Genomic DNA, 144,179 nt, shown 5'->3' with positions numbered 1-144,179 from the left:
CTTCATTTGCAACTCCGTATGACTACATTACCCTCCCCAAGTTTGACCTAGGGGGGTAGTGTAGACATACCCTTAGAGGATTTGGGCCTGAGATCCTCACTTCCAAACTGAGGGCCATGCTTCAATCTTTCTCTCCTCAGACACAAAAATTCTCCATCCACATTCCATTCATAGGAGGTGAAAACTTAACTGCAGTGCTGCAAATTAGAAAGCTCTGAATGATCCCAGAACATCTTGCACATCCTTTCTCTTGGCATGAGTATGTCATTTCTACAATGCAGCTGTGATCCATTCACCTCATGTCTTAAGAGCAACATAATTTATTGAAAGTTTTAATTATTCGGGATAAAAATGAAATTGCACAGTGAGTGGACTTCTGCTGACAGAAACCCCAGCCATTCTAGGTTATTGCTAACCCAGCATGAATTGTTTATTTTGATGAATGTCAGTGAACATATTTAAACAACATGATTAAACTGAATTTTAATTTCAGTGAAATTTACAATTTCACTGTATTTTAGAGCCAATCTTAACTATGCTATGGCAAGAGACCATTTAGTAACAACACCATTTTCTATTATAATCGCACTTTCCTATTTTCTACAAAAAAATTCTTAATCGATAACTATTTTTTTTAAGCATGCCTTAATGCTCATATTAGAGGAACAAGGCTTTATAGCTCAAGCTGTAGAGGCTCCTACACTAAGCTCCAGAGGTCCCAGGTTGGGTTCCACCTACAAATAGTTACATGAAGAAACTGTCTCTGGTGCTAAAATATCCATATGTCACTGAGCAGGTCTACCCTTCAGCTGGAGATATAAATTCCAAAGAGACATACCCATATTAGTTCTTGGACAGGTAGATTGTCAGGGTAGCTAATCCCTTTGCAGCTCACACTATCACAGCTATACCCATGTTAGAGGCACAAAGTAGTTTTGCAATAAATAATTATTTTATTGGAAGGAAATATAGCAATGACTTAACTTAATGATGATAGTTGCTCTTTGAAAGTTGCTTGCTGTTTTTTCCAGTATTCCATACTTACACTCCACTAGGGGGAGCCAATTCTTCAATATTCAAATTTTCAGTGTCACTTGTAAATAACAGACATGGTCTTGAGATGAAAAATAAGACATTCAGAGCTCATTGAGGGTTAATTGTAGCCCTTCCTTAGTAAGTAAAGACACTCCAAGGAAACTGGTTTGGTGAGATTGGTTTCTCTGAGTAATGAACACATTAAACCTAAACTTTGTAAAATGTTTCCTGTTTCTGTTGTCTGCTATATGTTCATTTGCTGCTTATCACTACTGTACCAACAGATAGTCCTGCAGCACTGAGGATATGTCTACACTAACACCCTAGTTCGAACTAGGGTGGCTAATGTAGTCATACGAACTTGCAAATGAAGCCCGGGATTTGAATTTCCCAGGCTTCATTTGCATGTTGCCGGGCGCCGCCATTTTTAAATGTCCGCTAGTGCGGACTCTGTGCCCGCAGCTACACGCGGCACGAACTAGATAGTTCAGACTAGGCTTCCTATTCCGAACTATCTGTACGCCTCGTGGAACATGGAATGTGGAACGAGGCGTACAGATAGTTCGGAATAGGAAGCCTAGTCCGAACTATCTAGTTCGTGCCGCGTGTAGCCGTGGGCACGGAGTCCGCACTAGCGGACATTTAAAAATGGCGGTGCCCGGCAACATGCAAATGAAGCCCAGGAAATTCAGATCCCAGGTTTCATTTGCAAGTTTGTATGACTACATTAACCACCCTAGTTCGAACTAGGGTGGTAGTGTAGACATACCCTTAGTGACTAACAAAATGTAGATAGTATCATGATCTTTCATAGGCACAACTCATTTCTTAGAATCTCCCTTAAGATGCAACTATGATTTAATTGAGAAATGTCCTAGAACAGCGGTAGGCAGCCTGTGGCCCGAGGGCCGCATGTAACCCATCAGGGTTCTATGTGTGGTCCACAAGACATTTTTTAAATTATTGCTCATGCATAGGGTTTACAGATTCCACAGATTCATGTTGTTTTTCCCTATTGGTCTTGCTAAAATAACACACATGTAAAGCAGGGACACATGAAGTGAGGTGCATGCTGATTGCACTCAACATTGACTGTGAGAGTCATATACTTCCTCTCCAATCAAAGTGCTGCTACGGTTCAAGGAGACCATCTTAGTTATGACAATCTTGTGGCCCACTGAGATTAAGACGGGCCACTCATGCAGCCCACTTACTTGTAATAAGAGAGCCTAGTAAAGGTACCTGCAACATTAGAGCAAGAAGAAACAAATAGTTTCTATCCACACACCTTTCTGCTGTACACATACTGCACCAGACAAGAAAATGGAAGCTGGGACTTTTACTCTGTCTTGGACCAGTTGAAGTCCTGAGCTGAGAAGCTGATCCTGCAAGTTGCTGAGCAACCCCCACTCCTATTGTCCTCATTCTGAGCAAAGAATGCTCATATAACAAAAGGCACTTGACATCTGGCATTATGCCCTCAGCTTTTATTAGTCCTAGTTCAGGCTGACTTCATTGACTCCATTAACTTCAACAGCAGTCTGCTTACATTAGGACTGGATGAAAGCTGAATAAGGAGCTCAAGATTTTGCCACAGAACATTAAGGCTCCTTGGGTCTCTTCTTCTGCCTTTCTTTGACTGTGCATCATCTCCTTATTCTAGTCTTATTCCATCTTAGCATCTTAGCCCTCATGGACTGTATCTACATCACATCTTCATTCAGGGTATGGCTAGACTACAGGAGGTTTTCAGGATACCAGAGGTATCCCAAAAAACTCCGCCATGTCCAGGGAATGCGTTTGCTCTTCTGCTTTTTTTTTTTTTTTTTTGCAGAAGAGCAAACGTGCTATTTCAGAAGCCTGTGTATTCCTCATTCCACGAGAAAGAAGGGGGCTTTCGAAAGAGGGTTGTTTTCCAAAATTTGGCCCAGTGAAGACGGGCTAAATTTCGGAAAAGCCTCTTCTGACAAAAGTATCAGAAAAAGATCTTTGCAGTCTAGACATACCCTCAGATTCATCCTTTGCTGTATCTCTAGGAGAACTGACCAAGTTATATCCTGAATTTCAATTTTCAAAATAATTTAAATATGTAATTTGTGCTGCATTTGTATTCATTAATCTTTATGGTGCTGGATGCCCTTAACCTGGAAAAAGTATTACCCAAGTGGATGGAGCAAGCTAGTTAATTTGGGGTAAGGAGCTTCCTTTAGAGCAATGACACAGAAAAGCTCCTTGAGAGCAGTATAACTTACAGATCTAAAAGGGGAGGAATTTCAGGCTAAACAAAAATTCTTGTAAATATCCAGACTGGATTCAAGGAAAAAAGAGTTGTTTCAATCTATCTGCAGATTAACACTGGATAAAAGGAACTCTGCCAGGATAGCTTGTAATGCACCTATATTACATTTTAAAGACTTCAAGAATTTTCTCTAGAAGTGAGGCAAGAAAGCTACCAACCTTGGGAAGTGCTATGAATGATGCACAATAGGCCTGGTAAATGTCATGCAGTAATCAAATGCCATAAACACTTCCCATTGTTAGCAGCCCTGCCACAACTATCCACATCCCAAGTGCAAGCACTTGCATTCAGAAGTTGTGGGTAGGCAGCTGCACTGGCTCCTTGTGGCCACCAGAGGTTACTGTAATGGCAAACATCGGGCAGCCAGGTGGCCTCTACTTCCCTTGCTGGCTCAAGGACATGGTTACAGCAGGAGGAGGAAGTGGCATGAGAGACTGGTGAGGAGGTAATGGGAGCAATGAAGAAGGGACTAGGCGGGAGTTTGGAGAAAGGGAGGAATGAAATGGGAGGGAGAGTGGATGAGGAGGAAGTAAGGGGGAAATTTGGAAGGCTATTGGGAGATGGGCAGGTGAGAGACTATCCGAGCCCTTCCCCCATTTACACACAACACCACTTCCAGACTCTCCCTTACTCTGTGTATGTGCCTTGGCAGGGCTAGATTAACAAGAATGGTGAGGGCTAATGGTTTTTGGAGACCCTCTTTTCATGAACATGGTATTAATGAAAGCAAAAATGTACCCAGCTTATGTCAATCAACAAATCATGTATCCTACTGAAAAAAATGAAAAGAAAATTAAAGGCAACGAACAATTTATGTACTGCCTGAATAAACATAAAATTGAAACGCTGCATGTTTTACGTGACATCTTGCCAGCTTTAAATACTGCAAATTCAGTTATGTTTCCTCTAACAGCTATAAATTCCATTCAACTGATATGATAGTAGCAAGGGCATTAAGCTTCTTTACTACTTTTGTAGAGGGAAGATTATTTAGATCAATCTTAGAAGAAGGTTGCTCTGCTTCCCAGTTGGCAATGGGTACACTCAAATACAGCCTCAACACAACAAGCATATTCAGGAAGACATTACTTAGGTCGTTGTCCTGAAAAATTTGATCATCCACCACCACTCGTGTCCTGCATATCACAATATCTCATAAATTATGAAAATTGATACATTTTGGTAAAAAGCTCTGGCTCTAAATCATTTGGATAAATGTCAAGCAATGCCTCAATTCAGATTTTCATCTGTTCACTTTGCACTTGATTAAGAGACATAAGGAAATCAAATTTTGTGGGGTTCAGCATACCAGTCACTTTTTTATAGTACCAAACTTCGCTTGTTGAGGTTAACTTAAAAGTGCTCAACCTAGAATTTCCTTCTTCCCTGAAGTATAGTATCTCTTTTGTCATTTGGAAAGCTTTACTCTGCAGTATGTTTGCAATGCTCACAGTAGGACTTACCAATTACCAACATTTTTACTTGCACCTAAACACAGTCAAACTGAGACTGACTGTAAGCTTGTGACAAACTCTTGCAAGAAAGTAATCAAATTCATAGCAACAAGATCCACATCTGGATTTTGAAGCGGTACACTAGTTCATGTAACCTTTGTAGTGTCAAATTCCATACAATACTTTTCAATGTAAGCATAGGTGCTGGAATTAGGTATGCAGGGGGTGCTGTCGTGCCCCCAGCTGGAAGTGCTTTTCATTATGTACAGGGTTTACAGTTTGTTTCAAAGGCTCACTGCAACCCCACTATGCAAATTGTTGCAGCACCCCTGAATGTAGTTTCCATTCAGAACATCTTCTTGAACAACGATTATGACCATCGGAGTGTGCCAAGAACAAAAGCTTATGTACAGTTTTCAATATATTCAGTGTAGAGGAGGAAGGAGAGAATAGTTCACCGTAACATACATATAGATTTATCTTAAATACATATAAGCTAAATAATTTTGGGATAACACATCATCAACAAAAGCACTTTTTTAGAAAACGTGACTTTTTTATGTCACAGTAGAGCTAGACCTAGCCATCAGTAAGCACAGCATTTCTGAGTTTATAGCTAAACAAATGCTTCTGGCTCTAAAATAAATGGAGGATAATTGTTGATTTATTGCCCAACAGTGTGTGTAAGATCTATAATTGAAACACTGACTTCACAGCAGCTGTAGGAAAAGAAACAGAGAAGTGAATTCAGAAAGAATACTTTCCATACCTAATGTCTCAGCATACTTTGCTATAATATCTGCTGAGTAGCTATTAAAAAAGGCATTCAGTTAGGGTATGTCTACACTACAGAGTTAGTTCGAACTAACTTAGTTCGAATTAGTTAATTCGAACTAAGCTAATTCGAACTAACACGTATAGAACTAAAAACTAGTTTGAATTAGCGTTTTGCTAATTCGAACTAGCATGTCCACATTAAGTGGACCCTGAACAGGGCTTAAGGATGACCGGAAGCAGTGCCGGCAGGGCATCAGAGGAGGACTTAGAGCGTGGAGATGCTGTCTCAGGCTAGCCGAGGGCTGCGCTTAAAGGGTCCCGACCCCCACCCCGGACAGACAGTTCTCAGGGGTGCCCCGCTTGCAAAGCAGTCCTGGCTTGGAGTGCCTTGAGTGCCCACACTGGGCACATCACAGCACTCAGCCATCAGACCGGCTGCACTTGCCGCAGGCTGCCATCTGGGGAGAGGGGGCAATTGGGGGGCTGCAGGAGAGCTTCCACCCCCAGAAGCCCGCAGAGCCAGCCCAGTCCTCCCCATCGGGGGCTCATACCCCATTCCTCCCTCACCTCCTTCCACTTAACCTTCCCTAGCCCCTTTTCTTGATGTACAAAATAAAGGACAATTGTGTTCAAAAATGGAATCTGTCTTTATTGAACAAAACTGGGGGAGACTGGGAAAAGGAGGTGGGAGAAGGGAAGAGAGAGGCTGGGAGAGGGGAGGGCAACTAAAATGATCAGGGGTTGGGAACAGGTCCCATATGAAGAGAGGCTAAAGAGACTGGGACTTCTCAGCTTAGAAAAGAGGAGACGGAGGGGGGACAGGATAGAGGTCTCTAAAAGCAGGAGTTGGGTGGAGAGGGTGCATACAGAAAAGTTCTTCATTAGTTCCCATAAAGAAGGACTAGAGGACACCAAAGGAAAGGAATGGGTAGCAGGCTTCAAACTAGTAACAGAAAGTTGTTCTTCACAAAGCAAAGAGTCAACCTGTGGAACTCCTTGCTGCAGGAGGCTATGAAGGCTAGAACTAGAACAGAGTTTAAAGGGAAGTGAGATCAAGTCATGGAGGCTGGGTCCATGGAGTGGTATTAGCCAAGAGGTAGGAGTGGTGTCTCTGCCCAAAGTTTGTGGAAGGCTGGAGAGGGATGGCACGAGACAAATGGCTTGGTCACTGTCGTCGGTCCATCCCCTCCAGGGTCCCTAGGGTTGGCCGCTGTCGGCAGACAGGCTACTGGGCTAGATGGACCTTTGGTCTGACCCAGTACGGCCATTGTAAGCTCAGGGCTCAGGGTCGGGGGTCTCAGTGGACCCCCTTGATTTTCATGCACACCTGCTCCTGGGTAGCCAGGCTGGCAGCTCTCCTGCCCAAGCCGGCCACTTTCCTGTGCCTAGTGCGGAGATCGTGGACAAGGTCCACGATGTCCGCACTAGCCCAGGCGGGTGCCCGCCTCTTGCGGTCCTGGGCAAGCTCCCGGGAGCCGCCATCCTGGTCCCGGGAAGAGGGGGAGGGCTGGGGGGCATCAGGTGGGTGGCTCGATCTGTGCCAGGTGCAGGGTCTGCTGGCTGGGTGCTGGCAGGCTTGCACCTGGCACGGGCACCATAGCCAGCCCATGCCCCTTTAAGGGGTCCGGGGCCGGGAGGGGGGCATAGAGTTTCCCTGGTGTTGGCCAGAGTGGCCACCAGGGAAACCTGGGGAGGGCTAGCCTCCCATTAATTCGAATTAAGGGTCTACACAGCCCTTAATTCGAACTAGCTAGTTCGAACTAGGCTTAATCCTCGTAAAATGAGGTTTACCTAGTTCGAACTAAGCGCTCCGCTAGTTCGAATTAAATTCGAACTAGTGGAGCGCTAGTGTAGCGCCTATTAAAGTTAGTTCGAACTAACGTCCGTTAGTTCGAACTAACTCTGTAGTGTAGACATACCCTTAGAGCCTATTCTGTATAAAACTGGGAGTATAGAAAATGCCCAATTAGAAGTGCCCAAATTAAAAATGCATGGTGAAGATAACTATGCAAAATCAAAGTCTAAGAAAGAAGACGTACCAGCATATATTTCAAAGGTTTCTGTAACATACAGCTTGTAAGTACAACATACAGCTTTTAACTACAAAAGTTTCCCCCTTGCTCTCACAAATAACTATTTTAAAATAAAGCATCCACACTACAAGGCACCATTGAAATAGTGCAGAATTACATCAAAACAGAGCATCCACACTGATTGGAGGCTGAATTGCATTTAAAGCCCCCTGGAAGCACTCTGGGCAGGGCATTGGGACAGCAGTCACTTCCTGTAGCTGCCTCCTGAGGCTATCTGAGATTCATGCTTAAAGGGGCTCCTCTCTACAGCCATGTCTCACACTCCTCTTCTTCAGAGCCTACCTCTTCAAGGGACAGAAAACTCACACCGCATGCTCTGGTTGCCCTCGTGGATGCCACAGCACTTCCACCCTGGAACCGGAGCTCCAGTTTATGCAGACCTGCCCACATGGTGCTGCAGGAGGATGACGACCAGCCTGGAATAGGGCACCTCCTCACCCAAGCCCAGGCTCTCCTCCTGCACCACATTCCCTTCCCTCCTCCCCTGCACACCGTTCCCATGCGCCAGTTCTGACTGGTGGGATAGCATTGTCATGCAGTGGTGAGATGATCAGCAGTGACTCCAGAACTTCTGCATGCAGAAGACCACCTTCCTGAGGCTCTGTGAGTGGCTCGGACCTGCTCTCCAGTGATGGGACACCTGCACGAGACCCACCATCTCCCTCAAGAAGCACTTTGGAAGCTTGCCATGCCGGACAGCTACTGCTCCGTTGGAAACCAGTTTGGTGTGCAGAGATTGACTGTCGTGGCTGTGCTCATACAGGTATGACTCTTTTACTATGTTACTAGGAAAGTGGTGAAGCACTGGAATGGGTTCCCTAGTGGGTGGGAGGTGGAATCTCCGTCCGTAGAGGTTTTTCAGTCCCAGCTTCACAAAGACCTGCTGGGGATGGTTTAGTTGAGGTTGGTCCTGCTTTGGGAAGGGGCTTGGACTCAGAGACCTCCTGAGGGCTTTTGTCACCCTATGATTCTATATTTTTATGATTCTGTAGGTGGTGAAGGCCATCAACACCATCCTGCTGTGGAGGATCATCACCCTGGGCGATGTCAACCCCATCATTGCTAGCTTTGCCACCGCGAGCTTTCCCAGCTGTGGGGGGGGGAGGCATTGATGGCACCCACATCCCCTCCATGGAGTCTGGAGTAAGGCAGGCCTGTGCAGGAGCCTTTTGAGAAGGAGCGAGGGGTTCCTTTGGGAGAGTGTCATGGGGCTGAGTGCTCCGGACTGGTGCTCCATGTGCACCCACATGCACAGGCTGCTGTGCAACCCCCAGGCCAAGAAGGCTGAGCGAGGGGCGTGCAGCCGCTCACCACCTGCCGCCAGGTGTGAGTAGGGAAAGTGATAGAACACATCTGAACTACCTTCCCCACTTCGTCCAAACCCTGGGAGACATTCTGGGAGCGGGGGTAGGGGACCAACTCCAGGCAGTTGACGACCTCCTGGCTTGTGGGCATCGTGTCCAGGCTGGCCTGCTCCTCCTTTTCCCCCTCATCGTCGTTGTCCTCCTCCTCCACAGCCCCACCCTTGTGGAGGAGGAAAACCAATTGAGAGTCACTGTCTGGGAAATATGTCAGGTCAAGTGGAACTAGTGCTGAAACTGTGGAGGATGCAGAAATTTAACACACTCCAGGGATCTAGAGCGTAGAGGCCTGGCTTCCCTTTCCAGCAGATATAATGGGTGGCCAGGACAGAGTGCTTGCTAGGATCTGTGACATGAGGATTTGAAGGTTTTCATTTTCATGTATTTTTTTGTTTCCCCTCTCCTATTTCTTGGTACATTATTCACTGCTGGTGGTTGGGCTTTTGAGAAGGCATGGGGTTATGCAACCAATCTCCTTATACTGCTGAAGTTTGCTTCCAAACTTCAGGTTATCTTTTTTGGTATAAGAGAGACAGTTGTTTTTCTCAGCTACAGTTTCATACTGGATGATACCCTAGCCTCATTTAAAGACAACAACAAAACTTCCAAACTTCAGTGGAGCTAAGATTTCAACATGTGACATTTAGGCTATATCTACACTGCAGTGCTCTTTGGGGCTATTTTGCATCTTTTGAGTGTGCCCATTATTTTGAAATATAATAAGCTCGATATTCCAACATTCGTGTAAACCTCATTCCATTAGGAGTAAGGGATGTTTCAGAATAGCAATTTATTTCGAAATAAGTGCTGTGTAGACTGCACCAAATTTCGCAATCAGGTATTTTGAAATTGACTCTAAATAAGCTAGGCAATTTACGTAACTCAAATTGTGAAGCTTATTTCAAGCTACAGGTACAGTGCAGATGCACCATAGTGTCTTCTCCATGTTCTTCTCGTCATTCTCAAGTAGTCTGCTTTTTAAAAAAGATGTGTCTGGTCACATTTATATTCTGAATGTTGAAAAAGGGAGTAGAATTAATATGCTCTTACTATTCTCACCTAATTTAGAGGGTTTTCCCCTTGCATTTACATTATCTCAGTCCAGTTGAAGCTTTAGCTATGTTTCAGGGAACAAATGCCCTTTTTATAGCAGAGGAAACCCAGGGGACCTCTCTGGTTCCTTATGAACTAAATAGTAGTGAATGTACCAAAATGGAATGTTCTTGGAAAAGGGCTTAATTTCACATGTGAGCTCATGATGATATGTCTCAAAAGTGGTGGATTTATAGTGGATGGTTTTCTCAAACGGGGCTTACAAACTGTCTGGATAATTCAAAGGAGGAGAATTTCTGGAGCTCCATTAAGGGCAAATATCTCAAGTGCATGCCTGGGGTGTCAGGAGCTGCATGGGGAAGAGACATCTCATAGACTGGAGGAATGTACGGCATGGAAGATTCTTATGGGGTGCTCATTGCAGGGCATTTGTCTCAGAGGGAGAATGTACTGGGAATGTATCTCCTAGAAGGAGCGGTTAGGAGATCATCACTGACTTGATTCTAGAGTGAATGGGAAGTCAGTCACCATCAGCCTCTCCTAAATTTCTTAAGCTGGTAGTTTGCATCACTTACTTGTTTCTTGTTTGGTTTGGGTTGTGATACACTGTGTAATTTACCTGGAGTTCATTTACCATCCTTTCACTAAGTTGTTTGGAAAAGGCAAAAGTTTCTAAACTCCTGTATGCTGCAAAGTAAGACTTTTCCCATATTTCAGTTTGCGTAATGTTATCCTCCGAGTGTTTTGATGGAAACTCTGATTCCGTATTTTTCCATTTTTCTGGCCTCACCTGAACGTTTTTATTGTTTGGTTTGAACTGTTCTCAGATATTAGTATACTCATGTCAGACTATAATAGTCAAGGTCAATGTAAGACATAACATTTTTCGTTAGTGGGAAAGAGCTGCCAATCTGCTGGAATTTCAGAACAGACACGTTAGGAGTTTATTACAGCAAACAGCTTAAGTCAGATTTTCATTCTTGGATTATTTGGAGGCAGGCTGTTCCAAACTGCACATGTAGATAGCTCAGCTTGGATTTTCATTCTTGAATGGCGATTTGGATTTCAGCACAAATATCATTCATTCAAATCCCTATGCAAAAACTATAGTAACATACTGCAGACTATGCAGCTCACTGCATCAAAACAGAAAGCTAACTTTAAATGGAGAAAAAGCTTTTTACTGTAGAAGTCTCATGCATTAATTGTTTATTGATTCAATATATGCATTGATTCAGATCTACTTTATGTTCACCTTGTTAAGTTTCCACAGAGAAACTGCTTTATTTTGCCTCTTAGGGTATGTCTACACTGCAGAGAGTATCTACCTTCTGTTCTCATGAATGTGAATCTGTGCTTGCTTGCATGCTTGAGAATGTCCACACTGGCACTATTCTGACACACGTATAGTACTAGGATTTCTGGGGGTGTATCCCAAAGACCATAGTGCCTCAATTCCTGGAGTTGCTATAGGGCTTGGTTCATGGTACACTGTGGGAGAATGTATCTGTAATTTCCAAATCCTGTGCAGAAGCATTCTTAACCAACAAACTTACATGCAGGAGTCACTTCCTGCTAAGCACACTCCTTGTTTTTGTTTGTTGCAGCTAGTTTCAAGCCATGAATTTAACCAAGGTGGAAGGGCTTTTCTATCTTGCAGCTGCACTGTTAATGCAGGATATAGACAGGCTTAGTGAAGTGGAGCAGTGTGAGGAGCTTGCCTGAATTCTCCAGTCCTGAGACATGCATGAGACATGCAAAACCAGTCTAGAAGCAGGTTACTATTGCTTCAGGTCTGTGGCTGACCAGTTTGGTGTTGGCAAGTTAACTGTCAGAGTTCAACTCTGGTACTGGAGTTTTTAGGCATAGCTTGTCCCTGGGTGGCAACCATCATGAATGTGTCTGACATAATAGCTGGTTTGGAGAGGATAATCTTCTCAAACTGCACTGGGGCCATCGATGGCACTCTTGTGCCAGTAATTTGCCCACTGCAAAAAGCACATGAGTATATCAACCACAGGTTACTGCTATATCATTATGCAGGCCTCGGTCAACCGCTGAAGCAGGTTCATAATATATTAGCATGGGATATAGGAGAAAGGTGCACATTACCAGAGTTCTGAGTAAATCTGGCACTTACCTTTGTGGACAAACACTTTCCCTCCAAATGGCATGGTTTCAATAGGATAATCTGGGCCCACTGCTATTTTAAAGAACCGTCTCCTATCCTGGCTCATGAAACCATACTAGAAACCTCAGAGGGCCTGGCAAAAGAAGGTTTGATTACATGCTTAGCAGTTGCAAGAAAGTGGCAGAGTGCATTTGGTGTGCTTAAGGCAGGATGATGAAGCCAACAAGGCCAATGTGGTCGCTATTATTGTGTGCCTTCTACAATGTCTGTGAAGCTAAGGACAAGTAATTTCGCATGGAGTGGACACTGCTGGTTTGCAGGCTGGTATGGGCAACTAGAAAGTGCACCTGTTATCACTGGGGCTCAGCCCAGGCAAACAAGAGAAATCAGATGTTCATGTGTTCACATCCTAATTTTGTAGGGTAAATGGAGAATACTTGCCATTAATAATGGTGCTTTGACCAAGCAAAAGTTATGCAAAGTAGCTACATTCCTGGAAAACTTGGAAAATTTTAGCTCTACTCCTCCAAAGGGAGGGAGAAGAGGAGAGCAGTGGAAAGTTACCCAAACTCCAGAAAAAAAGGATGCCAGAGGCATTTAAATAGTGAGCCACACAGGAGCAGAAGGACAAGAAGTTGTTGTATTGGACCTTTTGAATTATCAGGACCATATCAGGTGGTGGAGTGGGCTTACCACTTGGTGCTTCTGCCCTTGATGGCCAACTACTCCATCACAATGCTTTTCTTATGGACAAATGAGAGGCAATTTAATCCTTTCCACAGTCATCTATTCCATTAATTTCAGACTATCTACTGTCATTAAATCAACTGGTCCTGTCATGTAGCTCAATTAAATAAAAGTCTGATACCTAGAAGTTGAGAATGGAAGATTAAACATCCTGAAGGATTTGCAGTGACTTACTAACCTGCATTTGAGGAAAGTGAAAGGTAAAGAATCGCTCAAGAGTGATATGCTGGTAACCTCTCTTCTCTAGGTAATTGACACGTTGGGTTTATGGAAATGTACTACATGAGTAGAGAATTGCATGTGTGTATTTTTAGATGCATGTTATCTGCTGATAGATAGATAGATAGATAGATAGATAGATAGATAGATAGATAGATAGATAGATAGATAGATAGATAGATAGATAGATAGATAGATGAGTTAATGGAATAATGTAGAGCAGTGTTTCTCAAAGTGATACATGAAACCACTTTGAGAAACATGCTAACTGGCGGCACCAATTTGTTTACCTACCAGCAACGTGGACACCAACCTTCACAGCCCCATTGGCTCCAGTTGGCCATTTGCAGCCAAGGGGAGCTGTGGGAAGCGGCATGGGCCAAGACACCACTTCCTGTTACGCCTCTTGACTGCAAACTGTGAACTGGAGCCAATGGGAGCCACGAGGCTCCGTGGCTGCGGCACCAGTAAGTAAACAAACCAGGGCGGCCAGTTAATATGTTTCTCAAAGTGGTTTCACGGGCCACTTTGAGAAACACTGATGTACAGCCATGTTTGTAGAAGATTATAATTTAGAGACGCTCCCTCATACAGAACAGTATTATGAATACAGAAACGTGCCCTCAAGGCAGGAGTTGGGAACACTGTACTATGTAGCAGCTCACTATAGAACTCTCCAGTTTGTTTTATTAAATTTGTGTTCCTTTTTTCTTCACTGGTTTGTTATTTAATGAGCTCCAAGATCATGCAGATTCCATCCCCACAGCTCAGAGACTCTTCATGGGAGTCTGGACAGTGAAGAAACTGAGCAGTGAGTAGCAGCATATCACTGTGCTGTTTATTACTTTGGAGGAAAATGTGAGGGTCTGAAAGGCCCTACTGGGCACTATTGATAGAACTTCCAAACTCCTGTGCAGAGGAGGGTGAGTGCACCTCCAGTGGGATCCACACTCACAGGACTTCTTGAACAGTTACTATAAGGTAAACAGCTGTTCTTTTCCTATGTCATGTCACCTGTATTTGGAGAATTTTGCTGAATTCAGTCTTTACCTAAAAAATGAAGTGCAAATGTATTGACTTGTTAACTCATGTTTTCATTTAGTCATCAGTATGCTGACAAATCTACTGTAATTTTGCAACAATGGGTTATAAGACGTGAAATATTCAGCATACAGTTTATTGACTGTGTTCAGTGGACACTCTGGGTTTTTTTATCTAACCAACATTCTTTATATGTAAACAGCAACAATGCTGATGAAATTTGTTCTTCTTGGCTCAGTTTGATTACTTTTATGCATTTCCTCTTCTAGTTCCACTTCCCTGCTTGCTGCCAATTCTGCAATCTTTGCAAATTTGATCTTTCTGATGAAACAAATGTTTATCTGTTATCAAAGTCCATCTGTTACAGTGCTATTATTCAATGTACTGCATGCAGATATGTTCCTAGGGGAGTGAGCACAGCTTTCTGATTTAGACACTACCCTGGGACTCAGGAGATTTGAGATTGGTGGGGGTTCTAGAACAATGTGTATAGTGGGGGATGCTGAAAGCCATTGAAGTGAACTACAAACCCTGTGTATGCTGGAAACCATTTCAAGACAGGGAGTGCAGAGGCACCCCTCATACTCCTAGTTCCAGCTCCTTAGGGGATTAATTCCCATTTCTACATAGGCCCCTGCGTAACCATGGGCAAATCATGGAAAGTGGGATTTTCAAAAGCATGCAGATCCCATTAGATGCATCTGAAAATCTTACTCTTAAACTTGCTGATAGATTCCCAAAGGACTTCTGGGGTGGCGATGCTCATTATTATTATGCCTTGCTTTTGATGCCAATAACATCATGGGAGTCACAACGCCCAAATTAGACACTTAGGCTCGCTATACAGTGAATGAAAAGAGAAAGACACTAATGGTTGGGGTGTGCTCAGAAACTGCCCTATAGGTTGGGAGAAGAAGTTCAAATATGCAAATACAGTAAAAGCTTTTTTTATCTTTCATGTTGGGAGAAAGGAACGTGATAGTAAATCAAACATTCCAGTTAACTAAGAGGGAGGGAGTTTGGGTGGGGGTGGGTTGCAGGTCTAGGATTGGGGCATAGGAGGGATGTCAGGGTGCCAGATTTGGGATGTGCTCATCATAGGGACCTGCTGTTTCGAGGCAGAGGTGCAGTTAGGTGGCTCTGAATACAAACCCTACCCCATCCCATTCTAAGTGCTGCCTCCACAACTCCCATTGACCAGGAGCTGCAGCCAATGAGAGCTGTGGGGGTCGCGCCTGCAGGTGGAGTGAAGCATCTAACAGCACCTCTGCCTAGGAACAACAGGACCAGGTCACTACTTGTGGGGAGCCATGAGAGGTAAGACCCCTGAATCTGACATCCCAAAACCCTTCATGCACCCCAATCCGTGCTTCAAGCCAACTCCTGCACCCAAACTATTTTTATACCACCTTCCACATCTCAATCCCCAGTCCTACACCCCAAATCCCTCATGGCTGTTCATCCATCTAAGAGCAACAGGGATATGTCGGGATGCCACCTCCAAGGAGTCATAGAGAGCTAGGTAGGGAGCCTGCTAGCCCCATGCCAACTGAACTATAAACCAGACTTTCAATGAAAATTAGAAATGTCAGTTTATATAGCTTTCCAGGTGGTACAGTGCCACATAACACTGCTTTTAGTGTACTTCGACATTTTTAAGTCACTGGACAATGAGCCAAACTGAATTTTTTATGCTGTTTTTCTCTCTTCTGGAAACTGCCCTGTTGGATAGTGCATTGAATTAAATATCAGAGAGGTTTAACACAATAAATAATTTGCAACACAGCTGCAAATTGTGAGGTATTTATCCTCTGCTTAATCTTTCATATTTGGTCACTTCTTAAACAATCAATAATAACTGCTGGAGTAGCTTAATTTCTTGACTTGCAGCAAATGTTTGCCCCATGAAAAAATGGAAGTAGACATGTTAGTTCTTCGGTGAACAAATAAGCCATAACAAGTTTCTGGGTTGAAAAAGTCCTTTACTGACAACATTTGAAGAAGGGATTTTAGGAATACAGCCAAAAACGTTTTATGATTATTTTTCAGTTCAGTTAAAGGTATTGAATCTTTTACTTTTCCATGTAATTTCATGATGAAAAGGAAAGGCACCAGCTGGGGCTCGTCTAGACTACATCCCTCTTTCGAAAAAAGGGATGTAAATGAGCCCAATCGAAAGTGCAAATGAAGCGGGGATTTAAATATCCTGCACTTCATTTGCATAATCGCGTCCCAGCGGTCTTTCGAAAAAGGGTATTTCAAAAGTGAAACTGCAGCCTAGACGCGGTTCTTTAAAAAAAAACCCTTTTTCGAAAGATCCCGTACTCCTCATTTTTTCAGGAAAGACCGCTGGGACATGATTATGCAAATAAAGAACAGGATATTTAAATCCTTGCTTCATTTGCACTTTCGAAGTGCTTTATTTACATACCTCTTTCGAAAGAGGGATGTAATGTAGACACAGAACAGGGTGCTTAAAATGAGAGCCATATAAAGCAAGATAGCTTGTTGATTTGTGACTGAATCCACATAATACTTTTACTGATCCAACATTTGTCACTTAGCTGTGATCCTACTTTGTTCAATGAAATCAGGTGTAGTTCATTGGAAAGCTAAAATCTTGAAAGTTCTCCTGTGGAATAGTTCTTAATGGAATAGATTGCTCAAACCTTCATCTTAAAAAATATAATGAAAGAAAATCAATGGGTTTTTTTATTTCAGTGAAAAAAATCCTTTACTTAAATAAATGGTTCAATAAGGGTTCTTTTTCTGTATGAAGCATATTAAAAGTCCCGTTAAGCTTCTGCTAAGCAAGACGATTAAAGATGTCTGTTTATAATAACTAAAAAACAATGAGCAGCTCCAAATGGAATTTGATCTCATCAATATTGCTGTCTCTCAGAAGGTAAAGAAGAAACTATTTCTGAGAGATTAATGTCTGTGCTAAGATTTATGAATTAGAATTTCAACAGGTCAATTTTATACGCAAGTGCTAAAAAACAAAAATGAGAATGCATTAAATGCTGGCATGTAATAAAGGGTAAGCTGATATGAGTGATTCTCCTTTCTCAAACAGAAAAGATGTATTTCTCAGTTTTAGTGCTGAGTTTTTGACATCATTGCCTTATTTCTTCTTAATCTTATTCTGCTGAAGGAACACAAGAGGACTGAGATTCTTCAGGCCATGTCTACACTACAGAGAGGATCGAAGCAGCCGCAGTTGATCTTCTGGGGTTCGAATTAGTGGGTCTAGTGAAGTCATGCTAATTCGAACTGGGAGGGGCACTCTGGTTAATGCTGGTAGTCCTGCTTCCACGAGGAATAAGGGAAGTCAAAGAGAGAGTGCCAAAGGTCAAATTAAGATACTTCGGCTTAAGCTAACCAATTAGAATAGCTAAAGTTGCATATCTTAATTAAAATGTATCCTCTAGAGTAGACCATGGACCAGAAAACACTCTTAGGGTATGTCTACACTAGCCCCCTAGTTCAAACTAGGGAGGCTAATGTAGGCATTCGAACTTGCAAATGAAGCCTGGGATTTAAATATCCCAGGCTTTATTTGCATGTTCCCGTCCAGCCACCGTTTTTAAATGCCACTAGTCTGGACTAACTGCCCATGGCAACACACAGCAGTTAAACGGTAATTTGAACTAAGTCCTTAGTGGAATGAGGTGTAACAGGTAATTCGAACTAAGGACTTAGTTTGAATTACTGTTTAACCGCCACGTGTAGCCGCGGGCAGTTAGTCCGGACTAGTGGCATTTAAAAATTGTGGCCAGATGGGAACATTCAAATAAAGCCCAGGATATTTAAATCCCAGGCTTCATTTGCAAGTTTGAATGCCTACATTAGCCTCCCTAGTTCGAACTGAAAGTGAGTGAAACTTTCTAGCAGTCAGTGGTGCCTTGAGCTGAGGCTTCTTAAATTTGTGCCTAAATCATATGACATTTTTATAATAGGAATCATGAAAACAATATAAAATCTGAGAAAACAATCAAACCCAATAATGTGAAATGTATAATGTCATGGTAATAATTAATTTATATAGAAAGACATTTATCCTTTACTTTTGAATAAAATATGAGGACTCCAAGGTTTTTGCATATGCATAATCTGTGTGAGAACTGGGATGAATTTTATACAGTTATGCTATTTTATGTTAAAAATCTCCACAGGATGCAATTTGACCCTCAAACCTGGCTGAACAATGGTTTTTATAGCCTCTTACTCATGGTCTCAGTCAAACATTTTGTGTGGGAAGCTTCTGAGGCCAGAGATGAAAGGGTCTGAGCAACTGTTCTGCTAGGGCTCATGTCTGATCCCTGTGAAGAATTGTAACTTGGACTATTAGATGCATCTTTGTGCTCTGTAAGTTCAACATAACTTCCATATACTGCATTGTTTGTTTTGGCAGATGTGTGACAGATCTGACTATGAATAGGGCTTCCATGTCTATGCTGCTGCCAAATATAATCATTGTTAAACTCATACTTGTGAACATATGTGGGTTTCCAATTAGACATTTGAATGTCTCCCCTGTATCTTGCTTTAGCTGGCCAATCCAGGATGAGCTTCCTGGCTCTTTTCTTCATTGGTTCTAACATAGTCCTCAGATGAACAGTAGTTAGCATTACACAAGGTTTAAGAAAGATAACTGTCCAAAACTCTAGAGTCCAAACAGTCTATGTCTGAGAAGGAAACTGGCCTTTCCTAGCTGACATTATGCCTTGCCCTTTTGCATTGAAAGTGTTATTGTATTATTAGATTGCTGTCTCCTAGGTTAGGAAACTTGTCATTTATATGTCTGTAAAATGAGGTGTTATTTATGGTAATGATGTTAGGATATTTGAATAATGGAGAGTGAGAAAATACAAAAGTCTGCTAATCAATCAATGACTTAGTGTTAATTCCTAGCCCCCAGAACAAAGTCTGAGCTAAGGGATTTATCCAAAGGAGCTATGTAAGAGGTGATAGGAATAGGACACTCCTTCTATTCTCTGTTTGTGGTCTGTGAAATATAAGCACACTCACCAGCGGCTGTATGGATTATATCAGTCACCATCCCCACTGATGCCATCACCAATAACAACAACACAGAGGTTTTGGCCAGTGGATCCTCAGAGTTTCAATTCCACTCTCCTGGGAGTGGATTCCCTCAGTGTAGCTTCTTTACAAACTGTCCTTTCACTCCCTGTTCAGCAGAACCATGTCAGCTGCTCTCATACATTTTGGTTACTATGCACCTACAAAAGATAGGCAGGGAGCAGGATTTGGTCTATAGTACTGAAAGAACATGAATAAAAAATATATTTGCATACAAGCAGCTATTCCCACAATCCATTCTAGTAAAAAGATGTCATTCCTCAAATGCTTAAGCACACTCATCACAACAAAAATTAAGAGATTGAAATATTGTGTGTTGTGACCCTTATTAAGATTTACAAAGGGAGGTTTTTTTCATTAGTTTCAGCTTTCACATGTATGTATTTTGGTATTTAGCATTTTGGCAAATCCATTAGCACTAATGAGCAGTAAAGAATACTTACTTTTTTATAATCTGAAGCCTTTTTCCAATCTTCTCAGAGCCCCTGTACTTTTTTGTTCCCAGATGACTGACTGTGCACCTAAGATTGTACAATTCAAGGTCAGCCTGAGACTTAAATGTGTACCTTCATAGAGAAGAGGTGCCAATCTGTTGGAATTTTAAAGCAGACATGTCCACAGTTTATAAAAGCAAACAGCTTAGGTCAGATTTTCATTCTTGGATTATGCTAAATCAGACTCTGCCAAAGTGTATAAAGGCAGATAGCTCATATTTTCATTCTTGAATTGAGACATGGATTTAACTGTGCATGCCATGAGAGTGAATCCCAATGACAAAACTGTAACAGTCATCTAGTTAGTAAGATTAAGGTGTTCTTTGTGTCATATTTCCATGTTGTTGTGTTAGAAGGACGGAACTTGTCCTGTAATGTTTTTGAACTGATGGTATGACTGCTTGAACTTCATACTTTAATTCTGTTAAGTGAAATATTTAAACTTTGCATACCAAATCCTGATGTTTTGTATTGTCTCCTCACATCCTCAGTTTCTGCTACTATCTACAGCTGGGGTAGGCAATAATTGTTGGTGGAGGAGATGTCAGGTCCAGCATGGGTACACAGAAGAGTGCACGGGCTAAGGGACTGGGATGCAGGAGACTGTGTGAGGTCTGTTTGTGAAGGAGGGGGTTGTGATACAGGGTCTGGGAGGGAGTGCAGGAGAGGATTCTGGCCTGGCGGGAGAGGTGTAGGAGGGGGTACAGGGTCTGGGAGGGAGTTGAGACCTGGAGTAGGGAGGTACAAAGGGTTTGGATGGTGACCTGGGGGTGGGAGTTCGTGTGTGAGAGGGGCAGTGGTGCCAGAGACAGGCTCTGGCTGAGAGGTGCTCAACTAAGCATCTTCTGGACAGCAGCACCCCCAAGGCAGGCTGGGCTCCCTGCCTGCTGCAGCCCCATATCACTTAGGGTATGTCTACACTAGCCCCCTAGTTCAAACTAGGGAGGCTAATGTAGGCATTCGAACTTGCAAATGAAGCCCAGGATTTAAATATCCCAGGCTTTATTTGCATGTTCCCGTCCAGTCACCATGTTTAAATGCCACTAGTCCGGACTAACTGCCCGCGGCTACACGCCAGGAGGAGTAACAGGTAATTCAAACTAAGGACTTAGTTCAAATTACTGTTTAACTGCCGCATGTAGCCGCGGGCAGTTAATCCGGACTAGTGGCATTTAAAAATGGCGACTGGACAGGAACATGCAAATAAAGCCTGGGATATTTAAATCCTGGGCTTCATTTGCAAGTTCGAATGCCTACATTAGCCCCCTAGTTCGAACTAGGGGGCTAGTGTAGACATACCCTTAGAGCTGCAGGTTTGTTCTCTCCATGTGGCTCTCAGCCCTGGGAGGGGAAAGAGGCTTGTGCTGCCTCTATCCCCCAGGCCAATCTCTTGGCTCCTATTGGCTGGTTGTTTCCATCCCCCCCAGGCCAATTGCTCAGCTCCTATGGGCTGGAAGCAACCAGCCAGAGCAGACCAGAGAGCTGTTTGACTGAACTTTAAAGCCACAGGAGCTGGAAGCCTGAGGGTCCCAGCAGGGTGGTCCACGGGCTGGAGCCGATGGGTTGGCAGGCCGGATCTGGCCCCCCGGGCCGTATTTTGCCCAGCCCTGACCTACAGTAGAAAGAGAAAGTTGAGTGTTTATAGCAAAGGGCTAGGAACCACCAAGCAAGACTGGAACTAATCTCTTAACTTCTCTATCCCATCAGGAAAGTGGGATAATAACATTTATCCACTTTTGTGATGCTGTTTGGAAAGGCAATGTGGTCCAGTGATAAAGGGGTAGTAAACTGAAGATCTGAATTGTATTCCCAGATGGCCCAACCACTTTATAACCTTGGATAAGTCCCGTGTCTTTGATTCCCCTCTAATTCTTTGTCAATCTTGTCTATTTAGAATTTAAGTCTTTGGGGAAGGGATTGTTTCTTAGTATGTGTTTGTGTCTGGCATAATTGGATCTGATTTTATTTGGAGTCTTTAAGTCCTACTGAAACACAAAATAAATAATTCTGGAAAGAAACATGCCATTCAAGTATAAGATGTTGATGTTTTGTTTTATAAAAATACATAATTCTTTAATCAAACATATTCTCATACAATATGGCTCTTACATGTCCCTATTGTATAGTTCATGGGGTTAAAATGAATTGATTTAAATCAAGGCAATTGAAATCACTAAGTGGAAAGTGTTGATTTAAATAACTGATTTTAATCTACTTTTCCATTTGGACTTCAGTTCCTTTCTAAAGACAAGTACACTCTCATGGGTTGATATAGGCATTAAAACATGAGTCCGAATTTAGAGGGGAGCAAAGTCGTAGGCAAGCATTCTTCTCCTTCTCTTCCTCTCTTTTCTCTACTCAAGGAGCAGCAACTACCAGAAGCAGCATCCTACAACCCACCACCATTACTCTAATCCTGGACTGGTGCGGAAGGGAGATAAATCCTGGGGCCAAATCTGAGTGCTATGTCTATGTGCCTCAGGTCACGGCTCCAGGAATGGGGAGCCAGGCACTGCCCAGTGGTACAGGAGCCACCACTAGGGGGTAAATGTGGATTGGGCTCACATTCCTACCCCACTCTGCCCATCTAATACCTTCCAACAACTCATGGATGGCCACAACCTATCATTTGGGAGACTGTTCTAGGCCACTCAGATAGTCTTGAAAAAATTACCTGATGTCTCTTTCTGTTGTTCTCTACTCTTACCTTATTTCTTGCTGCAACTTATGGTTTCCTGAGTATTCATGTCAAGTTCCCTTTCCATTCCTTAACAAATGGGAAACCTCACCTGTTCTGTGAAGCTTTCTGGCTGTAAAAACCATCCATCACTTTTTGTTTCTCTCCCCCCCCCCCTTGTGTTACTGGTTTTTGATTGGAAAATCTTTGAGGAAATGTTTTGATCATTAAGTAAGCATCATTCCTCTGTCATAAAGCACAGTGGAACTGCACACTATTGCATAAATATGCTTTGAATTTGACATACCTAGCTCTTTCTGAGATGTACATACTCTGCCCCATATGTAACTCTATGTAAAATAACAGTCATGCACAGATAGAGAGCATATGTGAAATACTATCAATAAGACATTGTTCCAGTGCTCATTGTCAGGCCATATTACATGCTAAGGCACTGTTAATAATTCTATCATACAAAAATCACCTGGCCCTTAAAAGTAGGAGTAAATATTTAAAGTGGCAAGTAATACTTTCTATTCAAGGTATCATTAAATAGTGGAACATTCTTCCCCACAATTCAATTGATCCAATAACTTAGTTAGATTTTTAAATGGACTAGACTGGAGTAGGCAATAATTTTTGATAGGGGGACACTTTCATATTTTGGTAAAAGTTCAAGGGCTTCACTTTTCTATGAAGAAGATGTGGGATCTGGATAGTGATGGTGATTGGGTGCAGAAAGGAGCTTGGGATTCAGGTTTGGGGTGAAGGAAACAGTGTGGGGTCTGAGAGAGAGTTTGGGTGAAGGAGAGGTTTGTGAATTGGGATAGGGGATTAGGGTGAAAGGCCTACCACTGCAGGGGGTCAATCCCTGCTGCCAGTCCCAGGCCCCACATTTAATCCCCTGGGTCACCCTGGGCATCACTGGCTAACCTCACTATTGGGGACTGGCCTGTCCACAGGACACTTGGGGTGGCCACTGAAAGACTCTGCAGAGCCTGGCACCCGGGGTGGTGTCCCCAAACTGTCTTATGGCCAGGACGGTCCTGCCTGCTGATGAAGCCTTCAGGTTTCAGTCCTGGGCAATGGGGCTTGGGATTCAGGCATGGCCCCAGCAAGTGTAAGCCACTTCTGGTGAACTCATTAAAACAGGGTCACTCACAAACCCTTGGCTAGAGCCATTCCTGCGCCCTGGGCAGCAGGCACATGACGCATGCACGGCTCCGTCCCCGGACTCACGGCACATGCGTGGCCTGCCCTCTCGGCATACTGTGCACCTTACAGCTGCAATCGGGCATGCAGTGCCTGATGGAGGCTCTGAGGGGCACCGTGTGGCCTCCAGCCCCAGGCGCGCGGCACCTGATGGCAGCTCTAAGGCCGGGTGCGCAGTGCCCCTTACAGCTGCTATCAGGTGCCCCGCATAGGTTGGCACGCGGGGCAGCTGCCTGGCTAGCCCCTCCCCCCTTAATCCAGCCCTGACCTTAATAGTACAAGTCTTAAACACTTACATGGGTTCTGTATTGCCACAGATGCACTTACTCAATTTATGTGCATTATATGTGAAAACTGATTTGGAATAACTGAAGTGCAAAGGAAGAAAGTTACACTTTGAGTTTGAAATAAGCCACAGTCCAGCCGCACTCTTAGCTGTTTATTCCTGCTTGTAATGCATTACCCGCTTCTTGTTTTTAATGCTACTGACATGTTGTGATCACCCTCCACTGCAAGGGAGAGTCAAATAGTTCAATACAAGCTAGTCTCCCTTCCCTTCCGCACACAGCTCTGTGCAGTGATTTGTGTAGCTCCCGTGGAAAATTCCACGTAAAGAATTGATCCCACGAGGTCGCTCAGCGGGCTCCTTGATTTCCCAGCCCGGGGCAGCCCGGAGAGGGGTGGGTGAAACGTAGATGCCGCCGACTGAGCATCAGTTGTGTCCCCCGCCTCCCTTCCCCGTTCCCATCTGTGTTCAATTACAAATACAAATGATCGATCCCTTTGGGCTGCGGGCTCCCCAGAGCCAGGGCAGACGACGCAGCCGCAAACGGGGACACACCTGCCAGGTGCGACCCAGACGGGCAGGGACGCGGGGCAGCACGAGCTCTCCCGGGCTGGCGAGCGGGGCCCTGGCTGCAGACAGACACGTGCCTGCTCTGATCCCCCGGCTGTTGCTGGGCCGGTGCCAAGCAGGGGAGTCCCGGGGTCACTCTCTCCGCCCCCTGAGCCCAGCGTCCCCTCTCCACCTCTGCCGGCCTCCTGGGGGGCATGGAGCTGGCAGGAGCCTATAAAAGCCCCAGCTGGAGCCGGCGCCACAGCGCTGCAGCCCGGGCACGAAGCGCTGAGACCCCGCGCCGCGAGCATGGCCCAGCAATCCTGCCAGTGGGGCTACGACACTGACAACGGTGGGTGAGGTCGGGGCAGGGCGAGTCGCGCCGCGGCCGCTCCCCTCAGCTCCAGGCCGGGAGCTGCAGCGCCGCGCCCAAGCGCGCTTGGTGCTGTCACACACGTGCCCGGCCCGCTGCTCTGGCGGGCGCTGCCGGGAGTCAGGCGGCTGGGGGATGGGTGGGGCCGGTTCCTGCCTCCTGCAGCGTCTGCTGCCCTGGGAATAAACCGGGGCAGGGCTTTACGGGCAGCTCGGCCCCCGGTCCCAGCCAGATTTCCGCCCCGCGCGGCGCAGGGAGCGCGGCAGCCCGGGCGAGGAGCAGGGGCAGGGCCAGCGCAGCCCTAGGGCTGAGCCCGCATTCATCGCCTGTGCGGGGGGGCAGTCCCTTCTGACTGGCATCACGGCCAGCGCCGCGAATGCCGCAGGCGGGAAAAACCCACCCGGGAGCGAATAGCACAGCGGTGAGGCGGGGTGTAAATGCAGGAGAACTGCGTGTCACTCAGTGGCTTTGTGTTGAGCAGATGTCAGCTTTCCAAGACATTCCTTTGCATTTTTTCTAGGACCCGAGCACTGGCACAAATATTATCCTATTGCCAAAGGACAGAATCAGTCACCTATTGAAATCAATTCCAAAGAGGTCCATTATGAGCCCTCTCTTCTGCCTTGGTTTGTGGGGTATGATCCTGTCGGAGCTAGGACCATACTGAACAACGGGAGAACCTGCAAAGTTGTGTTTGATGACACCTTTGATAGATCAGGTTAGTCTGGGTTTTAACTGAAGACATTCTACAGATATATGTTTGTGAAGTTCTTGGAGGACAGAATGTGCCCTGTATGCTAATATGCGATCTGCAAAAAGTGTCTCTGCACTGGCCCTGAATATCAACTCAAAAGGCCATCCTGGGGGTGATCCAAAAACTGCAATAACTGCACAGGGAGTTTTTGATTGCTGTATAGCATCCCCTACCTACAGTCTCAGGTTGGAAGTTGGGAGAGGCTGCACAGCAACCACAGAAGGTTGCTCCTGGTTGGAAGGTGGATTTCACATCCCCAGGAGCACTGCACTCCATTCACATGGAGCCTGAGTCCTCGGGCAAGCTGCGGGGAGCACATTTTACCTGAAAGGTTTTGAGCTCTGTTGCTGGAAAACCTGTGTAAATGCAAGGTATTATTTTTTAAAAGTCTGAGCATACTATTTTTTAAAGAAAAAATATGTACAATGTTAGTCTCCAAATCCTACCGTGTTTGCACTGGCAAGACTCCTGTTGATGGTAGTATAGTGATAGAAATGTAGCTGTGTTAGTCTGGGGTAGTTGAAGCAAAATGCAGGACAATGTAGCACTTTAAAGACTAACAAGATGGTTTATTAGATGATGAGCTTTCGTGGGCCAGACCCACTTCCTCAGATCAAATAGTGGAAGAAAGTAGTCACAACCATATATACCAAAGGATACAATTAAAAAAAATGAACAAATATGAAAAGGACAAATCACATTGCAGAACAGGAGGGGGATGTGGGGGGGGGGGAGGAAGGAAGGTAAGTGTCTGTGAATTGATGATATTAGAGGTAGGGAGAGTGGGATGTTGATGGTAGTGACATTCTTTTTTGCCTGAGGAAAGAAAGCCATTAGGAAAGGATTAGGTCTTTAGTATTTCTGCTAAATGAGTCCTCAAGTACAAAAGAAAAGGGAGGAGAAACTTCAATTTGAAATGAACTTCCTTGAAGCAAACATTAACACTTTCAAAGTATCATCACTCTTAATAATCTTCTCACCCACAAATTCTTTACAGTGTCATGCAAAGTGCTGCACATATCATATGTGGCTTTTCAGGGTTAACACAGCTTTGAAAAGACATGCTGATACTTTTAAACAAATACTAGCAGCATTTAGCATCTCTGAAAAAAAATGGGATTTCACACTGATATTGCTGGCTGTACTTCATAGGAAAGTTTCTATCAAGAAAATCAAATGATTCAAAAATTGCTTCCATCTTTGTAGAGCTTTTTAGTGATTATTTCTGAATACAGAATAAGGATGTTAAAGACTAGTCAACTATCTGATAAGCCTTTGCGATCAACTGTGCAGCGGGCTGCCCCTTTAAAACACCCCCTCTGCGTGATTCAAAGGGGCAGCCCTGGAGGCCGGGGTCAGCTGGGGATTCCCAACTGATCCCTGGCTCCCCGCAGCATTTCCCCAGATCTAGATCTAGGAGCTCCCCTGCCTCCTTTCTGAATCTCGGAGGCAGCAGTTTCAAAGGGGCAGCCGCCACACAGATGATCAGCTGTGTGGCCACTGCCCCTTTGAATCTGCTGCCTCCCTGTGATTCAAAGAGGCAGGGGAGCTCATAGCATGGAACCTGGGGTCAGTGGGGGACTGTTAGTCCCCCCTGATCCCAGCCTCCATGGCTTTGAAATGCACAAGAGCCCCCACTGGGATTCCATCGTCTAGTCGACTAGTTAATCGCATTTTAACATCCTGAATACAGACTAGCAGACAGCCATAATTTCTGTTCACAAAGTATCTTGTTGTTGTGCCAATGCATCTCAGGAAGTTTTAGAAAAGATATCTACTACTTGGAGTAGAGCTGATAGGAAAATTGTAGTCAAACCAGTTTTTTGTTAGAAAAACTTGTTTTGGTGGAAGAACCTGAAATGTTTTCATGACATAATATCTGATATATTATGAAATAATGTAAAAATAATATTAAAACGCAAAATTTCATACAGTAAAATTGGAATAAAGTTACACAATTCCAACACAAAATTTTGATACTCTGAAATTAACATTTTTCAAAATTGACTTTTTTCTAAGATTATTGTCTATATTCTGAGCTCAGGGGTATTTCCCCTGCTCATGTCCATGTACACTCGAACTGGCTCTCATTTTGTTAGCTCAAGTATAAATACCAGTGTAGCTGTGGTGCCAGGGGTAGTGATAGAGGAGTTATGGCTTAGCTGTGCCAAGTAAATGCCAAAAGGTTTCAGGTGAGTTTGTATTTGTCATGGCTTGGCAGTGCCTCTGCTGCTGTTGTCCATGCTACCCATGGCTTCATTGCTACTCTACCTTGTACTATAGATTACCATTTCATTCAATTTTGGAAAGAAAACATTTCAAAAGAAAAACAAATTTTAAATGCTGAAATTTCCCACAAATCTATTTTTTTTACCAGCTCCAATTTGAACCCCATGCAGCAGTCCTTATGCTTGTATGTAAGGTCTGCAGAATGTACCATTTATTTGTAATACTGTACGTGAAATATGAAGCTAAAAAAGGGGAAAAGAAATTATTGTCCATTTATGTTACAGAGTGAAAGACTAGCCTCTTTTGGAACAATGTATGATGTTATTTTCAAACTGCACTGTAAACTTCAACTATTTTGCTATTAATGGCAATTTTAATTAGTATGAAAGAATTTGCTAATAGATTCAATGCTCTTCAATATTTAAGTGTGTATGCATATTCTCTTTTTTTTAATTACATTAATGGATTCATGAAAACAAATCTATAGTCAAAATGAATACAAGATGAATTATCCAATAAAATAAAAAAACAGAAGCACACAACAGACTGGGAATAGTTATGGGACTTTGATTAGTTCTCTAGCAAAAACAAAAATCTCTTTCATGGAAATCGCTTAGCATTTCTTCCTACTGTGTAATTATTTTCTTTATTAGTTTAATGTTGGTGGCATTTGCAATGGAATTCTGTCATTAATGAGCTACATCAAACTACATCATTAATGAAATGTAACGGCAGTGTACTAAAGACCTCCATAATCACTGCTAATTATGCTCCCTGGGGCCTTCTCATTGTTTCTCCCACCATCTGTTTGTTGCATCCACCTGTAGTCTCTCATTGCATACTTGGATTGTAAGCTCTTCAGGGACCATAAAGAGCATTATGTGATGGAGCTCTGATGATGACTGCAGCCCCTAAGCACTACTCTCAAGCAAATAAATAATAATAAAAATAGTCTTATGTAAATTATGAGGTGCGTAACCAGAAGAATTTACAGAAATGCCTAGCAGCTACAGACCACACTCACTGCTAGGTTAACAGTGACAGGTTGGACTTAGTATTGCAGTTATCATGGATAGGAAAAGTTTTACTTTAACTATTTGGGATCATGTATCAGAGCAGTTCAGTGAAGAAAAAGGACATCTCCAGTGCTGTGGCTGGGATAGTTATACTCAAGCTAAGAAAGAAGGAGATCAAAAGGATGTAATATCCAGCCTGTAAGATAATTTTCAACCTTCACTTGTGTGCTGCATGTCAAAGCGTCCGTGCCAATCTAGACGCGCTTTTCCGCAAAAAAGCCCCGATCGCCATTTTCGCGATCGGGGCTTTTTTGCGGAAAACAAATCTGAGCTGTCTACAAAAGCTTTGCTCAAAAGGGACTTTTGCCTGAACGGAAGCAGAATAGTATTTCCACAAGAAGCACTGATTTCTTACAGTAGGAAGTCAGTGCTTTTGCAGAAATTCAGGCGGCCAGTGTAGACAGCTGGCAAGTTTTTCCGAAAAGCTGCTGATTTTCCAGAAAAACTGGCCATTCTAGACACAGCCTCTTAGCCTCTGTTCCTATGTACTATGCCAGGATGTTGTTGTTTTTCACATGGAAGTGAGCTTTAATCCTTTCATTACTTGCAGTAGAGGAACAGAACAGTTTTAAAGAATTTAGTTCCTCAAGCTGAAACAAAATAAAGGGTCCCTTTTCCTACGGGACACAAGCTGGGAATTCCCAGCTGATTCCCAGCTCGTGCTCAGTCCCAGATTCTGCACCTCTGCTTTTTAAATGAGGTGCCTGGCGCCTCTGCCTCTCTGGCCGCACTTTTAAGCCAGCTCCCCCTAGCACCGGCTCCTGCTCTCCACACACTTTCCTCTCTGTGATAGAGGCAGCAAGAGTGGGGGAAGCGACTGGTCAAGTCACTACTTGACTACCCGATAATCAAGTTGACTAGTCACTTATATCCCTAAATGAACCCCCCCCCCCTCAAAAAAAGAGAGAGAAACTCTTTTCTTCCATCAGACATGTTTCTTTGATTTTTTGGTGAAGTTCTGTGGCCTGTGTTGTACTGGAAATCAGATTAGATGATCACAGTGTCCCTTCTTGACTTGGAACCTATGAATTAAAGTTAAGCCTTAGTCTTTAATGTCCTTATGCCTGGATCAAAATCAGTTAGGCACAAATTAATCCCTATTTAAAGGAGACAGAAACGCTTCTTTGAGGCATGAAACTTTTAGTTTCTCCTGGTGCCAGATTTAAAATGACCAGCGATAGCTCATAAGAAAAAATACTGTGTTATTTCCCCTCAAACAGGATTACTTGGTTTTACAAGTCTGTTTTAATCAATGACAATCAATGACCTTGACAGTTGCTACTTATTGCATTGACAAACTGTCTACAGTATTTCATTGTCTGGGAGAACACATAGAAGGAAGATGGCCTCCTTCCATATCCTTTAGATGCTTTATTTCTAGGACTTTTCAGAAAAGAGCTGAGCATGAACTTATTTGCTATCTTTTCATATGTAGAAATGTAATTGTCCTTACATAACGTATATAGACCCAATCCTATGAGGTGCCAAATCCTTTATAGAAGTTTTTGAACATCTTTAACTTCCATGAAAGTTAGTGAGTATTGAGGATGATCAGAGCCTCAAGGGTCACACCTAACCTATTAGCTGGAAAGTATGGGTGTGTCTAGACTAAATGGCTCCGTTGACGGAGCCATGTAGATGAATTTACTAGACATAACAAAATGAAGCAGCGATTTAAATAATCGCTGCTTCATTTACATCAAAATGGCTGCCGCGCTGTGCTGATCAGCTGATTGTCGGCACAGCGCGGTAGTCTAGACAGGGATCAGCCGACCCCAGAACCTTTTGTCATCAGATCCTTTATGCCTCGTGAAACACTTTATTTTGCTATGTCTAGTAAACTCATCTACATGGCTCTGTCGATGGCGCCATGTAGTCTAGAACATGTATGGATTCTTGACTAGTCACTGTGATGATATTGTCAAATGGCATTTACCTTGTTCTTAGTGGTCTATATACAAAATCTTCCTATTGTTTGGAATAATGCCTCATTAATTTATTGTGCCATATTGCAATGGGAATGACATTTACTGAACTTCTGTAGGGAAAAAGTTTGCCTGAATGCTCAGTAGTCACTGCTCTAACTCATCTACAGGCAGTCCCCGGGTTACATGGATCCGACTTACATCGGATCCCTACTTACAAACGGGGTGAGGAAACCCTGCACTAGCTGCTTCCCCCCCAGCAGACCAGGGAGACGCGAAGCTAGCGCCCACCCCAGCAGACCAGAGAGACGCGAAGTGGCTTTTCTCAGCAGACACCTTAGCTTGAGAATAAAGGACTGAGGGAAGTGAGGTGTGGGAGAATAAAACTGAGCTCTGGAGAAATGTTTGGCTAGAGTTTCCCCTACAATATGTACCAGTTCCGACTTACATACAAATTCAACTTAAGAACAAACCTACAGTCCCTATCTTGTACGTAACCTGGGGACTGCCTGTATTTTTACTTTTTCTTTTGCCCTTTCTTTAGGAAATAGACTTCTCCCAGAGGCAACTGATTATGCTGACTAACTTCATTGCAGGAGAAATACCAGCTAATTCAAGTTAGGCCTTTATTTTGGAATCCCGTTTCACTGCCGTGTGTAGACGCAAGCAGTTACTTCGGGCTAGTCAATTTCTAAAATGGCGACCGGCCGAGAACATGCAAATCAAGCACGGGATATTTAAATCCCGCGCTTCATTTGCAATTTCGGTCGCCTTCATTAGCCTCCCTAGATCGATCTAGGGGGCTAGTGTAGACATACCCTGATTGTAATATATTAATTCAAAAAGCTTTGGCAAGGCTGGTAGTACTTCATGACACTTTTACAACACCTGTAGTACTGCATGACTATTCAAGGGCAAGTTTCACAAGAGAGATTCCCATCAAATGCTCAGCATAGTTGTGTTAATTCCTCAGCAGTATATTTGCTAGAGGACAGTGGGCCATTCTTAGCATATTTCATCCCCAAACTGCAATATATGTTGCTGTGACTTGAAAGGAACATGTTCTATAACTGGCATCACATTTTGTGGTTTGACCTCTTGTCTATACCTATGTAATCAAATAGTCCTATGTATCCTCGCTATAGGAGGATATAGACCGAGTGATGCAAGGTGCTGAGTTCCTTCATCTCCCACTGAAATCATTTGAATTTGCAGAACGCGTTCAGTACCTTTCAAGTGTTGACTCCTTTTTGGTAAATACATGCACCTTTCTTTTGAAGCAAAGCTTTCTGAAAAAATTCAGAGCCAAATAGTGATGTGAATTATCAATTACAGTGCTGAGAAGTGGACCACTCCCAGGTACCTACAGACTGCGTCAACTTCACTTTCATTGGGGTTCTTCTAATGACCATGGCTCTGAGCACAATGTGGATGGAGTGAAATATGCAGCAGAGGTAGGACCCATTTTTTATGTATCAGTATATGGCACAAACTGAAATTTGGAATTATTGTGCAGCAGGACAACACGAACAAGTATTTATTTATATTTATTGGTACATGTATGGAACCTATTATTTCAGTCACTCGTCAAAAATGTGAACCTCTGTGAATCATTTCTGATGATAAACACAGCTCTTTGCATCAAAAATACAAACCCCTGCTCCTGGGGTAAGATTGTAATTTTTTATAAATATGCCTGTGCCTGAAATTCACCATTTTGCAGCGAACACAGCTTTTTGTGGCAAAGTGTTTTGTTTTTGTCAAACTTGTAAAATTATCATGTCTTACTAGTTTTATTTATATAGTATCATTAATAGATTCTGGCATTGGCCTAAATACACTCAAAATTATAGTCCCATGATGTATTTTCACTGATGAAGCTTGTTAAGGGCCATTTAAATCATCTGAAGTCCAAAACTGTATGTACTTTAAAACTGATGCATTGTGGTGGAGAATAACTTCCAATTCTAAATATCTGAGTTTTTAAATCTATCAGTCTGTTGTCAAAAATAGATTTTACTGTATTATGGACTAAACAAGTTAATGGCTTGATTTGACTCTGAGTGTATTCTGAGTGCCTAAGTTCTTCCTAATACAGGTTGGACCTTCCTGACTGGTCCTGAAGAAGGGAGTTTGCTGGACCAGAGGAGGTCAATTCCAGCCACTCTGCTACCAGCTTCCAGGCTCTCCTGGGGCTCTGCCAGCCTCCTGGCCAGGCTCACCTCCTGGAAGCTGACTCCACTGCTAGATTCAGCCACTGGACTCCATTCCTGCAGGCTGCTGGTCAGGCTCCCCCTTCTGGCAGCTGACCTGGCTCTGCTGCCAGCCCCGACCACCGGCCCAACTCTGCTGCTAGCCCTGTCTACCAGCCCAGCTCTGCTGCTGGCCCCGGCTGCTGGCCTGGCTCTGCTGCTTGTCCCAACCACTACTTGCTCCCTGCTACCAAGCCACTAGGCTCCCTGTCCCCAGGCTGACAGCAGGGCTCCATTGCTGGCCCCAGATGCCAGGCTTGCTTCCTCTGGGTTGCTGGCCAGGCTCCCTTCCTGGCCGCCAATCAGGTTCTGTGGTCACCCTCCGGCTTCCAGGCTCCCTGTCCCTGGACCACCAGCAAAGTTTTACTGCAGGCCTTGGCCATCAGGCTCCCTGTCACAGGCCCTCCAGCTGCCTGACTCCCAGCCAGACTGCTCTCCCAACCACCAGGGTTCTCTGGTCCAGCAACATCTGTGGTCCTGCCAGACCATGGATACTGCTGGACCAGAGAGGTTCAACCTATACTCAAATACCAATTAATAACAACTATCCACATCTCACTTGGGAATTCAAGGTTCAAACTACTATGGAAATACCATGTTTTCTCTGTATGAGAAGCTTTGCTGCAGCCTCCAAGTATTCCCACTTTGAAACCTCTATACATGCCATGGTAGCGAGTTTATGGTGGTTCTGAACTGCTTGCCATATGGAGAAATGTTGGCAGACCAGATGCATAGAATAGATCCACTGGCCCAAAACCTTGTGGTAGGGATCATGAATGGATTTTTCTGTCCTCCCTATGTTGAGTAATACCTCCCATGATCAAACTGCACGGGTATGCTACTTCGTAGTTGCAGGCTAAATGGGCGAATTCTATCTCTTCAAACTCCTGGTGTGTTCCACCAAGCAAGGGGCTTTTCCGTTTCCTTTTGTTTTCAGGACTAAGATTTGACTACTAGGTCTTCGTAAAGGTTGGACCTCCTTGATCCGGCATCCTCAGAATCTGGCTGGTCCTGAATGAGGGAATTTGCCAGACCAGGGGAGGTCCCCTGCCACTGCCTCCCTACCCCAGCCAACTGCCCCTCCCTACTGCTGGCCCTAACTGGACCTTCTGCTGCACTGCCTTGGCCCCAGCTCTCCAGCCAGGCTCCCGTGGCCTTAGGTCACCTGCCAGGCTGTTGTGGTCTCAGCCCCAGCTCCGCTACTGAGGTTCCACTGCTGGGGCTCCAACCCAGGCCCAGCCCTGCTGCTGCCAGTCCTGTCAGGCTCCCAGTCTAGGAGGGCTCCCAGCTGCTAGCTCTCCTGCTACTGGGCTCCTGGCCAGACCAGACCACAGATATTGCTGAACCAGAGGGTCATGATTTTGGGATGTTCAACCTGTACGAAGTAGAAGAACATACGTAGTGACAGATGCTTTGTGAGAGTTCAGTTGAAGGCCTTGGTCTGTGCTGCTTTTATAATAACGTGATGCACCAACAGAAACGTAAACTAAGCAATCTACTATATCCACATCCAGGGAGAGCGATTCATTGATTCATAGATTCCAATGTCAGAAGGGACCATTGTGATCATGTAGTGAAGTCAGACCCATTGTTTAATAAAAGCCAGAGAATTTCCAAAAATAATTCCTGTGTGAACCTCATCATATCTTTTAGAAAACGAGTCCAATCTTATTTTTAAAATTGTCAATAACAGAGAATCCACCATGACCCTAGGTAAATTGAATAGTGTTTTTTGGTATTCTTTGTTAATATAAAAATCACAATGTTAAATTTAATCAGATTATTGGATTGCAATGATACCATATATATTTTATATGAAGTTTAGAGCTGAGTGAACTTGTTTGGATGAATAATTTCAACCAAAGATGAAGCTTCAAGTGACATGAAACTATTTATAAATTTAACACAAATACTTTTGATCAATCACAGAATGGCAAAAAGAAGGTGGGTGGTAGTGTGTGTTTACTTTGCCTCTATAACCATTAGCCCAGCATAGAATCATAGAATCATAGCGCTGAAAGAGACCCCTAGAGGTCATCTAGTCCTAAAGCAGGACCAATCCCAACTAAATCATCCCAGCCAGGGCTTTGTCATGCTGGGACTTAAAAACCTCTAGGGATGGAGATTCCATCATCTCTCTAGGTAACTCATTCCAGGGCTTTCCCACCCTCCTAGTGAAATAGTTTTTCCTAATATCCAACCTAGACCTCCCATGCTGCAACTTGAGACCATTGCTCCTTATTCTGCCATCCATCACTACCAAGAACAGCCTCTCTCCATCTTCTTTGGAACCTCCCTTCAGGAAGTTGAAGGCTGCTATCAAATCCCCCCTCACTCTTCTCTTCTGCAGACTAAATAAACCCAAATCCATCAGCATTTCCTCATTAGTCATGTGCTCCAGTCCTCTAATCATTTTGGTTGCCCTCCGCTGGACCCTCTCCAATGCGTCCACATTCTTTCAGTAGTGGGGGACCCAAAGCTGGATGCAATACTCCAGATGGTGCCTCACCAGTGCCTAATAAAGGGGAATAATAACTTCTCTAGGTCTGCTGGAAATGCTCCTCCTAATGCACCCCAATATGCCATTAGCCTTCTTGGTTACAAGGGCACACCATTGACTAATATCCAGCTTCTCATCCATTGTAATCCCCAGGTCTTTTTCTTCTGAACTGCAACTTAACCAGTCAGTCCCCAGCCTATAACAATGCTTGGGATTCTTCTGTCCCAAGTGCAGGACTCTGCACTTGTTCTTGTTGATCCTCATCAACCTTTTGGCCCAATCCTCTAATCTATCTAGGTCGCTCTGGACCCTATCTCTGCCCTCCAACATATCTACCTCTCCCCTCAGCAGTTAGGGAACTTTCTTGGGTTATGGAAGACCTGGCTGTAAATCCCTGCTTTAGAACAGACCAAAACACACTCTTTTAATTAACCTAAAATTCACATTTGGTTTGACTCAAATCAGTTTTAAAAAAATACTTTTTGGAGTTGCTCCCGAGCTGCAAAATCAGTTACTTATCCAGCTTTCGTAAAGATGTGTCCCAATACCACAGTGATATTAGGAATTATATAGGTAGTCTGGAGTCCTCTGGAAGGATAAATAAATGTTGAAACAAATCCTGAAAATATAGTATTGTAGAAAGTAGAACTGGGAAATAATTATGGGCTCACCTTGTCCATTCCCTGCTACTGCAGGCTTGGGAGTAGAACAGACAGCTACAGACTAATAATTTATAAAGCACAAATGAAATAGTAATCTTCTTTTAGAATTTCATTAACCTGAGAATCCAGTTGAGATTAAATAAATCAGTGGCTACCTCATGTATTGTACATATGCATATTTATATGTATGGTTAAGCATCTCCTCTATTATATGATCTGATTAATTATGAGTGAGTTTTCCAATATTTTGTGCAGTCTCCCTATTTTAATTTTTACACTTTATTTAAAACCAAAATAGCTGACAAGCAATTGCTACAAAAAGCACACGCACGTGGCAGAGCTGTGGGAGGTTCAGGACATATTAATACACCCAAACATCTTTCAATAGGATGCAGAAAGAATGCAGGTTTAGGCCCTTGGTGGCTGGTTATTGCAGAATAGTATTTATTAACATTTAATTTTGTTTGGTTGCAGCTTCATTTGGTACATTGGTATTCAAAATACAGTAATTATGCTGAAGCTTTGAGAAATTATGATGGTGTGGCTATTTTGGGCATTTTTCTGCAAGTAAGTAGATGTCTTTGTTCTGTCTTTGGACTATTTCCTCCTGGGGGCATTCTGTATCAAAACATTAAAAATTCTGTGCACAATCTTATAAAATTCTGCAAATTTTATTTGTCAAAATAACACCACATTATCATGTCAGTTTCGGTTACATTGGTAATTTATTTCAGAATACCTCTGAGAACACATGTCTGTACAAATACAGACATACACAACAATTCCCACAGGAGTAGAGATTTAAGAAAACCTTATTACAGCCAAGTTTCTGTTTCTCTGGCCCCCTTTCTCTCCCCAGAGCACAGCCTGGCAGCTAGACACCTACAATCTCTCTGCACCCAGAGCCTAGATATGGCCCCCAATAGCCCAGACACCCACTCTCCTTCCTTCCCCTGAGCCCAGGGTTACAGAGGAAGAAACAACCTGATGCTTATCTCAAGAGTTTCCTGCAAGCTGTCCTCTTCTTTCCTCAGAGTATGTTGGGAACTGCAGCTATCAGAAAACCTCTAGCTCCCTCACCCTCCCCTTTAAAAAACTATACATTTTCTTTTTGTTATAAGTAAAAATTATGTGAGTTGTGAAACTAATTTACTGCTAATTTGGAGAAATTCTTCTTTTGCATCAAATTATAGTCAATACTGTAAGCCCACCGTGCACCCACTTAAATAAATGGGAGTCATACAAGCCACTTCATGGAGCATGATTGAGCCTTGTATGTTGTTTTAGCAAATACTACTATAATCAAAAATCGAGCAATTACTTGATTCTTACATTGTTCAGGGTGTTTCTTCCCAACAGGTGCAACATTTTGTTGTTATTCAATAAAAGATGCTTTGAGAATATTGCTAATTAAACTGACAGATGGGATGGGTGAAGTTCAATTTTTCATGCATTTGTAACCTATAATGATGAAAAAAGTAGCCGTCGTTACTACTGTTCAACTCTTGTTTCCTGTATTACAGGTAGGAGAAACTCCCAAGCCAGAGATGAAAAGAATTCTTGAAGAAATAAATGGTATTAAAACAAAGGTAACAGAACAGTTTTTATTCTGATAGACTGAGTAGCTGCAGACCTGCAATAGTGAAAACCAGATTCAATAGTTTGCTCTGGCTGCTTTGCACTGTTCCAATAAAACAGAGGAGCCAGAGCACACTGGTGTCTATAGCCTGAAATATCTTTATTTTTCTCCCCTCACTTCCCTGAGAGTCCCCCCGCCCCACGGACTTCCGTGGGCTTTAGATCAATTAATTGCCTGGCAGATCTCATTCAAATCAAAGTTTATGTACAACTGTCTCTGCCACTCTGTGCACTGCTCTATGATGTTTCTTTGTGAAAATCTGGTCTATACATCCTCTTCCCTTGCGAAATCCGGCTTGTTCTTTCCTCAGAGACTTGTCAACAGCATCTGAGATCCACTGGATGATGACCTTGGCTAGGATCTTGCTGGGTACGGATAGAAGGGTCCCACACCAATTGTTGCAATGGCTGAGGGCTTCTTTCTTAGGAATCTTGATGATGACTTGTTTGGTCCTGTCCTTGGATATCCGTTGTCCTTCCTAAATTGCTACAAACAGTGGTTGGAGAATGGTGGCTGCAAGTTCTGGGTCTGCTTTAAAAAACTCTGCGTCCAGGTTGTCAGGTCCTGGAGCTTTGCCATTTTTCAGGGAGCTGATGGCTGCACTGATTTCTTCTTTCTCTGGTGGATCAATATTAATATCAAGGTCCTCTTCAGCTTCCTGGATGTCCACTTCTTCTTCAGATGGTGGTCTATTCAGAACCTCTCTGAAATGTTCTGTGCAGTGTGCTTCTTGCTTTTTATCTGTTGACAAACTGCCCTTGTTTGTCTTTAATGAGAGCACTTGTCCTGCCATGATACCTGCCACAAACAAGCGTAGTGACTCTGTGCATGTTTCCTTGCTCCCCTTGATTAGCTGCATCTTCAGCTTTTGTTGAAAGGTCCTCCATGAAAGCTTGTTTGTCTACCCTCACTAACTTCTTTACTTTTCGATTTGCCTCTCTGTAATTCTGCTTGTATCTTTCTTGAATTCTGGCTGATTTGGCGTCTGCCAGTCTCTTCTTTATGTTCCATCTCTCTTCGATGGCTTTCCATGCATCAGGCTTAATCCATTCTTTCCTCTTCTTCCTATCCTTGAAACCCAGACAGGCCTTGCTGCTCTTTGTGTAGACAGATGCAATCTGTTCCCATGCCATGTTGATTTTATCTGATACTGGTATATACGTCATCTCTTAAATCTTGCAGATCTTGGAATCTGTTCCTCAGTTGAATGGTGAAGGCAGTCTTTGCGCTGACATATCGTAGCTTTTCAACACTGAAGTGTCTTTGTATGGATATCTCAATACCTGTTCTTTGCAGCTTAAGTTTCACAAGTGCCATCACTAAGTGGTGATCACTACCAACATCTGCTCCTCTCCTCACTTTCATATCTTGCAAGCAGCATCTCCATGTACCGTTGATCATCAGATGGTCAATCTGGTTCTTGTCTCTGCCATTTGGTGAAAACTAAGTCAGCTTGTGAATGTTGCGATGTGGGAAGAGAGTCCCTCCAATGACCAGATTGTTGATGGAACAAAACCCTACAAGTCTCTCACCATCATCATTCATGGTGCTACACCCATGTCTGCCTATGGCCCTGTTATAGTGTGTGTTGTCATTTCCCACGTAGGCATTCAGATCACCCATGATGATGGTAAGATCATGGAGTGGTGTAGACTCCACTTCTTCCTGAAGCTGCTCATAAAAGATGTCTTTAATTTCTTCACCATTGTCATTGGTTGGAGCATAAACCTGGATCAAGGTGATGTTCGCTTGTCTTCCTTTCAGTCTGACCCTCATCAATCTGCTGTGGACAGGTTTCCACTGTAGCAAACATTTCTCAATCCCCTTCTTAAGGATGATGGCCACTCCCTCATGATGCTGGTCATCATCTGTTCCAGAGTAAAGCACTGTTTCTCCTGCAGAAGTCTTCAGTCTCCCTGATTCTGTCCATCTATTCTCACTAACACCAAGGACGTGTAGATTGTATCGTCTCATTTCAGAGACTATTTGTGCTAACTTGCCAATATCGTACATGGTTTGTACATTTCAGAATCCAGTTCTGGTCTTTGTCTTGGTGCCCATCATTGTGGCAGTAGCTTCCTCACGTCTTTCACTACGGTCAGTCATACAGGTCCCCAGAGAGGACATTGCACAAAGTTGTAGGAGAATTCTTCGTTGCTGTTTTCATAACAATTTTTTTTCTAGGTCAGGGTTGTTAGCCCGAGCTGAACCCCCAACCTGGAGGACCAGTGAATCACACTTAGTCTGGTCTGTATCCTTCTACCTGTCCAGCATGGGTGATCCTACCAGGAGCAAGAGGCCCCCGCCGACATATCTCTAGGGGTAACTGAGACACACAAGCCCCCCAACCGTGACAAGGTAGTGATCCATTGGGGGGAATCCATTTCACAAGGGAAGAGGATGTATAGATCAGATTTTCACCCTGAGAAACATCATAGAGCAGTGCACAGAGTGTCAGAGACAATTGTACATAAACTTTGTTGACTTTGAGAAGGCTTTAGACAGCATACAGAGAGAGCCTTTGACACATTCTGAGAGCCTACGGAATCCCTCTACAAGTGGTCCAGCTCATTAAGAGTTTTTACACCAATTTCACATGTAGCGTGGGATACTGCAATCTGTCTTTCGAAGTTAAGACCGGGGTTAGATAGGGATGCGTCATGTCTCCACTATGGTGATTGACTGGGTGATGTGGAGAACAACAGCAGATGCATCAATGGGTATCAGATGGACACCTTTTTCCGCATTGGAAGACACTGACTTTGCAGACAACCTTGCATTGCTTTCCCATACCCATCAACACATGCAGGAAAAGACACAATGTCTATGCACCTTTGGATACCAGATTGGACTAAGAGTTAGCCAGAATAAAACAGAGATTATGATTCTCAATATAGATTCACCAGCACCAATCAAGATACATGATGCAGACTTACCCAGCACAGACAGCTTTACATACTTAGGCAGCATCATCCGCCATGATGGAGGCACCAAGAAAGACATCCAGAGCAGACTTAAGTAAGGCCAGAGATGTCCTTGGGAGTATAAACAATGTATGGAAATCTACACAATACAGTGTCCACATCAAGCTTAAGCTGTACCAGAGCTGTGTCATATCAACACTACTATATGGCTCAGAGTGCTGGCGGATGACAGAGTGCGACCATGCCAAGCTCTCATCCTTTCATACCACCAGCCTTCGTAAGATACTTCACATCTTTTGGCCGAAAACAATCTCTAACCACGACATGCTCCTGAGATGCCACCAAGAGGACATGACCACTATCGTTATGAGAAGACGCTGGAGATGGATAGGGCATATGATGAGAAGGGAGGCAGACGCCACTTCACTGGACGCCTGAAGGATGACAGAAATGTGGGAGGCCCAAGACAACATGGCGGCATACTGTTGAGGCAGACATGAAGAGAATGAATTACAACTGGGACAAACTGGAGAAAGTGGTTAAAGACAAACAAAAATGGAGAACCTTCATTGCTGCCCTACATGCCAGTGGGCGTAGTAGGCATTAACTAGCTCTTATTCATATCAGCAACCACAATCATTGCAAAATCTAAATCTATTTATTTAAATAATTAATGATCTAAGGGCCTTGTCCTATACTTGTCCCATTATATATTTAGAATTCCCACAGAAGATAGTTCAGTTCATGAGGAGTAACGGTAGTTCGGAATAGGAAGCCTAGTCCGAACTACCTAGTCCGTGCCGCGTGTAGCCGCGCAGCACGGAGTCCGCACTAGCGGACATTTAAAAATGGAGGCGCCCGGCGAGATGCAAATGAAGCCCGGGAAATTCAAATCCCAGGCTTCATTTACAACTCCGGTTGCCTACATTACCACCCTAGTTCGAACTAGGGTGGTAGTGTAGACATACCCTAAGTGAAGAGATTGAACACTGAAAAATATTATGTTTAAAAAGACAACAGTGACAGAATCCCCATTTCGTGGCAATTGAGACTGCCTATCAGTGTTCCCTGTAAAACTGAGCACTTGGGTGGCCACCTAGGAAATATTCAAGTGCTACCCAGCTGATGAGCAGAGTGCCCACAGTCAGCAGTATGTGTTTCTACTGGTGGTGCACATCTGCACATGCCTTCGTACAACTAACAAAATTTACTCTGCAAATGGATGGAAAAAAATTAGAGGGGACATTGCTGCCTATCACATTTTAAATCTTGTTTTAGTAACAATGGAAATATAAATGTTCAATTTTGGATAGTGGAATCCACTGTGATATATATCACAATAGTCCCAAACTGGGCCATAACTATATTGAAACAGAAACGGTTTAAGAAAATCAGAGAAAACATGAGCTAAGGAATCAAAATAAATGCACAGCATCTTGAATTTTATTTATTATACTTATTTTTCTTGGCAAAGTATAAATCTAAACAAAGCTACCTACATATGTAATTATAGGATGGGCTAGTACGTTTGACATGAATATTTTGTGCATAGTCACAATTGTTAGGTAACAGTGCATTATAGCGACATGAGTTTATGAGAAGTTACAACACTTAATTATATCAGTGAGCACTTTGATAAAGAGCATCTTATTTTATTTTGGGGGGAAATTTCAGCCTTGGGCTAGAGGTCATTTCTGGAAAAGTAAGTTAAATGTTTGAAAGGATAAAATCCACCTCTTTCATGTTGTTGGACATTTCATTCTTCCACGCAAATGTGACTCTCTATTTAATTAAGATTGGTGTCTTCACTAGTGTTGTTAAAGAGATTTCTGTTTTATTTATTTAAGGGGAAAGAGGCTCCCTTTTCAAACTTTGATCCATCAATTCTTTTCCCTAAATCTTGGGACTATTGGACCTACCATGGCTCCTTCACTGAACCTCCTTGTGATGAGTGTGTTACCTGGATTCTTTTGAGGGAACCTATTATTGTCAGCCCAGACCAGGTAAACTTCAGTTGGATGTTAATTTCCTCATTGTCACAGTTCTCTCATAGTTTTGGATTATTTACTCATATGCCATGTCCCAACATTACCCTTTCTATAAGGAAAATTCCCACTGGAGTCCATGGGAAACTGCATGAGTAAAGACTGTTAAAATAGAATAAAAACTGAACTTCAGGATCGGGCCCTTCAGTTAATAACCTTGTCAGTTGGCATCAGTAGAAACACTATTGGGCCCCTTAAAAGAACTGCACATGACTCTACACCTCTGAGGATGAGCCTACATGGCAGTGGGAAGTGAATCTCCCAGCCCTGAAGATAGGGCTCACAGGGCTCACACTAGCAGGCTAACAAGAGCTGTGCAAATGCTTTAACACTGGCAGAGCCTCAGACTTGGACTCAGGGGTTAGGGTGGGTCTGAACTTGGGTGGCCTGCTCAAGCCTCCACTCGTGCCACAGTGTCCACACAGCTGTGAGTCTACCTATCCAGGTGGGAGAGACACTCCCAACTGCAGTGTAGATATACCCTGTGAACCTAGCCACTCATGCTAGTTCCTCTCCACCAGTGTTCCCTGAAAGCTGCAATTGTGTGGCTGCTCAGGAGAGATTCACATGCTGCCCAGTTGATTAGCAGAGCCCCCACAGCTAGGTTTTTTGTTTCTACTGGTGGTGCACATTCACACATGCCTTGGTGCACATAAAACATTTATTCTGCACATGGATGGAAAAATATCCACCCATGGCTAGAAAAGATTAGTGACAACATTACTCTCCACATCTGGAAAATTGTTGATTCTGGCTCCTAACTTCTTAGACCATGTCACTGGGCAGGGTCAGGTCACCAGTGGCCATGTAGAGCATAAATCAGTGAGATTCTAACAGGCTGGGAAAGTATAGAAGGGGACACAGGGAAGCAGGAGGTGATCAGAGAGTAAAAGAAAGGGGTTTGTGGCTACCAATGTGGAAGGGACTGATTGTAATCATCGCTATTGTAGATTGAAACAGGAGCAGTATTTCTCACACACCAGCTGAAGAAAAGGGGTAGTTTTCCCTCAATTTTCCTTTTTCTCTCCTCTCCCCTTTACTTTAACCCCAGCTTGTAGGAGATAATAGAGCTGGAGGTGGCTCACACAAGTTATTGTCATAGGTTCTTGCAAAACCTAAAGCTTGCACTTCCCAAACACCAACCTAATTAAAGTTTAGTAGTCTACTGTCTCATTCATTACACATTAGGGCTATGTCTACACTGGCAGGTTCTTGCACAAGAATGGCCATTCTTCCACAGAACATCCACAGTGCCCGCCCGCTCTTGCGCAAGATTTACAGTAAAGCATGGGAAGAGAGGGCTTCTTGCGCAAGAGCTACGCTCTTTTCTAATAAGTGTAAATTAAATGGCCATCAGAGTTTTCTTGCACAAGAGAGCGTCCACACTGCCATGGGTGCTCTTGCGCAAAAACACATGGCAGTGTAGATGTGTTCTTGTGCAAGAGTTCTTGCACAAGAACCCGCTAGTGTAGACATAGGCTATGTGTGTTACAGGGAGTGTTAGTTGTTTCAGCAAAAACAACAAGGAGTCCACTGGCACTTTAAAGACTAATACATTTATTAGGGTATTAGAGCATAAGCTTTCATGAGCTACAACTCACTGCCTCAGGATATAGAAATGGGATTGTGACATCAGTGCTAAATAAATCAGAATGAATGTGGCTCATCTCCAACAGTAGTGAGAAGTTGAGAGTACCTGAATGGGAATTTACCTATTGAAATGAGAACCACTCATGTGGTCATCTAAGTAGAAACTGTTTGTAATGCAACCCCAGTTTTGGCATTTCCAAACTTTTGAGGGGGTCATTTTACAGCCATAAAGTTATTTTAATATAGAATAATGTTCCTTTTATTTAATATTTCAAAAGATTACTCCCTAAAATCCATAGTACATATATTTTAACAGCTGAAATAGTTTTTTAAAAAATGGTATCCATAAAATAACACCACCCATTGTAAGTGGCAGCCAGTAGCAAATAAATTAATGCAAATTTTGTAATTCTTTTGAACACATTTCTGGAAATATTCATGGCTAAATTTGAATAAACAAAAGCAACAACTTCAGGGAACCTCCATTTCTCCAATCCGAAGGCCTCAGGTTTAACATGTCATTCTCATACCAGAAATAAATATTTTTGTAAATTTCCTCACCCTACAATACACCCATAAGGGCGCTTACATAATTGAAATTGGACAAAAATGACCAATGACCCCTTTGATGATCTCAGATGTAAAGGTCAGTTTTGTAATTTAGACTTGTTCTTGTGCTCACTGAATGAATGTCACAAATTACAGTACAAGACTCAGGGGAAACATGAAAATTATTTGAGTCAAACAACGAGTAAGTGATATGTTATGTGTGTACATATTAGAGACATGTAAACATATTTTCTTGTCCTAGGATTTTAAGGTGTTTTATGACTACAGTACAAATAAGACAAAATAGTCATCGTCAAAACTCCACATAGATCCTGACTGGCATCAGTATATCATGCAGCACTTTATTTTCAATCATTATGTCCCAATACTTTTTTGCCTGCCTACTTTATAAAAAATAATTGAATAAGTGGAGTATGGGGAGCTCACCAGAACTCAGGTCTGACTTGAACCTTAATCCTAAAGATAAAAGCTGACACAAGCTCCTGTATGACTCTGTTTTACATTGCTCATTCAAATGCAGAGTTGGCCTGGAGGTGACTTTCTTATTTTTCCTTGTTTGTATGAAAATATAAAGGTACTAGATGTTTGGAAGGTTATCCTTGCATGCAAAATGCAAATTGGCTCTGTCAGCTTTTCTAGCTCAACAAGAAGTCTGTTTAGAGCCTCATTTCTGACTCAGGTGTTTACATTGCAGAGGATCATGGAAGGGTTTATTTGGAACTGAAGTGTAGGCATAGCTATTAGGGAACAGCTCTGTGTTGCATCAACAATAAAACATCAACTTCCTCTTCTCCCCTCCTTTAATGGGTGAAATTCTTAGTGTGACATTCATTTAGAATGCAACAGCTATGTGTTGAATCATTGATCCAACTTCATCTGATGCGTTTCTGACCACTGCTATGTTCAGGCAATGCTCTTTTTTTCTAAATACTGTCAGTAAAAAGTTTTGGGAATTAATTGTTCTCTGAGCAGCCATCAGGAAGCTCCCCGCCCCCCCCCCCCCCCCCCCCCCCGATCTGCTCGTTAAGACATTGACCATTTCTACAAAATGGATACATAGTATTTGTGGTGCTTTGTCATTCTGCTTTACAGACAGAATTATTATGAGTGGTAACTTAAGAAAAAACAACAAGTAGTCCTGTGGAGACTAACAAAAATATATGCATAGTATCATGAGCTTTCATGAGCACAACCCACCTCTTCAGATGAGATGATCTTGAGTGACACAGGACTATTTGTTTTTTTTAACTACTTGCTGTGTCTTTTCCTTTTATACTGCACTAGCCAGATTTCACATGGAACAGGAGACACATGACTGTGTTGTCTAAAATAGAATTGTGTTCCTACTTCGGAAGTGCTAGCAACAAACCCTTGCTAAACCACTCTTGCTTCTTTCCCATGCCAAGGGTCGTACTGAACAGCCGAGACAAAGGAAGTGGGTGATGGTAGGACTGGGGGAGGCAAAACCCCAGACACACCTCCATCCCCACCCTTTCTGCCCACCCCCCATGGGATCCAATCTGTCTCCCTGGCCCCAGCGCAAGAGGAGGGTGGGTGGAGCACTGCCCCAGAACATGGGGAGGGCAGGTAGAGCGCTTCCCCCACCCTCCCTGGCTCTCCAGAGTACGGGGAGGGAAGAGGGTGCGATGCCCCAGCTTCTCCGGCCCCAGAGCACAGGGAGGGCAGGTGCTCAGGGGCAGCAATACTCCATCCCCAGTATGCCTACATTAGGTGTTCTGAGGGTAGAGCGTGGGCGGGGAGGCAGTACCTTCCTCTGTCTAGCATACCTGCTGCCCATGAGCTGGGAAATAATTAATCTCCCCCCTCTCCTCCAACCACATTGGTAGAGATTTGGGGGAGTAGGAGGTTCAGAGTTTGCCTTCTTTTTCAGCATGGCATATGATTGTCATGATGGGATCATTGGTGCATACCTTACCTAATCTATTCCCTGCCACTGCAACAGCATTGGGGACATCTTGAGCTTTCCTTTTCTCTGCTTGTGGCACATGATTTAGTCTCTAAGGCTTCGTCTACACTGCCGGTTTTGCCAGCAGTGAGTATGCAAATGCCTCAAGGAGAGGCATAAGGAGCTTGCGGAAAACAGGGTTTTTGTGCAAAAAAACCCCTGTCCACACTACTTTTTTTTCTGCAAAAACCCTTTGCGCAAAAACTGCAAATAAGGTGTGGTGATATGTTAATCCATGCCTCATTTGCATACTCACTGCCGGCAAAACTGGCATTTTAAAGGACTAAAATGCTTTAGTCTTTGGGCTTTTATATTGGATCGTGGTAAAATCTAATAGCTTGTAATATACAAGAAGTCAAACAAGGTGATCTAGTGCATCCTTCTGGCCTTAAGTTCTGTGAAAAATGTGAAAGTCACAAAGAGTGAGCCTTCAGGTTCATGATGAAATTGTCACTGTATTTCAGATTCATAATATACAATTGATACACTTTTTAAAATATAAACTAACTATTTTGAAGATCAGGTGTCACTGTGACTCATGTTACCCTGTGTACTCTTCCCCTTGCATCCTTGATCTGGAGGGCAACCTCACAGCAAAAGAATTTTACTGAAGTTCCACAGTGCAAGGGGCAGGCCAGGGCTGCTACCAATAGTGCATGACAGAACTCCTTAGGCTGAGGACTTGTAGGGAATGGACATGAGTAGGCCAAAGAAGCCATGCAATACTGATGAATCTATTACTGCACAAATCTACTATGTAAGGATGCAAAAGGGACTATTCCAGCTATTTGATTGCAGAAGACTCTATGCAGTGGCTCCTGTGACTATATAGGAAGATTCCTCCCCAACCTCTGGTGCCTGAGCAGGTCTGGTAGCTAGTCCATTAGGCCCTGGATTTGCCCCAAGTTAATTCCATATTGAAGTTGCTATTTTGCTTCTTTGCAGATAGCAAAGCTCCGTAGCCTTTCCGTGAATGGTGAGACACAGCCTTTTCGCCCCTTGGTGGATAACTGGCGCCCTCCTCAACCTCGGCATTTCAGGATGGTGAGAGCTTCGTTCCAATAAACTCTGTGCCGAAAGTGGGTGTCTTTGAGTGAGGCAGTGCCTACATCCCAGTGCCTAGTTAGCTTTGTGCCCTCTACTGCTCTTCCTCTGGATGCAGATCTGCATTTAACAGTCCATAACTCTGAATAATGAGATGTGATGGATCACCAACTCTAATTCTGAGGGGTCAAAAATTACTTGAGGCAAATTGTAATCTTGACATGAAAATGTAGCATCTGTGTTTGGATCTCAATAACAGCTATATGAGCTTTAACAGTAGCATTTACCTGGTTATTTCTAAGGTAGAAAAATGGAATTGTTACTAATGGCTAGAAAAGGCATTTTTCCATTATCCTTATGATCTTTAGTGTTTGCCTTTTTCTACACTGTAAAGTTTCCCAGTTAACAGAAACAATCAGTATTTGAATGTAAAATGGGCAACATGTCAAATTCTGTGGTCAGTTGTACTGCATAATCCAATAGAGAATACCAGGTGTAACAGAGGACAGCGTTTACTCCGTTGTATTCATATTGGAAAATGGAGACTCACTAAATTCCCATTGATAATTAAGAATGTGAAGATTTTAACGAACTGAGAGTTTAATATTGTACAATTTTATTTTGAAAACTGAAATCAAGATGTCAGATCAAATTAAAGAGATAGTATAAAAAGTACCTATTTTAATTATTGTAACTACTGGCTTATTCTTGTTAGAAGGTCATCTTTAATTTTAAGTCTAAAGTAACTGAAATGAAATTAATTTAGAGAAATCCCAGGATTTTCTTTAATTTCCTGCATTTGTAGGTGTTATCAGAAATAGTGAATGAAAGTGGATAGATTCTGTTATAATCCCGTTGCATTCTCAGAGATATTTAGTCCCCGTTTTTTCTGCTGTACCTTTATCTTTCCATTTCTCAATACTTGCACAATTGATCCTAATGTCAGTGAGATTTGTATGCAACCATCTCTGTTGGACTTACCTTATGGAAGCAAGAGCAATAAAAAATGATTGTATGACTCCACTTGAAGTAACAGCATTTTAGCCTTGAGAGATGCAACATTAATAAAAACTCTTTTGTAAGAAATGTTGTTTGGGGCTTTACATCTAATTTTGGGTGAAAGAAAAAAAACATAGACAAAAATACTTGTCAGTGTCCTCCTAATACATCTCTGTATAAATTAGGGATGGATAAAAACTGTGTTACCTAACCCTGGCCATTTATGTGTACTGCAAGATACTGTTGTGGTTTTTTTGTGATTCCAAGGACATAGCATTTCTAAAATATGATAGATATTTCATCACCGCATCTGCTAATTGGCACTTGTCCCAACTCTGATGTTACTTGCGGACCTCTGCGTCAAGAAAATCCTCATTCCTAATAGCCTTTCCTTCTCATTTGGTCATGTACTACCCTTGATCCTACCAAAACTCATATGTTCAGGTATTCTGCTCCAACTTTTCTGAACTGATCTGACTTAGCTCTAATAATGCCATTTCACCTTAAATTGCACATGAACTCTAGTTTCCTACAAGAAAACAGATGATAGAATTAGATGAGCTGTTGGCTCACTCTGAATTTTCAATTTAACCTCTGCTTCACCTCCACTTTATAACACATAAGCCTGACCTTTTAAAAATGGAATTAATAGCTTCTTTGCCCTGATGACATAGAATGATTTTCAGCTGGTCAAAACTGTTAGGTCTAAATAAAATGAGGTAATAAATTCTAAGGAAGCGAGAGTAAAGTCAGGTAACTGATTCTTCTGAGCCTGGAGAAAACCCAGTTGGATCAATTCTAATTAAGTCTCCAGGAGCCAATTGAGCCAGAATTTCTCTGATTAGTCCTATGGCAAAATGCATTCTTCTGCCCTGACACCCCACACCTTGAGAAATACTAGATTATGCAGGATATGTCATCACATTATTAGCCAAGAATTTATCTGTGTGTGTGAACGATTCAGTATAAAATGTTAATGTGAAACACAAGCCAAGGATCTATTTTAAGAATAACATGAGCCTGTCCTTATTCCATTCATGATATTAGGAAAAAAAAAATTCTTTAACTCTGCATTGCCTAGTAGCTTGCATGACAACCTTAATAATATATTTTAAACATGTTATTATATTTAATATATATCATGTTTTTCTTCAAAGAGTAATGCTTATGACAATTATAAAATGTGTACTAAGCATACAGAGTTTGCACATTTCTGAGTTTAATATCCCAGGACCAGATCATTCCTTTGCTTACTAAATTCAGTAAAAGGGGGAATCTCACTTGTTATTTACCATGAGGTTGAGTACAGTGTTTGTCCCTCACATCTGCCTCTCACTTACAAGATGATAGCAGAAGAGAGATGATGCATCTGATGCTGTTGTAGTCATGGATCTGGTCCCAAACATGAATCATTTGCCATCACAAATCAAGTCTCTCTGTGCATTTTGTGGTACTGCCAACTCAAAAATCATGAGTCAGACCCTCAAAATCATGAGAATTGTTTTCAAAGATTAAATTGGGATGGACCCTTGAATTTTTAACATCCCCTGCCCACGTTCAACCCCTGTGTGTGTCAGCAGCGATTTGTGTTGCCCATTCTCCCAAATGTTTTGGAAAAGGTGCTTTTGCTGCCAGCTGTAGGAACCTCACCTCCTGTAGAGCAATTAATTCTGCCCTTAATCTCCAAATCAATACAGTCTTCCCATCAGGTCAGTCCCTTTCAAACTCCTTCATCCAGTCCTTTATCCACTCCTCCCATTCAACCCATCTACCCCTAGTTCAGCCTGTCCCAGAACCCCAACCCATTCCAACAAGCCCCCCCCCCACAATTTCAGCCAGCCTCCCTGCCCCCACATGCCCCTCAGTTCAGCCTGTTCCCCCCCTTAGTTTATCCCATTCTGCATCTCCCTCTTAACTGTAGTCACAACTGCCTACTTGCCTCGTGCATAGGCCCACCAGGTAGTGTTGCCAGGTGTCCGGTTTTGAACTGGACAGTTCTGTATTTGAGCTTTCTGTTCGGGAAACACATTGAGAAAATATAAATGAGAAAATATAAGTGTCCAGTATTTTCTGAATAAGATGTAATGTAGATTGTGATGTCATGTCAAGTGTGTCCGGTATTTGTTGAAACCATTTGGCAACCCTACCACCAGGGGGAAGTAAAGGGGGAAGCTGCCCTGAGGCCTGGCAATTAAAAAGCGACCGGGGTGCCTGGCCACTGCTACAGCAACAATGTCAGCAGCTGGAATCTCAGGTCCTTCAAATTGCTGCTGGAGCCCCATGAAATGGGTGGGGCTGTAGAGCTGGCTGTTGGAGTCCCTGCCCCTTCCATCTGAGGTCTCGCCCCTTCCAAGGGTTCAGAGACAGCCCCACACACCTTGCCCAGCCTAGAAAGTCTGTCAGCCGCCCTGTCCATGCATCAAAAAGTGAGGATTAAAATCTACAAATGCCCTTCCACCAAATCTTATTTGGCTTTCCTTGTATGACTCTTGAAATAACTGTTAACTACTAATGCTAATCAATCCATTGTGCCTTGTATTTAGTTGTGACACTCAGTACATTTTCCAGACCTGAAGAAGAGCACTGTGTAAGATCTAAAGCTTGTCTCTCACACCAGCAGAAGTTGTTCCAATGAAAGATGGTTGTCCCAATGAAAGGGACATCTGCCTTTTCCCTCTAATAGCCTAGGACCAGTGCAGCTACAACAATATTACATAAAATACTTGTACATGTGAGAATTGTTTGTCTTAGAACAAGTTTTAAAGGATCACTCTGTTTCAAGTGTCATTCATCTGTGCAATTTAATATGTAATAGAATCATATAGGATATAGCCCAGAGTCTGATGGCAGGTACCAAAGTGGTTGTGCAGGGGAAAAGAAAGAGAGATTATAAAATGTTGTATCCCCACACATATTATTTTCCCATATTGGTCTGTAGATGGCAGCAAAAGTACAAGAACAGAACTAATGTCTTGCCTTCACTGAAGTTTAAAGGGAAATGCTGATTGACATCAGTGGTGCAGGATCAGTCACTAAATTATCCTGGCAGCAGAGAACCCTTTGTATGAGTTAAAATTATAGAAAAATTCTCTCTGTGTCCCATGTTTAACAGCAGTGGTGTTTATTTCAGGCTGGCACTGGGTTTCCATCTCAAAAAGGTACAGTAGACATTGCACTGCCATCCACAAAAAGAAGGCAAGGATCTTCCCCATATTAGATCAGATAGTTTACCTGACAATAGTGTTTGCATTGCAAGACATTGCATAGTGGCACACGTCAATTACTATAAAGCATTTTAATTTACGATTAAATTGAATCATTCTTAGCAATGATGTTTGCAAATAGGAAATGTAGATATTTCATGCAGACGTATATTGAATATGCTATAGTTCAGTGTTTTTATTATTTATTATATTACCCAAACAGCGCCATCCTGTAAAATGTGCATTACACCCCACAAAACTCATAGTTATTGAGTTTGATATCAGTAACCCAAGTGTAAATCAGGAGTTGACATACAGAAGATGAATTCCTGGCCACATTAAAGTTAATAGCAGTTTTGCCACTGACTTCATTAAATGGGGCCAGAATCTAACCCAGAAGCTGTAAAACACGTGTAGGTAAAATTTGAATCAGCTCCATTGTTTAGATAAATTAAAATCTAAATTGCGTTGGTAGATCTGAACAATGAAATGCTGTGAGATGAGGGGTGTGAAGTAGCAAGAGATTTAAATTTGATGTCTCAATGCTGGTCAACAGAAAGGATGAATCCATCATTGCACCAGGTCAATATATTTTCTGTTGCAAAGGCTGACATGCCAATAAAAATAACAATTCAGATGTCTATAGAAGGCCTCTGCACAGCCAGCTACGCCGAGCTTCCATGCCCAGCAGATCTATGGTGCACAGTACTTTTTGCTGTATTTTGACACTTTAAAAAATGCGAAGAAACAACTCGTGTGTCAAATCATCGGCATTCTTCTAAACCAGAAAATGCCAAGAGCATCAAATGGAATCAAGATGAAGCCTAAAGTGGTGTACAAATTCTTTCTTTAAGACAAATAATATTTACTATAGCCTCTGTATCCTGACTGAGTTTATCAGCTCTCGGTAATAAAAGTGAAAACGTTTGTGCATGATGGATTGACCTAAATTTGGTCTAAACTGAAGGAAGTCCCTTTTAACAAGATGAGAAATATGTTCACTCCACATTGCTCATTAGCAACCTCTTCACTAATATTTAAGACAATCAAAGAGCTTGTCCTTATATTACCCTAGTGCAGCCAGTGGGAAAATGTTCAACTGCTCGTTTCATTCGATTGTGTCTCTCAGGCAGAAAGAATATGAGTGAAGGTTAGATTGCAGCCTGAGGTTAGTTGTTTTCATGTAATGAGAAAAAAAAATCTGTGTAGCTATGAAACTTTGGGGTGGGGGCTCTGTACCTATTCTCTTCAGTGTATTGAATGTTTCTCTTTGTATAACAGGAGGATTTTGGGGGCAATTTTGCCGCTCCATTCTTTCTTTCCCTCCCCCAGAATTCATTCTTTCCACTTCACTAAGATAGGCTGACTTTCCACTATCCTTTATTTTTCCAGTCTTTGTCTATGCAGGAGCCAAATTCTGCACTGATTTATACCCCGTGTCACTTTTTTGGGCAGATTCGTATTAGATCATTGTAAAACCAGGGTGGTCCAGTTTAATTCAGAGCAACACCATTGATTTGATTGTGCTCTTACTCAGCCTTGGATTAATCTAGTGGATTCAGGCCCTGAATTTGGAAGGGGCAAATAGACAATGATGATCCAAGGATAAATGTTGGGGTCAGTGTGCAGGATGGAGAGCAGGTGGTAGCACTGTCAGAGCAACGAGTCAGGAGTACATGGCAGGAGCATTTTAAGAAGGCAGATGGGGTTTTATGATTTGCTGAGAAGACAGATGATCAGACTGGATCCATAATCCACCAGAGCCCTCGCTTACCCTGGTGTTATATCAGAGTAGTTCCATTGGGTTTGGAACGTCCTTGCTCTAGTTTTACACCAATGTAATTCCACCAATCTTATCAGTTATTCCTGATTTACACTGACATAAAGGAGAAAAGAATAAGGTGCAGTATTTAAGACCTATAATTTTAAAGGGTTTGTTTGCCTTTCTTTGGAATGTCTAAACCTGGGTATAATGGAAGTGAAAGCAAGATTAGCACTTGTGAAGAGTGAATATATTTGCTTTTCCTGACTGATAAAGAAGCCCCAGACTTTTTGGGATTTTAGAAGCCAGCCGGTGTTTGTGGCTCATTTTTCCCTTTACATTTTAAAAATCCCTTCCCAGCTTCAAACACACTTCTAGTAATGATGAGGTAAAGAAGCTGGGAAGTTTTGATGAGAACTAGAGCCAAGAGTGTTGTAAGAAAAAAGTCCAAGTTGGTGTTAATTGAGGGTTCTAAAAAAAAAGTTTGCGATAGAGGGAGAACACTGAGACAAAGGGGCTATAGGGATTATCCACTAGTGGTGGGGGAAGATTTCTTAAAGTAAGAAGACAATAATGGAACTTGGAGAGAATTCAGAGATATGACTTGATTCCTGCTGTGGAGCTATCTCTGTTCTTGAGAAGGCCTACTCTGGATTATAGCATGAAGAGAGGACAGGAAATCCAGAAAGCCTGGGCTGATGGGCCACCTGGAAATGAGAATGGGACTGAGACAGAAACCAACAAGCTGCAGGAAAGGCTTGGTTACTTTGCTTCAGAAAAGACTTAGGGTAACTAAAGCACAGGAGTAGGCGACCTAGAGAGAGAGATGATTTGGGAGAGCAGGTGATTGGGAAGTGTAAGAGAACTTTAAGCTAATTCATGGTTAGGAAAAATCCAGAAAGTGTTGGTCACTGAGAAATTAACAGGACTATAGTTTGGAGCGAGAAATAAGATGTATAATCTAATGTGTGACTGTTGCTACCTTAATAATCTGTACCTATTTTTGTAACAGCTATGTCTACATTACAGTTAAAATTGAAGCAGCCGCAGTTGATCTTCTGGGGTTTGAATGAGCAGATCTAGTGAAGACACGCTAATTCAAACTGAGAGGCCACCCCCATCGATACCAGTAGTCCTGATTCTACAAGGAGTAAGGGAAGTCAAAGGGAGAGTGTGCTCCCTTCAACTTCCCACAGTGTGGACAGTGCCAAAATTCAAGTTAAGATACTTCAACTTAAGCTACACAATTAATGTAGCTGAAGTTTCATATCTTAATTTGAATTTATCCCTTAGTGTAGACCATGGGTAAATGATTATATCTAATTGACCTAGCTGAGTGCAAAGGAATAGTATACATATACAAATAGTAATAAAAAGGAAGTGTTGACAGATAGATACTCTGTCAACAAAGTGATGTTCCATCTCTGATGTTAAATCTGTCTAGGCTATTAGAAGTACAATAACCAATGTTTTGTTTGTTACAAAGTCAAATCCCATACAATGGAGTTTATTTATGAAAAGATTAAACATAAGTGATACTTTGTCTTGTGTTTGTTTTTCATTAAGGACAGTTGATTCTTCCTTAATTAGATTAGTGAAATCATGTTCTATTTTTGCACTGTAAACTTTTCTTCATATAACAATGGAGTGCAGAGAAAAGATTGTTTAAGATGCTTGTATGGTAAGGCACCCCTGTATTGACATCCTACACATAATTGCAATAATAGTTGTACAAAATATGTCTTGTGAGGTATCATTTGAAAACTAATTCACTGATCAGTAATAGCATGATGAAATGTGTATAGCAGCATCATATAAAGTTATGAGTTCCCTCTGATGTTGATAGCACATGTTTAAATCCATGTAGCCCTGATTAAGCAGGACTGATCAAGAAGGTCCTAAACAAAGCAATGTGTGCTTACCTCAATGTATATATAATTGGTAAACATGGTCCTCAGAAAGGGAAGACGGGTGACTAGGAAAATCTACATTTTAGCAAAGTGAGATGGCAACAAATCTGCATTCTCTTTCACTATCAGACACCATCTAATTGACCTAGCTGAGTCCAAAGGAATAGTATACATATACAAATAGTAATAAAAAAGAAGTGTTTGTTTACTGTTTGAATGAACTTTTAGTTAGTTATGACCCTTGGGAAAATGTATTTCAAAGGTTAACTGAAATGTAAAAGTGAGGGGCAAAACCACCCCAAATTCTCTCTCACCACCACCCCTCCCCAACACACACACACATCTCACTCTTTTCTACCTAAGAGGCCAAAAGAAACAGCCTGTGGACTTGGGAACTTTCCTGGCCTAAAACTTGGTCAGCACTGATACTGGGAACCTGTGGTAAATTACTTCACCTTGAACCAACTCTAGTTTGTTAAGTTTAGAAATATTTTTATCTTTATTTCTCTTGTAACCATTTCTAAATTCAATGCCTTATACTTATTTATGATGTATCTGTAGTTAAATAAACGTGTTTTATTCTTTAATTAAAACTAACCCAGTATTGTGAATTGTTTGGATTACTCCATTTAAAGTAGTAGACTGTTGTATATTAATCCTTTTAGAGCAGCGGTTCTTAAAGTAAGGTCTGCAGACCACTAGTGATCCACGACCATTTTGCAGGTGGGCTGCAGGCTCACCCCCATCCCTACAAAATTGGCTTCCCTCTGTAGTGGGGTGAGCTTGAAGCCTCGCAGACTGGATCTGGCTTGTGAGGGAAGAAAGCGGCTACATGTGCTGCCACTCCCCCTCCGGTCAGCTGGGAAAACAGCAGCGCAAGAAACTGTCCACCCTGAGGCTTCCCCTACAGGTCCCATTAGCCAGAATCCCAGCCAGACCCCGCCCCCAGGCGGCTCCTGAACCCTACCTCCCAGTCAGAACCCCCACCCTCCTCCTGCTCCTGCACCCGACCTCCTGACCAGACCTCCCACCTTCAGCCTGCTCCTGCACCCCACCTGCTAAAGTACTGCAGTAGAAAGGGGATTAAAGAATTGCTACATGGTGTTATTCCAAAAAAGGACACAGGTAATACTCTAGAAGATGTTTTTGCTAAGGTAAGCAAAGGAGACCATTTGCCAAAGAGTTTGTTAGGAAAAGGCACAAAATAATAGTTAACGTTAAATGGTGATCTATCAGAAAGCTCAAAGGAGTTTTAATCTTGAATCCAGGCCCACTGACCTGGCTCCAGGACAGAACAGTCAATGGGCCCTCATGGACACACAAGTTGTGCCCACATGGACACAGTCTGTCTTGTATGTGGGTGGTACTGCGCAGTGTTCCCTGACAGCTGAGTGCTTGGGTGACCACCCAGGAGAGAGTCAAGATCAGCAGAGCACCGACTGTGCCCACAGCCAGCAGCATGTGTTTATATTAGTGGTGCACAGATGTATATGTCTTGGTTCACATAACATTTATTCTTCACATGAACGGAAAAGGTTAGAAGGAACGCTGGTGCTGTACCTTTGGTGTCTGGTGAGCTGCTGTCTGCATTGCTGGGCATGCTCTTCTAGCTCAGCTAGGATTTCCACATGCCCACCCAGCAGCCTTCACTGTCACGGTACCACCCCACATGAGCCTAGAAGCCCTGCAGTCTGCTTGGGTGATTTAAAAGGGCCCAGGGCTCCCAGCCACCACTACTGTTGCAGCATTGGTAGTTAGATTCCCCCTCCCCACCCACCCTCCGCTGCTCTTTTAAATTGCTCAGGCCCCTGGGCAAATGCCCCTTTACCCCTCCTATCTCTGGGCCTGTTTGAATCTCATTTTAAATTTAGATCTACAACTTTACAGTTAGTTTTAAATCTAGATTTTAAAATGTATTTAGCACTATTCAGGTCTTGGAATGTGGCAGTATCTATATATCCTTTCTCTTGCATACTATTAAACCTATGAAATCACATGTGCATTCATCATTATTTATTTTTATTTGTTAAACACTGGTAATGTGTTCATTGCTGAACCAGTGAACATGATCTCTGCCTAGATTAGCTTGAGATTTCAATAGTAGCAGAAAAAGAAGTAGTTCTGAAGTCTTGGGATTGTACAATAAGCCCTGGACGACATACAACTCATTCCCAAGGATTTTGTCAGTTACATTTCCTTGTTGCTGTTGTTATTATTAATACTACTACTAATAATAATAATAATGATTGTGTTTATTATGGTAAGGCCCCAGAGTCAACTGAGAAGGTGTGCTAATTATAGTACAAACATAGGATAACAGACAGTTTCTACCCTGAAGAGTATACTGTCCTAACAGACACAAGGTGGGGGCAAGGGCAGAACACGTAAGCAGCATGAACAAAATCTTGGTGGCAAACATCATGTTAGTACCTTGATATTTTATTTTTTTACTGTTGGGTTGGTTGGTCTAGTTAGATGGGGTAAGTTACATGGAAAGAGAAGGAGGTCAGGACAGGAGGAAAGAAGGTAACGGAGTAATTTAGAAGGACGCTGAGATGAAAAGACTCTAGTGGACCCACTTGTTTAAGTAGCATGCTAATATTATAATGACTCAATTTGCACAGAGGATCACAGTGACCTGACATTCTAAATTCAATATGAATTCCATTCACATAAGCAGTGCAGGTCTCCAGATCTGCTGGGAGGCAGTTTTAGCCCAAACAGTCCATTTTAGAAGAAAGTTAAGAACATAAAGAAGAAAGTAATTTTCTGCATGTTCTGATCCAAAAGGGGTGGCAGCTGCACATGAGTTAGCTTCATTTGTTATCTGGCATTGCAAGCAATTTTGTGCACAATGTACACAATGTATGTTTTGCAGGTCTTTTTGCAATGATCTGTCACTGTTCTCAGATCAGTTAAATATACAAAGCCTGAGATAATAGTAATCTTTTCAGAATCTTTAAGAGGATTGAGGGATGCTAATACTTATTAAATAGCAATTCTTTGAGCTCCATATGTGAGAAATATCTCTGAACACCATGTAATAGATGAAAACAATAGATGTATCTGAGCCAAAAATCTGGATAAAAAAGGCTCTGGATTATATTGGGAGAAATGTCAAAACTTGCATCCAGATACTACAGTGATGCGTGTATTAGAAGTATGCAAATTAGATCAGGTTATCTTTAGAGTCTGCTTTAAATTAGATTCAATTAGATCAACTCAGATCAACATAGCTCTAATGTTATCTATCTATGATGAGCCAAATCCTCAGCTCCACTCTGTTCAGCTTGTATTGGATAGTGTATTCCGAGGAGTAGCCCTCCTAACCCTGGGGGTATCACAGATAGATTTCTCACTTGTTCTTCAGTTGCAGATTAAGTATTGTTGTAAAGAAAACCTTGAAAACATAGAACAAGTGTAATAAGTATGATGTCTGCCTCAGTTTGCAGAGAGCCTGCAACAACAGCAAATTATCCCATTCACTTCAAAATGTGAAGTTGACTTAGGTGCCAATTATGGTACTTTAATAATGTTGATGTTTAGTTGTTTCACTATTCATCAAAGCATGTGAACAAATAGAAAGTATATCATGAAGATCTGTAGCAGTTATCTGCAGTGGAAGAAGATGTGAAGGATTAGGTTAAAGAGAAGTGGAGTGGAGTGGAGTGGAGTGGAGGAAACATTGGGTCTTTAATATCACATGATGAGACTGTAGAGAAGGCAGCACATGATTTGTTTAATTTTCCTTAAAGTGGACTTAGCTTTCAAAAGTATGGGAAAATTTGGCATCAGAGAAGGGCAGAAAGCTGACATACATAGTTCTACATTGTGTCTCCTGCAACCCCCACCAGCAATCTCCTAGGGTAGAGGACATTCTTGGAGATATAGTAAGGTACAAATGGAAGTTTCTCAAGCAACTTAAGCTCCAAAAATCCTGGGTTGACAAAATGGCCTCTAGACCATTATAAATTACACAGTTTAGAGCAGTACTGAGACTGCTCTAATTTGTATCAGGAGTTGAACAAGGAATCAGCTGCTGCCAAGGTTAGGGAATCACAAAGCTGTCTCCACTCATCATGGTCTGTACTAAAAATTTGGCCAGATCTAAAGCTTTCTTAAAATCCAGATACCCATTAAAGTGTTTGTGTTCTGAAACTTGTGTGCAGTTTCTTTAAAGGGGCATCTCCAATTTAGGGGTAAAACTTTGGCTACATAAATATAAAGTGTTAACTAAATCAAACATTACTAGTCAAGCTTCCTTTTAAAATTGTCTGTAGATTCAATTTATTTTAAAAATAATACTATGTGGTGCCACCTAAATGCTGAAAGTGAAAGTAGGCAGGACAATGAGAAAATGACACTGGTGAGCCTATTTTCATTGTCTATGTGGAAGGCAGCACTGAAAAAAACAGAAGCCAGCAATTTAAAAAAAAAATTAAATTCACTTGACTAATTAAAATGTGATAGGTGAGGAAGGGGCAAAGGAAAGAGATCTAAACAAAAAAAGAAAACTAACCTGACATGGTTACTCCACCATTCAGGTGCACTGATAATTGGGGCCTCCCATCCCCTTACATTTATGCTTTCCCTTTTTGATTGCATTCTCTTTGAAGCAGGTGCCTTGGCTTCTTTTCTGTGTATAATGCACCTGACACAATGTTGACACTATGCAAATAATAGTGATATGTTGTTGTGTAGCAGTGAGGGTATGTCTACACTACCCTGCTAGTTTGAACTAGCGGGGTAATGTAGGCATACCGCACTTGCAAATGAAGCCCGGGATTTGAATTTCCCGGGCTTCATTTGCATAAGCGGGGCGCCGCCATTTTTAAAACCCCGCTGGTTCGAACCCCGTGCAGCGCGGCTATACGGGGCACGAACTAGGTAGGGGTTCGAACCAGCGGGGTTTTAAAAATGGCGGCTCCCCGCTTATGCAAATGAAGCCCGGGAAATTCAAATCCCGGGCTTCATTTGCAAGTGCGGTATGCATACATTACCCTCCTAATTCAAACTATGAGGGTAGTGTAGACATACCCTGAGAGACAACAGACAACAAAAATAGGAAAGAGAGTGTGAGGGTATGTCTACACTACCCTCCTAGTTCGAACTAGGAGGGTAATGTAGGCATACCGCACTTGCAAATGGAGCCCGGGATTTGAATTTCCCGGGCTTCATTTGCATAAGCGGGGAGCCGCCATTTTTAAAACCCCGCTGGTTCGAACCCCGTGCAGCGTGGCTACACGGGGCTCGAACTAGGTAGTTCGAACTAGGCTTCCTCATAGGTGTACTGGTAGTTTGGAATAGGAAGCCTAGTTCGAACTACCTAGTTTGAGCCCCGTGTAGCCGCGCTGCACGGGGTTCGAACCAGCGGGGTTTTAAAAATGGCGGCTCCCCGCTTATGCAAATGAAGCCCGGGAAATTCAAATCCCGGGCTTCATTTGCAAGTGCGGTATGCCTACATTACCCCACTAGTTCGAACTAGCGGGGTAGTGTAGACATACCCTGAGAGATTAGTCGGTAAAGAAAGCTCATGACTATATATATATATATATATATATATATTAGTCTCTTAGGGTAAGTCTACACTGCATCCCTAGTTCGAACTAGGGATGCAAATGGAGACAATCAAACTAGTTAATGAAGCGGGGATTTAAATATCCCGCGCTCCATTAACACGATCTCGCCGGCGCGCTAGTTCGAATCACAGCTGATTCGAACCAGGAAGTGCGCGCCGGGATGTGTTAGTTCGGACTAAAGCCCTTAGTCCGAACTAATGTTACTCCTCATTTTTGGAGGAGTAACATTAGTTCGGACTAAGGGCTTTAGTCCGAACTAACACGTCCCGGCGCGCACTTCCTGGTTCGAATCAGCTGTGATTCGAACTAGCGCGCCGGCGAGATCATGTTAATGGAGCGCGGGATATTTAAATCCCCGCTTCATTAACTAGTTCGATTGTCTCCATTTGCATCCCTAGTTCGAACTAGGGATGCAGTGTAGACATACCCTAAGGCTGTGTCTACACTACCAGGTTATTCATACATAAATTGTTTTGAAATAATAACTCCTGAAATAACTATTTTGAAATAAGATTATTCCTCTTCACAAGCAGAAGTTATTATTTCAAAATAACAAGCCCCGTATTTCAAAACAACAGGCTTGATAATGTGGATGTCCGCCTTATTATTTTGACATGCCTTGAGATCCGCAGGCCTACTTGTTGTTTTTAAAATTACAGACTACCCTTCTGAGACTTCTGAACTCCCCTGTTTTATTTTAAAGCTCCTTGAGAACTTTATTTTTAAACAGCTGGATCCTTCTGCCACATCTGGGCATGAAATCTGAGGAAATACTCAGATTCTTTTGGAGCTGGAGACAAACAGTAAACCAATAGCTAGACTTTTAAAAAGGCCTAGGCTGTCAGTTTTCTGTCCAAAAGGGAATTTTCCAGACACTGCCTGTATGCCATTCTACCTATTCCCCTATGCCAGAGCATTAAAGAGAGGCTTGAGGCATGGCTAATGGCAGGAATAAGTATAGATAGAATGAATCAATCATGCTGGTATAATTTAGAGCAACTATTAGACATCTCTAAGTTGTTTTAGGCTCTTGTTCAGCACTTGGTTGGTTCCTACTTGGATCAGAGGAGCTGTAAGGTGACACAGAGCATAGTTGGGCTGGATTATATTGCAAATCAGGCTTCTGCATCCTGGGTCAGACACAGGACTCTCTGTGGAGCTCTGGTCCCAAATTCAAAATCTTGCTTTGCATCATAACATGAATTATAGTGTCTTCATTTGTTGTTACCTTTGTTCACCTGAGTTTGGCTTTGGGTTTGTCTCATGTAAGGAACTTGTTTGTACTTCCAGTGAAATCAGTGTCAATTTTGAAATTGACTAATATGGGAGCTGGATGGGTACTAGACTTAAAGTATTTCTATAAACTACCATGTATGATTATGAGACTGATGGAATATTCAACATTTAGAATAATGTAGGGAAAACAACTGGGCACTTATGAAACTACAACCATGCAGGGAAAAAATCATTCCTGTGCAGAGACCAGCAACAAGGCCTGTGTTGGCTGTAAGTCTTCAATATAGGGCGTAAATGAGAAATAAGGGATGTGAAACCCTTGTGCTGGCTCTTGGCACTGGAGTGAATTTCACCTGATGTGAAAGGACAGTTTGCTCCTACTGAATCCATCTGTTGTTCTTGATGAGGCTTGTATCTGTATTTGTATTGATGCAATCAAACCCAGCAGTATTTATTGGCAAAACCCAAAGAAATGGAAACACATGCATAGACAAAAACATCTAATTACATAACTTAACTAAGACCTTTATTACAATAGCTGGGGGATGCTCTACTAAAAAGAACAAATGTATGTTATAATTTTTGTGCACTCTTGCCAGCAATGACAAAAAATTGAAAAATATGTTTATACTGATGCTATTTTCACTCCTAAATCTATTGCAACTTCTATTGGAAACATTAAAGTTGGAGCTGTGAGTCATCACATGACTACATTCCTTTTACTATCTAATCTACTGACTTATATTGTCGCCATCTCCGCAGTGTCTAAGAACCTACTGCACACGGTACACATGCAAGTAGGCCTTAGGCATGTGCATCTCTCTAGTGACTTCAGTAGAATTACTCATGAGTGAAATTCACTAGACCCAGAAAGAGCCTGAGAGTTCAGGTTTTATGCAGCTGGAGTGCAGGTCAATTGGGGATATGGAATCTACATCCATGCCCTGCAAAGGCAGAGCCATTGGGCTATTCATAGTCTGAAGTAGCCACTACATAGGAGGTCATAATCATGCAAGATGACGCAGAGCACTCTGATGCTTTACTTTGCAAGAAATACGGATCCTCTGTGTGTGTGTGCACATACCTGATATAAGGTAGCAATAACCTTCTGATGAATTACAGAACAGGATGATAAAGGAAATAATAAAGTCTAGTCCCCTGGTACTGCTACTGACTGAATCATTTCATTTGCCCTGACAGGACTCCCAAACAGATCCTTAAGGAAGCTTGCCATGCCCAACATTATTATAGTATTGGTACTGAGCTGGTACTTGTTTTGGATATGCAACTCCTTCTGAAATCAATAGAAACTTTCATGTGAAAAAATGCAGGATCAGCCTCCAATTTCTTTTTAAATTCTGAGTAATGAAAGAAGCCATATGGCATATCTAGACATTATAGTCTTGCCTTGTTCAGCAAGACTAGAGCATAAAGTGAATGCCTTTCTGTTATTTTTTGAATGGTTGGTGCATGCATACACATGTTTCTGTGTGTCTATATATATGTGTCCATGTGCAAATAAGCACATTTAAGTGAGAGAGTGTCAATAAACATGGAAAGAAAAAATACTAGGCCACAAAAAGTGTGTACAAAGGGGGAGGAGGGGCTTTAATGAATAACTGAGGGATTTCCCAGTGGATTTGTGCCCTGGAAATTTCCAGTTGTATTGTACATAACATATATTACAGCCACTTGCAAATTACTGCTACGTGTATTGCTTTGCTTTCCCATTTGTGTTTTGGGGGTCTCTACTTCTACTTAAATGCAACCAGACAAGTGTAAAAGAACATGCATACTTTGTTAATCAGTTGTAATCTTTCAAATATTTTCTGATAATCCTCCAAGAAGGGTAAGAAATGTCTGTATTTCTTCCAAGCAAAGTAAGTACTATATGCACACCCTTTTCCCATTTTCCACAGAAAGACTGCATGGGACAAATGTGTTATGTTCAATATAATTCATATCATTCTAGTGTTATGGAGTGTTACAGTGGAGACATTAACAACAGATTTTGGTCCATGTTGCTTAGTCAGACAGAACAAAATTACTACTCTTCCTTGCATGTTGGTTTATAACTTATTTGATTATGAAATTGGGATAGCATAGCAGTGCCCTTTTGATGCAAAGTTGTCCAAACCAACAAGACATTAAAATTATTCATATTGGGCCCTGTCTTTCAAATCCATATGAACATAATTACTTTAAACACACAAGTAGCTTCACTACTTTCATGTACAATGGGACCACTCATGTGAGTAAACCTGTTCATTTCTCTTGGTTTGCAGGATTGTGTCCTTCAGGCCCAGCAATTAACTACTGTGGTGCAGAGCTATGTAGAGAAACCCACCATAAGTATTTTTTTCTACTGCTTTAGGTTTATTTTCACACACTCATTGGGTTAGTTTACCAGTCCTGTGCTGTTATTTTAGGCTGGTCAGTCATTTATTCACCCAAAGTAGATATACCACATTTTAATTAATTTTAACTGTGTACATACAAACAGGAGATGTTGTAAACTTGCACAGTGTAGACCCACTTCAGGAAAAGTCACAGTCCATCATGCTCTGGATGCGACCAAATAATGATGAAGTAGTGTCTTTACTCAGAAGGGCCCTTCCCCCTCCCTTCTTCAATGTTACAATTGTTTCCCTCTAATAAATTGGTTGAGACTATTATAAATCCCCCTCCAAATCCCCAGTAATTGCTTTCAAATGTTGGCACCTCCGGAAAACTCTGAGCCTGGGAGGATTAAATGTCTCTCTCCAGAAATAAATGCCCTGATTGCAGCACCTTTCCCTTCAGCTCCCAACAGGGAGCAGCAGCAACTTCACATCCCTCCCCCCCGCCTTTCCCCATTTCCCCAGGCTGCAGCTCCAGCTCCAGCTCCTCGCCCGCCCTGCCGCAGCGCAGCTCGCCCCGCGCGCACGTCCCAAGGTCACCGCGGGGCTGAGCCGAGGGCAGCGGGCAGGGCATCTGGCGCACCCGCGCTGCAGGTGAGGGGCCGCCCCGGAGCAGGGGGGGGAGGGGGAGAGAGGCTCCCGGTCCATCCCCAGCGCGCGCGAGGGCAGCCCGCTGGCTCCAGCATCCCGGCCGGCCGCCCAGCAGGGGGATGGGCGGCTGCTGCGGTGGTGCCGGTGCCGGTCTGCCGGTGGCGGCGGCGGCGGCGGCAGGTTATAAAGGGCTCCTGCCTCTCCCCGCCCCCTGCGCGGGCTGAGCCGGAGCAGGAGTCGCCCTCCCCCTCCCCCCGCCGGCCGCACACGGGGGCATGGAGTTGGCGGGAGCCTATAAAAGCCCCTGACGCTCGGCGCGCCGGGGCCACCGTCCTGCAGCCGCCAGCGAGACCATGTCCCATCACTGGGGCTACGCCAGCCACAACGGTGAGCGCCGCGCGGGAGGCGCCGGCTCCCTCTGCCCGCTCCGCCGCACCTGCCGCAGCCAGCGCGGGCCCCGCTGCTCTTTGCCCCGGCGGCGCCGCTGGGCTGGCGGGGGCACGTCCTGCCCCGAGCGGGAGCGCTCGGCTGCCGCAGGAGCCGCGGAGGGGAGAGACCGGCCCCAGCGCGATCTACCCCGCGGCAGCCCAAGGGCAGCTGCTCCGCGCGTACCCGGGCCGGGGGCTGCGAGGGGAGCCCCGACCGCTCTACCTGGGCGTGGGGAAGGGGACGCGCAGTCCCTGGCTCCGGGGAGATGCAGCCGCAGTGCCGCGCAGGTGTGCGGCCCCGGCCTTTCCGCATTCCTCCAGCCCCCGGGTGCGTGCCCGGACCGCTGCGGGATTCAGCCCAGGGTGGCTCTGCCATCCGGGAGGAAGTTTCTCTACGAGACCGGGACTAGGGAGGGGGAGGCTGGAGCCGCCGCTGGTTTCTAGGCTGCTACACAACTCGTGACAGCATCCCATGGCCGGCGGCGGGAGAGGTCAGACCTCTGTGCCCTGCACATCCCATCCCCTGCTCCATGCTGTGCGGGGCCGGATGGGCAATCAGTGCAGGATTTCTCCCCTCCGTCCGCACCGCAGCAGCCTTTCACGACGCCTATAATGCACTAGAAACAGAGAATCCATAAGGCCAGTCCTCAGGATCTTTCTACCCTTGATTTATGTGGCAAGGACTGGAGCTGGCGGAGATAGGTGCATCGTTAAATATCAATGCAAAAGTTAAAAGCTGCAGACCCACTTCTAGCATTAACTACTCTATCGCATTTGTGATAAATGATTCCCACCCTCAGTGCCTTGCCTGCATCTTTTTCACATTGGATCTGTCCGTGTTTTCTCTTGTAGGACCTGCTCACTGGCATGAGGATTTCCCCATTGCCAATGGGGAGTATCAATCCCCCATTGATATTGACACCACGTCCGCCCAGTACGACTCTTCTCTGAAGCCTTTGCATTTCAATTATGACCCCTCCACAGCTAGGAACATCGTCAATAATGGGCACTCTTTCAATGTGGAGTTTGACGACTCTTCCGACAAATCAGGTGAGTCCTCACTTGTACTGGCTCCTTTAAGGGACTGAAAATGGCATAGATTGGACATTACTAGGAGAAAGAAGGGAAGAGGGAATTTAACACTCTTTCTCCCTTACCTTCTGCTAAAACTATGTGGTGAAATCCTGGTCCCAGTGAAGTCAGGGGCAGTTTTTACCTTACTGTGGTCAGGATTCAACCCAGGAATATTTATATCCATTCATTTAGGCATCCTTTGCTCTAATTAAAAGAAGTTGAGGTTTTCTGTATTGTCTTGACCTGGCCTGATCCAAAGACCATTGAAGTCAAAGGGAATTTTTAAGTGAATTCAGTAGGATTTGGATCATGCATCAAATGAGCAATAGACTGAAGTAAGGTAATTGATCAGGGATGACAAAGTGTATTTCTCATCAGAAAAAGGCTAGCTTTCAGTGGTATCTGTCAAATGGTCCCAATAAAAGGCAGGATTTGCTCAGGAAGAGAAGAACAACAGAATAGTAAAAGAACTAAAATTAGCAACTTGAAATTATGTGGAAATAGCTTCTTTAGTTTTATATTTTTGCTGCCAGCAATATAAAGCAGAAAAGGGGGGAGCATCTCCCTAGGTCAATATTGAAACAGAGGGCTGGCTAGGAAATGTCAGTTTGATATTCTCTAATTTAAATCAGCATCAGCCCTGGCATTCCCTGACTCTTGGCTTCCTAGATAAAGATAGAGATACATGGAAAACATTCCCACACAGTTCACAAAGAGCTAGCTATTCTGTGGTATTTCAGGAACCTCTTCATTGTACTGTCCTGACAAGGGCTGCTCCTGCAATCCTCTGTTCACATGATCAGTCCTTACTCACAGGAGCAGTCCCATAGTGAATGGGAGTATTTGCATGAGTCAGGACTACTTGTATGAGCAAGGGTTTTGCCGGCTTGCTTCCTCACTGTAATTTATCAGCTGGCTGCATTTGCAGAAATCACCACCCTGCTACAATGAATGTGCCTCTATTTTTAATTTTAAAAAGGGGGAAACAATCCTCTGTAGAGACAGTAGCTGCCTTTTCTAGACACTGCCTGATTTAACTTGCTTGAGCAAGTGCCCTGTTTTTCCTAAGCAGTTCTTTGGCAATGTCATTTAGGGGATGGCGCTGAAAACAAATCATGAATGCCTGTAGAAAGTGTGTGTGTATTCATACCCAGGCAGTATTGTAGCTGCTCAAAGCTATCATGAAAAATCACAGACATATTTCCTACCTGCTTTTAAAGTAAATGGGACTAAAGGGATAGGTAAATATTTCACAGGAGTATAGGCAAGGATATACAATTCGGTCAGAGCTTCCCCATAGTACAGATATCTGTTTTGCTTTGAAAGGTGATTCTGATTCAGTTTTCTAGGTGCTCAGTTCTCTGCTGAGAACTCTTAAGACCTGTTAAAGTTGATTGAAGTTGACAGTGCTCAGCACCATGTAGATTCAGATCTTTAGTGAATTTTAATTATGTAATGAGAAGTAGGAAATATGATAAATTATAAAAAGTAGATTTGCTATCCAATGGTTCAGGAGGGCCCTATTCTTCTCAGGTTAAAGTCAGATGAAGCAAGATCAGGCCCTTGCTAGGTAATTAAACCATTACGTGCTATACATATTAGTCCTGATTTTCATGTGTTGATTAGCCACAACTCCTATCGAAGTCAATGAGAGGGGCCACAACTCCTATTGAAGTCAATGAGGAGAGGGGCAGGTATTTAGGACCTCTGAAAATCAGGTGTAAGAGAGAGTGTGTTTGTGTGTGCTTGTGTGTAAAAAAGATACCGTTTTGAGAAATTTCATTTAAATTCAGTAACGCAGAGACAGTAAACTGCCAGGACATATAAATATCCTTTGGAAGAAAAACTTCTAATGAAAAAATTAGCACAGAAATGAAATATCTCCATTCTGTGAGAGTGGTTCACACACAGCTACAGCTTGTAGGAGGAGTGGGGGCAGAAGGGGATGAGAATGAAAATACAGTAGCTCTACAAATCATTAAGCACTGGACTAGAAAAAAAAGAAAACATTATACAGATATCTGTATAAATTCACCTGAGGGTAGATTCTGCAATCTCTGATAGTCCTTTGAAAATCAGCATACATAAAATCTAGCTGGCTGCACACTTAATTGCTTCATTTGTATGCATTTAACTAGTTAGTTTAATTTTACTACACAATATAAAGCTTCTGCTTGGTTACATTTCCTGCATTTCCTTTATATAGCATTCTGATGCTGAGCAGTATTTTTTTACTAGTTCCCAGTTAAATATAATGTAGCAAGCCTGAAAAAAAATATAAGAATGTATTTTATCTGCTGTCCTTTTTTATGTTAAAAATTAAGGACCTGATCCTGCAAATATTTAAGGGTGTAGTGCTCATTTCCATGAGAAGTCCCATTTATGTTTGTGGGACCTCATATAATAAAACACCATAAAGTAATATGTAAGGCCCTGATTTGTGACTAATTTTACACACACAAAATTAATTTTATGCAAAGAAGTAGTCCCACTGTCCTGGATCCTACAAACACCTAAGAATGTGCATAACTTGACTCTTGTCACTGATCTCATTGAAGTCAACAGCAATACTCTTGTGACTGAAGTTTGCATGTACTTACAGTTTACATGATCATGTCCAAGAAATTAAAGGTGCAGATTTTAATGTCTTAGTAAAAATAGGTGCAATATTTTTGGATAAAAACTTTTGGAATTGCATCCCTGTGATCATTATATATTTCTCTGATTTAGACAATATTTAATGTGGTCATTATTAATAAAATCATTAAAATAAATAGAAACTAGAGATCAGAATATGCAGATACTTGATATAAAGCATAACTCTTGGAGGGTTCCATATATGTGAGAAGTCCCATTTATGTTTATGGGACTTCGTATAGTAAGCACACCATGATTTGTTATATAATGCATTGAATGTGTTTTCTGCTCAACTTGCCAAGTGCCTAAATGTGAATACAACAAAATATTCTCCTTTCCCCTTGCTGGAAGATGCAGGTATTGTGCAGCATAACAAAAGTGCAAAATAAATGATCAAGGTCTGTTTTCATTATTAAAATATCTCAAGCATGTTCAATACTCTAATAAAACTCCTTTGTATCATAATGACTTAAGATTTCTAAACTAATGATAAAGTTTTGTGAAAATCAGCTTTAGAAATTTAAATTTTAGAAACTACTAAATATTGAGAGTAATCTTTAAAAAAAAAAAGTTTTATAAAAGCTTTCAGCCAGTTCTGCAGCCCTGACTCACAAGTGTAGTTCTGAAATTTTTGGGATTACTGGAATGAATCCGATGGGCAGGATTTGTCTCTGGACTTTAAGTGTGTCCACAGTATTTTACTGTATCTGTGGATACATAGTATTTTACTGTTACTAGTTCAGTCTTAGAAATGCTGTAAATAATGAAATGCCCACATTTATTTTACCGAAAAGTTTTTTTCTATTTTAAAAAGCCATGATCATCCTTTAGTATGGACATTTTATGTATAATCTTTGTTAGCAATTTTACAGAAAGCTTTCCAAGACTGATTGTACCAACAAGGATACAAAATCCCTCTTTGGTTATTTTTATTTTCTCTTCATCCATTTTAATTCTTGTAGTGGAGCATTTCAATTGGCTTCTTTGTGTCTGCATATAATTTTGGAAGAAGTAGTGAGTATCCTACCCTGGGTCAACAGACTTGTGTAGCAGGGCTCCTGCTAGCACTCTAAAAATAGCTATGTGGCCACTGTGTGAAGTTGTGGCTTGGGATAGTGAGAGAGAGACTCTGAAGTGCTCTCCTTTCCTAAGCTTTACAGCTTGCACCACAATTTCAAAGCCCTGTCTTTACAGCTATATAGTATTCATGTGAGCCCTGCTATCCTGAATATGTCTATCTAGGTGCAGAGGTTCACTCCAAAATCCTATTTAGGCATACTCTGGTCTTTTAGTAATAGTGAAAGTATATGTATTTTCTAGCAATGGGATTTAAAATATCTGGCACATTAAATAAAGGCAAATAGTCTCTTTCCTACAGATACCATAGAGACTACTTTAAAGACTACAGTGTATCCATTCTGATGTCTCAGAAACCCAGCTGCATCAATGCAACTTCTCATGGTACTAAGTGTTGTATGCAGTATTTAGGATTTTCAGGATCAGGTCCTGAAATATCATAATGAGTGCACCTTATTCTTGGGATTTTCCCTATTGTTAAAGAAGATATTTGCACCTATTTAAAGTTACAGACACTTTAAATCCTTTCGTAAGGAAATAGTTATACTTTCACTATTACTAAATGGCAGCAAGAAACTGGTGAACCAAAGTTGAGAACTGACTTAGAACAGCTAAATAGAAGTGACAAGAAAACCTGGAACCTGCTTATCATCTGCTTTATATAAGCGTTCCTCAGAAATGTTTGCACAGTATGCATAGAGTCTTAATTTCAATGGCACTGCTCACAGTCATGATCACTATACCTTGTAGAAAATCTCAGGCTTATTAAGTGGATAGAAGCAAAGATCATATCAGTTATGAATTTGTTTTATAATCATAATGTAAACTAATATTTTTTTCTATAAATATGGTATAATTTAATTGGAAAGTCTCACTTAAAATTCTATAGCAAATAGTAAATAGACTGGTAATTTTTCATTATGGCCGGCTCTTTGATAGCTATATTTTCTTCTTTTTATATATGATTGCTTTTAAGATAGAGAAAATATTCTAAGCCAAGCTACATACTCATGTAAATCGAACATTTTTATGAAAATACAATCAAAATTATACCTTAAAGTTTCTCTGCCATTCCTAGGAGGTCAAAATATTGGGCCAACTTTGATACTAGTACAGCATAGAAGAATCTCATACATAATTTTAAGCACATTTTTTCAGGTGATTCTTTCTATAACAGAAAAAAAACGAAGCAGTGAGGGGCACCATTCACACATATTTATTTCTTTATGACTCAGTATAAATAAACCAAAAACTATTTATTATCCTAGGAGAGAGTGTCCAGGCACTGCTTGGTTTGCAGTGAATTACACTGAAAGTTGTGTCACTGTTGGGTTTTTCCATTTCCCGCTACAGTGAGGTTCGGTATAAGAAGGAAACGTACAGGTCTGCAGTCTTTAAGATAAGACGTTCTGAACACTGCCATCAACACATGAGGTCTATTTTTAGGTCTACAAACACTGATTGTATAACATTAGCTATTGCCCAATGTTACATGTCACCATTATATGTCCAGAATCTTCACATTCAAAATGTTGGCTTGGACATATAGTAATCACAAGGGGGAACTGACTGTATAGCACTCTTGTGGCTAAAGAAATGGAGAGGATACTGACATACCTATGCAAGTCAGAACTTCCTCAGTGCTCTCCTAGCTGTAGGTAGTCCTTATATTATTCCTTTTAGTTATGTTTTAAACTAAATCTTTTGGCCAGAAATCAATTCTGGTATGGGCACATATAGTGCAAGGAAACTCTCCTCACTTCATTCAGCTCCCTTCTTTAGAGTTGCTTCTACTATGACAGTGGAAGAAATTAGCCAACGTATAAGAGCTAAGTTGAGCAGCCCAATATTCTGTTGGGATGATTTTTTCTTTTCCTTCATCTTCTCCTCCTCCTCCTCCTCCGTGTAATCTTTAAAGTTTGTCTTTCTCACCAACAGAAGTTGGTCCAGTAAAAAAGTTATTACCTCCTATTAGGACGAATGTGGCTCCAACAGAACTACATACAGTCATCCCCATGTCTACTCTGTTTGTCTGACATATCCCTTTCCTCACCCTCTTTCATATGTTCATTTACTGACAGGTGTAAAAGACTTATAAGCTCTTTGGGGCAAGGGACCCTGCCTTCCTATGGTTCAGTTCATCATCTGTTAGATGTCAGAGGAAAATAAACACCTGTTGGTACTATCGTAATACTTTGCAGTACACTTTTTTAGTGACAGTTGCTAGGATTGTTCCATAGATACAGCTGCCAGGATACAGGGCAGCATATTGTTACCACAATATAAGTTGAAATAATCTTCATGCTTATAATATGGCAATTATCAATGTAAGAACATCTCATACAGGAGGAAATTCACCCCAGTGCAGAGGATGCATACAGGATCTGACAATTTAAAACCTATATAAAGTCCTTGCTCAGGGATAATGTAGGAGTTAAGTGCTGCACTGGGCTTTGCCTTGGTGAACTTCACCCATAGAGGCCTGGTATTCTCAATTTGTTCCTCTCCTGTGTTAACAGCAATGCACTTTACTGACATTTTTCTTAATGATTTTTAAGGATTTCTGAGTGTTTAACATGTACAAGTGGTATCTGCAAATGGTTTCACTGTAAGGAAATGTGTTTAACTGTACCCCTTGAAAACAAAAGCCTCTTTTGGCTACTGTACTGCTAAAAAAGTCAGTTTTGATTGGACATATTCCTGGAGATTTGATCAGATGACATAATCTTTAATGAAACATAAATTTTTAATTCCTGAAGACTCCAGGGCAGTCCTGGTGTGTTGGCAACTCTAGTTAGAAGCTGTTTGGGGAGCCTGATAGATTAGAAGGGGTGTTTTTGGTAGATAAGATAAATGAAAAACTATGACTCACCTGGACTGAACTTTTCAGTATGGTCTATGCATAAGCTAGGGAGAACCCATCCCTACTTAAGGACAAAACACTATTGGATGAAACTGTTCTTCAGATTTCTTCTCATGCCATGAGTCCATTGTGTATGTGTGAATTATTGTTTTATTTATATATAATTAAAACACATAGAGATGTGTGTGTACATGTATAAGCATGGATGTATATATGTATTTACACATGACTGTCTCCTCTGCCTCCCCACATATATGTAACTGCATTAGCTACTAATGGCACGAGGAGTACGCTGGTCATGATGTTCTGGGAGTAGCCTTATATCCTTAAACAGGGTGAGCTATCCTTAGCTGACACTCAGACCATATCAAAGAGTTCAGTCAGGGTGAGTCACGATCACTGTCACGCTGCCAGTGTGCAGTCTGTGCAAATGTGGCACATATTGGGAGTGTTTAATTTCTTTAATGTTATCTCCTCGAAACACCTTCCACCATCTCAGGCTTCCCAAATGGCTTCTATCTGAGTCAGATGAGGCTGTTTATCAGCAGTAACGGTCACACGTTTTTCTTTTGGTGAAATGTATTGTGGAAGTTTCCCACAACAGCCTTGCAACACAAGGCTAATTCATCCATTCAGAACTATTGGGCCTGCCTTACTCTCTGCTTATTGTGATATATTCTCTTAGGAGGGATGTTTGGGAGAGATAAAATAAAAGGTGCAACGTCTCCCCAAATGTGACATTCTAGCCTGTATATTGGCAGCCTTAGGCTATGTCTTCACGGTAGTCCTCGTCTACACAACAAGCAATTATTTCGGCATAATGTCAAAATAATGTCGAGCTGGAGGACTTCTTACTCCAATTCCTATAACCCTCATTTCATGAGGAGTAAGAAAAGTCAGAGGAAGAGTGCTCCCTCTCAGACTTGCTGCTGCATAGACAATGCCAAAATAAGCTATTTCGGCTTAAGCTATGCAATTGACGTCGCTTAAATTGTGTGGCTTATTTCGGCTTTAGCCCTGCTGTGTAGACATGCCCTTCAAGGGATTATGACTCACCCTGGCTGAACTCTTCAGTATATCAGCTGGGGAAGCTTCTTCTCCTACATATGTACTCAGAACCCGTGAACATGCTATTTAGTGTACTTCTCATCCGTTATAGTACAATATGGCATGTTTTAAGTAATATTTAATATATTTTATCTCCTCAGCCTTTTTTCCTATCATAAATACACTTGTCTATATGGCAGTGTATATATACTGTGTTTATATTTACATATTATAGCTAAACAATAAACAATGTGTGTCTCTATCTCCTATACCGACATGATATAAAATCAACAGCTTTCAATAGGAAAAAGCAGATTGTGTGGGGGAGAGTTATCTGAAAAGGCTAAATAAAACTGGTATTCTGTTACTGCTGGGGTTTTTATGTGAAAAGACCGACTTAAACACTAAATTCCATAGACTTTTGAGCAGTGTACTTTCATTTTGCTTGGATGACTCTATTGTTTCATATGTAGGAAAATGTTTCATTTTTACCCATTTCCATTTGAGCAGTATTTCCTGCTTCTGCATATATTCAGATGAACAAGCCTTAGAATACTTTATCTCCTACCAGTTTGATTTGTATAAGTGGAGGATTTCTTACAATGTCTGAATTATTTCATGATGGAATCTTGCAGTGTAGCTTTTTGGATTCTTTCCAAGAAAAGCTTTTCCCTGAAAGAGACAAATTAGGGCTTTGCTCTTTATAATGAGAAGATCCCCTCAATGTTTGAAATCCTGGCAGTACTGCCACAGTATTCCTACAAAGCTTCACATCAAGGACCCAACTCTTCTCTAAATAACATCCATTTTACCCACAGACTGGCATGATTTTGCGGAAATACTTTTAATGGAAAAGTTTTTCTGTTAAAAGTATTTCCACAAAAGAGCATCTAGATTGGCAAGGATGCTTTTGCGCAAAAAGTGCTTTTGCGCAAAAGGCATCCGTGGCCAGTCTAGACGCGATTTTGCACAAGAAAACCCCGATCACCATTTTAGCCATTGGGTTTTTTTGCACAAAACAATTCTTCCCTCTCTACACTGGCCCTCTTGAGCAAGTATTCTTGCGCAAGAGGGCTTTTTCCCGATCGGGAGCGTGAAAGTATTTGCGTAAGAAGCACTGATTTTGTACATTACGAAGTCAGTGCTCTTGCGCAAATTCAAGCGGTCAGTGTAGTCTTGCCAGTCTAGTCGCACCCACACAGTTTAGGCCAAAGTTGCTAATGCTCTGAAGTCAATATGGGAGAGGGAACTTCTGAATAAAACTTCTTTTTCTTACAGGAGAATGGCCTGGCCCTTGTAACCTTTGACTGTGTCTCCTAAATCAACAAAATCTCTTATTTCTACACACTCTACAATCTTACCAGGAAATGTGTTAGGCCAAATCCAGTTTTAATGTATTCATGCAAGGAATCCCAGTGGCATCAATGGGTCTTTTTACATGAGTAAAATGAGTAGGATTTAATCATTAAAGTCAACGCACTTTTATTGTTTTCTTAAAGTGCTTTGAGATCTTCTAATGCTAACTTCTATGTAGTTGCTTGGAGGTATTCATCATCATTATCACCATTATTATTACTGCTGTCTCTCAACTCTGCTCAACATTGTCTCAAAACCGAAAACACACAGTACTCACGTCAAAATGTAAATGAAGTGCCCCAAAATGTACATTAATATCTCTCATGTTGTCATCAAATAGAAAAAAATCACATTTATAGCCCATCATCTGTCACATGAGCCTTGGACACAATAGGAGTGTGGAATATGTGACTTTGAGAAAGGAACATGTGACCAAGATTGGCTGTTCCCTTTTACAGCTCACATCCAGCTAGCAATGTTCTCCTGCTCACACGTACTTGAGTTTATGTTGTGCACCCATAGAGGGGCTGCAGGTTGATATTCAGTGGGGAGGTATTGTTCTTGCACAGTCACTCTTCCCTTCTGTTTGCCACAGCTACTTCCTATAATTTGGCCACAGAGCAGGAGACATACATACTTGGGTATTATGTACATAGATTTTAAATAAAATCAGTTTCAAGAAGAGATGGGTTAAAGCCAGGAAATTCAGAACTGGATCTAAACTTTCCTAGCACTCAGCAAAGGAGTCAAGAAGATTGGACTTCAGAATGTTTCTAGTTGCAAATGAAAAGGATGAAACAAGAAAATTCATAGTGTAAACGCTCTTGCACTTCTTCCGGCAGCTGTTACATTGTGGGAACACTGACATTTATTAAGGATTTAAAAAGGGCTTTGCTGATTAGAAATGAATTTCTGACATATGTTTCACATGTCAGATTTGTTTTAAACTTTAGTTCTTTGGCGGGCATCACTGATACGTGGTAACAAACATTAATAACTGTTTAATATATATTAGCATGAGGGCTGTTTTTTAATTAAACCTGCTGAATTGATATTTGTTCACACCAATTTAATTATTTTTGAATGTTCGGCTGTGACTCAAAAGAAGCTAGCACTGGATTTGAGAACCACAGAACAAGAAAAAGTAAACAAAAACTGTTGGGAGATTGTTGTCTATCTTGTGAGTTTTATAAAATCCTATCAAGATTCCTAAAGAAGCCATGCTGCAGGTGGATTTAACACACTTTCCATTGATTAATAGCAGCTAATCAACCTGCCACAAATGTGTAAAATGTTATATGGGATCTAAGAATGTAGGATATCTTGGTCCTTTTATATCTTATGAACAACTACTCTGTTGGGCAAAGAAAAAGCAAGTACAGTATGGAGATATGTTTTTAGAACAATTCCCCCTTTACTAAATGAATCTTGGCATATATGGACTAATTGATTTTTGCCTTACTTTTTTTGAAAAAACAAACAGTTACTTCTTTTAGAAAAGAAACACGTTCACACTATTTTTACTTAAAATGTTATAACTTATAGTGCTCTGCTTGAAACAACCATTCTTCGTAATTTATGATGGCTTTTAAAAAGTTATATATAATATAAAATCTATACATGTCTAGCTACCATTGGAAGAAATTCACTTTGTCTTCACACATTATATGCACTCACCATGTAGTTTGGCAATAGGTAGGATGATGCATGATCTGTTCAGCATTGATTAACATGTTTGAAAATACAATGACCAAAATAGAATATTGATTCACAAAGAGAAATGTTTGGTGGGAGTTCTGTGGTTCGATTTCAGTTGCCAAAGAAGGAATATCAGACTAGATTCCCAAAGTAACTTAATTGTGTCCTTGTTACCATGCCTAGTTTCAAATGCCTAGAAAATCACTGTGAATCATAAAGCCTGAGATAGGGCTCCTTATACAATGAATGATGGGAGAAAGATGTCTAAGAATGGTATTCACTAAAGCCAGCATACAAGATAGTTCTCTGCCAATGTTCCCACTAATCTTTTCCATCCGTGAGTGGACTTTCCCATCCATGGGTGGAATAAATTTTATGTGCACTGAAGCATGTGTGAACGTGCACCACCAGGAGAAACACAAAGCCTAGTTGTGGGCACTCTGTTAATCAGCTAGGTAGCATTGGAGCTTCTTCTGAGCGGTCACACAAGCACACAGCTTATGGGGAACACCGCTCCCTGCCTAAGCTAGCCAATAGGAAATGGCCAAGTCAAGATAATATCCTAAGCCCTGTTCCTCCTCAGGGAATTTGGCACATAAGTCCAGGCTACAAGGAAACACCACCCATTCCTTGGGATTCTCAGCGGTAAACTCTTTCCCAGAGTTAGACAGCTATGCTGTTTTGCATGGAGCTCAAGGGGTAGAAGAGGAAGAAAGGGAAAGGAAAAAGGGCTCCCTCTTAATTCACATAGGATGTAGCAGATTCCCCAGTTCATATCTCCTCTGTTCCCCTCTGTGGAAGAAAGGATGTGAATGTGAAGTTAAGTTCCCTAGCCACTGAACTATGGGATATTCTGATATGTGGTACCTTAAGTCTTTCTTGTTGCAGCTGTTCCCTGGTGGCTACATAATTAAATATCTATTGGGACAGAGAGAGGGAGAGAGCAAGTGTGAAAGTGACTCTGTATCATGGGTGGGAAACCCTGGCTTGCCTGGATCCGGCCCCTGAGGCTCATGCTCCCCCCTACACTGGAGAGCCTGGTGTTCCAGCTCCCCTGCTGCCCAAAATCATGGGGCTGGAGCACACAAAATCTATTAGGCTGGGCCCCTCCACCCCGAGGCTCTGGTTTGTGAGGGGGATGTGAGGAGTGTCTTTCTGCTTCTCAGTCAGCAGTGAGGGTTTTTTTGTGTGTGACCCCTGACTAATTTTTCTATGGGGCAGTGACTCCTGACCCCCCCAAAAGTTTTCCCACCCCTGCTCTATATTATGGTAGTTAGAACATTCATCTGGGACACCCTGGTGCTAATGCCCCATAAATATTTAGCCACAGTGAGATAGCTTCAGCAGGAGAGAACAAGGGTACCCCATATCAAAATGGCCCATAGCCCAGGGGTTAGGCCACACACATAAGAAGGAGCAGATCCCTTTTCTCATCTCCTCCTAGTTCAAAGAGGGTTCAAGCCCATGTGAGTATCCTCCTACACTCAAAGTTATGAAAGATCTCCCATAGCTATTTTGGGTGAGCCCGTGTGGGGCCCAATCCAGTAAGTGGCCTCAGACTACATTAACAGGGCTGGGCCCTGCAAGTGAGTTAGACAGAGGAATGCCTATCTTCCCCTGGCTGGTGCATCACATGGGGTTTAGACATGCAGAGATCTTAAATAGAGCCACAGTGCATGTGTCCAGATGCAGAAAGGGGTGTTTTGCCCTTTGTACCCAAGTTTTTCAAAACTTATTTTACACCTACAAAGCTGTAAATTAGGAAGCAAAGGTTGTTGTATACCTCTTAAATTGCATTTTCCTGGGGCTAAAGTCTTGAGCCGTTCCTTTCACATCACTGTAATTCCCCCATCCTTAATTGTCAAGGGCTATGTTAGCCTGAACAGATAGTGGCCTATTGTAATCGGCACTCAGTTTACATACTCTTACACAGGCACACACTGGAGCAATCATGGACACGGACTGTTTGCAACAGAGAAAAGCATCTTCATTACATTAACCTATTTTGTTTGTGATGCATAATCCAGGCACTTTTACAGTAACAGCTAGCACACTTGTCACTTGGAAAGTATAAAATTGGGTTGTAGGGTATATATCATTTCAAATTTTATTCCTAAATACCTTTGCTTTTCAGATAATACCGGCTTAAACAAAGAATTAGATTGTGAGGCCTACATGCAGTAGAACAGTTTGGCTTAACCTTTCTCTGTTTATCCACACGATTTGCTCCTTTGATTTCAGTAGGCTTACTTATTGCCTGTTCTGGGCTGGCTGCTGCACAATGAAGACATAATTTCTCTGATCTGAGCATTTTCCTGGCTCAGAGCTTGATCCTGCGTCTCACAAAGGTGGACTGGTCTGACTATAAACATAAGGTTAAAAATCAATGAGTGAGATAGACAATGTGGGGAGCCCAATCCTGCATAAATGAGAGGACTGCTCAGTGTTCTGGTTACACTAGGAGATAGTTACTTTATTAGCAACAGCAATACCAAATAGGGGAGTTCATAACTAAGTGCCTCTGGGTATGTCTACACTACAACGTTAATTCGAACTAACTTAGTTCGAATTAGTTAATTCGAACTAACGCATCCAGACTAAAAAACTAGTTTGAATTAGTGTTTTGCTAATTCGAACTAGCATGTCCACATTAAGTGGACCCTGAACCGGGCTTAAGGATGGCCGGAAGCTGTGCCGGCAGGGCATCAGAGGAGGACTTAGAGCGTGGAGATGCTGTCTCAGGCTAGCCGAGGGCTGTGCTTAAAGGGTCCCGACCCCCACCCCGGACAGACAGTTCTCAGGGGTGTCCCGCTTGCAAAGCAGTCCTGGCTTGGAGTGCCCTGAGTGCCCACACTGGGCACATCACAGCACTCGACCATCAGACCGGCTGCACTTGCCGCAGGCTGCCATCTGGGGAGAGGGGGCAATTGGGGGGCTGAAGGAGAGCTTCCACCCCCAGAAGCCCACAGAGACAGCCCAGTCCTCCCCATCGGGGGCTCGTGCCCCATTCCTCCCTCACCTCCTTCCACTTACCCTTCTCTAGCCCCTCTTCTTGATGTACAAAATAAAGATAATGTCTCTTCCAAAATGGAATCTGTCTTTATTGAACAAAACTGGGGGAGACTGGGAAAAGGAGGTGGGAGAAGGGAAGAGAGAGGCTGGGAGAGGGGAGGGCAACTAAAATGATCAGGGGTTGGGAACAGGTCCCATATGAAGAGAGGCTAAAGAGACTGGGACTTTTCAGCTTAGAAAAGAGGAGACGGAGGGGGGACAGGATAGAGGTCTCTAAAAGCAGGAGTTGGATGGAGAGGGTGCATACAGAAAAGTTCTTCATTAGTTCCCATAAAGAAGGACTAGAGGACACCAAAGAAAAGGAATTGGTAGCAGGCTTCAAACTAGTAACAGAAAGTTGTTCTTCACAAAGCAAAGAGTCAACCTGTGGAACTCCTTGCTTCAGGAGGCTGTAAAGGCTAGAACTAGAACAGAGTTTAAAGGGAAGTAAGATCAAGTCATGGAGGTTGGCTCCATGGAGTGGTATTAGCCAGGGGGTAGGAGTGGTGTCCCTGCCCAAGGTTTGTGGAAGGCTGGAGAGGGATGGCATGAGACAAGTGGCTTGGTCACTGTTTTCAGTCCATCCCCTCCAGGGTCCCTAGGGATGGCCACTGTCGGCAGACAGGCTACTGGGCTAGATGGACCTTTGGTCTGACCCAGGACGGCCATTGTAAGCTCAGGGTCGGGGGTCTCAGTGGACCCCCTTGATTCTCTTGCACACCTACTCCTGGGTGGTCAGGCTGGCAGCTCTCCTGCCCTAGCCGGCCACTTTCCTTGCCTAGTGCGGAGGTCGTGGACGAGGTCCATGATGTCTGCACTAGCCCAGGCGGGTGCCCGCCTCTTGCGGTCCCGGACAAGCTCCCGGGAGCCGCCAGCCTGGTCCCGGGAAGAGGGGGAGGGCTGGGGGCATCGGGTGGGTGGCTCGATCCGTGCCAGGTGCAGGGTCTCCTGGCTGGGTGCTGGCAGGCTTGCACCTGGCACGGGCACTGTAGCCAGCCTGTGCCCCTTTAAGGGGTCCGGGGCCGGGAGGGGGGCAGACGAGTTTCCCTGGTGTTGGCCAGAGTGGCCACCAGGGAAAGCTGGGAAGGGCTAGCCTCCCACTAGTTCGAACTAGGCTTAATCCTCATAAAATGAGGTTTTCCTAGTTCGAACTAAGCGCTCCGCTAGTTCGATTTAAATTCGAACTAGCGGAGCGCTAGTGTAGCACCTATTAAAGTTAATTCGAACTAACATCTGTTAGTTCGAATTAACTTTGTAGTGTAGAATTACCCTTTCTTCCAAACACGTGGCTCCTCAGAGCTGACTCACGTGCCACCCTCTAGTTTACAAATAGTTTGGGGAAGAGCGAGGTGGAGGGCACACTAGAGAAGGGGTTCCCAAACTTTTTGACACGAGGACCAGTAAATCCATTCATGAACTTTTGGAAGTACCGGGCTGCGGCCCATAGTTTGGGAAACGCTGCACTAGAGGTTTGAAATTTAATTTATTTTAGCGAGGAAGGCTAAGCCTAGCATTTAACCTCACGGATGCCTGTGGGTGGCCTTTACTCATACTTAGTTTGGAGGACAGCAACATTGGGCTCCCCACTGTGTTTGCAGAATCAAGGCCTAAGTAAATGGCCTAAAATGAAAGGGCAATTTGCATGAGGAAGGCAAAGAGAGTTAGGCCTTTAAGAGCACTTGGGTGGAATATTTCTATATGGCCCTAGAATTCTGGCTATTCATCCTCCTGGAGTTTTTCATTTGTGTCATGACATAAAAGTTTATCACAGACCTTTCCTAAATCCAGTCCAATCATCTTATATTAGCATGGCTGGTAAATTGCCCATGAATTTCATACATTAAAGGCATTTAAGGTTTTAGATGTCTGGTATAGGTAAAGGCTAGTAATAGCATTGTATTGTAAAAAGTAATCCAGAGTAGTGTGGTAACATGCAGAGCAACAAAAAGCAGTCTCACTTAGTCTAGATCTATATTACACTTACTTCATAACAAATCCAATGTAGCTACTGCCCCTCCCATCAGCTTAGAGCATCTTCACCAGAAGTGCTACAGAGGTGTAGCTGCATTGGTGCAGCTGTGTGCCAATACAAGTTTGTAGTGCAGACCTGCCCTTAGAAGCCCCTGAGTTCAGTATTCTGTTTTAGAATAAAGCTCCATAACAAAGGAGGTGAGGCAAATGCTGATGGAAGCTGTTTACTTTGCAGTGCTGAGAGGCGGAGCACTGACAGGAACCTACAGACTGATTCAGTTTCACATTCACTGGGGTTCCTGTGAAGGCCAAGGTTCTGAGCACACTGTGGATGGCAAACAATATGATGCTGAGGTAAGACTTGCTTTTTTTCTTTTAGGGGACTGTCCACATTAGGTATTTTCTCTTAACATTTCCCACCAGCACAACTCTCCCCATTGGCAGCAATGCCAGTAGCTCTAGCAGTGTAAGACCATGACAATTGTCGGCTGCTGGTTTACATCACTCACACCACAGGAGTGGCATGTATAATAGCAATGGTGGGAAATGGTAAAACACGATCTTGTGTTGATACAACCTAAAAGTGCTGGATGGTGTCGAATGAGACATGGTATTCACTGTAAAAAGAATTCATTTTCTTTGCAGCCACTTCATTTCAAAGAGGATACAGAAGCAAACAAACAATTTAGGGATATGTGGCTGTTCCCTGCACTCTCAGTGACTCTTGGGAAGTGCCGGGGAAAAAAAAATCTATTCCCTGCACATCTGTATATCATAGGTTCCCGTTTTCCTTGTCTCTTTGTTAAAAAACAAAGTGCTTGCACTGACATGATAAGGCTTTTGGCTCCTTAATGGCTTTATTATGGTTTTCAAGTCACGGTCTATGGTAATGAGTAAACAAAAGGAGTTTGCAATGGTGGGACCTCAAGCAGACATTTTAGTTGTCATGGCCAGCATGCCTCCAGGTACCTTACAGAACTGTATGGTAGAGCCATAGCTGTGTCACCCTTTGCCACACACTACTGGACCCATGCTCACTTCTACTGTGCTTCCTGGAACAAAAGGAGAATGAGGTCCTAGATTAATTCTCATCCCACCCATTTCAGTCCAGTCTTGCACTAAGAGCAGTGGTGGAGTCTCCCAATTCTTTCACTAAGGCCACGTCTATTTATTTACTGTGCTGGAGATCAATCTTCTGGCATTTGATGTAGTGGGTCTAGTAAAGACCTACAAAATCAAATGCAGAGGGAACCCTCCATCAGCACCAATGCAGTCATAAGGAGTAAGGAAACCCAGTGGGAGCATTTTCTCACATCGGCCTTTCACTGTGAAGATGACGCCAACCTCAGTTTAAGGTATGTTGACTACATAAATAATGTAGCTGGAGTTGCATACCTTAAGCTAACCTTCCAGGTCTAGTATAGACCTGGTCTAAAGTAGCACAAGGATTGGGATTGTGGCTGGTCCTTGCATTGCAGTATGGAAGAAGTAGTTTCTTGCATTCTTTCTTTTCCTATCCCTCGTGTGTCCAGAAACTGACCTGAGAATTCACTTGCCCTGCTTCTTCTTCACAAGGTCCTGAGCATGTTTCAGCTTTAGGAGCCCCTGTGTATCTTGCAGGATTGGATCCCTGTGGTTATAAAATACTGCCTGTGGCACCATAATTAGCTGCTTGGACTTCCTGTGCAGATAGTTATGATGGCACAGATTGTTACGATTTCAAATGAAGAATAAGCAGCAGGAGCAGATGAGCTTTTGAAGAATCAAAATCATCTTGTCATCTTAGTAGCCCTAGAAACAATTAAGAAAACAAAAACAAAGAAGGAGAGCAAACCAACTAGACTGTTGTGGAGGTACATTTCCAATCAGAATGTTCTCCAAAGCATTCCAGGAGCTGTCATTTTCTTAAGGCATTCCCTAATTTGTGGGCCAAACTCAGCCTGCATGTAAGTAAGTATAACTCCTCTAATGTCAATGGGTGTGCATTAAAAGCATATTTAGCCCTATAATCTGAAGTAACAGAATATACAGATTTTAAATAATTAGGCCAGTTCCTCTTCTTGCTCATGCACAATTCCGGCTGAAGCCAACTGGAGTTTTGCCAGAATAAAAACTACAAGATAAAGTCCAATAATAACTGTTGCATTCAGAAACATTTTTTGAAAATAAGCATGAGAAGCACATTTTATGCATTATAATTATCTATTGCATACATTTCTACATGCGACATAAAAACAATTCAATGATGAAACAAGTTTATATATAACTGTATTCAAAACTTGTAAAGTTTCAGCAGTAAAAAAATCTGTGATAATGTTTAGTAAAAATGGCCATCTATTAGATGAGATACTCCATTAGATGGAATGTACTATTTATAAACATCTCTTATTCTTGACTTTAGGTTCACCTTGTTCACTGGAATACAAAGTATGGTAAATTTGGAGAAGCTGTGAAACATCCTGATGGATTGTGTGTGGTAGGCGTTTTTCTGCAGGTTAGTTAAAACAATCATCTTATTATTATTGTAATGTATTGTTTGTATTAATGCCTAGGTCCTCCATCACGATAGCTACTTTACAAACACAAGACTAAAACACTTTCCCCACCCAGAAAGCTTAAAATCTAAGGTTTTGTCTACACCCAGAAGCTGTAGTGCTTTAACAGTACTATAGAGTTAAAGAGGTACATCCACCAGAGTTATATTGGCATTAAGGTATACTCAGTAAATCCCTCTATTTAGGAAGAGAAATAAGATATAGTGGTCTATGGTCCTTGATACCAATATACTAGAGGGCTACGTCTACACTGGCCCCAAATTCCGGAAAAGGGATGCAAAGCAGGTAAGTCAGAATAGGGAAATCCGCGGGGGATTTAAATATCCCCCGCGGATTTAAATAAACATGTCTGCCGCTTTTTTCCCGGCTTGGGGAAAAGCCGGAAAAAAGCGTCTCGACTGGCGCGATCCTCCGGAATAAAGCCCTTTTCCGGAGGATCTCTTATTCCTACCTGAAAGTGGTGGTGTATTTTGTGCAAGATGAATTACCTTTGCTTAATACAGAGGTGAAGAAATACACAACCAGCTAAAGAATCTGATTTGTTTTACTGTGCTACCAAGTTGGCAGTTTAAATCTGACATCTTCTGAAAAATGAACAGTTAAAATTCATTAACAAATTTACATATAATTAAAAAATCATTTTATTCTGTCCCACAGTCCTTGACTTCTGCAGGTTAGTCCATGGAAGCCACTTGTGCTGTCAAACTTCATATTCTTTACAATGTGAGAGAACAGCCACTTTAATCAATCAGCATTATGAGAAATCTCTAATTGGTGCACTGGTGATGTAATGTAACATGTGACATCACTCAGCTGCAGTGGTAAATCTAAGCCATGATGTATGCATCTACATGCTTTCTTTTCTTGTGGTTTGTATTACAGGTGGGAAGTGCCAGGCCTGGGATACAGAAAGTTATTGATGCACTGGACTCCATTCAAACCAAGGTAGTGCATGATCTCTGTGCCAGTTGACAGCAAGCACAGCTGCTTTCTTATAGTCTTCTTTCAAAGCTCAAAATTGTGTTTCTTTACTTTTGCTTTCCATATGCAAGTGCTACTGTATAGAACAGCTCTCTCCATGTCATCAGCATTGGTGCCTATGTAATCCCTACCCTGATGAGAGCTCAAATACTTTTTTCAAATTAGGGTAATAGGAGGCAAGTAGATTATCCTGCAACTGGAAAGGATTTATGTGAATGATTTCATCTCAATATGATGGTGTGCTTGTGACTTTCAATTGCAGTGGTGTCCACAGTTATTGAACAGGGCCAGATTCATCCCTGGCATTAATCAAATGAGTTACACTAATAACACGTTTGGGTTCAAATTTCCTCCTGTGATCCCCCCCAATATTTATTGCCATATTAGGCCCCCAGCCGCAAAGGTGACAGGAAAGCTCTTTCTGCATTTTTAATATGCCAATCTTTAATCATGCAAGGCAGGATCCATTTCCTACTGAAGTCAATGAGAGTTTAGCCATTAACATTATGTAGCAGAATCAGATCAATAATTTTATATTTGCTATATCTCTTTAGCCATCTGTGTGTAAGACATAGATTTTGGATATTTTGAGAAGAGGCAGTAACTTTAGACATTTGAAACAAGAATTGAGGGCTCAAAACTGGAAGGTGCTGAGCAACTTTAACTCCAACAGACATTAGTAAATTGTAGGAGGGCCTCAGTATTGTGCAGAATTAGCATCCATCTCTCTCTCTCTCTCTCTCAAGCAGGGGACACATTTGGCAAGAAATAACAAATCTCCCTTAACTAGCTCCACTAAGGCAAGCAGGGTGTGTATTTTCCAATTCCTCTTACACCACAGTTTTAACAGGCTGTTCTGTCTTCTTAGGGCAAGCAAGCTTCCTTCACAAACTTTGATCCCATGAAACTGCTTCCCTCATCCCTGGATTACTGGACTTACCAAGGTTCACTGACCACTCCCCCTCTACTTGAATGCGTTATCTGGCATGTTCTGAGAGAACCCGTTCATGTCAGCCCAGAACAGGTAAATCTTCAGTAGCTAAAGCTTTTTTCTATGTCAAAATATACTTTCGTTTTGGTTTAGTCTTCAGTGGGATCTTCTGCTAAAGCTTCAGTTTACATTACTGGAATAGAACTGAGTATGATAGCAAAGCTTTTTGAAAAAGCAGATAGCATAATGAATCACTGGTTCAATATGCATATCTGAAATGGTTATTTTCTCCCCCTCTGGCAACTGCGTTTCATATGTGTATTGAAGTGGACTTTGCTGCTACTCAGGTCAGGAGCAAAGTAGAAATACCATTTCTTGGAATGCAGAAAATTCCAAAAGTTAGCATTTTATCTTAAGAAATTATTATATTGTGCAGCTTGATGACACTGGCAAATGCTGTAGCAAAGTAGAGCACTGAGAAGTTGAGTGTCTCTGGGCTTTAGTTCTGTGTACCATTCCTTAATGAAATTATTTAGATTCAAGTTTCATCCTCAGGTCTGCAGTGGTTTAGCTAAGAAGATAAAAATAGGACCTTCGAGTCTATAAATATAAACCATGTCTGAAGGGCTTTAGTTAACCCTCAAAGGCTTAAATCAATTATACCAATGGCTATTGCTCTAACAATAATAAAATAATTGTGTTTCTTCATTGAGTTGAGATGAAAAGAAGCCGTGAGCTGGTGCTGGGAATAATTAAATAAAAGTGCAGGGGAAAGGAAGAAGATGAACTATTGGAAATATTCATTAAAGTATAGAATCTGTTGCTACTAATAAGATGCTTTGGCGTGAGTCTTAAGATTGACATTTTGTTTAAAGACGCAAGAACTACTACTACTACTCTAGGGGATATGGGAGAGAGAAGAGGGGAAATACTCAGAATAAATGAGTATTTTCCCTTGTGGGACAGGAGAGGGATCACATGAGAATTACCTGTTGTGTTACCTCCCTCTGGGGCATCTGATACTAGCCATTGTCAGCAGACAGGATACTGGGTTAGATGAACCTTTGGCCTGACCCAGTATGGCCAGTCTTATGAAAGTCATCCTCTATTTCTCGCCATCCTCAAATTCTCTTTATCACATTGCACCTTTCAAAGACAACTATTCAAGACCAAAGCTGCACATATCATGTATTTTTCAATCCTAAATGCTGAACAAATAAAAAAAAAACATAAAACAGTTTGGGGGAAGGAGAAAGGAAATCCTAAAATTTAGTATCTTTTGGGGAATGTTTTCACTGGACTTCAATTCTCAGTTGAGAGCTGCTTTTCTAAAGATAGGTATATTTGAATTTTGTCCGGAGAGCAGGAAGCTGTTTAGGATAGCAAAGGAATAAGGATTACTATACTGAAATGAATGATTAATTATTGGAACACCGTGTTTCAGCATTCTGAGCCACATACTATTCCGCTCGGTGAAGTTAAAAGCCACTCATAAGGCAGCTCTTCACCTGTGAGATGCCTTTATGCAGAAATCAGAGTACAGCATGATTTTATGTCACAAAGCCATTCTGAATGTTACAAAATGCTGCAGCCCTATCTCAAACTTCTGTGAGCAGTTTCTGTTTAGCTGTGTATTCTCAGACATAATGTCCCATATCAGTCAACTAAAATGAGGACTATTTCTAACCTGCTGGTCACTTGCATTGAATTATACTTGCATGACCTGTGTTACACATGAGAAAGCAGCATGAATGGCTGAGTGCCTGCAATAAATCCACATGGTGACCTGGAAAGCTGGGTTTTGCCATTCTGAATTAGCTGAAGGATGTGTAAAAATCACATATAGGCAGGTAACTCCCTATGGACCACATCTAGAGAGTTTCCTGTCTCAAGTGTGGCACAGTGAGACTTGTTTTTAATGGAAGCAGATGAATTGCACTGTGTATAGTAAATGTCTTACGTGGGCAACCACAGATTTGCTTCAGATACTTCAGGGCCTAGCCGTCATAAGGCACCTATGGAACAGAAAGATGTTATGGAACAATTAAACGCACAACATTTCTATTTGGGGGCGGGCTATGAAACTGCAGATTGTGCTTTAGATTAGGCCTTCACATTCTTACTGTACATTCCAATCGAAATTAATATACATCTCCTCTCACACCAATTAAACACTAGGGAGGTGATGGCTTAGAAATGTCTTTAATCCACTCACCTTTCCCCATTGCCTAAGATTTGCATTGTCTCTGGCTTAGGGTTGCCAGGTGTCCAGTTTTGAACTGGACAGTCCAGTATTTGAGCTTTCTGTTTGGGAAAGAAATTGAGCAAATTTAAATGAGAAAATATAAATGTCTGGTATTTTCTAAATAAGATGTAATGTAGATTGTGATGTAATGTCAAGTGTGTCCAGTATTTTTGTTGAAACCATCTGGCAACTCTACGCTCACAGTATATACTGTAAACAGGTCTTTGGAGGCATGAGGATGCATTTGAAGATTAATGTTGATTTTTCTTTTTTCTCCAGCTGTGCAAACTCCGTGGCCTTTGCTTCAGTACTGAGAATGAAACCCCCTACAATATGATGGACAACTGGCGCCCCTGCCAGCCTCTGAAAAGCAGAGAAGTTAGAGCTTCATTCCAATAAGCTAAAGCACTGAGCTCGTAGGAAATTGCTCTGTCTATGAGGAAAGAGTCCCTTCTGCTAAGCACAAATAGAACCTTCGCTAGAGGTGCACTGGCAACATTTCTTCTCCTAGATATTTCACTTCTTCCATTCAGCATCTGAAGTTCTGGCTAATGAAATGTGAAAGACCCTAGAGAAAAAGGGTCTCTATATGTTGGGGAGGGAGAAAATCTTTGTGATGTTTGATGATGATTGCTGTGACTGGCACTTAAGCTGTTTGGCAAAGCACATAATGATAGCAAAATAAGCCATTTTAAGTAACCTCAGCTACAGGTAATAGTACATATAACTAATTGTACTCAGTAATGTGAAGCTTTTTTGGAAGCACATAAATATAGAATAATTTGAACATTTTAAATGCCATTTAAGAGGTTAAGTAGTGTCAACATAGTGCAAAAGCAAATTAATATTGACGATTAAGAAACTGAAGTGTAAATATTTTTAAAATTGTTTTACATTTTTAGCCATGGTATCATTAACCTCAATTATGTCTTAATGTTAATGTGTTGGGTTTTTTTAAAAATACAAAATGACTTAAATTAAATCTCTATAAAATATATAGATTATTATAGATATAATACAGAGTATCTTTCCACTAAAGTAATATATGTAATAATTTAATGAAGAAATGAATATTGTATTTTAGATAAATTCTCTAATAAAATACCTCTATAATTATAGTTCTGTTTCCAAGCTCTTATTCAATCCAGGAAAATGGATCAAAGAGTTTTCTGCAGTTATGTGTGTCTATACATATGTATATGTATATATTATATTATACATTATATATAATATCAATTAACACATAATTACACACTTAATACATTATAAATATTAACAACAAACCTATAATACACAGGGATTGGTCTCACGAGTTTTGTGGCAGAATTCAAGGAAACTGAAGCTGAAATGTGGACCAGATTTGGTCAGATTACAGAGTAATACACAATATTAGCCTTAAGCAATTGGCCCTGAGGATCGGCAAAGCCATTTGCCTAATAGAACTGCTCTTAACAAAAAAGGAGAAAAAAATCATACTAAGACCAAGTTAGGTTCCTAAGGCCATAGGTAGCCCTCAGTCTAAATGACCTGATTGTAGAGCGTGTTAAGCACCCCACCATCCTGGATCTATATCAGTTGCTCCCTGATGGGTTTTTTTGTGAAAACACCGTGCAGCAGATGCAATGATAATGATGATGAAGCCAGAGGTGCTAGATCAACATACATAGTAGGGGTGCTGAGATCCATTGAGCCAAACTGTAAACCTCTATACCATAGAAACCACTCCCAGCCAGGGCTGTGGCAGTTCCCTTAGTTCCAGCACATGTGACTGAAGCTGACTGTGAAGACAACACGCAGGTTCCATCAGGTACAGAAGGTGACTGCCTGCCTTCTCCATGGCTCTCTGCTCAAGCCCCTCTCCAGGCTTCCAGGCAGCTTCTGATACCAGCTTAAATCTCTCTCCTAATTTTTAAAGTCCCAGCTATAGTAGAGATCAAATGCTGATCAATGAATCACTGAGACAGCTGTAGTCCTATGGGACAATGCACAGCTGAAAGCCAGGGTGACGTGTGTGCAAGCTGTGGATAATGCACTCCCGAGTAAGGGGAGCCAGCTATGGAAGGTGCTAGAAGAATTATCGTTTCATCTTTACCCTAAAGATTTCATAGTCTCCTGACAGAAGGGACTTTCAGAAAAGATTAGGGGAATTCAGAATATGGCCATTTTTAGGGAATCCTGCAAACCTTCATTTTCAAAAAGGCCTTGCCAGTAGGCCTTCCCTTTATTTTTGTTTTTGTTTTGTTTTGTTTTTACATCCATGTGAAGAATTCATTTTGCTATGTGCACAAACATGGAGGTGATGTATGGCAGGCACTGGCCGGAGGGGTTTGGAGTGGGAGGGAGCTCAAGTCTGGGTCAAAGTTTGGAGCACAGGGCTATGAGGGCTCTGCCTGGGCATACAGGCTCTAGGGTGGGGACAGGGATGAGATGTTTGGGGTGCAGGTTGCCTCAGGGAGAGAGAACTCCTTTCAACCCCCTCTCACCACAGTTGCTTGGGGCCAGGTGAACGGTACCTCTCTTCAGTTCCAGCAGCGCCTAATTGAAGCCTAATACCCTACATTTGGGCACCTAAATTCCAGGCATTTGTAAAAAATTTACCCACCACCTAAGAAAACATAAATTCTATCCTATGTAGCGTTCTAACCTCAAAAAGAGAAATCATGAAAACCTCTAGGAACTTCGCTATTACCATGGATTTTATACAAGCCTAGAAACACAGGACTGGAAGAGACCTCACGAGGTCATCATGTCCACCTTCCTGCATGCAAGCAGGGTCAAGTAAACACACTATCCCTGACAGGTGTTTTTCCATCTTTTCTTAAACTGTAGTAAGAAGAAATCTGCAAGCTCCCGTGGAAGACTATTCCAGAGCTTACCTACCCTTACAGTCAGAAAGCTTTTCCTAAAATCTAACCTCAGTGTAACAGGCCTTTACATATTTGGAAATGCCTATCAGGTCTCTCTTCAGTATTCTTTTCTCAAGCATAAACATGTCTAAGTTTTTTAACCTTTCCACTTAGATCCGGTTTTCTAAACCTTTTTATAATTTATGTTGCTCGCCACTAGATTCACTCCAATTTGTCCAAGCTTTTCTTAAAACGTGGTGTCCATTATTTGGCACAATACTCCATTCATGTCCTCCCCAGTGTAAAGTAGGTTGGACAATTACCTCCAGATTTTTATAGATAACACTTCTGCTAATATACCCCAAAAGATAGTAGCCTTGTTTTCCTACTTACATATAGTACTTTGCACTTATCTGTATTACATTTCATCTTGTTGCATTCAAAATAAATTTCTGATTTGTCAAGATTGTTTTGAATTCCAATTCAATGCCCAAAAATGCTTGCAACCCCTCCCAGACTGTTGTCATCTGCAAATTTTATAAAGCATGATCTATACTCTATTAGTCAAGTCGTTAATGAAAATATTGACTCGTAGTGGAACAGGACTAACTTCTGCCAGATTTCACTAACTATGCCCTCACAGCTTGACAACAAGCCATTGATAACTTGTTTTGCAACCATTTCTGCAACCATTTCATTTAATCAAGACCACATTTCCTTTGCTCATGACAGTGTCATGAGGGACTGCCAAAACCCTTACTAGAATCAAGATATGTCACATTGACTCCTTCCTTTTATCCATTACACCAATAACCATATAAAAAATACAGATGGGTGGTCAGAAGCTACAGAGATAGGTGGCAATATAAAATCCTAAAGCAGAAACTTAAATGTCTGGCTTAAACTACCCAGTAAAACGCACATTGTGTTAATCATATTCAAAAGAGCTTTTGGATCATTAGATTAGCTTGTGACATGTGTAGTTGGGGTGAGCCATATGAAACTCTGAAGAGATACTGGGAAATATAAGAGTCTGTAACAACCAGAAAAACAATACAATGACTGAAATGTGCCATTGCTCTAAACTGGCCAGGTTACATGCCTGACAGAGGTATGGCTAGTGCTACAAGGAATAGCTGTCGCAAAGCCTGCTTTAACGACTGTAGTACAGGTTTGAGGAAGAGACTGGTTCTCTGACAGTGTGTCAGTAACAATTAATCATTTAAAAATTTGCATTGAGTCTTCAGGATGTACACATGCCTACACAGTATAACTGCACTGGCTCAGTGCTGTAACCCACACCCTAATCCTTCCCTGTTGTTTGTTACTCCCCAACATTGCATCATGTCTAAAATTAGATTGTAAGCATCTCAGGGTATGGACCATATCAGTCTCTTTACTCTGGAGAATTCCTAGTGCATTTTTGGGTGATCAGTAAATAATAAACACCAGTTCGCTAAGAAATCCAGCATCATGCATATATATACATTCCTGTTTGTGTGGGTATGTGCATTGTCACCACATATTTGCCCTCATCAAATATACAAAGGATTGGCTATGCAGCCTGGCAGTGAGAGAAAAGTCATTGATGGTTAGTAGTAACAGACTGGCCACTGTTTCTAGTATGAACTGATGTAGCCTGCCCAGGTGCATTGCTACTGATTGGTTATTTACAGTGATAATTATTCAGCAGCTCTTCAGACTTCCTTTCTTTCCCATAACTGAGAACAAACTAAAACACTAACAAGAATTTGCAGCGTAAATGACATCCTGGTTCCCTACATGTGTGTACTGTATAGCTAAACTATTGCACAACTGCAGCTGTTTCAAGGAAAATATTTGTGCGGAGAAAATGTTGTTGGCAATGAATGAGAGTGGAACAATGGGGCTCTGCTTCATGACCGTATGTTATCCTTCCTTATTGATTTCCATGATGAGTTCATAATTATATTTCACTAGTTTCTCCCAGCAGAGGGAAAAGCAATGCCTATAAGTAGCACATGACTCAGTATGAGCAGGACAATTGGTTTCTGGTATCTGTGTCAGAATCATGCTTTCTGGTGGACCAAAAGATAACATTTCATGCAGTGCAAAAAAGGGTGCATCATTACTGCCACGTATACACCTTTTGTACTAGGGGAATGATTATAACAAATATTGACCTGTGATCTGTCCTTTTTGCACAGTCTGATATCCTATATTGTTTTATTTCTTCTGCCCCAAGTATTAAAACTTTTTGTGATTCCTTCTTACTTTCCAAGCACAGGATTTGTACTGAGATGTGATGAATGGGTTCAATGTGATCAGAGACAGTCCTCATCCAACTGGATTATGTATTAGTGCCATGCATGCATGAAGTCAGAGATTGGAGACTTTTGTAGCAGGAACTTAACCCTTGTGAGATTAAGAAAGGTAGAATTTTCTATCGCTTCAAAGAAAAGCAGCCAGCAAGCACAGAAGTAAATAATAGGTGGTCAGCATCTTCACAAAGATATTTTCATGGACTATCACTCTATGCACTCACAATCACATGGAGCACTTTGTCTCCCAAAATACAACAAATTAGATAATCAGACAACATCCATTGGCAATCACTGTAATGAAAAAATAGCATTAGGAAAATGTTTGTTGTTGGTTTAGCCCATTTTACTTCCATGTAAGAATTGGCTGGCAGCACGTTTCAGCCATGTTTCCTTCCTCTTTCAGCTCATGGAGGTTGGCTGCAAGTGTAGTTACACTAGCTCCTGCATGCTGGGAGAATCCCCAGATGCTAGTTTATGAAAGCTTTTATGACTCCTTTATTCCACCAAAAGGGGGAAAAGGCAGCATAATAGGAGTCAGAGGCTCCATGTTCATAAATTCTTGCCTGGTTTTACAGATTATCCTGTTTTTACTTATTTCTATTACGGTAATGTTGGGGGTGGGGTGTTAAGTGATTGGTTATGTCTCCAGTGCAGGAACTACAGCTGTATATCTATAGTTACATAACAATGCCAGCCTAACCCTATAATGTGGATCTGGCTTAACCCAACACAGGTCTTTGGGTTTTTTCATTGCTGTAGGAACACCCATTCCCAGAGCAACAAAAGCAAGGTCAACGGAAGCATTTCCCCATTGACCAAACTGCATCTACTCCACAGTTAGGTCAGCATCACTATGGCATTTGGAAATGATCAGTGAGTGTGGTTATTTGGATGATGCTTCTGGTTACCACCAGGCTAATAGTAGTCAATCAAAATAACTCTTTAAACAATATGTGCAATTTTTATTTAGAACAAAGGAAGCCTCTTCCTGAAAACCAGTGAGACAAGGTAGGTGAGTAATATTGAACCAACTTCTGCTGATGAAATAGACAAGTTTGAGCTACTGAGTTGGTCGGAAAAAAAAGATATTACCTTGCCCTCCTTGTGTCTCTCATACCCTGGAACCAACACAATTATAACCCTGCAAACAATTATAGAAGATGTGGATTTTTTTCCTCCTACGAATGTCACTTCACTATGGCCAGTAAGAACCATGCCTACAATAGGAATAAGAAAACAAGAAAACCAGAGCAGCACTCTGCAGACAACAAAAATTAAGGCTTGAATGAACAGATGTACATGCAGTTTTTGTGATCTTGGGACAGATTTGAAACACAGCATCTTGAGGGTTCAACCTTAAGGAGTGTGAAATATGTCATTTCCTTCCACTCTTACTGGAACTATAATGCATTTAATGCCAAATAACTGGGAATGCAAATCATTGCAAAGTATATATTTGAATTGAAAGCTCTTTAAATTGCTTTCAAAAACACAGTAAAATAAGACAATCATTCAGCAAATTATAAAACCAACAGATGTAACTAACTGATGCTATAATCCCAGAATGAATGCAACTGCCCCCGCGGTGCCTCCTTCTTAAATATCATGTTCTACTTGCTTTCCAGTTCCTAATCTAACCAAACCTTATGTCTGTCTCTGGTGAATAATTCCTTGCTTTGTCAGGGCTAAGGGGGAAGGAATATATAAAACTAGGGATTGAGCCTGCAAACATTTATGCCTGTAAGTAAACACTCACATGAGTAATCCCACTAATTCATTTAAATGGCCTGGATTTTCCACCCACAAGGTCTTTCCTCTAATCCACACATGTCTCTCTCCATTTCCACGCAGGGTGGAATGGGAAGATTATCAACACAGTAGCAATGCCCACTCCACCGAGCTCTCATAAGGGAGCTGCACAGGATTACGGATTTAGCTAAGGGAAAGGAACAACAATGTGCTGTGCAGTAAGAAGAGGAAGGACAGATCACTCCCCTGCCTATAACAGAGATTCCCTGAACCAGCACAGCCCCACCCAGCCCAACATGAAGTCAGTGTAGAGGCATAGAGTCTCCATTGGGAAGATCTTGACATCCCAAAGATTCTCTGTGTTTGAGGTACAGCCCCTTAGCCTGTGCAGAAACCAAGGGGCTAAGGTTAGCTCTGACCCCAATAGAATAATCAGGAAGAAACTGCATCAAGGGTTTTCCACAGATAATTTCCTCTCCAGAGTCTGCTCTTGTGGCTGTCATCCCGGGAGAGCATGAACTGAGTTCATGGAACTACACATTTGACTAGTTACTCATGCTTGCTAAATGTCTGAGGGATCCAGCCCTTAATTTCCATGTATTTCACCTTTATTTCCATACAGTTACCAGACCATGGAAGATCCCCAGAGAACTAGGAATGGCAACTCATTCCCACTTGAAAATTCATTCTTAGTTTACTAGGGATTTTCCTAGGACCAAGTAATTATCTAGATCACAGCCAGGAAGAAAATAATCTATGAAAAAGCTTTTTGCCTTATATTTACCTTAAGAAAAATAGTGTAACAGGAAAACAATCCCAAGACTGAGGGATGTAAAGATGATTTTTACCCTAAGGAATTATCATTTCTATGTAATAACTCCTGGCCCTGTATAGCACCTAATCTTACTAAAATAATACAATAAATTAATAATTGTTGTTTACTAGATTTTTGTCTTATACCAGTCTGTCTGGACTAATAGCTCTCAGCTTTTATGCACCAGGCCTATTCTGCCACTTCCTATTCATCTAACTTACTCAACTGTGATTTATTAGCTTGTTCTTCTGCACGCTATGTTTTCAGATACAATCATTGTGTCTTAAATAGGCTGATGTTCTCAGCATGTAACTGTATTTATCAGCCTAGACATAAAGGAAAAAGCCAATATACCTTAATATGTTAAAAAGTAATAATCCATATGAAGTCGAGAAATGTTCCATAATATTTGTATCAAGCAGTAGTTGTGCTTATTATAACTTCATAGTAAACATTTTTCACTTGACCAAAAGTATCCTACATAATTTGAATTTCTGTTAACAGAGACCAAATATGAATCTAGGTCACAATTCTGAGCGCCCCAGCAAAATACTGTGCATTTTGGAAAATATACACTCAACACTGGTTCTTTTCAGGAAACATAGCTTCTTACCATGGTTCAAAAACATTGTTCTGACAGCTCATCTGAATCTGTTTTGCAGGAGATCTAGTGGGCTCAGTCAGAAGTAAAGCTGTGGTTGACAGCTATCACTCCTACTCACTGCATTACCAATGACTGCAGATCTAATGAAATGAGACCCTCAGAAAATTCAGTCTGAAAATTTGATTAGGTAAGACAGCAAGTCTTCGCTGAAGTCTATGAAGGAGACAGGCTGTCTGAGTCTGAATTTAAGGTGGAAAATGACACATATATTTAAGATTTAATAAAAACATGTTTTTATAAGGCATGAGATTGGGAAGAAAAAAGCAGATTAAACACAATGTGAAACTCACCAGGGCTCCCTTTCTAAATGGAATGTACACAGGCAGACCTTCCTGGAGCCAGCTGACTCCAAAGGGTTTCCAAAGGGACACAGATCTGCCCATACGTACACATTGCCTAAGTCATTTTCAGTGTCCAGACTGAGTGTAGTGAAAAAATTAACATGAAATAAGAATCCAGCACAAATAATAGAAAGTAAATTATAAGTTTGAAATTCTTTCAGTGTTATTAATCCATGATGTTACTACTAACAACTGTGAGGAAACATAAGGATTTGTTTTGAAGGTATGATGTTGCTCTTTCTGGCAGGTGGTGACAAGGGAAGGGGTCAATACCTGAGGGTTTCTCAACATTACAAAATAGTCTTGACTCATGGCATCACCCCAAAACTGCTGTGCAGTGGACCAAACCAACACTACAACCACTGAACCAAACCAGCTCTAAGATTTGCTGTATAGCTGACATCTTAGCTGCTCTCAACATACTGCCTTTGACTATGATGGCATGTTCCACCATCTAGCCCAACTTATTTCAGATCTAGTGGTTTCACTGACTAGCAGGGAGCATCTATGTTTTCTCTTCTCTCTGAACTGCTCATGGGGGAATGAACGTTTTTTATCTGCAAAAGTGAAGACAAACAGTGGTTACACTGCCTGACTTTTAGTGACATGGCTGTGTCAACACAGCCATGTCACTAAAAGCTGTGTATGTAGACATAACGGGGAGCTAACTTCACTGTGATTCTCCCACTTATCAACTAGTAATCAATTAGTCGATGGAAATTCCATCAGCTAGTCAATTAGTTTAACATCTCTAGTCTCAGAATATAGGGATAAGCCAATGATTGAAAGAGAAATAGACACTCTTGATAAAACACTGACTCTTAGCTTTTTAAAAAAGTGTCAGGAAAGTCAGGATTAGACATATCACCGGCACTTGTCCAGCCTTCCAGATAAGCAGTCAGTTTTGCAAGGCAGAGTCTTTCACTGTGCATGCAGCTTCATACATCACCAAGTACAAGTCAATGTCTCCACAGACTTAAGGGCCTGAAAATATCAGCAGCTTCTAGACATTAAAAATGTCTTGGAGTAGCTGAAGATGGAAGTGAAACCGGATACAGCAAACCCAGCCAGGCAAAAGGCATGCAGACGTAGCAGAGAGAGCTATGGTTAAGCATCTGCCAATGTTTCCATTATCAGTCCTTAACTCCAGGGGTTTGAAACTCCTTCATAAACACTCAGTCCAGAGGGAAGTGAGGTAGATAAAACCCAGGCCTGCAAGCAGTTCTCTCTATTTATTTATTTACTTTGTCTGTCAGCAAATCTGAAAAACAGACACAACATGAGAATGTGGAATATCTGAGATTTCACTGCCCTGAGATTTTTTCATTTTAAAGTTTAATAAAAAAAGATATTAAAAGGAAGAAGACTGAAAGAAGAGATTTAGAACAAATAAAGAAGTCGAAAGATCTTCATAGTACAAATTCTACTCATAAGTGACAATGGGACAGATCATGTGCAAGATCAGGGGCCACCAGTACTTTAATTTTAATGATGTTTCTGTTGTATATCTGCTGAGGCAGGTTGGCTGGTGGATTTGCTGCTATACATACATACCAATCATTGCCCCACACCATCCCTCCTTTGCCCCCTGAGAGCCTACTGCTTGATGTGCAGGATCAGGGCTGGCCTTAGGCCTATTCGCCCGATTCCCCAGAATTGGGTCCCGTGCCTAAAGGGGCCCCATGCCCTGAACCTGGAAGTATGCCAGGCACGTTGTGGGAGGGGGCATTGGCTGTGGAGGAGGAGTGTGGTGGCTGCCTGCGCCACAGAAGGCGTCAGTTTAGTGCAGGGTTTCCCTGCACCGCGGGAGCAGGTATGTGTGTGTTGGCGGGGGACTTTTTGTGTGACTTTTTTTTTTTTTGCTCAACCAAAATTGCTGCGGGGCCCCATAGAAATTGTTCAAATGGGGCCCTGCACTTCCTAAAGCCGGCCCTGTGCAGGATGTGGGAGAGAGAAGAGGTGGTGCTGATGTCAGGGTGTTCCTCCGCCCCCCACTCCTGTACCCTATCTCCACACAGAGAGAAGGAGATGAAGGGAGCCTGGCAATGCAAATAACAAAGTGTGTTGTTTTTGACTGGTCTGTGCATTTCATAATTTTCATTTCTCCCTTATGCTTAAATTGAATTATTTGAGTAGTGAGTTCTAACATGCTGAACCTGCCGTGGCTGGAGTAATTATCCCAATGGGAATTGCTTCTCCTGGGAGTGGCTGGCATGTCCCTGCAGCCCCTGAGAAAGGCAGAGCAGGGGGTCTCCATATGCTGTCCTTGCCTGGAGACACCACCCCTACAGCTCCCATTGATCAATAACAGAACTGTGGCCAGTAGAAGCTGTGGGCTCAGTGCCTGTAGATGAGGGGCAGCACACGGCACCATGGTGCCATTGCTGTACATGCCAGCTGCTTTAAGGAGTGGTGCAGGGCCAGGGCAGGAGTAAGCCTGCCTTAACCCCACTGCTCCACCACCCAGAAGCCATCTCAGTTAAGTGGTGCCTAGCCAGTGCCTGCTTCCTGAACCCATCCCAGCCCTGAACCTCCTCCTGCATCCAACCTCCTGCCCCAGACGTGAGTCCCCCTGCACCCAAACTCCTTCCCAGCATTTGCTCCCTGAAACCGCTCCTGAACCCCAATCCTCTACCTTGGGCTAAGCCCAAAGCCCCTCCCACACACTGAACCCCTGCTAATGCCTCGTGAAAGTGATTGAGGTTTGGGGAAGAAGGGGGATGGAGTGAGCAGGTTGAGGCCTTGGAGGAGGAGTGGCACAGGGGCAGAGCCTCAAAGAAGGGGTGGGAAGGAAGCGAGGCAAGGGTCTTTGGGTTTGAGATAGATTTTACATTGCACTTACATTGAAAAAGTGATCTTATGGTTAAAAAGGTTGGAGACCACTCCTTATCCACATAGGGTTCCTAGCAAAGAGCCAAATTTGGGTCCTCTCATGATACAAAACTGCAGGAGGGAGGCTCTGACGAGGAAATACCCAAACAATCTCCTCTTGGAGATCCCCTTACACTGTCTTGTCAGTGGGGCAGGGTTTCAAAAGGCTGTCAGAGGTACCCCAGATCTTGGTGTTCCCCAGAAGAGTCCTGTGTGTCTGAGGCAGCTGTAGCTTCTGATAGAAGTTGCACTGTTCAGGTGGATTCCTAGCTATGAATGTCTTAAGGCTCTCCCAACTCTGTATTCCAACTACATTTCACAGAATAAATGAAGGAATGGTGAGTGCTTCTCCCACAGTCCCATTCACCCACATGACCTCCCTCTCTGTTCCTCTTTTCCGCCCACACGGTCTACAACAACCCCTCCCCAGTGTAGATGTCAGAACCACTCAGCCCTCTTCATCTGGAGGAGCTGGGATAATACTAAAGAGATATCTGAACCTGTTTTCCCAAGTGAGAGTCAAGGAATATGCTGACAGCCTAGTCTATGTGCAGAGATGATGAAGTCATGTGGAATGATCCAGACTTCTGCTCATAGTTATACCAGTTAGAGTAAATATGAAATGAAATAACTTCACTGAAGTCAATATCGTTACTACAGATTTACTCTGGTGTAAATGCAAAAAGAATTTGGTCCACTGTATGGTATTTAGACCTTCTGGTCGAGGAGCAAGAAGAAAGTAGAGTTTATTGTCATTTGTTACAAGTAAAGTAGACTTTATCGTTGAAATAAAATTGAGGTTTATTTGTCTTATATAACAATTTACATTTTTGCAAAGATACCCATTGCTCCAGTGACTGGACAAAAATCTTTATGTCACAGATTAGCAAGTATTTCTTCACTGTGTATACATTATTACTGTAGATTGCCATACACTGCTATGTTACATGAAAGATGACTTCCTGTGTATTGAAAAAATTAAGTACAGTCTGTTCAAATAAAGTGTTCTTTTTCCCCCCCGCAATGCTGTAACTCCTAATTGATTGAATTAGGTTTACCAGTGGTTGCCTGTGGTTTACCAGTTCACCTTAGTTTATGAATTTAGCAGGAATATGTTTTAAAATGTTTGTCTTTTTAGTTCTTCCTTCTGCTAAAATATTGTAAATGTTCCTTTAAGCAGTCTGGACATCAGGGTGGAAAATGTTATAAACTTTAGGGGAGATTGTCAAGCATTTTTCTCATAGTTATAAACTTCACTTTCTGTTATTTCATTTCACCTTATAATAAAGGATTTGCCATCCTATGTAAAACCATGGTAACTGGACTCTGCTTGTGGCTGTGGGCAGATTCATCAAAAGGGTGTGTTTAGACTACATTGCTCCGTTGACGGAGCCATGTAAAGTAGTTTACTCGATATAGTCAATGAAGTGGGGATTTAACTAATCCCCGCTTCATTAAAATAAAAATGGCTGCCGCACCGTACCGACAATCAGCTGATCTGGCACAGCGCGACAGTCTAGACATGGCGCGGTCGACAAGGGAAGCCTTTGTCAACCGTTCCGGTATGCCTCATCAATACAGCGCAGCAGCCATTTTTATTTTAATGAAGTGGGGATTATTTAAATCCCTGCTTCATTGACTATGTCCAGTAAACCACTTTACATGGCTCCGTCGACGGAGCCATGTAGTCTAGACACACCCCAAGAAACAAATAAGGGCATATTTTCAGTTATGTTGAACCAATAAATATATCAGAAACCTCATTCTATGAATGACAATTGCCCAATCAGGGAACAAAATGATAGCATAAAATTGTCACACTCTGTATCTAAAAGTTGTCATTTAAGGTGTCCTATGCAAACCAGTAACAAGTTAGCCATTAAGTTATTATGGGAGGTATGTGTGGGCAGTGTGTAAATAATTAGAGAGATATGCTGGAAAAATGGTTCTTTAAAAGATGTTTTACAAGCAATGCATAGGCTCAGCCTGTCCTAAACAAAGGAAAGTTATTTTTCCTATTTTCCTGTATCTCCAATATAAATTGAGCCAGGACAATAAAAGAACATTTACATATAAAGTACACAAAACCATCAAGCTAAATGTGTGACAAAAGCCTGTTTAATGATCATGACAGGGGATGGAGCTAACACATCAGCAAGATTTCCTGGCTTTTGAAGCCTATACATAGCCCTTGAGAAATATATGCAGAATCAGAAGTCCATTTTGGCATCCATTCCCTAGATGACAAAGAGGGAGGAGTACCCTTTGGGATTATGAAAAGTGTATCCTCTTGACCTGAAAACCAAGTGGGGCTGGAAACCTGCTAAGATGAAGATTATAATTGTGCTGAATTTAAGTTTGTCACTAGAAAATGTGTTTTGATTTACTTTTGTATCTATGTAAGCATATCTATGTCTTCTATGCTTACTTATTATCACTTAAATATCTATTCTTTGTTAATAACCTTATTTGTCTCACTAATCTGTCTCAGTGCTGTGTATTGAACTGAAGGGTAAAGTCCTCAGCTAAATTAACAGGCTGATGTGTGTTCTGTCTTATCTGGTGGCAGTGAATTTAAATAATTTGTGAGTATTCAGTGAAAGAGACTAGACACGGCTGGTAAAATGATTTTGGAAGAAGGGCTGTCACCTCACAAGGCATAAATCAGGCTGGTGGACTCCAAGGCAAGGTCATTATACTATGCGCAGGTGGCTAGTGTCAGGGGACGGAGCCAAAACAGCACAGCACCAAACCATCCAGAGCAGGAAGTAACACAATCCCTTACTGGCCTGGGTACACCTCAGAGCAGGGGCGAATGAAGATTTTGTGGGGCTCAGGGCAGCACAATTTTGCGCCCCCCCCCCCTTTGACATGGTGCATGTGCAGGGCTTCTTGAAGCACAGAGCCCGGGGCAGCCGCCCTACTCACCCTGCCCTATGTCCGCCACTGCGTCAGAGCATCACGCTGGCATCAAGTAAACTTAGACTTTCTCTGACAGCTGTTTGTCCAACCCGTTCTTAATTCCAATGTTGGAAGCTTGGCCTCACCTGAAAGTTTAATTATTCAGATCTTTAGTGAAACTATTGATTAGTGATAGTCCCAGGACTGACACCTGACAGACCCCACAAAACATACCTTTTCAGCCTGGCAGCAAATAAAATTGATAACTATTCTTTGTAAAAAAATTTTAACTAGCTGTGTACCCTGATGACAATTTCATCTAGATAACATTCTCCTACCTCATAAAAGTTACTAAAATCAATATACTTCATATCTACTGTTCTCTCCCACCCCATTCACTAGGTCAATAACCTTGTTAAAGAAAGAAGTTAGGTTGCCTGGGAAGGATTTGATATTCATATATCTATGCAGGCTATTCCTTATAATCCTGTTACCTTTATTTGCTTACAAGTTGATCCTTTAATAACTTATTCCAGTATTTTCCCAGAATTGAACTTACTCTGACTGGTCTATAATCCCTGGGTCCTTTTTGTTCTATTTGTTAACGGTAGGTAGGTACTGTACTATGTTTGCCTTTCTCAAGTTCTCTGGGACCTCACCCATTCTCCAATGATAACTGGAAACTGTTTTTAGATTGCATCAGCTTGTTCCTTAATTCTATGATGATTTTCTTTTCTTCAGACACTGTCTGATGCCCTCTGTGTCCAAGCAGAATTAATACACAACATTTGAAGTTCAGATACTGAATCGTTACATGATGAATACACAACTTGAGAATTACTTCCAGAAATTGTGCTGTAAATAATTTTGAATATGAAAATATCTGTGAAAATCATAAGTGGATTGCAGATATCCCAGTAATTCATAAGTCAGAAAAGATAATACATTAATCAGATAAATTACTCACTTTGATTTATTTGCTGAGATTTAAGTAAGACTGACTATACCTCTCTGGTGGAGAATGTAACTTCTATGCAAATAGCCTACAGTGAGCAGAATTCTTTTCACCTCATGGTTCTTTGAGGGCCTATGTGAAAAGTGAGCTTTATCCTAGAAGACATTTTTCCACCCTCCCATTTAGCAGCAACTGGAAATTTTGTTGACAATTCCACAGACAGGTCAAGAGCAAAGGTTCTGCTACAAAGCCCATTGAAATCAAGGATGTGTTTCCATTGACTTCAATGGACTTTGGACTAGGCCCTGAATGAACATAGAGGCCAGACTACACCTTCACTTCCTGAGGTGGCTGACCAGGACAGAGCTGGGTTACAATGATCTTTCCTCTGAGGACTAACAATACTAGTGAAACCTTCCTGGGGATAACAGGAAGATTTAATTCTAGTATCTTTTAATTAGCCCTACACTGGCTTAATGTTAATGTTCAACTTTTGTTTTAAATGTACCAGTAGGCCATGACGGGAAATAAATTAGTGTCTGTGCAATTTAGCATGGTTGGTGAGTGTGTCACGAAAGCTCTTTTATGGGAGACCTGCATCCTCTCAGTTATCTTGACACTTACCCCACTGTTTGAATAAGGGTACAAGAAAGCTGTTTAAAAAGGTTTTTTACAAACTGCCTGTTGTTACTGATTCAGCCACTTGTTTGCAGAGACAGTTTTTGCTGTATACATACTGCATACGCTCTGAAAAGTTGTAAATCAATAAAACCCAAGTTCTGAGATGGAGTTCCAAGTCTTAGTTTTACATTGGTGCAGAAGTTATCAAAAGTGTCTCTTGTGTAGGCACAGATTGGTTTAACTGTGCTTTGTTGCAAAAGGACAAAAATAGGCAACTAAAGTTTTGTACCCAACACTGATGAGATAATCATGATGAGAACTAACTGATAGAACCAATTCTTCTACCTTTTACAAAACTCTCTAGCATTAGGCTAAGATTACAGCATCACTAGGAGAGGTGCTAGTACAATTATTTGAGTTTTCTTGCTATATTGACTAATCGATAGCTAGCAGATTTTAAAAGAAATAAATCTGGAGGTACCACCAATGTCTGCATTTCTTCTCAGTCACAAGAATGATAACAATCCCACTGTTCGGACAGAGCTTCACCCCAGATTTACACATTGTATCTCTTTTGCTTTAATGTGAGATATTTGTTGGCTGGATTAGGACACGTTGACATATGTACAATATAGATGCTTAAGCCAGAACTAGAAACATGTGGTTTTGGACATACAGAGCCGATGTGTGACATAAACTTGCTCCCAGTGATTTCAATGAGAGTTTCATCCCCTTGTACCAGAGCTGCATTTTGTACAGTGTGAGAATATTCTTGCAATGATTACTGATGAGATAATGCTCAAGTTTTGTTCTTCTGGCCCATTAAAGAGCCCAGGCCTGCAGCATTTTCTTAGGTAAAATTGTCACTGAAGCCCCAGGCCTGAACTGGGTCTGGAGATTAGGCACTAAATTATTTGTTCAAAACTGCATCAGGGATGCTTTTGTAATTTCAGGGAGAATCATGCCTACAGAATTGTATCAGTTTCTAAACTGACAATTATTAGACAGCTACATTTCACCACTATTTAAGTCTACTTCATATATATTGTCAATGCAATTCTTCTTCTGTGAGTTGGCATATAATAGAATGTCATTCATGCACATGCTGCCTACAGTAGCGTAACATATAATTACAAGCACTAAGAAACTCAGCATGCAATAGGTACACCTAGAAATGGAATAAATATAGAATGAAAGCAAGTGCGCTGCAGCTTTCAGCTTTGAAAAATGAAGGGTGGGTGAAATGATCGCAAGTTAGAAACGGATTACTGTTTTGTGGGGCCCTGGGCCAGAGCAAGTGTGGCCCTTCCTCACCCTTTCTACCTGCAGTCCTCCTTCCCCCAAATCTCTTGCCAAGAAAATGGGGTCAGGACATGGGGGATTGCTCCACTCTTCCTGCCTGGTGCTCCTGCTGGGGAGTGGGGTTGGGGCTTCCCTTGCTCCACAGCAGAAGGGCCAGGTGGGTGGAGCAGGTCTGAACATGGGGTGCCTATTTTTGAGGGGCCCCCAATTGGCTGGGGCCCCTGAGCACAGGTGCCATTGGCCCAGTGGCTATTGAGTATATTGTACTTTGCCCTGGAATTTCTAGCATGTTTGGTATGCCCATAAACAGGGACCAGATGTTTTACACCAGAGTCTTCTGTCACTTGTTGTTGCTACCAGTTTACGAAGCATGTTATTAGAATTAAGCAACTTCTTTCCAATGGGTCATCTTCACACTAAATCATATGAATATCCCTTTCACATATTGAAATCTAGAGTACTCATGCACAAGAGACAGAGTTACTAATGTGATGTCATCTGGCCCGTAGGCCCTCTAAATCCATTGCCTTGGAAGGTGGGAGAGTGGGAGGGAGGAGAGAAGCTTTGCTTTCTATTTTGAAGGAGTTCTTGTCTGACTTGTCCTGAGCTTCCTATATCCCTACTATCAGCCATATCCTGCTGTGGATTTTAAAGCAGAATGCCCCACAAACATATACTAAAACAAAACAGTACAATAACTGTAACATAGGGGCTGTGTCTACACTGGCATGATTTTGCGCAAAGACTTTTAACGGAAAAGTTTTTCCATTAAAAGTATTTGCGCAAAAGCATCCATGCCAGTGTAGACGTTCACTTGTGCAAGAAAACTCCGACGACCATTTTAGCCATCGGGCTTTCTTGCGCAAGAAATTGATGTTACATGTCTACACTGGCCTCTTGCACATGTCTATGTGTCCACTTGCACAAGAGGACTTATCCCTGAGCGGGAGCGTCAGAGTATTTGCGCAAGAAGCACTGATTTCATACAGTAGAACATCAGTGTTCTTGCGCAAATACTTGCAGCCAGTTTAGACAGCACTTGCTTTTGCGCAAAATCTTGCCGCCTGTCTAAACTGGCTGCAAGTATTTGCGCAAGAACACTGATGTTCTACTGTATGAAATCAGTGCTTCTTGCGCAAATACTCTGACGCTCCCGCTCAGGGACAAGTCCTCTTGTGCAAGTGAACACATAGACATGTGCAAGAGGCCAGTGTAGACATGTAACATCAATTTCTTGCGCAAGAAAGCCCGATGGCTAAAATGGTCGTCGGAGTTTTCTTGCACAAGTGAACGTCTACACTGGCATGGATGCTTTTGCGCAAATACTTTTAATGGAAAAACTTTTCCATTAAAAGTCTTTGCGCAAAATCATGCCAGTGTAGACACAGCCTGGGTGTTCTGTTTCAACACTGATAGCACAATATAACCCATAGTTTAGTCCTGACCCTGGGCTAATGTTGCATTCACTACTAAGTTCTTATTCAAGCTAAACTCACTGACATTGTTCTTACCCTTGAGTCTGGCCAAACTATATTTAACATAGATCCCAAAAGGGCTAGGAATGTTCAGGGTGGCTACTCACCCTGCATTTTATTCCCCTAACATCCTGTTTCATCCATAGCATAAATTAGAGCAACCTCATAGCTGCTCTAATGTCTACCAGCTGACAGCTCTTAGGGACCATTATGCCCCATTATGCAAAGACCAGGAAAGCACAGCAGTGCTTCAGCCATGCTCCCTCCCAGCACATGACCTAATGTGTTTGGTATCCTGAGGGTAGGCTGGGATTGGATGACATACAGATGACTATGCTGGTTCAATGCCAGACAGGGATTACCCATACCAGGGAAACTCTCCGCTGCTTGGTAAGAGTGACTCATCGGTCCCTTTGGGCCACCAAAGCAAGATAAAGGGAATGGATAGGACTGAGGATTTGGCTCATTAACTTTGCTGTGACGTTTACCTGAGAAAGAACTGCAGCATCTAGCCCTTTGTGCATTTATTATCTATTATGTCATGAGCACTAATGTGAGCTGATGAACAGCCAACCAAGAGAAAATCCAAATAGCTAAAGCCTCTACGAAAACTGAAAAGCTCTTGCCAGATTCATAATTCATTATGAATTGGAAACCGTTAACTGTATGAATGAGCAAATTGATATTACATTAAACAGTATTGATTTTCTGCTAAAGCAGCATTAGAATTCAAGCCTGTAGCATGTCAACTTACCCAGTTTGTGTGCTACCTCCTTAAAAATCTGTGATTGCCTTGTACCTTACATAAGAGACAAAGAAAGCTTCTTCCCCTCTCTTTGAGTACATAAAAGATTTATAGAAATCTTCATTTATTTAGATCTTTTTATTATGCCACCCACAGACTGACACATCTTGCAAATCTTAGTGCGGGGCTGACCTTGACTGCCTAATGAGATGTGTAATGATGACACTGCTGCAGAAGCAGGGTTGGCAGAACAAACACAAGCAGGCACAGCACAAAGTGAAGATCTCTTCCCAAATTAAACTCTGGGAAAAAGGCAAAGCTAGGAGTAGGAAACAGGCTGATAAAAGACTGGTGGCACCATGCACTGAACACTAGCAAACGGGCTAACAGTATTTGCTGCCCTACATTCCATTAGAATTTTTTTTGATAGTGCAGGTTTGCTCTGGAATGAAACCTAGACTAGCACCCACTCACATTAAGATAATACACTCTGATTGTAGCTATTAAGATGCATTTCAGCACTGGACAAAATAAGCGTACTGGGCTGGATTGTGCAGGGGAAGTGCAACATACACAGATAACACAACCATTCTGATCTGGGGGTATATTACAACCATTTCACTGAGATATGAGTGACCACACTAGGAACAAGGCAGTGAAGAAGAGGGCCTGTTATATTATTTATAGTACACTAGGGTTCCATTTTGCCAGGATCCCTCCACTAAAGTGATTGCAGTCTGAGACTCAGATTGTACCTTTATGCACAGCCCTGAGTAAGGGGCAATGCACAGGATAAGAACACTAACTACCCTATGGGACCTATTCAGAGACACCTGACAGAAGCACAGGTCCTTTCAGAGCTCCTGTATTGTACTGGGGGCCTAACTGTAGCATGCATGTGATGGGGAGAGGATGGGGCCATGGATTTTTGGCCCCTTCCTCTTCCTGCCCACTAGAAGAATCATCTGGCACAGCCCTGCACTCCCCTTAGCACCCAGGCATAAATTTAATACAGACAAGTATGGGACAATTCTAGCCTCCTTCCACATACCCTTGCATTGCTTCACTTGAGTAGTCACAATCTAATCCGAGGAGGGCAGACCAGGTAGGGGAATAGATAGAGCCCAGATCTGTATTTTGTTAATAGACATTACAGATTTTGTCTTTAGAATCATCTAAATAAGCACACCTGAATAAGCACCAATTGTCCTGCAGTAGTGGGTGAGCTTCATACAGGTGTCATGGAAGGGCATGGGCATGGAGGAGGGATGTGAAGGAAGAAGGGGCATTCTGGGTGAGCACAGAGAAAGCAGTCATGGGGGAGGGAGGAGCAGTGCTGAAGAAGACTCAGAGAATGCTGAGAGAGAAGGGAACAACTTCCAACCCCACATCCCTGAACCTGCCCAACCCCCTCCAGTGGTCAACTATTCGCAATGTTGCCAATTTAGTCATTTTCTAACCCCACCCCCATAAATTTGAACACCACCTCTCATGTCAGTTCCTAGGAAAAACACTGAGCACCCTTAACAGAGCTGGGGCAGGGGGCAGAGCAAGTGGTAACCATAGATCTCTCAGTTCAAACAAATGAAAAGTTCAAGTTACTGTTTTTTTCTCAAAACCATTGATGTATTCATCTATCTAGATTGTCGTGGTTCAGGGCACACTGCACCTTTGGCCACTTTCTCTGTCTCTCCCATCGGCCCCCTTCCCAAGTGCTAGATGTAGAGCTGCACTCCTTTCAGGGCTGAGTTTCGGGTTCACCCTACTTTTAGGCTGTGTTCCCAGGTTTCAGTATGCCCTGCTTCACCAATCATGCTACCTCAGCCTTCCCTGTTCCCGGGGGGGGGGGGGGGGGGTCAATACCTAGCCAACTATAGAAGCCACACATAAGTGCATTGGAGCGGGTATTTTTGGAGCCCCACTTCCTACCCCACTTCACCCATCTGGTCAGGTGGGGGATACAGCAATCCTATAAAGGTTGATTTCCTATAAGTGATTCTACCCCTGACCTGAGTAGTTAGCACAAAGGAATAAAAGGGTCCTTTATACCTCTATACTCCTTTGCACAACCATGCCAGCAAGTCCCCTGTCATTGGGCAGTTGATTCCTGCCTCCAGGATCAGAAATAACATTACTCTTTGAAATACAATTAGCAACTTGAGTGGATTTTCTCATGGCAATAACCTTTTATTGTGGTCACATCTATGATGCTGGCCAGCCATGTACCAGTTCATGCCAATGCTTGTAGACCCATTGAACACTGACAAAGGCATAGCTGGAAACCAGTATGGCTTCCCTGTGTGTTCATATAATTAAACTAGATATTGGAATCATAAGATTGTGTTTAGACTTTCTGGAATGCTGTTAGGGTGCTGTATGTATTAATTCCACTTATAATATCAGTATCCCATGTTATAAGTTAATGTTTGTTTGCATTGTAACCAAACTCTACAGCTAGAGGCGAAACCCTACTTTACCACAAGAGGTATTGTTATCTTTTCCTCAGCAAGAGCAGGCCTACAGACATCAGGCAAGCCTTTGTGGATGAAAGTCAGGCTATCAGTAACTGTGTAAGAAAATAACATTCTGTCACTTACATGATTAAATGCTTAACTGAGGAACTAGAGATGTGGGAGGGGAGAGGGTGATTCACCATCCCCATGTTTCAGCTAGGGATCTCTGCTGCTGGCTCTGTGCGCCCAAGAATCCCCACTGTTGGCCCCTCACATCTGACATACTAGTATATCTGGGGTCCCGGCTGCTGGCCCTGTGCACCTGGGGTTCTGGCTGCTACTGCACCCAGGGCTCTGCTTCTGCCTATTGCTCCCTCCCCCGCCCCCCCGATGCTCCTGAGGTCCTGGCAGCTGGGACCCCAGACAGAGTTTAATCAGTAAGAGAAACCAATAAGCATCAACTAATAAACATCAGTTAACCAGACACACTTTTACATCCCTAGATGAAAGACTTTGTTGATTGCTTCCCCCTTGTCCCTGAAGAGAGTACATGCACAAGCCTGTGTCCCATCATATTTTGAATGCTGAGAAAAGGGAATAAAAATACCTGTGAAGGAAAATTGGTACCTTTATGCTGCCTGGGCTCTCAGAGGCAAAGATAAACATAGGTAAGAGCTCCCCAAGCTGCTGGCCTTGGGTTAGCCTTAAAACACATAAAACTTTGCTTATTATAGAATGTCTATTACCTTTAAAAAACCCCTAAGATTGTATGTCATTTGAGTGCATATAATGCCCTGCTTTAACCATGTAAATAATGTACGTCTCTTTCCTAGTTAATAAACCAGTTCCTTTGTTACAGGATTGGCTACAAATGCCGTCTTTGGTTTGAGAGCCAAGCACAACTGACCCGTGGTAATTGACTGTAGTTACCTGACTATTGTAGGTATTTTTGGCATAAAGGAACCATCTAATATCACCAAGTCCAGCTTGCTGGGTGGCAAAGTAGACTGAAATGCCAAAGGGGACTGTCTACTACTCCCTGTTAAAGCCATTATAAATGGGGCTGGAACAATTTTTGGAGCAGGAGTGCTGAACTAAATCTCACCCTTACCTTTGTCCACACTCCTTACCACTCCCTACAGCTGGGTCCAGAAGCTAGGATGCCACATGTGGGGCCAGCAGCTGAGTAGGACCTGGGGTTAGCTGCATAGCCCCCAGGCATCAGCAGGCCCAGCGGCCAAGAGCCCAGGTGATAGCAGCATGGAGCAGACATGTATGGCTGAAGAATGAAAATACCCTTTTAATGAATTATATCTACCAACATACTGTTATGTAACCTCATGAACTGTGGACCAACCTTTTTATTAATGGAATTTTATAAATGTGTAAATTGTTAACCACTTTTGAATGAATTTATTAGCAACCTGTTAAGAAATGCCTTTGAAGAATCTGTTATTGTAACTGTTTTGTAACTTTTATATATATATATATATTGTAACTAAAACCCTATTTTAAACTGTTAATTGATTGTAACTAAATGCCTGGAGTTGTACAAGGTAGGAAGAAATAGATCTTTTGTGGATTTCAAAATAACTCCCCTGTGTACACATGCCTTCAGGTTTTACTATTTATCTATTGTGACATTTTCAAAATGCATATTTTCAAAGCAGTGTAAAGACAAGACATTTTTAATACAGCTTTATCAGTGAGTTATTTTTCATATTACATGGTTTGAGAGAGGCCTCAGTTTCCAGTAATTGCTACCGACTTTCAATGGCTCCATTTTTTATGTGCCCTATTAGAGACTCCTTAAATCAGCCTGTTTTTATCCAGGAGTGAAGCATCCACAGCTCCACTGAACACACTTGGCAGAAGGTGATCAGCACTTCATGTCAAACCCAAAGTGGCTCAACATGAAGCATCCAAAGATGAAGGTACCCAGATTCAGTGGCCTATTTTGAAAATGTTGGCCTAGATAAATAACATCTAAAACTTGAGTCTTCCAGCTGGTAATACAGTGGACAAATAATTGTTTTTAAATAAATGGATTTTTACCCAGGGAAATCACTGTTCTTTGCCCAGAGGATGATAAGCATTGCCCTCATGTGGCACTAAATAATCAGGCAAAATATTCAAGTGCTGCCAACAAACAGTGGCCTGGGAATTCTTACCTAGGCTGGCAAGAAGACACTTTAATTTAGAGAAGTTCATTTTAATACAATTGTACATTTAGCTCTTGGCACTTGCACTGAAAAGAGTCATTCAATTAATCCTCTCATTTATCAACTGCTTCCTGAAAAAAGACCTGCATTGGGGCTCAAGTCCACTTGGATTTACCTTAGTTTACTGCTTGATTCTATAGATTTTATTCTGAGAAAAACATGGAGCTAAAAACTAACATATTGTAACATATTGAAGCTAATGAAAAATAAAACTTTAAATACCCAAAAGTATTCAATCAGGGAACTACCAGTTAATGCCAGGAACCAGCCCTTTTGGTGTAAACTACACCCAGTTTGGGTAAATCTACACTGTGTGCTTATTTTGAAATAAGCTATTTTGGAATTTTTTGAAATAGCCTGACTACACTACAGGGAAGCCTCAAAATTAGTCCAAGGCAGGCTTCCCTAATGTGGAAGTGCTACCTCAAATTAGAGAGCCAGGAGGCACTGCGGAGTAATTACTTTGAATGGCCATGGGGAGAAGCTATTTCGAAATAGCAGCAGTGGAGCGTCCACACTATTGCTATTCTGAAATAGCTATTCCAAAATAAGCATTATTCCTCATGGAATGAGATTTACAGATTTCAAAATAAGCCATCCATTATTTTGAAATTATTTCAAAATAAGAGAATTGCTGTGTAGTCACTCGCATTGTTATTTTGAAATAACTGTGCTGTGTAGATACACCCTTGTTGATGCTTAGTTTCTTACATTGCCCATGGACTTTGACCTCAGTTACCCACACCATTTGCACTTCTTGCAACAGATGTGCTAGACCCTCCTGTAGAACTTAGGAAGGGAGGCTACTGGCTGGCTCTTTTCCAACATACACAAGTATCCTGTAACTCTCTCACACAGTATTAAATGTATATTTAGACATCAGCATAGGAATTATCCCATTCTAATAATCAGAAATCTTTCTGCGGAAGAGTCACATACATTAGCTCTGAGCAGGAAGAAAGAATGTTTTCTGGCAAGTGACAGTGTGTATCATTTCATAGCAAGACTAGAGGAAAGCAGTACATAAATCAGCATCTTTCAGAGACACCAGACTTTAGCAGAGTCTGTGAGGAGAAATGCTCAATGTCTGTTGCACGTTTGGTCCGATGAGCGAAAACCATTTTACTTTAGCAAGGTTAAAGCCAGTGATATAGAAATGCACCTCAGCTTGGCACCTATCAGTGTAGTGTTTAACCCATTTTACATTGCCCTAACAGTGATAAAATGTAACAATTTCCACAACGTGTGCACCCCCTCCTCTTCACACTTTCCCCCCATTTCTCCGTTAATTCACAATACTTCATACTTCCTAAAATCATGTAAACAGTTTGTAGGGCTGGCCCACAATATTTTGGCACCTGAGACAGGGAGCTCAAATGACGCCCCCATGCCCTCTTGCTGCACCAGCAGCAGACATAATTTTTTACACTCTGGGGGTATGTCTACACTACCCCCCTAGTTCGAACTGGGGCGGGGGGGATAATGTAGTCATACAGAGTTGCAAATGAAGCCCGGGATTTGAATTTCCCGGGCTTCATTTGCATAAAGCTGGCCGGCGCCATTTGTAAATGCCGGCTAGTTCGGACCCCGTGCCGCGCGGCTACACGCGACACGGACTAGCTAGTTTGGATTAGGCTTTGAAGTGTATGAGGTGTACAGCTAGTTCAGAATAGGAAGCCTAATCCGAACTAGCTAGTCCGTGCCGCGTGTAGCCGCGCGGCACGGGGTCCGAACTAGCCAGCATTTAAAAATGGCGCCAGCCGGCTTTATGCAAATGAAGCCCGGGAAATTCAAATCCCGGGCTTCATTTGCAACTCCGTATGACTACATTACCCCCCCTAGTTAGAACTAGGGGGGTAGTGTAGACATACCCTGGGTCCTAGTGACATCCCCCCCACCCCCCACCTACTACCCTCTTCCCCAGTCTGGCACCTGAGGTGGCCACCTCAGTTTGTCTCATGGTAAGGCCAGCCCTGACAGTTTGTTATAAAACTCTGTTGATCCAGCCTATATCTCCTGCTGGTGACCACTGGCCTGCCCTTGTTTGGAAAATAGGCGTTTTGCTATGAAAAAAAATAGAATTTTGGGCTAAAATTTCTCAGACTTTTGGCCAAAAAACTAAAGCTTTTTTGGGTGGGGTTTTTTGGGGATGTCAAAATGTTCCACAGAAATGAGATGCTTTTCACTGAAAAATTCATTTAGTGGAAAACCAGAATTTTCCATTAAAATATGTGTGAGTATAAGAGGCAGACAGCTGGAGGGCAGTAATATACAGCAAAATGGAACTTTGGGGGCTGTTTAATGTCAGCATCATAAATACAATGGTCAGCTAAAACTTAGTCCTTCCACAAGTACAGAGTACTAGACTAGATGATCTCTTTGGGTCCCTTCCAGTCCTGTGATTCTATGATTTATCAAGCAAAAAACAAGGCGGCAGATGACACCCTCAGCTAAGGTCAGTTCACATCAGATGAGTAGCACATAGGGCAGATTTGAAGTGATAAATACAACTGACTCAAGTTTTAAAATGACAATCTCTGCAGAAACATCAGATATGCACTGTAGTACAAGTCCAAATGCATACAGTATAACTAGAGATCTTATAAGTCTATATTATCAGTCAACTTGTCCACTAATTTGGTAAGCAATCTTTTCTAGATTTACTAATTCAGACCATACCATTACCATGGAATATTTTTTTTTAAAAAGTTTCTAATTTTTATGACCCAACCCTGAGAAGTAACTTTAACAGAGATGCATGTGTTCATTGTATTTCAAAATGATCAACTCACCTTTACCAGAATTAGTTTGTCTTCATAGATGGTATATTTCATACTTCAAATTCCCTAGTATATTAATTTTTAGGACAGAAGAAGATTAATTAGTTTTAAAAGGAAGCAGTGATAGAATAGTGCTCTCTGTCTTTCTTTACCACACATTATAACTCATATATTTAATCTCTGTATCTTACCAGGAAACCAAAGGAAAGTTCTACATAAACTCTTCTGTTGACTAAAGTTTCTGCCTCAAATGAATTGTTGACCTAACTGGTATTTTTAAAGATTTTCCCCTGCATGTCTTCATTCACTGCACCTCCCACATCCCATCCCCAAAGGCTTTCTATATTTATCAAGTCTTATTTTGGAGGACAGCAGAATAAATTTATATGTTGCAGATGTGGTGTTCCTTATTTTAGCTAAGACTCTCAATAGGGTAAGAATAGTGGCTGCTCTGGGACAGAGTGCCAGGAGATAGTCATTTTCTGTTTTACAGCCAAACAGAGCTGTAAATAATGCAAGTGATTCACTCTAGTGAGGCTGAATAATTCACGAAGTTTAGGGATGCATCTGAAAATGTCACCATAGAACAGCTGATTTAAAATAATATCACCCCTCAGACAGCACATTTTCAAAACCAAATTAGTCCTGGTACATTGTGTGAGGAATTTAAACATTGCATTTCAGTGAGAGCTACATGAGGTTTTACACTTTAACAAAAAATAGTCTTTGCTAAAAAAAAAGTTAATATTTTCCTTTCTTTGAAATGCCGCTGTTTCTTGACAGCCCTGTCCTGTCCATCCCCTCGAAAGTGTCAAGGATAAAAACAACCAGTTAATAGAGCTATGAAAATTCTCTGTCGAATCTACAGCTCTGCTATCTCCTCTTCAGTGGGACCATGGTGAGCCACATATTCACCAGTTCCAGGCTTGATTATTGATTATTTCATACCTCAGTATGAAACCAGAACCTAACAAAGCATAGTTGGTTGGCGCAGGACAGAGCAACCCATCTGGTCAGCAATACAAGCTGCTGAGAATACATTGCCCCAGTGTGTAACTGGCACTTAAGTCTTAACTGGCTCCATGCTGAATACCAGCTCGTATTCAAGGTTTCATTTTGCATCTTCAGAGCACTCCATAAGATCAAGTTACCTGGAAAGCTAACCCTGCATAACCTTGCTTCACCATAATCTCTCCTGACAGATATGTTCCACTGAACTAATGCCACTGTCACACATGAGAGCGAAATTTATGTGTACAGGAGGCAGAGCTTTCTAGGTATCCAAAAAAACAGCACTCACCTGTGCAACACATTAGGATGTCCTAAACCTCAGCATTTCTACTGCAAAAGACTCCTCCTACAGACCCTTCCCAAAAACTCTTGTGGAAAATGGCTGGGAATTTGGAATTTCTGGTTTGAGGTCTTCTGCCAGGGCAGGGATCCACCCACCCTCCTCCAGTGATTCCCTTGCATGTTTGCAGATGAAGGGGCACACACTGCTGAAAAAACCTTGCAGCTGTCCAGGAAGAAGTTCCCAGCACTGCATATAGCTGCCATAAGTGGCCCTATGCTATCACAACTAGAAGCTCTAATGCAGTGGGCATATCGGGGAAGTGCTGCATGCAAGATATTCCATGATGCCCCAGGCTGGAAAAAGAAAGTTCATAGGCAGCACTCAGAAGGCTGATGCAAATTTTTAAACCTGTGGCTACTATAATTTAGATCTGTAGCCACAAGGGCAACCAGAATCCCAATGGCATAATCATTGAATCAGAAAATGAGAAGAGACCTTTAGAGGTCATTGAGTCCAGTCCCCTGCACTCACAGCAGGTTCAAAGACTGTCTAGATTATTCCTGATAGATGTCCGTCTCACCTGCACTTAAAAATCTCCAATGATGAGATTCCACAACCTCCCTAGGCAATTTATTCCTGTGCTAGTGGTGGACTAAAGCTACCTTTGAGGCTCTGGTCTGCATGTTCTGAGAATCTCTCCCCACATAATTTGGCTGGCAAGCCTGTGATGGTCTTACAGTGAAGTCCTCTAAAACAGAGCCTCTCTTTTTTATTCCAACGGGAGAGGTAAGGTATCTGGCACTGACAGTAGCAATCTCTCTCATTCTGACAGGAGGAGTAGAGGGAACACCTGGGCTTAAGAGCAGGTACTAGACATTGGGGGGTCCATGTGGCTGCTGACTTTCACCTTTTCTCAGCACAGCATGCAGCTAATTTTTCAGCCAGCCTGTTGATCTGCATCCACAAAATTTACAAGTGCCTCCCTTTTCCATTTGGATTACTTAGGTTTACAGCTTTGCACTTGGACCTGTGAGTTTTGTAGGCACACCTATCTGTTCTGTGCATGGACCTGAAATGTTCCTGATTTTATAAGTGCAGTTAAAGAGAGGCAGTGAAAATATGTCCCTAAAGATCAACAGGAAGGGAGTTCATGGAGTCCCTATGGAGTTTATGCAGCAGAAAAGAAGTTTATGGAACAAGAAGTGTAATAAAAATTCACCTGCTTACAACTCCATTTTGATGCTATTCTTCAAGATAGCTGAAGAACAGTGTCTGAGGCTGGTTTTGTCTGAAAGAGCTGATTTCCTTCTATTTAACCAGTGCAATGAATAGCCTATTAACACAACTGTAAGTCACTGAACTTTTCTGTTTTATTAATACAATGAAAGAGGTTGCTTGATGTGGCTTGTACCTGTCAGCAGTGGTACAAGGGCAACCAAAGGAGTTAACACTGCAAATCATGCACAGTTACATGGGAACTTTGTGAGGCTTGGAAAGGCTTCCACAAGCTAATTAATAAATCAGAAATCATTCAAAGAATTAGATCACTGCTCGTGTGGCTGTGTAGCCTGAGCACAAAAGCCTGCAGCCCATGCTAAAGCCGTATAACTGGAGCAGCAGAAATAATATACGTATAGATGTATACAGTAAAATATAGCTGGTGGGGGAGGTGGAGTGAGTTACACATAAGTTAGCTTTTTAGGCTAAGTTTATTTCTGATAATTGCAGATGTGCATATAAATATGCAAAATGTAAGTATTTGACCATATCCTTCCCTCCATGCCCTTCAGATGGTTCTTTGCTTCTTCAAATGTAAGCCTTCTTCTTACAAAATAATACTGTGACTACAAATACCTGTAACTTTTGGTGACATTCCAGTCTGGACTTTTTATATTAGATGGGAGTGGGGTGGCTTGCTAGTTGCAGAGAACTTAGGCAGCAGCTGAGAGCATCAAGTTCTGCTTAGCAATAGCACAGAGGTGACTTGCACAAACCTGAGTGAAGCTGCAACCTCATGGCTATGTCTACACAGGCAGGTTATTGCGCAAGTATGGCCGTTCTTGCACAAGAATCCGCAGAGCATCTACACTGCCCACCCGCTCTTGCACAAGGAAATTTACAGTATGGCGTGTAAAGAGATGGCTCCTTGTGCAAGAGCTATGCTCTTTTCCAACAGGTGTAAGCCCTTGTGCGCTGGAGCTCTTGCGCAAGAGGGCACCGTGGACGCTCAGCAGAGATTTCTTGCACAAGAAAGCCCTATGGCTAAAAAGGCCATCAGAGCTTTCTTGTGCAAGAGAGTGTCCACACTGCCATGGATGCTCTTGTACAAAAGCACATCTCACACATGGCAATGTGGACATTTTCTTGCACAAGAACCCTTGCGCAGGATATTCTTGCGCAATAAGCCGCCAGTGTAGACTTAGCCCACGTGTCAGTGACCAGGATGCCTACAGCAGGAATCAGCCATAGCTATGCTCATTAGGTTGCCGAGAGACTGGCTTTGCTGCAGACCCTGCTTCCAGACAGTTTGTGCCAGGTCACAGTGCCACTCACTCACATTTAGAATAGCTGCCACTTGTCATGATAGAAAGGCAGGTGGGCTAAAAGTGAGTGAGTAGCACTGCAACCTAGTACTTTTCTCCTCACACTTCCACTTCTACCATAGCCATGGAACCAGCAGAAGGCCCTCCACCACCACACTACCCCTGTTAAGTACCTCTATAGGGGAACAACACACTGAAATTTTGCTTCAGGTTGCAGGCTGCCTTGAGCTGCCTCTGCAACCACAGGAGTGCAAGACTCATAATATTTCACTTCAATTTTCCTGATGATATTTGATTTTTCACTTTTCCCTTCTGGTCTCGCTGGCATCTCTCCTTGCTTTCTTTAAAAAAAACACAATCTTACTATTCCTTGTGGTATGGGCACTTAATCTGCATGCAACTCACCAGCACAGTCCCTCACCTAGATGTCCCTGCAATTCTTCCCATTACATTCACATTCTCCATCATGTAGCCATCCCAGCTGCCCAAAAATTGGAGAACTGCACTGTCTCCCTTTAAATAAAAGGCTCGTTCCTGACATTCTTAATATGCACAGAACTTCCTTTTGTAGTGCTGGTATTCCTGTACATGTGAGAACAGCTGTATTAGGACTTAACTCCTCTTGCCATAGCAAAGCTTACAACTGGGGCAGCTTTTCTGAGATAATTCTTGTGTGTGACATCACTTCAATAGGAGCTCTCAATAAAGACTGTCCAGGCTGGAAAATAGAAGTTGATTTAGCTATGCGGGTTATGTGTGTGTCTTTAATCTTTTTTCTGTAAAAGCCTTTCTGTTTTCCTTTCCACAACTCCCCTGTGTGCTGGAAATGACCCAAGATAGAATGTTCTCAAGATTGGAGACTAGTGTTATATAACCATGAAATTTCTATTATGGCCACCAAACACTTGGACATTTGTGTTTTAAACACATCTTAATCTCTTTAACATACAGATTTCATTTGCTGATATCGAAGACATCAGCCATCTCCTTATACTGTGCATAAGTCTAGGAAAATTGCAGTAATGCTCCGGAGATCATTAGCCACCTTCTCAAATGAAAACTTCTTAAGGAAAGAAGATCATCTTAAACCAGCTTAAGAGTCTCTACTCCCGCTCCCAGTCAAGTACATAACAGAATTTCCACTGTCCTCAGTGGTGCAGGATCAAGCCTTGAATCAACACGAAAAGCTATGCACTAGGCAATGTTTGCATGGAAAACACCCAATAAATAACTAAAAAATATAAAGTATTTAGAAATACTATAATAATACTATAATATTTAGAAATGATATAATACCTATAAGCCAATATAAGATTTGTTACTCCTCTTAGGTGAGGTAAAACTTGGTGTCTTGTGATACTTATGCACAGAGCTTTGAGAACAAAGAATCAAGACAGTGTCGTAACTTTAAACCCATGGAACAGTAACACAGAAGTGTGGAAATATGTTTTCTCACTGTTCCATTCTCAGGAAAAGCATTGTAGGGGCTGATCCAACTCTTGCTGAAGTTAATGTGAATAGAATGTGAGTCTTTCCATTTTTACTCAAAGGGTACTAGATCAAACCCACATAGAAAACAATCATTGGTGGAGAAAGATAGAAGCTATTCTAAAAGAGCAGGTAATTCTAAAGCATCTTCACTGTTGCTGAAAATTTGACAATTCTATGTTAGTCCTCATGAGTACAGGCAAAAGAGAAAAAAATGCATGTCCTGAGGAAGGCTCCTTCAATATTACAGTGAAAGTGTAACATTACCCGGTGGTCACAACACATTATTTTCAATATATTAAAGCTCTTAGCACAAATCCTTCACTCTTCTGTTTATGTTGGTTATAGCTTTGCTTTTGCAGTCACGCCCAGCACACCAAAAGGAATTCTGAGAATTAGAATAATAAAATAACACTAAATTTATATCCTGTGCAAAAATCCCTGTTACACAGATGGTCTCATTTCTGATTTAGAAGACAAAAAAATATGAAATAGTTGAGGCAGACAGTTATCAGAACAGGTAACTTTTATTCCAAATTGGTTATATTTTCTATTAGGAGGCACACAAAAAAGGCGGGGGAGGGGGAAATGGAGAGATGCAGGGGAAATAGGGAGAGAAAGAGAAAACAAAAGTATAGCTGCCTTGAGAAAACAAAAGTATAGCTGCCTTAAGGGGAACACATAATGTGTGTGCCCTTCAATATTTTGCCCTGAAACAACATAAGTTGCCTGTGCCTGCAGAAAGTAGAGTCCTTAAGGAATTCGAGGTACAATACATAAAAATCCAAAGAGAAAGAGTAGCTTAATATGCCATAGCCCCCAGCAGCATCCACATTCCAAAGGATACGAGCCCATTTTTATAAACTAATCAGTTCATACATTGCATTTTTAAATTAAATCTGCTATTTAGGCCTAAAGCAAAGATGACTCACTGTTATAGGCATTGCAAGATTCTCTAATGTGAGTAGTTCTCACATTCTGTACCATGCCTTCCTTAGCTCACCTATATGCTATTATCCCAACATACTGCTGTGTAAGTTAAGGATGGGATTTCAGATTCTCAAAATTTTGTTTTCTTTGTGGATCTAATGTATTTTGTTACGATTTGATAAAAATCACCTTGATGTAATTTCACTGTTTTTTCACAGCACTAAAACCATGTTATAACATTATCACATCAGAACACAGACATGGACAATGTGTTTCCGTTGCCAGTGTGATTTGCCATTTGAGGTTGCTTGGTATGACCCTGTAAACCCTGTACACATGTATGAGCAACCCTTTAATTTTAATATGACAAACTCAAATGACTAGGACTTGTTTGCTGATGAACTTCAGCTATCTTAAAAATGAAGCAAAATCTTAATGAAAAAAGAATCCTGTGTGAATTGTGCAGGGTACAGTTCATGAGGTACTAGCCAAACCTGCAATGGAATGCCCCTTCCTTTTTCTTCACCTGCTGAGACTTCAGGGACTCAGACTACCTTCTCACCTCATCTTCAGAGGGACTGCCAAACATAATCATTTTCCCTTGCAAATGTCATCATTTCCTGCCAGCTGGGCAGGATGCCATCAAAACCTCCCATGGGCCAGAAACAGAGAAAACTCCTCTCTTGTTTTAGCTAGCTGTGCATTCAGTTTTTAGGGCAGATGACCCTAATAAGGCCTTGTATGACAGTTAGGGAACTCTCAAGGATTACTTGACATTTGCATTTTAAAAACTATGGGACTTCCTTCCCCAACTACTATACCAGGCCTTACGGTCTTGCTTGAATTTAATGCAGAGCCCAGTAAAAGAGCACACTTTAAGAATTCAGAGAGGCAGCGGAGGGAAGGGAGGGGGCTCGTGCTGAGACACCTGCGGGACCAGCTGCTGCTTCTCTGTCCCTTTCAGAATGCAGAGTGGCAGCACGGGGGAGGATTGTCCTGAGACCCTGAGGGGGACCAGAGACTGAGCCAGTGTCTTGCACACCGGCTCCTCTCTGTCCCTTTAAGAACGCAGAGCGGCAATGAGGGAATTGGAGGGGCTTGTGTTGAGACCTGGAAGTGAGCCTTTCCCTAATAATTAGTTGAGTTCCATCGACTCCTTGACTAGCAAATTAATTGCTATCTAACATCCCTAGAACTCACCACAACATGAGAGGGAAGATTTGCCTTTCCTAATGCAATGACTATGGGGGAAATAGGCCCCTTCCGGATCTCTTCAGGACCATTTTAGTCCAGGAAATGGCCCTGCCTAGTGATCCACTACCTCTCCAACAGTCAGGAGATCGGGCACATGAAGTGATGGCACAGTTCTATTTAAAACAGCAAAAATAGAGATGAGGCAATTGAGCCATAGGAAATAAGGGGTGCTGTGGCTTGGTAGTAAAGTAGAAGATGCAGACCAACTAGAAGAAGAAGAAAAGATGGTTATCAAAAAGAATGTTTCCCAACTGTACAAGCCTTCCTTGTGAGAGCCACAATATAGTGCAAACTTAAAACAGGCTCAATTTAAACAACATTATGGCTCACTGCACACCCCTTTTTATGCAAAATGGACACAGCCGCACTGCTTGTTTTTGCGCAAAAATGCCTTGCGCAAAACCAGCTCGGAATAGATTATGTAAATGAAGCACGACAAAATGCTAATCAGTGCTTCATTTGCATTGCCTCTTCCAGCAAAAGCCGTAGTGTAGACAAAGCCCTAGATGAACACAATATGTTGGGGAAGAATCAACAGAGCTTTCCAAAAGCCCTTAAGCAAAATAAGCAGTCACTGGGTAAAGGGCAAAAACTTCTCATGGATAAGTACATGTTTAAAAGATAGGAAACAAAGGGTAGTAATAAAAGGTCCATTTTCACAGTGGAAAGAGGTGAATACCAGAATCCTACCATGAATGGTTCTGAGAACAATTAGTGTTCATAAATGACCTAGGAAAATGGGTAAACAGTGAGGTGGCAAAGTTTGCAGATGATACAAAATTACTCAAGGTAGTGCCAAAGCAGACTGCATAGAGTTACAAAGGGATCTCACAAAACTGGGTGACTGGGAAATAAAATGGCAAATGGAATTCAATGTTGGTAAGTGCAAAGTAATGCACATTGGAAAACATAAACCCAGTTATACATACAAAATGAAGGGACCTAAATTAGCTGGTACTACTCAAGAAAGAATTCTTGGAGTCATTGTGGATAGTTCTCTGAAAATATCTGCCAAAGTGCAATGATAGAAAATCTAAAAGGATTTTCAGAACCATTAGGAAAGGGACAGAGAATAAGACGATAAATATCATAAAGCCACTGTATAAATTCAAAGTTTGCCTACTCCTTGAGTACTGCATGCATTCTGGTTGTTTCATCTAAATATATATATATTCAAATTGGAGAAAGTACAGAAAAGAGCAATAAAAATGATTAAGGGTATGGAATAGCTTCCATAAGGAGAGATCAAAAAGACTGGGACTGTTCAGCTTGGAAAAGATACAACTGAAGGAGAATATGATAGAAGTCTATGAAATCATGAATGGTGTGGAAAAAATGAATACGGAAGTGTTATTTACCCTTCATAAAACTCACAAACCAGGGGTCACCCAATGAAATTAATAGGCAGCAGGCTTAAAACAAACAAAAGGAAACACGCCTTCATACAATGCCTGGTCAACCTGTGCAACTTGTTGTCAGGGGATGTTATGAAAGCTAAAGATAGAACGTGTTCAAAGAAGAATTAAAAAAGTTCATGGAGGCCATTAGCCAGGATGGTCAGAGATGCAACCACATGCTCTGTGTGTCCCTAAGTCTCTGACTGCTAGAAGCTGGGACTGGACAGCAGGTGATGGATCACCTAATAAGTTGCCCTGGTAAGTTGTTCATTCCCTCTGAAGCAACTGGCTCAGGCCACTGTCAGGTCACAGGATACTGGGTTAGATGGATGATTGGTCTGACCAAGTGTGATGAGATTCCCTCATTGCTTACATCACTTCCTTCTGGCCATCCTGTTTGGTGCTTTGCCCTCCTCAGCATTCTGTCTACACATCTTCTCTGCCTGCAGCCTCTCTTCCTCTTGGAGCAGAAGCTTCTGGTTTGTGGGTTGGCCCTCCAGCCAAGTTCCTCCCCTTCTAGGGAAATCACAGTCCTTCTGGACCAGCTGTCTAGCTGATGTCTCCAGTATCCTGTGCCACTGTCCAGTGATGGTAAGGAAACCCAGGTCCACCCTCTGCGGTGGATTTCAGCCCAAGGACCCTCTACCAATCAGACAAGGTCTGTAGTGCCTTAGCCCTTGCTGCTGTTTCCCTGCACTTCTTTCTAGATAGATGTCTTCCCTCTCTTTGGATTTGCTGGCAACTGACTCTGCCTCCTCTCAGGGAGACTCCTTCCTGGCACTCCTTCTTGCTACTTGCAGTTCCTAGACTTTTAACAGGCCCCTTCTGTTCAAGGGTGCCATTTCAGGAGAGCAGGGCAGGAAGAAAAGCAAGCTGCATCCCAGGACTCATGGCTGCTGCTCTCCCCCTCCACTTTCCTTTCCCCCTTCTCCTACCCCCTCCCCCTCCCTGCTCTCCCAAAACGGCACCCTTGCTTCTGTTCCTGGCCAGCTGTGCCTGCCTCTAACTAGTGGTCTCCTTGTAGCCTATATCTCTCCCCTACAGGCTGCTTAATTGGTCAAATATGTTTGAAGTGAAGATAGGAAGGAGCTGTAGTCGGATGAAGTAAAGGGAGTTCCCATTCTGGGGTGGGAAATGAACTGGATAGAAACAATGAATTGGGTCATTCTTTAAAATTCCATTACAGCTTGATAGTAGCCCTTTGCAATATCTGATATCTGAAGTGATTTGTAGAATCAGATTACTGTATTTCAATACTACGGTGCCACTAAATACCCTACTTGTTTCCCCAATGATATTAAGATAGCAAGGCTTTCTCCGGGCCAGTGGGTGTTCTCCATGAAGCATGCTAGTATGATCATATATTTAATTAGAGTTGATCAGACAGTCTGTATTTTCCCTCCAAACATATTTCAAACCAAAAATTTTCTTTCAAAAAATGTTGATTTTTCATGAGAAAATTTACAACAAAACACATTGAAACTTTCTTCTCATTTAGAGTACATCTGCACTGCACATTTATTTCAAAATAAGCTATTCCAGAAGAAATACTCCAAAATAGCTTATGTCAAAATAGCACGTCTACAGGACAGGGAAGCCTTCAAAGTAGTCCAAGGTAGGCTTCCCTAATGTGGGCGTGCTACCTCGAGTCAGAGCCCCAGAAGGCATTGGGGAGTAATTAGTTTGAATGGCTCTGGGGAGGAGCTATTTCAAAATAGCAGCAGTGGAGCATTCACACTACTGCTATTTCAAAATAGCTATTTCGGAAAAGGCATTATTCATCATGGAATGAGGTTTACAGAAGTTGGAATAAGCCATCCGTTATTTCAGCTTTATTTCAAAATAACAGAAATGCTGTGTAGACATTTGCATTTTTATTTGCAAATAACTGCACTGTGTAGACACACCCTTAGATTTGTATTGACATTGCCCTTGTGTTTCATTTGGATCTGAATTTTTTGTTTCACGTTTGGAAACAGGGATGCAAAGAAAACTTTAAACATCATTCATTGCATTGTATTGCATTCAATGGAAGAAAAGAAAAGAAAAGAAAAGAAAAGAAAAGAAAAGAAAAGAAAAGAAAAGAAAAGAAAAGAAAAGAAAAGAAAAGAAAAGAAAAGAAAAGAAAAGAGGAAAACAATGACTGAAAGGGGGGAAAGTAAAATCCAAAGTTTTGAAATGGAACATTTTTTAAAAAGTGGAATGACCTGGTGGCTGAGGAGGAAGGGAGGCTGGGGAAGAGAAAAGGCCCCTGGTGGCTGAGGTCACAGCTGGGGGAGAAAAAAGGCCCCTGGCAGCTGCAGGGGAGGGGATTGGGGAAGAGCAAAAGCTTCTGGTGGCCAAGGGGACACTGGGAGGAGAGAAAAAGCCCATGCCAGATAGGACCCCCACCCTGAGCCCTTCCTCACCCCCCAACTCTCACTCTCGCATCCCCCACCCCTGCCTCATGCACTGACCCTCCACCTCTCCAAGGCCTTCTCCTGACTCCTGTCCCCTTCACATTGCCAACCCTCTGCCCCAAAAGACCTGTGCAACGCCAAGTAAGTCTTCTAGTTTTCCCATAAAACCTTTTTTTCCCCCTAGGAAAATGTTCATTTTTGATAAATTTTTCAGAGAGAAAGCTTTTCAACCAGCATTATTATGTTTCATACTAACCATCAAAATGTAATGCTACTGCCTAAGAACATCATCAGCGCTATATTCATTTGCAAACTGCTGCTCTCAGTTGCTGCCTGCTCCATGATGTATGGTTTTCATTTAATGGTTGGCTTGGTTCAGTGTTTCTGAGGGTCATCCCCACAGCATCATCATGACTAGCACAGAAAATATATACTGTAGAAAAGGGCTGCACAGCTCTAGAAAGAAACATGTTTAGAAAATCATTTGTATTAGGCACCAACGAATCCCCAGACTCGACAAGTTACTCTACAGCAGAACATTACAAAATGCTAAACAGAAAATTCCATATGAAAGGATCTTCTAGTCATGATCCAGTGGCTTTTATTTTTTTCTTCTGAAGTGAATTAAAATGTATTTTAAAAGGAGCAGGAAGTGGGTAAATTTTATGGTTTCTTTCTTTCAAGACTCCCTCTGGAGTTGTACATTATGGTATGTTTACTTTGTAAAATGAAAGACAGGAAATAAAATATCCTTCTGGCTGATTCCTTCCAGATTTCCTCTGATTTCTTCTAATGTCATTCTCCAGAATTTTCCGAGAGGGGTTTGTGAGCTCACATTCTCTCTTCCTATTTTTGTGTGCAAGAAACACACATCAGGAAGTCATATCTTATAATTTAGGAGTGATTCAGCCCAGTCAGAGGAGATAGTGAATGTATACATTATTTAATGGGAGGACAAACATGCCTTAATGCAGGGTTGTGGTTGAGACTGCAAACACCAGGAACTCAAGTTATGCCTCCTACAGAACTGGATCCAGTTATCAGCAAGCATTATCAGACACAGCACATAGCAAGGAGTGGGCATTCCACGTCACCTGCTTAGAATTTTAAGAACAATGCCCGTTATCAACATATGGGTGGAGAAAAGTGGTCAATGAGATCATATGTATTATGGGTCAAGGGGAAGTTGGTTTTCTGAATAAGGCATGGGATTGAGATTCAATAGGTCTTGATTTGTCTCCTAGTTCCCCTACACACTTGCTATGCGACTTTGGGAAAGTCATTTATGGCCAGACTCACAAAGGGACCTAAGCAGTTAACTGTCCCTTTAGTGCCTAAGTCCAGCATTTAAGTGCCATTAACAATCTCAAAACCACTGCTTAGCTGCTGCCTAACCACACAGGAGCCTAAGTTTCTACTGGCTGGCATTTGCAAAGCTGCTTACGCTCTGAGAGCTGCCCTCAGCTAATTAGCAGACTGAAGCCCTTACCAGAGTCCTAGTGACTCCAGTTCAGATTCTCAAACTAGTCATTATCCCATCTATCTCACAAGTGACGCCCAACCCTGTAGGTGTCTTACAGTGAGCATGTGTGTAGAATTACATAGTAGCCCAGTAGGGCATTCACCTGGGAGAGCTGGTTTGACTACCCACTCTGCCTGATTTGGAACTTGGACTTCAATCCAGGTCTCATGCATTTGAGATGAGTTGCAAAGCCACTAGGTCTATAGGCTAGTTTCTCTCTGTGTGTGGTTTTGTGAGTAAGGGCTGACTCAAAGAGGAAGTCTGTGACTGAGACTCCCAAATGGAAGAAGGACCCTATCTCTGGTTCATCAGTCTAGTACCTAATGAGATCTAAGTACCAAAACCAGGCACCTAAAGTACCTGTATGAATCTGAGCCATAAGCCCCACCCCCTTACTTTGCATCCCATTCTGCTTGCTGGCTTCTGAGAATCCCTTCCTTAGTCACCTAACTCTCCCCAGGCCTTGTATGGGGTACCTAACTTGGGGCTGAGAATTCCGTCAGGAGGCACCTGTTAGGAGTTAGGCAAGCTTGTAAGGCCTAAGCTTCTTTGTGAACGGGACCCTTAGCCCTTTCATGCTTAAGTTTTCTCTATATCATATGCAAAATTGAGAGACAATTTTCATGCCTCCTAAGAGGTGCTTTGAATTGTGATTTGTTAATGTTTATCAGATACTTTAAAAACCTTTAGATACAAGGCATTATAGTTGTGCTAAGGCCTAGAACTCCTCCCTCACCAAGAAAGTCTTCTTTTCACCCAGGAAGTGGTTGCAGGAACTCTCTTCAGATCTATCACATGGAGGAGGCTCTGGCAGTTAAGAAAAATGGGACAGGGCCTTTCAGAAGGTCACATCTTTCTTCTCAATGTGGGTCACTTAAAACAATTCTGGATCACTTTTCACAAACATGTAAGTCTGGTAGCAGCAGGATGTAAGAAGAATCCATCTCAACAATTACTACATATATCTTTGAGCTCCCAATTTAGTATATAACTTGAGAGCCAACAAATATCCACATAAAGGCTTGGGAAATTCTGCTGAAGCTTTTGTTTTCAGATCTGCAAAATCTTGCAAGTCATCAGCTGTATGTATTGCTCTTTAAAAAAAAACCCACACACAACAGTTCACCAGCACATTGCTATTGCTTACTCCCACTGCAGTCTACTGCAGCACTGCCTCTCTGGAGATGAATTTTTTTATTCCAGGCAAACAGTAAAATATCTGTTTCTACCTACACAGAACACAGGATAGGGAGGGGCAAATAACTATTCACAAAACAGTTTATAAATATTTTGCTGCTCCAAGAAATCTATCTGATCAGCCCTGCCTTCATGGTCAACTTTTCAATCTTTAGAAATTTGAATTGACTAAGAAATCTGATGACTTTTGAACCTTTCCAGGGCTACGGAAAACCATGACTCATTTTATCCCTGAAGAACAAAGGTGATAGGAAAGGGAGGTATTATAGATTACCTTAAACAAGCTTTAAAACCCAAGCTGATTTATTCCTACCGTACATGCTGAGACATCGCAGGTAACAGGGAGAACAGAGACTTTTATGTGTGTTTTGAATAAATGGGCCAGATTTTCAGCTGGGGGAAAATCAGCTACTATATGTTACTGCAGATGAGGATCTGGCCTAAATGACTTCGCAATAAGCAAATTATTTTGTATTAAAGTTTTGATGCTTCAACAAAAAGTATTCCAAAGCTTTCATTAACTGCAAAGTGGTTCTTGTGGTTAAAGAAAATTAAAAGGTTGAAAATGTGACCCATTGGACAAAGAGAGAGTACCAGCCTGCAAAATGGTGTGCACTTTCCACTTAAATCATTCAGAACTGAAGGAGCTCAGCACCCTTGCAGAACTGAATCACTCTAGCTTCAATCCTGCAAACACTTACACATGTGAGTAGTTCCTTTAACTCAATGGGATTGCTCACATGTTTAAGTACTTTGCTGGATCAAGAATTATTTTTGTATCATACAGCAGACACAAAGACCTGGAACAATGCAGACTTCCATTGGCATCTATCAGAATTTAAAGATATTTTTCATTAGAAACGTGCTGATAGTTACAAAGAAAATACTAGCTGCAAGGGCCCTGGACTTCAAAACAATCCAGTCCCTTGATCACATCAAGCTATATTTGAATGCAAAATCACAGGAAAATTAGACTTAAAGGTTAACTACAATGCAAAAAAACCCCCCCTGAGTTTGTTCTTTCTTGCTTCTTTATGACATGCAAATGCCATCTTTTTTTCTTAGGAGTCATCACCCTAGCCTTTTTCGTACTTGATTTTACATTTGAAATACCATGCTATCTCATCCTCTTCTTTGCTAGAGACCTTGAATCTAATAGCAGACAAGGCCACTTTAAAAAATAAAACAAAAAAAAAATCTGTAGGCTAAACACACAACGGTGAAAGAGGAAGCTAATACAGGACCCTTGAGGGAAGTGGCTGACTGTAGTGTGTGTTGTGTTTGGGGTTTTCTTGCGGTGGGCTGAGCTTGTGTTTGGCTGTTTGGGTTTTTTTTCTCCCTTTTTCTCCCCAGAGTGTGTGCTGTGGCTGGCAGGTGGAAGCTGTGAGCTTCTAATCAGGGTTTGAGATCTAGAAGTCTCTGCTCATTGGTTGAGCTTTAAACAAGGGGCGGGGCTATCAGGCAGTCCAGGGCTTTATAAAGGAGTGAGTCAGTGACCAGGGGCTGCTAACAGGGAGTTTGGAGAGGGAGTGGGAAGGGGGTGAGATACACTTGCCATTCTTTAAAATCTTTTCACTACACTCCTGCCCTTCAAGGAGGCATTGAATAACAACTGAGGAATCTCTCAGAAGGAAGCCAAGTACGGATGATGATAGGTCTGCTTTTGTTACCTGCACAGCATGTGCCATGTTTGTCTTCCTCCAAGAAGAAAGAAGGGATTTCATCTGCACTAAGTACAAGCTGGTCGCCATTTTGGAAGAAAAAATTAAAGAACTTGAGGCCCAAGTATTGACCCTACATTCTATCAGAGAGGATGAAGATTTCCTTGATAGAAGGCAGTGCTTAATTCTGCAGGAATTGCAGGCTGAAGAGCCAGTGAGGGCAGTACAGGACAAGGAAGAGAACTGGCAGCATGAAACCTCTAGTAGAAGAAGAAGAAGAAGAAGAAGAAGAAGAAGAAGAAGGCCAACTCAGATATCCCCCATTCCTGTAGAGGTAAGTAACTGCTTTCAGGCTCTCTCCACAGACACTGTGGTGGAGAATGCTTTGGCAGGAACCTCTCAGGGAAGAAATCAGAAGGGAACACCATCTACCGGAAGGCATGGCATGTGTAGTCCTAGGGAAGGGGGTTCCACAACCACCACCCCCCAAAGAAGAAGACGGGCATGCTGCTTACTGGGAGCTCGCATTCAGGATGTGACTGAAAGTCTTTCAAAAGTGATTAAACCTTCGGATTGCTACCCCTTCCTGCTTCTCCATGTAGGAACTAATGATACAGCCAAGAATGACCTTGAGCAGGTCACAGCAGATTATGTAGTGCTGGGAAGAAGGATCACAGAATTTGAAGCACAAGTGGTGTTCTCCTCCCTATTGAAGGAAAAGGTCCAGGTAGGGATTGTCGAACTGAAGAAGTAAATGTGTGGTTGTGCAGGTGGTGTCAGAAAGAGGTCTTTGGTTTCTTTGACCATAGGACTCTGTTCCGGGCACAAGGATTGTTAGGAAGAGATGGGCTCCACCTACCCAAGAAAAGAAAGAGCATCTTCGCGGGCAGACTTGCAAACCTAGTGAGGAGGGCTTTAAACTAGGTTCGTTGGGGGACGGTGACCAAAGCTCTGAAGTATGTGAGGAAGTCGGATACCAGGAAGAAACACAAGGAGGAACGAGCAACAAAGGAGGACCTGCTTCGGACGGAGAAGGTAGAGCGATCAACTGGTTATCTAAGGTGTTTGTACACAAATGCGAGAAGCCTGGGAAACAAACAGGAAGAATTAGAAGCCCTGGCCCATGAACTATGATATGATTGGAATAACGGAGACTTGGTGGGATGACTCACATGACTGGAGCACTGTCATGGAAGAATATAAACTGTTCAGGAAGAACAGGCGGGGGAGAAAAGGAGGAGGAGTTGCATTGTATGTTAGGGTATGTCTACACTACCCCCCTAGTTCGAACTAGGGGGGTAATGTATGCATACCGAACTTGCTAATGAAGCCCGGGATTTGAATTTCCCGGGCTTCATTAGCATAAAGCTGGCTCCGCCATTTTTAAAAGCTGGCTTGTTCGAATCCCGTGCCGCGCGGCTACACGCGGCACAGGCTAGATAGTTCGAACTATGTAGCCATTCCGAACTATCTGTACACCTCATTCCACAAGGCGTACAGATAGTTCGGAATAACTACATAGTTCGAACTATCTAGCCTGTGCCACGTGTAGCCGCGCGGCATGGGGTTCGAACAAGCCGGCTTTTAAAAATGGCGGAGCCGGCTTTATGCTAATGAAGCCCGGGAAATTCAAATCCCGGGCTTCATTAGCAAGTTTGGTATGCATACATTACCCCCCTAGTTCGAACTAGGGGGGTAGTGTAGACATACCCTAAGAGAGCAGTATGATTGCTCGGAGCTCCAGTATTTAGAGGGAGAAAAGCATGTTGAGAGTCTATAGATTAAGTTTAGAGGTGGAAGCAACAGGGGTGATATTGTGGTTGGTGTCTGTTATAGACCACCAGATCAGGTGGATGAGGTAGACGAGGCTTTCTTCAGACAACTGAGAGAAGCTTCCAGATCGCAGGCCCTCGTTCTCGCGGGGGACTTTAATCACCCTGACATTTGTTGGGAGACCAATACAGCAGTACACAGACAATCCAGGAAGTTTTTGGAGAATGTTGGGAATAACTTCTTGGTACAAGTGTTGAAGGAGGCGACCAGGAGCCATGTGCAGCTTCATCTGCAGTTCACAAATAGGGAGGAACTAGTAGGGGAAGTAGAGGTGGGTGACAACCTAGGGAGCAGTTATCATGACATGGTAGATTTCAAGATCCTGACCAAAAGGAGAATGGTAAAATACACACCCTGGACTTCAGAAGAGCGAACTTTTGACTCTCTCAGAGAACTGATGGGCAGAATTCCATGGGATGCTTACATGAAGGGGAAAGGAGTCCAGGAGAGCAGGCAGTATTTTAAAGAAGCCTTATTAAAGGCACAGGAAGAAAACCAAATATGGTAGGTGACCAGATTGGCTTGCTGGGGATATCCTCGGTGAGCTTAAACACAAAAAGGAAGCTTACAAGAAGTGGAAACGTGGACCGATGACTAGGGAGGAGTATAAATATATTGCTTGAGAATGCAGGGGAATTATCAGAAGTGCAGAAGTGCAATTGGGATTGCAGCTAGCAAGGGATGTGAAGGATAACAAGAAAGGTTTCTACAGGCATGTTATCAATAACAGGGTGAACAGAGCGAGTGTGGGGCCCTTACTGGATGAGGGAGGTAACCTAGTGAGGGATGATATGGGAAAAGCTGGTGTACTCAATGCTTGCTTTGCCTCTGTCTTCATGGACAAGGTACGCTCCATAACAAATGCACTAGGCAGCGCAGTATAGAAAGGAGGTGGACAGCTGTTGGTGGGGAAGGAACAAGTTAGGAACTATTTAGAAAAGCTAAACATACACAAATCCATGAGCTTGGATTTAATGCATCCGATGGTACTGAAGGAGTTGGCAAATATCATTGCGGAGCCTTTGGCCATTATCTTTGAAAACTCAAGGAGATTTTGGAGAGATCCTGGATGATTGGAAAAAGGCAAATGTAGTGCCCATCTTTAAAAAAGGTAAGACAGAGGATTCAGAAAACTATAGACCAGTCAGCCGTACCTCAGTCCCTGGAAAAAATCATGGAGGGGATCCTCAAGGAATCCATTTTCAAACACTTGGAAAAGGGGAAAGTGATCAGAAATAGTCAGCATGGATTCAAGAAGGGCAAGTCATGCCTGACCAATCTGATTAGCTTCTATGATGAGGTAACTGGCTCTGTGGATATAGGAAAGTCAGTGGATGTGATTATACTTTGACTTTAGCAAAGCTTTTGATACGGTCTCCCACAATATTCTTGCCAGTAAATTCGGGGAATATGGATTTGATAAATGGACTGTAAGATGGACAGAAAGCTGGCTAGACTGTTGGGCCCAATGTGTAGTGATCAATGGCTCGATGTCAGGTTGGCAGTTAGTTTCTAGCAGAGAGCCCCAAGGATCTGTTCTAGGACCAGTTTTGTTCAACATCTTTATTAATGACCGGGATGAGGGGATGGATTGCATCCTCAGCAAGTTCGCAGATGACACTAAGCTAGGGGGAGAGGTAGATACACTGGAGGGCGGGGATAGAGTCCAGAGTGACCTAGACAGATTAGATTAGAGGATTGGGCCAAAAGAAATCTGATGAGGTTCAACAAGGACAAGTGTAGAGTCCTGCACTTGGGACAGAAGAATCACAAGCACTGTTACAGGCAGGGGACCGAATGGCTAAGTAGCAGTTCTGCAGAAAAGGACCTGGGGATTACAGTGGATGAGAAGCTGGATACGAGTCAACAGGGCTAACGGCATATTAGGATGCATGAGGAGGAGCATTGCCAGCAGATCCAGAGAAGTGATTATTCCCCTTTATTCAGCCGTGGTGAGGCCACATCTGGAGTATTGTGTCCAGTTCTGGGCCCCCCACTGTAGAAAGGATGTGGATGCATTGGAGAGGGTCTAGCAGAGGGTGACCAAAATGATAAGGGAGCTGGAGCGCATGACCTATGAGGAAAGACTGAGGGTATGTCTACACTACCCCGCTAGTTCGAACTAGGAGGGTAATGTAGGCATACCGCACTTGCAAATGAAGCCCGGGATTTGAATTTCCCGGGCTTCATTTGCTTAAGCGGGGCGCCGCCATTTTTAAAATCCCGCTGCTTCGAACCCCGTGCAGCGCGGCTACACGGGGCACGAACTAGGTAGTTCGAACTAGGTTTCCTAGTTCGAACTACCGTTACTCCTCGTGGAATGAGGAGTAACAGTAGTTCGAACTAGAAAGCCTAGTTCGAACTACCTAGTTCGTGCCCAGTGTAGCCGCGCTGCACGGGGTTCGAACCAGCGGGGTTTTTAAAATGGCAGCGCCCCGCTTATGCAAATGAAGCCCGGGAAATTCAAATCCCGGGCTTCATTTGCAAGTGCAGTATGCCTACATTACCCTCCTAGTTCGAACTAGGAGGGTAGTGCAGACATACCCTAAGGGATTTGGATTTGTCTAGTCTGCAGAAGAGAAGAGTGAGGGGAGATTTGATAGCAGCCTTCAACTTCCTAAAGGGAGGTTCCAAAGAGGATGGAGAGAGGCAGTTCACAGTAATGACAGATGGCAGAACAAGGAGCAATGATCCCAAGCTACAGTGGGAGAGGTCTAGGTTGGATATTAGGAAAAACTATTTCCCTAGGAGGGTGGTAAAGCACTGAAACGGGTTACCTAGAAAGGTGGTGGAATCTCCATCCTTAGAGGTTTTTAAGTGTCAGCTTGACAAAGCCCTGGCTGGGTTGATTTAGTTGGGACTGGTCCTGCCTTGGGCAGGGGGTTGGACTTGATGACCTCCTGAGGTCTCTTCCAGCTCTATGATTCCATGATTCTATGAACTCTGCGGTTTTACTGTATTCATGAAACAGGACACTTTTAGGATGATACAGTTAATTAAGCATAGAAATTGAATCTATAAACCATACTATTACACAACTGCTGTCTGGCAGACCATCCAGGAGTATTATTAATGCAATGTTCCAGCCTGTTCAAAGCTTTACTGCTCAGCTCTACTGCTTAGGGCCTTACACTCAGTACAACAGGCATTTTGTCCAGATTCTAAATCAGTAATGATGCACTCCTCGTTTCAGAAATTAAATGAAGTCCCCATAGCCTTGTCCTCTGAGAACTGTGATGCATGATGCAAAGGTGACACTTTCACAAGGCAGCCCCATTGTCACATGCCTATTCCAAGAAAAGTACTGAAATTATGCAGTGCATGAAGGCAAGGAAAAATAAGCTTTCAGACTAAAAAGGAACACTGGCAGTCTGCTCAAACAGATGCAGAAACTGACCAAACACAGGGCAGACTAGCAAGTCTATATGTAAGATACTGTAGATACTGTATGCCCTTACCATAAAATGCCATGTTTGAGAGACCAGACCACCAGGGACTTCAGTAACAGAGTAGCATTGGGCAGGCAACTCAGAAAGGCCTAGGCAGAATACTTAGTGGGGCACCACCTTGCTGATGCAAATAGAAGTAGCATGTGCCACCTGATCACAATATATACAGAGCAGATGTCCGGCCACAATCCTAATTCAATGCAGTGTATGATCCGTTAGGGCCTCAGAGCAGAGTGGGACTCCTACGCTTTGTCTACACTGCCTCTTTTTTGTGGAAGAGGCAATGCAAATGAAGCGCTCATTAGCAATTTCTCACTCTTCATTTGCATATTCTCTTCCGATGCTTATTGCACAAGAGGTTTTTGCGCCAAAACTAGCAGTGTAGAAGGATCCATTTTGTGAAAAAAAACACCTTTTGCACAAGATCCTTATGCCTCAAAAAAGGAGATATACAGATCTTGTGCAAAAGGTTTTTGTTGCACAAAATAGACCCATCTACACTGCTTGTTTTTGCACAAAAACCTCTTGCGCAAAAAGCCTGGGACAGAGGATATGCAAATGAAGCGCAAGAAGTTGCTAATGAGTTCTTCATTAGCATACACCCTGCCGGCAAAAGAGGCAGTGTAGATGTAGCATAGTCAGAGTCCTTTCCTGTTATTTGCCAGAGGGTGATAGAAATATTTCTGCCATTACTTGGGTCTCTAGTGAGAGCAGAGCTGCATCCTCTTCCAATTCACCTTTGCAATACCAGGCTGGATTTTACCTGAAGTGATGAGTGAGTTTGCTGAGAAAAAAAACCTGCCCCATGTGCCTCTATTTCAAGGCAGAGACTATGGTATACACAGGCAGCAGGAGCATATCCCATCCATGACTCAATACCCAGAGATCTCATTAGGAGAAAATGTCTGTGGATCCTGACCTATGTCTTAGGACATCTATAATTATCTTGCTCACCCAACAGTGAAGATGGCTGATGGTGAAGAAACACCTGCCTTTTTTCCTCTGGCAACTAATTATTGGCTAGCTGTCCCCAACCCCTGACACAAGGAAGGAATTTTTGTAGCTAATACTGACATGGGAGGTAGGAAAATGAAAAATCAGAAGAGAGAAGTAGAAAAAAAAACAGTATCACCTGAAAGATAAATGTTTTTGCTAATTGTAAAATGTGCATGCACAGTGCATGTTCCAATAGGCAAAAACAAGTGCAAAATAGGTAATGTGTTTCCAAGTGCAGCAAAGTTTTCTTTTTTTGTCAACATTTCTGAGTTTGCACATGCATATTTCGAGGGCCAGTTACTGTGAGCACCATCTTTTTGTCTGTCAGTTCAAAGTCAGGAAGAATCTCAGGGACAAAAAAACTTTCTTTCAACTCATGTCAGAAAACAATTCTGCAAAAAAAGCCACATTTACCACAAGCTCAATAAGTAAAGCTGCCATCTACTTGTGTTTATAATGCATTCCTCACTAAAGGGTATCAGTCTGAACACCTTAAAATGAACATTATAAATGGATGAAAGACTCAGAGGGGTAACTCTGTTACTCTGTAACTTAAAACACAACGAGTATTTCTGTTGTACCTTAGATACTAGCAAAAATATATGTAGTATCATGAACTTTCATGGGCAACACCCACTTCCTCAGATTAGCAGAATCTCTTCTCATTTGAGGAACTGGGTTTTGGTCACTATCTCTATATATTAGCCTCTAAGTGCCACAGGACCACTCATTGTTTTATTATAAATGGAGTAGATCAAGTTTTCTCCCTATTTCTCTGAAAGCCTTTGTGACCATTTTTCTCCTTTCTTTCTTGTCTTTCTGTCCCCCCATCTCCTTCTCTCTTCTTCACACTCTTTAGTGGTGGTTTTTTTCTTGTGCCTGTAGGAACACTCAGATGCAGAAGTGAGGCTGACACTTTGCTCTTGAAGCAAGCAGGGCTGTGGTCATTTCTAGTTTCCTTTGGTGGTGTACAGTGCGCTTCACAGGATCAGCCAGCTGCTGAGAAAGTTCTGTCTCCTACTTTCACATATTATATTCTCAAGGTCCACCGTTTCTCAGTTACAGCTGAGCAGAACAAACATCACTGTCTGGGAAATGTTTTCTTAGGCATCTGGGACCAATTTATTAAAGACTTTGAAGATTAAGACCAAGACTTTGAGTGTTAGGAAACAAGCACCAAAGAAGCTTCTTGTCTTGTTGGTACATGCTGTGATACTCATCAAAGTTAATGGGAGCTGCCTACATGCATTATGGGGAAAATAAGCCTCTGTGTTCTTGAATCTACAACTTTTCATCGCAACAAGAAGTTTCTCCAGCCATTTTGTAGCTCCCACGATTGGTGGTTCTTAAAGGAAGACTGTTGCAAAGATTAGACCAGCAATCTGACCAAACTTATTTCTTTACAAGTCTGACTTTTCACGTAGCTACAAGATTACTTTAAACAAAATGAAGGATGATGGACATAAAGATAATTAAAAAGATTGCAGTTGCAAGGCATTATTAAAAATAAGTGAGGGAAATATAAATAGGGGGCATATTGTCTAGGCCTGGCTTGTTCCTTTCTCAGGCAAAACATCCTTTGATTCTGGCTCACTGAGAGCCTGGCCTGAAGAAGGAAAGAGTTGTGACTTTGAGTTCTGTACTTTTCAAAATTATGAAAATATAAGTATGTGGTGCTGCAATGCCAGCCTGAAGGAATAAGGTCCATTTAAAGGCTATCTAAGCCAATGTAACAACATCCACTAGATCCAGTGGCCTTTGGATCAGGTCCTGTATTTCTTAAATAGCAGCGCAGGGGGCAGAATCATGGATAACATTTCTGGGAGATGCATGGAGAAGTAGCTGCAAAATAGTTCAGTGAGCTCTATGTACTAGTTCCTCTTCGCTCTTGATCTACTTACCGCTTCATGGGGACAGAGCCAGCAGGCCAGGGGGCTGTGATCTGATACTACATCCATGTATTAGCATGGTCAGGTTATGGCCCATAACAAATAAATCGGTGTAAATTCTCATAGCTCCACTGACAATGTCAAGTGAGGATTTACCCCCCAGGGTATTGTTCAACTCATTTTATTATCATATGAATTAGATTCACGAATGTCTTCTTGATCTCCTTTTTTTGTCAGAAGAACACTTTGTGATCTCTTCCAATCTTTTGTAATTCTCCCCTCTTTAACATATCGTGAGAATCTCTCACTAAGGGTATGTCTACACTAGCTCATTAATTCGAGCTAGGTAGGCAAATCAGGGAACCAGCGTTGCAAATGAAGCCCGGGATTTAAATATCCCGGGCTTTATTTGCATGTTCCCATCCGGCCGCCATTTTTAAATCCCCCTTAGTCTGAACAAACTGCCCGCGGCTACACTCCTCAGTAACAGTTAATCCGAACTAAGAACTTAATTTGGATTAACTTTAAACTCCCGCGTTTAAGTGCTTTTAAGAGTGTATCACCTCCCACAAAAAGTTCTTCTACGTGCATTTGATCTAAACCTGCCACTCTTGCCAACTTTATATTCTGATGGACCACTGACAATTCTTCATAACTACTGACCATCTGCCTGTTTTCTCATCTTTACAAGGTCTTTATAAGAATGATCTATGCCCGTATTGAGGGTGTCCTTGAGGAAAACATGAGAAGGGAAGAGGCAGGCTTTTGTAAGGGATTCTCCACAGTGGACCACATTTTTATGTAGGAAGTAGAAGATCCCACTATGCTTGTTGTTCATTGACTTTAAAAAAGCCTTTGACTCCATGGAACAAAATGCAGCTTTAAGTGCTCTCCTTTTGTAGGGCATCTCCCCTGTGTATGTTAGAATCATACAAGATTCCATGATGTCCACAACTATAGAAATCACATTTTTTTGACGATCCCTTGATCATCAAAGTCAAGTGAGGAGTAAAACAGGGGGACGTTTGTTTGCCGAAGTTGTTTGCCAGCATCCTGGAAGATGTCCTACAGAAGATCTAAGTGAAAGATGGTTTTCTGATTGATGGCAAGTTTCTTCAAATGCTCCATTTCGCAGAGCAGGAGGAGTTGAGCAGGAGGTCGAGTTCAGGTTGGATTGCCTTTGGGAGTCTGTGTAGTGTTTTTGTTGATCCCAAACTTTCCACCACCATGAAAGCCCATCTCTTTAACACCAGTATTCTTCTATAAGCATCATATTCCAGGTTTAGCAACCATATAACATTATCAGAAGATTAAAGTTGCAAACTACCCAAAGAGCAATGGAAAGATGTATGGTGGGTGTAAGTAGGTTACAGCATGTTACTATCGATGATTTGCACACAAGAAGTGGAGTGTATAATATCATCCAAGTTATATATGATTAGAAAAGGAGATGGGCTGGCCGTGTAGTGAGACTGCGAGACAACAGATGGACAGCACGTATAGTCCATTGGTATCCATGAGACACAAAAAGAACAAGAGAAAGGCCTCCAGCACGTTGGATGGATCCTTTATGGAGAAGGACATGAATGAGAACCACACAAAACAGGATGGAGTGGAAAAGCTGCAATCTGCATTGGTGGCAAGACTATCCACATCGGTGAAATCATGGATCTTCCAAGTATTCCAAGTATAAGAATTAGATTTGCAATAGACTTCGCAGAAAGTTTTCCAGCTAGTCAAAGTAATGTAGGCTAAAGCATCTTGAGTTTGTTTCAGATCTTTGGCTTCTGTAAATTAGTATAGTTCCACTGAAGCCAGTAGAACTATGTATATAAACACTAGCTGAGGCTGTGTCCCTTAAGGGTTATTTTTGCGCATGAATTAAGGATTAGGTGGAGGGGGATGCAGTGTATTTTGTGTTCTCTTACAAATTGTTGCTTTTTTCTTGATTTTAAAATACTTCCATCAATTCTAGCTTGAGCAGCATATTTTTAACATACTAAAAGAAAAAAGGATTGAACTCCTTCTGAACTCTGTAGTGCAATGCCCCTTGGATCATAATACAGGTTGTACCTCCCTGAACTGGCACTCTCTGGTCCAGCAACATCTGTGGAGTGGCAAGACCACAGATGTCAATTTCATTCCAGATGTTGCAAGACCACAGAGCCCAGGGTTAGGGAGGTCTTGCAGCAAGGCCAGGACTGCAGCAGGGGGCTGGTGAGTTGGCAGGAGCCCCATGGCAGGGGGGCTGGCTGCACAATGGGAAATTCTAGCTATACAGGTAGTAGAGCCGGCGGCAGCCGGGGAGCTCTGGTCCCAAATAGTTCTGGCTGGTGCGGTGGAGCCCAGCAGAAGCAGGGCTGAGGTCAGAGCATGAGCATGAGCCTAGGGGTAGTGGGTCTAGGTGCAGGTTAAAAGCAGCCTGCAGTAGGTAGGGCTAGAAAGGTAATGACAGGGGACCTCTCCTGGTCTGGAAAATCCCTTTGTTTGGGATCAGTTAGATCCTGAGGATGCTGAAGCAGGGAGGTCCAACCTGTACAGTCTGCATTTGTGGGAGGGACTTAAGTTTTATTCCAATCGGCAAAGTCATAAGAAACCAACAGTTAGAGTAAACTACATATCTATCCTAGCCACATGAACAGTCAAGGCTTGTATTAAGTGCTAAGCATGCAGACTTCCAGTATACTGATGTGCTCTACTTATGAGTCAGGACTTGCTAAAGGAATAAGTGCTATACTAATGTTTTAATAGGCTGGATGATATTAGAATCAGAGTACAATTAATGCACATGGCTCATCTAATCACAGGAACATTGTGGTCTGAAAGGAGGTTCAGGCGCTCATTAAGTTCTGCCAAAATTAATGCTAAACAAAAGCTAATGTTTCATGCAAAAAAAAGTATCTTATCACTAAATGATTTTTTAACATTTCTAAAAGAATATTTCTAGGGCATCTTTTTCAACTAGTACCATTTCTAGTATTCAGGCTAGGTCTAGACTGAGGCATTTTTGTGGAAAAAGCTATGCTTTTTCTGCTTTTTTTTTCCAGAAGAGGCTTTTCCACCATTTAGTCCCGTCTAGACTCCAATTTTGGAGGAAAAGCCTTCTCTTTCAGCAGAGCCCTTATGCCTCGTGAAATGAGGTAAACAGGGCTCCCCAAAAGAGCGTGTTTGCTCTTCCGCGAAAAAAAGCAGAAGAGCAAATGCGTTCCTTGGATGCAGCGGGGTTTTTACAGGAGACTAGAGGTATCCTGCCAAAAACTCCATAATCTAGATGTAACCTCAGTATTATAGCATAGGGGCAACTTTCTTTTGGGAGTCAGGAAGAATACAGAACTTCAAATTACTGCATTAACAACACAGAAAAATTACTTGAAAAGCTGATTGAATATTAGATTAATGCTTCAATACACATTGTTAATTCTGTCTGATAATCTAGGGCTCTTTTCAATAATAATTCCCCTCAGTCTACTGGATTCTCTGGCTTTGCAGCAAAAAAGATTTCAGTGCAATTTAGTAGCTAATAAAATGGAATTTAGTGGGCAACAAAATAAATATTTAGGCTTCTTATGCCACATGCCTGCTTTCCTCCTCTCTCAACAGCACTCCCAAATA

General features: G+C 42.2%; 2 protein-coding genes across 3 annotated transcripts; both read left to right on the top strand.

Annotated features, from left to right (window-relative positions):
• Positions 1-24,717: 24,717 nt before the first annotated feature.
• On the top strand, positions 24,718-50,322 carry LOC102453552 (carbonic anhydrase 3). The gene is made up of 7 exons (XM_014581744.3): positions 24,718-24,883; positions 25,425-25,622; positions 32,224-32,342; positions 36,777-36,869; positions 37,826-37,891; positions 42,713-42,868; positions 47,982-50,322. The coding sequence occupies exons 1-7, from the start codon at positions 24,841-24,843 to the stop codon at positions 48,099-48,101; spliced, it is 795 nt and encodes a 264-aa protein (XP_014437230.2). The 5' UTR covers positions 24,718-24,840; the 3' UTR covers positions 48,102-50,322.
• A 15,557-nt stretch (positions 50,323-65,879) lies between these two features.
• On the top strand, positions 65,880-90,791 carry LOC102453298 (carbonic anhydrase 2). Of its 2 annotated transcripts, none has more exons than XM_075920441.1 (7): positions 65,880-66,146; positions 67,040-67,237; positions 83,197-83,315; positions 85,363-85,455; positions 86,399-86,461; positions 87,366-87,521; positions 89,953-90,791. In XM_075920441.1, exons 1-7 carry the CDS (start codon positions 66,113-66,115, stop codon positions 90,070-90,072), a joined length of 783 nt encoding a protein of 260 aa, XP_075776556.1. In that variant the 5' UTR covers positions 65,880-66,112; the 3' UTR covers positions 90,073-90,791. The 2 variants fall into 2 exon arrangements, with proteins under 2 accessions (XP_075776556.1, XP_014437144.2); XM_014581658.3 differs by lacking the exon at positions 65,880-66,146 and adding an exon at positions 66,320-66,475.
• Positions 90,792-144,179: the final 53,388 nt, after the last annotated feature.

This window comes from Pelodiscus sinensis, chromosome 2 (assembly GCF_049634645.1).
Source record: "Pelodiscus sinensis isolate JC-2024 chromosome 2, ASM4963464v1, whole genome shotgun sequence".
NCBI lineage: Eukaryota > Metazoa > Chordata > Testudines > Trionychidae > Pelodiscus > Pelodiscus sinensis.
The sequence above is the reverse complement of the archived record's forward strand: the minus strand, read 5'-3'. Positions and strand labels throughout refer to the sequence as shown.

What these genes read in the sequence shown, in the direction of transcription:
- LOC102453552 (XM_014581744.3), top strand. Translation starts at nt 24,841, where the DNA reads ATGGCCCAGCAATCCTGCCAGTGGGGCTACGACACTGACAACG. An exon ending in TAAATGGTATTAAAACAAAG is followed by an intron (nt 37,892 to 42,712) that starts GTAACAGAACAG and finishes TATTTATTTAAG; the next exon opens with GGGAAAGAGGCTCCCTTTTC. An exon ending in TTATTGTCAGCCCAGACCAG is followed by an intron (nt 42,869 to 47,981) that starts GTAAACTTCAGT and finishes GCTTCTTTGCAG; the next exon opens with ATAGCAAAGCTCCGTAGCCT.
- LOC102453298 (XM_075920441.1), top strand. Translation starts at nt 66,113, where the DNA reads ATGTCCCATCACTGGGGCTACGCCAGCCACAACG. An exon ending in CGACTCTTCCGACAAATCAG is followed by an intron (nt 67,238 to 83,196) that starts GTGAGTCCTCAC and finishes TTTACTTTGCAG; the next exon opens with TGCTGAGAGGCGGAGCACTG. An exon ending in TTCATGTCAGCCCAGAACAG is followed by an intron (nt 87,522 to 89,952) that starts GTAAATCTTCAG and finishes TTTTTTCTCCAG; the next exon opens with CTGTGCAAACTCCGTGGCCT.